The 116,172-nt window shown below is 40.2% G+C and overlaps 3 protein-coding genes across 23 annotated transcripts in view; all 3 read left to right on the top strand.

The window, feature by feature from the left end:
- Positions 1–2,755: 2,755 nt before the first annotated feature.
- On the top strand, positions 2,756–51,295 carry TBC1D2B (TBC1 domain family member 2B). Of its 7 annotated transcripts, XR_004753469.1 has the most exons (15): positions 3,998–4,379; positions 11,747–11,900; positions 17,537–17,702; positions 21,584–21,741; positions 22,003–22,229; positions 26,070–26,462; positions 27,803–27,913; positions 29,057–29,250; positions 29,916–30,410; positions 32,204–32,321; positions 33,033–33,218; positions 34,302–34,423; positions 37,341–37,576; positions 41,240–41,387; positions 42,153–42,475. XR_004753469.1 is itself a non-coding variant. In XM_035335425.1 (14 exons), the coding sequence occupies exons 1-13, from the start codon at positions 4,029–4,031 to the stop codon at positions 37,534–37,536; spliced, it is 2,871 nt and encodes a 956-aa protein (XP_035191316.1). In that variant the 5' UTR covers positions 3,998–4,028; the 3' UTR covers positions 37,537–37,576; positions 51,160–51,295. The 7 variants fall into 7 exon arrangements, 6 of the variants coding, with proteins under 6 accessions (XP_035191318.1, XP_035191319.1, XP_035191316.1 ...); XM_035335425.1 differs by lacking the exons at positions 41,240–41,387; positions 42,153–42,475 and adding an exon at positions 51,160–51,295; XM_035335423.1 differs by lacking the exon at positions 41,240–41,387 and having other exon boundaries at positions 42,153–42,428.
- Positions 51,285–90,667, top strand: DAPK2 (death associated protein kinase 2). Of its 3 annotated transcripts, XM_035335437.1 has the most exons (12): positions 51,285–51,317; positions 53,261–53,358; positions 70,261–70,482; positions 75,333–75,471; positions 78,381–78,510; positions 79,554–79,602; positions 80,249–80,275; positions 82,385–82,537; positions 83,944–83,989; positions 89,349–89,438; positions 89,618–89,698; positions 90,249–90,667. In XM_035335437.1, exons 2-12 carry the CDS (start codon positions 53,282–53,284, stop codon positions 90,321–90,323), a joined length of 1,089 nt encoding a protein of 362 aa, XP_035191328.1. In that variant the 5' UTR covers positions 51,285–51,317; positions 53,261–53,281; the 3' UTR covers positions 90,324–90,667. The 3 variants fall into 3 exon arrangements, 2 of the variants coding, with proteins under 2 accessions (XP_035191328.1, XP_035191327.1); XR_004753472.1 differs by lacking the exons at positions 89,349–89,438; positions 89,618–89,698; positions 90,249–90,667 and adding exons at positions 84,892–86,506; positions 88,880–88,890; XM_035335436.1 differs by lacking the exons at positions 89,349–89,438; positions 89,618–89,698; positions 90,249–90,667 and adding an exon at positions 84,892–86,551.
- A 25,282-nt stretch (positions 90,668–115,949) lies between these two features.
- Positions 115,950–116,172, top strand: part of HERC1 (HECT and RLD domain containing E3 ubiquitin protein ligase family member 1) — a 97,237-nt gene continuing 97,014 nt past the window's right edge. For all 13 annotated transcript variants that reach the window (XM_035335850.1, XM_035335854.1, XM_035335857.1 and 10 more), the window contains exon 1: positions 115,950–116,073. The gene's annotated coding sequence lies outside the window, so the exon portion shown is untranslated. The remainder of the gene's footprint in view (positions 116,074–116,172) is intronic.

The raw sequence follows: 116,172 nt of genomic DNA, 5'->3' as shown, positions 1-116,172 counted from the left end.
CCATCTATCGCAACACCCCAGTCACAGGACTCATCCCACCAGGTTTCACTTATGCTGATGATGTCGTAGTTGCGGGACTGGGCCAGGACTTCTAGCTCATCCATTTTATTCCTCATGCTGCGTGCGTTCGTGTAGAAGCACTTCAGGTGCGTCTCCTTACACTCAGCACCTTGTGGATCTGACCGAAGGACCTCACTAGCACGCAGCCCCTCTGATTCTAGCGTACCATCCCTTAGGTCTTCACCGGCGTGCCTGGTTTTAGCCCCTTCCCCCTTCGACTCTAGTTTAAAGCCCTATCTATCAGCCCTGCCAACTCCTGACCAAAGGAGTTGGCCAGGAGTTGGTCCTGCTTATTTAAGGTTTGTGTGTTTTCCATTTTGAGAAGGAAACGCAAAAGGAGAATGTGAAACAGGAAAGGAGCACCATCTAGAGTTTAAAGAGAATTCTGGAGAACAAAAAGTATGTGAAATATTACCCATCAGTTAAAATGTACTGCCCATGTAATTTTTTGGCTGACTTGTTTGTATATAAGAATTTGTTCTGGAAATGTAATAATATGATGTTCTTCCTGGTCACTGTGGTGACAGAGAAGCAGGGGAATGCAGAATGAGATGTGATACAGCTGAAGAATGATGTTTATCTCAATTACTGCCTTTGATACAATCTGATTTTTTTTGGCTGTTTGTCTCCTGTGGTAAGTAAAAGCATAGGGAAGTTTTTGGTTTCTGATCTCCAAAGAATTTAAATAATAGTAGGCTAAAACCATTCACTTTTTGAAATAATATAGTTTTCTGCACAACTACTATACTTAAACAGACTGCAACAGTTTGAAAACGTTCATCATGTCTCATTGACAGTTGCAGTTAAAATTATCTAAGAAGCTGCAAATTATTTTTTAGAGCAGAATAAAAGTAACAGTTGCAGGTTTGGACTGACACTGTGTGGTACAGGGCTTTAGGGGGGTAGTTGCCTGTAGTTCCATTATTCTGGAAAACAAAGAACAGTGGATGTTTAATGTAAGTTCTGAAAAAAAAGACTAGGTTTCACCTCTAGATGAATCCTCATATCTCAGATGGTATCAGACGAGATATTTTTGCTTTCTTTTCTATGAAAGGAAGTAATTTACACTCTTAACCATTCTTATTTTGGAGCTGTGATCTCACTTTAACCAAAAGCAAGGTACAGATGTGCTGCTTGTCATTTATTGGAGGTTCCTGCACTGTTCCTGTAAATATGGCAGCTTGAGACCATGATAAACGTTAACTGTACCTTCTTTGCCTCTATAGTTAATGACTGTCTCTCTTTTTCTTGAATATTTACTTGATTTTTTTTTTTAAGATTTTATTCCAGAGGGGATTTTTTTTCAGGAACTATGAATGCTTATATTCATTTTAAGATAAAACTGTTAAAATTGTAATGAATTAGACCAGTCTCACATTTTTCAGAGTAAATATAGCTTTATTTTTTAAGTGTAGTAGATGGCCTTAATCAGTCACAAATGCTATTACTAAAACAATGGCAAAAAGAAGTTTTGGGAGATAAATACATGCCAGAGGGGGGAAAAAACAACAACAACAACAACAACAACAACAACAAAATGCCAAATATTTTCATGTTTGACTACTACCTTTGTAGTTCTCCTGGGACTATAACCACTATTTCACTACAAAATAAATTTACTTGACTGTTGTAGTATAGTTAGGAATTACATTCAGACCAAAAGGTTCATTGGTCCTCCCTTCTCAACAGGAATGAAATCTCATGTTTTGGGATGCTATTTATATTTGTTTTCTAGACTTTTGTTAGCAACAGAATGCCACCTATACCAGTCTGTGCATTCTAGACATGAAAACATGAAAAAAAGAGAAAAGGGAAAAAAAGAGTAAAGGGAAAAGCATTTTTTTTTCAGATGTTGTTTTCATGTTTATTCCCTGTAGCAATTAGAAATAAGTTTCTGTTATTTACCATTCCACATTTGATCTGTTTGTGAAAAAAGGGCATACGTGAAATAAGGAACTTATATCCCCAAGAAGGGGAACTTCCTGTTTACATGAATCAACTGCAAAAATAGGGGATTCTCCTGCTTTGAGTGTTGTAAGGAAGCTGAGCAGCAAGTTTAAAAAGAGAAGTACTGACAGCAACAGTTTTGCAGCCTTTGGAATTGATTCTGTAAGTTGCTACGAGACACAATTATTGATAGCCAGTAGGAGTCATGGGTACTCTGCATTCAAATAACAAGGCCTTGCTTCACTAAATCAATAGGACAATGTAATGGATCAGGGATAAGTGCTGTGGCACTCAAACGTTTCTAAGTGATAGAATTAAGAAACAGGAAGCTTCTGAAGGGGTTCAGTGTTTTCCATGTGTAATTAATGTACTCGCAAATGCTGCTTGCCAAGAAAGATTATGATGCTATGGGAAGACCAAGAATACTTTGTGTTTGTTTAAGAAGATACAGAGCATTATATAGGAGAGAAATCTGACTGACCTGACAGGATCAACCCTTCTTACTTTCCACATTTACTAAAAAGTTCTCAACTTTTAACACAACAGAATCAGTCATTCTATTCTGAAAAAAAATATATGGGCAAAAATGTCTGGCCTTTGTTTGCAACATTTAATCCTTCAGTGTATTACACTTCATGTCATGTGAGTTGACTGGGTAGATATACTTCTATTCTTCAGTTTCTATTAGAAGTTTCTCTTGTAGGAGAATGTTGGCTATTTCCTCACTTGCCACATTTCTCATTGGTAGGTGACATCCAGAGAGAAGGACTTGAAGAACGCTGTGATCCCTTATATCATCACAGAAGTGGATCCCAAGGATAACCACACTGGATATTCAGGTGCTTCATATCAATTAAATCTTTTAGCACAGAATGCAAATGTTGTCTGGCATATGACGCAGTTACTTTTTACTGAGAAATTAAGGGAATTAAAAATGAGGGCAGACTAGGAAGCTTTTGGGGATTTAGGATTTCCAGATACCTTGAGAACTTCCAAACTGTCAGAATTCAGTCAGGCAAACCAAGTTCATACATAGCATAATCCTAATAAAGACACCATTGCTACAACCATTGCAACAGCTTTTTTTTGACAATAAGCTTTTTGTGCTGTCTTGAAGGTTGAGAATGAAAAGCTCAATGTCATTAAATATACAGTTGCCTCCTCCTATTTTGGGGTGATTATGCCTCATGAGGCTCTTTTCTCTACTTGTACCCTAAGCATTAGGCATGTTTGATGGAAATAGGCATATGTTGTGTTCCAGACACAGGGAGGAATTAGTGAAGTGTGTACCTTGATCTCTTCATTGTGAAAGTCACAGTGAGAGTCACGTAAGTCCTCTATTATTAACACTAGCAGTTCCCTGGAGTCCAAAATGTGCTAAACGTTTCAGAGAAACATACAAATATAAGCAGTTTGGCCTGTAGCCTTCACAAGTCTGAAACGTGTAAGCTACAGCTTTTTACCTATTGCTGTCTGCATATTCCATAGTTTTTTCCCTGTAAATAACAGATGTTGGGATGGGATTTAACATGTGGCAAGAGTTTGTTAGGTGAGATCAAATACTGCATGGAAACTGTTAGGACTGTGTTTGGCATGAGCACTCCTGCGGTCACTGCTGCAACCTTCGGCAAGTAACTAGTGCAGAGATAAGGCCCTAACCCGGAGAATACACGTTAGTAATGTCGCTTCCCACAAAAGAGAAGGCTTTTAATCTGATTATGGGCTAGACCACGATTGGGAAAACACTTCTTAACGCGGTCACCCAACAGTGGAAGCTCGGTAGCGGTCAGTGACGCACTAGAAGGGCACGGAGCCAGAGCAGCGACTCGGCAGGGAGCGCTCCCACGTCAGCAGCAGCCCGCTGGGCCCCGCGGCCCCGGGCAGCGGCAGCGCGAAGGCCGAGGCGGCTCTGCGGGGCGGGCCGCACTACAAGTCCCGTGAGGCGGCGCGGGCCCCGCCAGCTCCTGGCGAGGCTGTGGCGGGGCGAGGCGAAGGGAAAGGAGGGGAAGGGCGGCGAGACGATGCCGGCGGCCGGCTCGGAGGCGGAGGAGGGCAGCGGGGAGGGCGCGGGGCCCGGCGCCGGCCCTCCGGGCGAGCAGCCGGGGCCGTGCTCCCCGAAGCTGTGCGGATACCTGCAGAAGCTGTCGGGCAAGGGTCCCCTGCGCGGCTTCCGCAGCCGCTGGTTCGTCTTCGACCCCCGCCGGTGCTACCTCTACTACTTCAAGGGGCCGCAGGAGGCGCTGCCCCTCGGGCACCTCGACATCGCCTCCGCCTGCTTCAGCTACCACCAGCCCGAGGCCGGCGCTGCCGCCGGGGACGAGGGGGCCGCCTTCGAGGTGCACAGCCCCAGCGGCGCCGTCGCCGTGCTCAAGGTAGGCCCCGGGGCGCCGTGCCCTGCTCGCCTGGCCCGGCCCCTCGACTTCCCGCTGCTGGCTTCGGTTTGTTGTTTTAAGGGAGAAAAGTAATCCTTCCCGAACCCGGAGCTACTAAGAGATGTCTGGCTGCCCCTAGTGTTTGCTTCATCTTTGCCTTAATGAGTAGTTTTTTAAGCGCCCCTCTGAAGGGGGAAAGATTGCCCCAGGTGAGCGCAGGGCTGGCTTGGGCGAGTGGGTTCTGTGGAAACGTCTCGGTGGAAAAGCGATTACCGAGGAAATCTGGTGAGCTGTGGGTTTGGAGGCTTTCGTTGGTGTTTTTCACTTTTGTGGTGTTTATTTTGAAAACATAGATGGCAAAAGTCTTAATCTAGACTGTTTTGGGAGGAAGGAAGAGGAGGGAGAATTGTTTCCCGATAGTAGCAGAGGCTGTGGATCATGCTGTCTGCAAGGACGCAGACCTTCACAGGATGAGACTAAACATCAGGCTTGTTTTTATACATCTTTCCTTTGTCGTCATGGCTGGGCGGCAGCGGGGACAAAGAAGCCATTTCCCCTTGATAAAGTAGGAATAAATTAATCTGAGATTGTATTATTTTTGATTGCTATTAATGCATATATTTTAGTCAAGGAATGCTCTTTGTATGAGCTTTCACACAAACTGCTTTCTTTTGCAGCAAGTTCCTTAATATTAGATTGTAAAGAATCCATAAAGTTATTTAAGTAAAACAGCGGAACTTCATATTGAATATTGGAAGAGATCTTTCTTACGTGGTTACTTAACAGGGGGGATTTGAACAGTGGTAAAAAAAATGCTGATACTGTAGAATGTGTTTGTATACGTTTTTCAATACTCTGTAAACGTTTGTCAGAATAAGGAATCGTTAACATTTTGCTGAAGAGTAAACAAGTTATCTAACTGGAAAACTATTGTGGTAGTAATTTAACTATATTTGTTTAAGGAAAAGCAATGTAATCAGCAATTTCACTTGTCATCACTTGTAAATATGACTTTTTTGTCCCTACAGCCATTTTGTCCCTATAGCCATTGTTATTACTTTACATGAGTATGCCTTTATACCCTGAGTATTTATTTTACAGAAGTTAAAGCTGCAAACTGGGTGTAAGGGTTTGTTTTATTTTACGTTACTGTTGAATTTTTTTTTTATATATGAAAATCTTCAGGAAAGTATGTAATGCACATTTTGTTTTGGGAATGTTTTTGAACAGGTAGGCCGTTGTTGGGAAATAAGTAGCTTATGATTTTGATTATAGTGGGAAATAACATGCTACCAGTGTAATAAATAGCTAGTCTGTCAAACAGTAATAGTGCAGCAGCAGCCACAGGTGCCTCTTGCACTCATGGAGATGGAATTGCTCAACAATGATGCACAAATGTAAGCAATGGGGGGGTTCCTTTTTTGTGTTTCTGTTGGTATCTTTTCATTGGTGATGTTACTATGCCCTTTTCTCAGTCATTTTTTCCTGTTCTCTCTAGGAAAGAACTTATGATAGTTGGAGCTCTCTTCGTGTTTCCATACAGGGATTGAGAATAGTCAAGGTCACTTCTGTAACTAGCAGAAGAAATAATTTTGTATCTTCTACCTCTCATTGTCTTGAGGCTTGCCTTAAAGCAGCAAAGTAATTGCCCATAAAATGCTATTACATTATAAGCATTTATGTAATAAGGAATTAATGAAGATCTTGAGGGATATTGCAGGATCAACCATCCTCTTGCAGCTGTGTGATTCACCAGGGGTTAAGGCTTTTGGAGATGGATTTAATTTTCTTCTAGCATGATGGCTCTTTAAGGCCTATAAAAATATCTTGCAGCTAAATTAGGTAGAGACAAGAATGAATTCAAGATGTTAAGTTAAAAAGGAAAACCAAAGGACTGGCTGATCCAGCCTCAGTTGAAAACAAATGTGGTTTAATCTTTGAAGAAAACATTACGCACAGAGCACGAGGACGAAAGTCAAATCAAATGTTGCCTTCACCCTCTAACTCACATGCCTTATTTTCCTCAATTTACTTCTTGTTCAAAATTTCCAGATCTCATCATCTGGTCTTTCTCATTCAGTGTTACAGGCTGAGAAGAGCACTAAGAAATAAGCAACTGGAATTCCAGATTGCAATGATGGCGCTGTTCAGGAATGCATTATTTCTTCATAATGGCTCAGTATTTTTGTTAATGTAATGATTTCATCATCTGGATTGCTCAGTCTTTGTATTTTGTGGGAACTGAGGATGGTATGATATAGTTGGGGTTTGTTTGTCAGTTTGATAGCAGTCTGAGGAAAAAATATATACTGTAGCTTTCACAGCTAATAAAGCAAATCATTCATCATTTAGAAATGTAGACAATCACCCTGACAATGACATGATTGTAGTTTTTCCTATGTGTTTTGAGCAGTTAAATCACGTTAGAAGAAGCAAAGTATATGTAAAAGGCATTTTCCAACCCCTTTTTAAAAATACATAATATGTACCATAATTTCAGGTGAAGAGTTGGAGAAAAATAGGCACTTTGGGAACTGTGGATAGAGAATTGCGTTTGAGAATATTACGGAAAGGGCCTGATGCTGCAAATACTTGCTGTGGTGCAGAATGCTGGTAATACAGTCAAGTGAACATTTGCTCATATTGGCACAGTGACGTCTGTTATTAAGGGAGAAAAGAATTAGCATTATGAATATATAAACAAACTTTTGGCTAATGGCTCTGTTCCCTTGCTTTTGAAACAAAGCAATGCTGGCTGGTGAAGATAGCCTGTGTGTCTGGTCACTTGTGGGTGGATAACTTCTTTGTGGACAGCGGTGAATTGGGGTGGGGTGGAGAGAATTGCACAGACTTCTTTAAAACAAAAAACCAGACACCCATTTTCTGGTTATTGGCCAAGTAGTATGTGTTCCAGGCACTGCGGAGTTTGGAGCCTAGATCCTTGACAGTATTGGACACCAAACTCAGTGAAATCAGAGCTATTTAGGAGCTTTTACTCCAATTTGTCAATAATCTCTAAGGCTGTGGCAGTGATTAATGGAGTCCTCGTGAACCTCTCGTGGTGCTGAGTTTAAGTAGTGTTGGTTTAGGACCCAGCATAGTTAGGTCTTAACTCAGGTTAGAAGACGGCTCAGTTGTGAAGGCGATTTGTTTCCTGAGTTGGTCAGACTTTTTAAAAAACTTTGCTGATCAGTGGTTACAGTACTTGAACTGAATATTGGGCAGCCCTCCAGAAATAGTCATCTGGTTCGCAATTTACTGTTTGAGCACAGCAGGGTTAGAAAGTCTTAAGAAATACAGACTTTCTGGTGGTGATCCCCTTTTCAAAAATGCTTGTATTATTGGCATATGTGTTTCACCATGGTTCCGGTAGAGGATGTCACTGTGCAGTTGTTTTTTTCCAAAGAATTTTTCTGTTCACGTCACATATGCATCAGAAGCAGCTAGATCCTGCAGCATCCGTAGAAGAACACAGGGAGGGTTTTAAGGAAATGATGTTGATCTTCCATCCTTTATGTTGAAAAGCACTGGGGACTGCATGTCTCTTTACTTACATTGTTTTCTGTTGCTGCTGTTGCCCACAGGTTTGCAATAGTAATTCCTTTTCTGGCACTAGTTCAGATGACGTTATTTTAAGTGTGGCTTTTTACACCTCTAACACATGAATGCTCTTCTTTGTATTGTTGCAGAATTTGTTCTGTTGTGAAAATGTCATTTTGTCAAAACTTAAGGGTGTAGTCATGCTGATACAGATTTGTTCTTCTGGGCAAGTGTCATACAGAAAGGAAAATTATTCTACTGTGTAATCTGTAATTGTCTACTTGCCTTCTTAATTACTTATTAAATTAAACAATCTGCATTCTTTCTGCTTTTTCTTCTTGCAAAAATACCTCTGTTAAGTTGTCAGCGACTAGCTGAGGTTCTCTCTTACTGAAGAGCCACAAAATAGTTGAGTACAAATAAGGATTCGTTGCCAGGTCTGATCAGTGCTGTTCCTGATTAAATGTTCTGTCTCTAACAGTGACCAGTAGCCAAATACTAGAAGAAACAATGAAAAATGGGGCAAGTGTGGGAGTGTCCCCTTCTGTGACAGTCTCACACACAAAGTTTGCAGATTTGCCTTTTGTTTGTTTAGGAGGAGGGGAAATGATAAACTTATGTTCTGTGTGGTTTTAGAAAAAGCCATTTTCCAAGAACCAACTTTGATGAAGAAAAGTCACCATAACACAAGGTCACAGGATATTCTTTTACATGTAAAGTAAATAATTTAGATACTTATATAAATTCAGCCAAAAGTGTTCAAAGGGAGTGGGAATCCTCTATGGGAAGAGAAGGAAGACCAATTATGTTGAGGAAGGAAGGTAAAATAACACACACGGTGCAGTGGCATGGTAATAAGGACTTCTTGGGAAATTACTTAAAACAGGAAGAGAGAAATACCTACTGCTTCGCTATCCTGTTTGACTGAAGGACCATAACTGCCAACAGCCCCCCTTTGCCTCCTTGCCATCACATGGAAACTGAGGGCATCTATCTTCTGCTCAACAGAGAACGGGTGCGGATGGGAATTTAAAAGCAATGGCAAGCAGCAGCTGCGATAAAATCAATTAATTGTTTTCTAAAGCGCTTTGGGAAAAGGATAATCGTACAAAATATTACAAGAGCTCATTAAGTTGTACTAGTCATGGGCAGAAGTTAATTGTAGGTATGTATACCTTAGGTTGAGTCAGTGTGAATTGCCTCATTAGCTGTGTTGTGGTAGCAGAGAACCGCTTAAACACTACATCCTGTGTTAGTGGAAGTTCTTTGAATGTGTGAGCACAGTAAAACCTTGCTTGACAAGGCCTGTGTGCAAATCTCAAGGGAATGTAGATTCTCAAATGTATTAGAAATGGACACTTGTTGCTGAGCAGAACTCCAAAGGAAATCCCTTTTTGGCTCTGGGAACAGCAGGGGAGGCACTCACTGCTGTGGTTGTTCCAAGAGTGCCAGCAGCAACTGTGTGGATTGGTGTTTCACAGGGCCCAAGTTCTTTGATGCTTTCCGAGAAACCTCATAAACATATTTAAACTAGATTCTTCCCATGTCTTTTTTTAAGGAAATATTCCCCTTGCCCCAGTTTCCTGTGAGCAAGCAAGAATAAGTATATGAAACTTGCTTTCGTTACAGAATAGAAATACATTGCTTACATGCCTGTCTTAGCAAATGAGGAAGGTGAGCCTACAGCATCCTCTTGTATCTTCTTGGTGTATTGCACTACTTGATTTGTTTTATGTGTGCTTACTTGATTAGATTCACGTATGTTGTGTTGCCTTGTGCATATGATGTGCTGAGAGGAACTGGATCATCAGACAGCCATTACTGTCTCGGTTTTCTCATTAGCTTGCTTTGGAGCCATTTGCCATAGAGTGTTCTGGATGTTAAAGCTCATACGGGTACAGAAAGGCCAAATTGTAAAATAAAAATTCATCTCTGCTTGCTAAACATCAGTATCATACATTACTGATCCAGAGAGAGCACCCTGGGGAGGAGTCAGTTGTTGTTTGCTATGTTGCTTTTGATGTGTCTTGTAACGAACCGCTCTGAGTTGAGATACGAAGGTAAATGGATCTTTCATTTGACTAGACCAAAAGTCATCTTCTATCAGTAATGAAGACAAACCTGTGCCATTAATGTGCATAATACAGTACTTGCATCTAAAGAGTAAAGCAGTCATTTGCCCAGGTAGTGAAGGTTTTCCATTGGTAATGCCACCAAGCACTTTGGGAGAAGGCAGAAGGACTGGCTAGTGACAGGACACTCTATGTGCTTACTAAGGACTGGGTGAGAGTCTCTTCACAAATGTTAACTTCTTACTCCTTAGCATACCATGTTACTGGCATCAATTGCTTGCTCTAGTTTGGCTGCTGAGGATACGTGTTTTAATCAAAATGACTCTCTTCAGGGAGCACCTGCAATGTCTCTTACCTTTATTTGTCTCTTGTTGGCATTTGTAGACTGTCATTTGCAGCAGTTTGAAAGGACTTGTATAGCTGTGGTTCTGACTGAGGCTTACAGCTGCTTGGCTTCTTGGACTCTTACTAGCTATTCATTACTAATGTCTGTAGGCCTGTAGGTTATGTGTATATACACACATAATAACACTCTATACAAGATAGCTTATGGGATTATCATGGAATTAGATGGCAGTACGATACATCATTAAATTGTTGGTTTCTGCTGATAACAAAACAAATAAGTAATGAAAATAGGAATTTTTCTGTGTGTATGGGACTTTTAATAATAAAGATGTATAGCTGTCACAGAATCACAGAATCATTTAGGTTGGAAGAGACCTCCAAGATCATCTAGTCCAACCTCTGACCTAACACTAACAAGTCCTCCATTAAACCATATCCCTAAGCTCTACATCTAAACATCTTTTCAAGACCTCCAGGGATGGTGACTCAACCACTTCCCTGGGCAGCCTGTTCCAGTGACTAACAACCCGTTCAGTAAAGAAGTTCTTCCTAATATCCAACCTAAACCTCCCCTGGCGCAACTTTGGCTCATTCCCCTCGTCCTGTCACCAGGCACGTGGGAAAACAGACCGACCCCCACCTTGCTACAGCCTCCTTTAAGGTACCTGAAGAGTGCAATAAGGTCACCCCTGAGCCTCCTCTTCTCCAGGCTGAACAAGCCCAGCTCCCTCAGCCGCTCCTCGTAAGACTTGTTCTCCAGACCCTTCACCAGCTTCGTAGCCCTTCTCTGGGCTCGCTTGAGCACCTCCATGTCCTTCTTGTAGCGAGGGGCCCAAAACTGAACGCAGTACTCAAGGTGCAGCCTCACCAGAGCCGAGTACAGAGGGACAATCACTTCCCTAGCCCTGCTGGCCACGCTGTTTCTTATGCCAGCCAGGATGCTGCTGGCCTTCTTGGCCACCTGAGCACACTGCTGGCTCATATTCAGCCCACTATCCACCAATGCTCCCAGGTCCTTCTCTGCCAGGCAGCTCTCCAACCACTCATCTCCCAGCCTGTAGCGCTGCTTGGGGTTGTTGTGCCCCAGGTGCAGGACCCGGCACTTGGCCTTGTGCATATCTAAACACAGGATGCTGATGTGTTTTCTAGTGTTTGAGTTTAAAACTGGAGAAAAATACTTGCATTTTAAGGGAAATGGATTAGGTATGGAAGTCAGGGATATGAATGCTTGCACAATGTGTGTTGTCTACATTAGTGGTTATTTCTTTTAAATCATAACTGGTCTGAGGTACTTATAATTAGCAGACAAGCAAAGGGATCTGGGTTGTTCCTTGTGGTTGCACTTGGGTATTCAAATGCCCGAGAGATGCACCGATCTCATTAGCACTCTGCTTCCTTGTGTTGCAGGCTGCAACTCGTCAGGATATGACCTACTGGCTTCAGGAGCTTCAACAGAAAAGGTGGGAATATTGTAACAACCTTGATGCAGCAAAAAGGGACAGTCGAACTTCTCCTACACCAAGTGACTTTTCCAAAGGTCTGGTTGCCAAAGACAATCCTGGTAGGTTGAAAATTTGAGTAAAAACTGTGTGTTTATAATCAATATAAGTTAATGAGCACAAGGCATAACACAAAGGAAGAATAGTGACCATAGCCTTTGGAAGTTTTTTTGCTTCATCTTGCTGTTAAGTAACTATTTAAACTTTGCATATTTTGTTGATACTGAAGTAACATGACATCAGTGTAATTCGGTTTGATTTCATCTCTCTTTTGAAACAGATTGATTTCTTTAAAAACAGTGTTTAAAACCCAAGTAAAACAGAGTATTTCTATGACTAGGTTTCATGAAGAGGCAAAGTACAGTTGAGGCTAGTTCTCTTTTTGTAGTTTTAGATTCTTAACAGTTAGTGTGTTCAGCATTCTGAATGTAAAGTGCAGGTTTTAATGGGAGCAGGTATATCCTGTCTTCTGAGTAACCGGACTTTGTTCTTGAAAATAACCATACTTGTTTTTTGGTGTGGTGGGTGTATCTGAGTGTGATAAGTATTCTTTGCTTTTTGCAGTTGGAAGACAGTTTGCGCAGAGACTACACACAGGAAATTCAGTCTCCATAATAGCTTTAGCCAATCAAAATGTAATTTTAGACTTGCGTCAGAGATATAAAAATGTAGCAATGTATTGTACAAAATTATTCTGCATTTTGACTACACTGCTTTGATACTTAGGAATTGTTTCATTTCTGGATGGTTAAAAAAATGAGTTGCTTGCTTATTTCTGTGACTGATAAATAGGACTGCATTAAGAAATCCTGTTCTATGCCAAGTTAAACATGTTGCTTAAATCCAAAGAGCTTTACCAGTGTCCTGAGGTCAGGCATATTTCATCAACAAACTTTAGATTTGGTTGTTTTCAATTTGCTCCTCCTGTAAACCCAGAAATGTTAAGCTGTCACCTTCCCCTCCCTCCTCTCCCCTCCCCCTGTGCGGATCCCATGCTGCAGCTTTGTCCTCTAACCCAGTTTACTGCTTTCATTTGAGAGCAGCCTGCTTGTGACTGCTTGCTCAGCCACAGCTGGCTTCGGCATCTGTTTCAGTAGGAGCTCAGCTTTGTGTCAGCTACACCAGTCGAATAGCCAGCCAGTCTAAACAGATGCTCAGTTATCTCCCTCGGTCTAGCACTGGTGCTGGTCTCACCCTTCCTTATGGTAGTGCAGGGAGTGAAACTGGCAGGAAACATCTTTGTCTCCACATTAGTTTTCGTCCAGTGTGGCTTCCTGTAGTGGTTTACTGCAGGGACAGATGAATGCTGGGATCACTACAGGAGAATTGGTGGGAATATGAAGCGGGGTGGTTTGAGACGGCCTCTTTGTTGGCAGACAGTCTGGTTAGCAGCTTGTCAAAGCTGCAAAAATAGATGTGTTGCTGTGTAAAGATCTAGCAGCTTGCAGGTGTTGGAAAGGGTAACAAGGTTTTCTTCTCTGAAATCTTCCTTGTTCTATTGTAAGCCTCTCACTCTCTTCTAGGTAGTCTCCCTTTTTGCATTGTTATGTGGTATTTGTCTGACCCTGTGCTGAGTTGGTTCAAGTCAAAGTTTAGCCAAAAGGGAAGGTTGTTTTTTGTTCTGTTTTCAGCTGGATTACTGAGTGGAATATATTTACTGTGCAATCAGGTGACTTGCAGAGCTGCTGGACGGGAGGGGATAAGGGGCTTAGCAGCTAAGGATGGAAGTCAGCATGCAGGAGACAGGAGTGCCCTCTTCTGGGAGCAGGCTGTTGGATCAGATAAACTGTAATGTGTAATTTAACACCAAATCTGTGTTCTTTCTGGCTTGTGCTTCTTTCCTCAGAATGGAGGTACACCGTGAAACTCAACTATTGTCTCTGCAGTCTGTGTAGATACCGTTCCCTCATTCCTGCTTTGCTTCAGATGCAGCAATTGCAAGTGAAAATGTGCCGTTACTCTAGATCACTCATCTGCTGTTTTCTTATAAGTTGCTGGGTTTTTCTGGATCAGCAAGATGAATCAATTTGTTATAGGACTGTTTATTTATTTATTTATTATTATTAAATCTAATGCAAATAATGACAAAAGGGAATGCATGTGCTGAGTAGACCCATCCCTTTTGTGGACAGCCAGCAGTTAGACTCCATTATGTGTAATTTGAAACTGCAACTGTAGTATCTCATTTTTGATACTGCTTATCGCAATAATGATTTTATCATAACTGAACTGTTTAATAGGGATTCCTTCAGGGCAGAGTGGGAAGAGCCTGAATTATTATTTTTACTTTTCAAAGTAGTACTGCAAAAGTTTCCTGTAGGACTCTCTAAGGTGCTGGTTCCATGATGATGACTAACCTGTGTCTTCTAAAAAGCCCTTACTGTGTGTTCCAAAATGTGCTTTATACTGGAGCACAGAAATTGGTTTCTTTTGCTAGGGTTTTAATACAGGTGCCATCACTAATGTTTTAAGTGGGGAAGTAGTCTGCTTTAGTCCAAAACCAAAACTGCTTGCTGTAGTCTTGTCTATTTTGTGCCTCCCCCTTTTTACTCCCGTATATATATATATATAGAGAGAGAGAGAGCTGTTTTTGAGTTCAGAAGTCTGAAGTAACTGGAACGTATGTAGGGTTTGGGGATAGCTTCGTGGGTCAAGTTTGGAAGTACTTATAAGAATAATCAAAGGAAGTGGTAAAGATGTGGCAAAATGGTTTAAAACATTTTTCAAGAGAGCTGTGGGAAAGCTATGTAACAAAAGATTCTGTAGGATTTGTAATGGAGCTGCTTTAGTACCATGTAAGTCAAATAAATGATTTATTCCTTTTAGGATTTGAATTTTTAATTGGTTTACTGTTAATGTAGTCTTCATCATTTCAGCTCTAAAGTAGGCCATTCTTAATTTCTCAACTTTTAATTTGCAGTAATGCAAAATGGTATGTCGTGCATTTCTAAGATTGCTATGTTTTAAAATAAGTTCAAAAATGAGACTGGGGAAATGTTTGCATTAACAGCCATGTTGTTGTGCTGTATCTGCCGTGTAGTTCACACCTCCAATCAGTGTATTCAGAAAAAAGTCACAAAGGACTGGATACAGATGTAAAAATCAGATCTTGATATTACTTTGTCTGCAGCTGTGAATATTTCTCTTAGATTACAGGCCACTGTTAATTACTAGTTGTCTCAGTGTAATTGTACCATAGTAATGCCAGGTGTTGGAGCTAGTTTGATATTTAGTCATCACTGGTCTGTTGCATGGAAAGGATTTAGTTGCTTTGTAGGAGGTATACCATTCGGCAGAGCTATACCCCAGGTGCACATCGGGAAGTTTGCTGTGAATTTTTTCTTTTCTGAACTGCTTTTGAACCCTGGAATCTCAAAACAGGATATATTATCTGGTCTGTTACCGGCTCCTCTGCAAAGAAAGACTCCAATTTATTAATTTCTCCTTTAACACCTGAAGTAAACTTTTGAAGTGCAGATATTACAGTATTAATCTTACCTCCCAAACACAGATAACTGAGTTATCATTTGTCTTTCAGCTATAGTTATTCTTAAAAAACGTTTTAAGAGGTTCACCAATAGGCAAGGTTATTAAAATATGACCTTACCCCTGCTCAGTGCAGGAGGTATGGGCATGAGTAATGTCAGCCAATGATTTAATAAATTAATTGTCCCATAAAGGGTTCCTGTGCGTTATACAATGCACAAATGGGGCTTTTGGGTGGGTATGTTCTCCTTGGACTTCTCTGCATGTCCTTGTTGGCAAGAAAGTTCCTTTGTCTAAGCCATAACAGATGCAGTAAGAACAGTCTTCCAAAAATGAACTCCTTTTTTCATTTTTTTGCCTTGCTGCATAAGTGTCTTTGGCAGTCTGGAAGAGCAGGTGTGCTTTCTCAAGCTGCCTTACCCACTTAAGCTGTTGAACAACCGCTTTATATTCTGGGTCACCTTGACTGATGGATTCCTTCAACTGTGGAAGGCTCAATTTTCTCTACTCCCATTTCAACTGATGTTCAGTGCTACAGTTCAAGAACTCAGTTGATGTTTTTCAAATCTTTTTTTTTTTTTTTTTTTTAACCAGCTCACATTATAGAGCAGAACCTGCTGTGTGTGTTAAACTACCTGTAGATCATAGAATGTCCTGAGTTGGAAGGGACCCACAAGGACCATCAAGTCCAGCTCCTAAAAGCTTAATGTCAGAATGCTCACATTTTATTTGAGGACAACTGAAGACTAGTCAAGTTCCTTCAGTTACTTATGTTATGTGGCTTTTAAGAAGAAGAAATGACAAGATAGCAAATAAGTTGGGTACCTGTTTGGGCTCTGTTGCATTCATTTTATCTTATGCATTTTATTATGCTATTGATAGATTAAGTTGTTTTTCAATGCTTCAGCGAAGAAACATTGCAGAAATGTAATGTGGTTTTGGATTTCATTTCTTTATTCCCCTCTGGTGATACTATGCTCATATCATGGGATTGCTGTTTTTCTTTCAAGTTAATAGACAGAATCGGTGCTCAAATAAGAACATTTCCTTAATCAACATTGAAACACCTTTACTATCTGGATTCATTCAAATGGGTGGCGACCAGAGGAGTTATTACAAAAGGGCAATTATTTTTTTTTTGTTGTTGTTGTATGTTTTGCTTTCATAGTGAGTTGTAATGACACATTCTTTCAGAGCATGTACCTGTATAGGATACTTGTGTTAGGATAGCTGTGAGCCTGAAGCACCAAAAAAGCAAAACAACGCTACCACAAACCAAATAACCAAGCAAAAAAAAAAAAAAAAAGAAAACCAAACAAAAAAAACAGGAAGCTGAAAAGGATGAAGGGGAAGATGCTACAGAGTTTCATGCTAGGGCCAATGTATATTTGTTTTGTGCCAAAATGTATTCTGTTATAGCAGCTGAGAAATAATACAACCATTGCATACCTAAGCATCCTCAGAGGGAACTGAATCTTAAGCTCATCTCATTTTATGCATATGCTTGCTTTTGAGATGATGCTCAGTGAAACATGGCAGGTTAAATGCAAGTAGATTTTATACGGAATTGCTGAAAATGTTAATTTTTTTTGTTACTAATAATATACAACTCCTTTGCATGGCACGTGAGTTTCTTTTCGAACTGCATAATTTTTATCTGAGTGGCATAGTTTTAGTATGGCAGGGGTATGTTAGCAGCCCACTTACGTATTTTGGATATGTGCCTTATGGCTGGTTATGCTAACCATATTGCCAGGGGTCAGGAGCAGGGGGTATGGGTCACAGTGTAACAGTGCTGTGGTGATGCTGTTCCTGACTTAGGAGTTCTGATAGACCTGAGCTTGTTTTACAAGGGGTTTTATGGGTTAATATAATTAATCCACCTTAATTTGTATGGCTTCACAGCTGCTTAAACTAGATGAGTCAATATTGGCTAGTTGAGATTATGAGTTGGTCATGAAATAACACTGTAAGAGCATTAACACGAGTCTGTTATCAGAAGTACGTGGCTGCATTGAGAGCTTGCTGAGAAAGTGCCTTTTTTTAAAGTTGAACAGAGTACTTTACAAAGTTAAGATACAATTTAAGATAAAACCGTGACTACATTACTAACAGACTTAGTAATATATTGTTTTATATAACAGCTGCTCTTTTACTCACTGAAAGTTTTGCTTATTTTTCTTGTTTTCCTTTTTTTTTTTTTTTTTAATAGATCTGAGTATCCTAAGCCAAAATGCTTCAGCAGAGAGAGCTAGAACAATTCTAGCTGTGGAGACTTCTCCTACAGAGCTGGTGGGGGAACAAGCAGCATCCCAGCCTGCACCAGTCCAACCAAGTGCCATCAATTTCTCACTTAAACAATGGAGCACTGAAATCAAGTAAGTTGGTGACATGGGGGAATGATAGTTGCTGGCAGACAGTTTCCTACTGAACTTCTACAGATTTGAAATACATGTAGTTTGAATTCTTGAGCAAAAATGTGGTAGACCTGTTCTGAACAACAGCAAAGCCACAGCCTGTCCCCTCACTCTTACTGAGTTTACTCTTTAGAATTAGTTGCTTTAAGGAAAGCAGCAACACTCTTTTTCAGCTCTCCTCTTTATGGTTCCTTCTGATTTTTTTTTTTCTATTTTACTTTGCCAGCATAGATGAATCTTCCGCTTCTATTTGAAGGATATTGCAGTACTATTACAGAGCAGTTCACAAAGCAGAGCTGTGGCTTGGGTAACTAGACCACATCCCTCTTGAGCTGTCAATAAAATGTTGTTTGGTTTCATCAGCAGTGCCATGCCGAGTTAAACATCCCTTTTAAAGCCTTCCTATTAAGTACAGAGATCTGAGAGGTCACAAAGTATGCTGCTTGGTTTTTTTCTTTTTTTTTTAAATGACTGTACAGACCATCATTTAAGTTCTAGTAAAGATGAGTTATGTCTGGAATAAGAATTACATAAATCCTGTTGCTGCATGTCCTGCTTCATTACTTCAGTTGGTAGTCTTTTGTGGCTTTTTGGGTTTGCACAGCCACTTCAACTTGGCAGAATTTACATTTGGTCATAATAGAACAAAAATTACATGAAACAAGATAGGTGAATTCAAGGATAATTTAAAGAATATTGCTGGTGTTTTAAAACTTCCTTCTTGATTTTTTTTTTTTTTTTTTTTCCTCTGAATTGCAGACAATGTGCTTTGGGGAAGTCTAGCTAGAAGGGCAGTGTCAGGGTAAGCTTCTCAGTGTTGTCTAGTTTGTGTGTTCTGTTGTTTCCCTTAAACAGAGCAGAAAGGCTGGTGGTTGAGCTAGGGTATGGGAATCCCTGTTTGTGGGAGAGAGTTATTCCTGGTGGTCCAGCAGCTATTCTAGCATAACATTGAAGAGCTGGCCTTTTTGTGTGTAGCTGTGATCCTAATGGTTTGGAGTCTGTGCAGATCTCTGCCAATATTAAGAAAGAAAACTTCACGCTCTGAAGCTCTTGCATGGTGAATGTCTCCCTCCTCCATTCCACTCTTTCTGGACACGTTTAGCTGCAGTAGTTAATCTCTGAAAATGTTCCTGGAAAAAATAAGATAATATCTAATAACAGGTTTTGTTTCTAAAAAATGAAGTTACGGATGTTTTTAAATGGTGTGCTGGTGTGCTCTAGTGTCCCCTCTAAATTTTAAAGCAGGCATTCCTCCTTGCAAGTTGATAACAGTGTGAAATGGTGTTACTGTCAGGATTATTTGTAATGCTCAAACATACTCTCCTGGGCTTTTCAAAAGTCATTTTGCAGAGGATTTACTGAGCCAGCAGTGAGAACCTGAAGTGTATATATGGACAATTACACACTGTCTTTGGCCACGTTTTTTGTCTTTGGGACAAGAGTGACAACCTTGTCAGAAGCTAATTCGTTGCACAGTAACATGCCAAAACCTCTGACAGATGTCCTCCCCTTAGCAGAGACCTTGCAGTAATATGCTTTTAAAGCTATGGACTGGCATTACCCCTGCCTGTTTTGAGCTTGCAGGTCAAAAGTACTTCAGTTCCTGTATCTAGTAAGAGAAATTTGCTTTGAGATTTTGATCTGTAGCAGTCATCTAATCTATGCTGTTTTCACAAGAAAGAGGGATTCTCTTCTCCAAAGGACTGATTATAGGCAATTCCTTCTAATGGCTGTTAACAGCTTCTCCAGAGAGAGCTAGGGCATTTATAACCTTAATTTGAACTTCTTCAGCATTAAGTGTTTACGTAAGCATAATTACATGCTTCCAATCCCCAAATCTTTCCCTCATTCAGTCCTACGAGTGATGCCCAATTAATAAGCATGACTGTTCAGTAATAGTGCAGGTGTCCCTCAGGCAACAGCCTTTCTCCTTGCACAGCATTGGTTTATGCTTAGGGCATTTTAAATGGCATTCACATGAAAAAGCATGAATTGAATATGTAGGTTTTATATGTTAACATGTGCAAGGAATTAGGCTGCATATACGATCTCATTTTTCACTTCCAGATTGGTAAGTGATCTTTTACTGGACTGATGATCATTCACGTGTGTGCTACAAGAGATGTGGTTAGTTGTATTGAACCTCCATGTAGGGCAAGGTTGTTAATGTTTTCATAGTGGTGAAAGTGAATTATTAAACTTGACAATTAATCACCTCTAGAAAATATGTGCACTATCTAATATCCTATTGGATTGTGACTAGTTTTAACCCCATTGTTAGAGAATCAGTCAAGGTGTCTCTAAAACTTCAGAGAATTTTCAGTGCACTTAACAATTCTGCGCAAGAGCTTTACAAAAATCAGCATTGGCTGTGATTATTCATGGGCCTAACGGCATTTTAAAAGGTTTTCTAGGAGTGATTTGACTTCGTGTTTCTTGTGAGCTGGGAAGCTTCAAAAGGTGGTGTTTGGACCAAGGCTAGAAAAGGCAGCTGGGGAGTGCATTCTAAGAGATGAGCCACTATTCAGAGAATAGCTGTAGAGATGCCAGCTGATGTTAATTTTGGGTGGCCTGGGAAATACTGATCATCATCTAATATGATCTATTTGCTCTGAACATTAAAATGGGGCTTCTTCCCCCCAACAGAAATTGTGATCTTTCTTACTGAAAAGACTGGAAGGAGATTAAAGGTGTTGTGCAACTCAGTCTCTGTCACGCTTTCAAATTGATTGTTAAAATAGTCTTATTAATAACCTTCAGGATTATTTTTGAGTTGTACTTGATTGTTAATCAGTTAACCAAATTATAGGAAATTTGCACTGCATAATGAATGATTAGCCTAGAGCTTATTATCAGCCTGACAAGATATTTGACATCTGATCAAACACTGGATTGGATCATGAAATAATCGTGAAGGTGTCATACGGCTTACGTTCTCTTTACAGTTTGCAGAGTAAGAAGAGAGAATGGGGCTGACTGAGTGAAAGTTGCTCTGTGGGCTTCCATCGGAGAAGACCATGTAGGAAATGCTGAGATACTAAACACATTTCTTTTCAACTTTATATCTAAAACACTAAGCTGATTCGTGTGGATTGATGTGGAATTCCCTGTAATCAAACAAAGACTTGACAATACTGAGCTACATTAATACTCAGACTTCGGATCATACATAAGTGTGGACTTGAACATTTCTGGTAGCATGATGGCTGTGGGGGAAGCTGGGTAGGGGAATCTTACCTTGTTTGTGAAGTATATTGCTCTTCTATATAATTATCTGTTTGGAATTCAGAGGTTTCCTCTGAAATGTTCTTGTATATAATTGGCAACATTCCACCTCAGGAAGGAAAAACTGCTGAGGAGTCAGTCAGCAGCAGCTGCAGCATGTCCCTTGGATGATCCCAAGTTTGATGTTAATCCAGAATGTGATACTATAATGTGTGTGTTTTGACTGCATGCTGTTCTATTTAATGCTTGATTATCCTAAAATTTAGAGCTAAAATAACCAATCAATAAAGAGATGCTGCTTTTAAATCTTTATCTCTTTTTCTTCACCAAGGATAAAACAGGATGATAGAAAAGACCATGAGGGTCTTCCAAAATATTAATTTATTGTTAAAGTGAAAGAATTCTTCTGTTTTGAAACATACAGTAGTTGATAGCTGGTGTTGTTTAATAGGATATGCTTTATTTCCTTTGAGCTTTTGTTTGGTTTTGATTATGTTTGTGTTTTTAGCTTATATTTTTGTTTGCATTGTTTCAGCTACAGTGGTTGTCTTAAATAATGATAAAATGAATACAAAATGAACAAATGTTGGTCTCTTTTTCTGCTGCATTTTTCACAGAAATTCAATGTCATCTTTAAGAAAAGGGAATAACGAAAATCGCAAGAGCATATTTTATACCAGTGAAGAGTGGGAATTGCTGGATCCAACCCCAAAAGACTTGGAGGACTCGATGGCCCTGGAAGAAAAGAGAAAAAACCTGGCAGAAGGAAATAAAGGTAGAAATGGGAGGAAGGAGGAAGAGCTCTTGCCTTTATTATAGTGCATTGTGATATCTGTATGTCTGGGAAATAAGTTAAAATTTATCATTTATTCACACGCTACATCCAGAGCTCTGTAAACTCTTTTTAAAATTACTTGCTTGTGATGTGTTTGAGAGTATTGAGCTGTTTAAATGTTCCTAAGAGTCTAATGAGTATATTTTTAAAGGAAATTTGAATGCTTTGAAATAACTGTTAATTAAATGATATTTTATGCAGGACTGACTAGTTCAGCTTTTCCATTTGATTTTGGCCGCATTCCACAAAAACCAAGACGCCCTCTAAAAGACATGATTGGATCAAGCAAAAACCGGAACAGCAGCGACTCCTCTCCAACTGAGTGGTGTTCTGGTAATGGCAACAAACTAGTTTCTGAACTGCAACTGAAGTATCAAAGCCAGCAAGAAGAATTGGAAAAGCTGAAGAAAGATCTTCTGAGCCAAAAGGTAACTAAGCCTTCAGGCAAAGTGCACAAATGCAAATGGATGTGGCAGGTGATTGTTTGCCCCTTATGGACATCTAACTATATTAAGAGCTCATTGTTGGTAGAAAATAATGGTTTGAAATGAACCTTTGTTTACAACAAGTCTTGAAACAAGAACTTTTTATGTGAGTATCTTACTCTTTGAAGCTAGCTTTCCCAGTGTCTGCAAAGATCTTAGCAGATAATGCAGAAGAAAAAAAGCTCTGATTAGTACCTGTAATTCCTGAGGAACTTCTCCTTTCAAGTTTTTCTTCTTTGTTTTGTTCTTGTTGTTTCCTTTGCTGCAGAAGAGGACAGTGGCAGAATGGTAACTGACACCTTCCCACTCCTATTGTATCACAGTGTATCAGCACAAAAAGATTTTGTAAATCATAGACCCTAAGCATAAATCTATGCACTTAGTATTGCCCTCATACAGTGTTCATGCTTGTATGTCCCCTGCTTGCTCAGATTTATTAAATAACTTGTTTTTACCTGAAGGAATTTCTACTAATTTTAAGAAGAAATAGTTTAGGTCATGCTTGGAGCTGCTAGCTTTGCTATTTGTGTTTTCCAGTGTGCAAGATGATCAAAGAGAAAACAAGGAAATGAATGTCTTTACATGCTTTTTAGGTGTTCTCTCCGAGGATTACATTCGTGCTTCTGAGACAAATTTTATGTGAAATCTCACTATGCTCTAATGAAACATTGTGTTTCAGCTCCTTCTGTCTACATAAGAAGAAAAAGAATACGTATGTCTCAAGTAGCTTGAGATATTCCCAGTATTGATACAGGGCTGGATTTAGAACTGTGATAAGCGGCAGCTAGATACAAGTAGGATGTTTTCCTTGGCACCATGAGTGACTAGACAGATCTTGTATTTTAGTTTACTATTTTTAGAGAGTAGACAGGAGCTGATAACCTACTATGTAGTCACTGTTTACAAGCAAGATCATCTATCACATATGTCCATGTTCAGTAGGATTCTCTGATAACTGAATGTCAAAGGGTTATGGTAAATGGGGCTGCGTCAGGCTGGCGGGCGGTCACCAGTGGGGTCCCTCAAGGCTCCATTTTAGGGCCGGTAATTCTCAATATTTTTATAAACGATCTGGATGTAGGAATAGAAGGTATTTTGAGCAAGTTTGCTGATGACACCAAACTTGGAGGAGTCGTGGACTCGAATGAGGGTGGAAAGGCCTTACAGAGGGATCTGGATAGGTTGGAGAGCTGGGCGATCACCAACCGCATGAAGTTCAATAAGAGCAAGTGCCGGGTCCTGCACCTGGGACGGGGAAACCCTGGCTGCACGTACAGACTGGGCGATGAGACGCTGGAGAGCAGCCTAGAAGAGAGGGATCTGGGGGTCGTGGTAGACAGCAAGTTGAATATGAGCCAGCAGTGTGCCCTGGCAGCCAGGAGAGCCAACCGTGTCCTGGGGTGCATCAAGCACGGCATCGCTAGTAGGTCAAGGGAGGTGATTGTCCCGCTCTACTCTGCGCTGGTGCGGCCTCACCTCGAGTACTGTGTGCAGTTCTGGGCACCACAGAATAAAAAGGACATGAAACTGTTGGAGAGTGTCCAGAGGAGGGCTACGAAGATGGTGAAAGGCCTGGAGGGGAAGACGTACGAAGAACAGCTGAGGTCACTGGGCCTGTTCAGCCTGGAGAAGAGGAGGCTGAGAGGAGACCTCATCACAGTCTACAACTTCCTCGTAAGGGGGTGTCGAGAGACAGGAGACCTTTTCTCCATTAACACCAGTGACAGGACCCGCGGGAACGGGGTTAAGCTGAGGCAGGGGAAATTTAGGCTGGACGTCAGGAGGGGGTTCTTCACAGAGAGGGTGGTTGCACACTGGAACAGGCTCCCCAGGGAAGTTGTCACTGCACCGAGCCTGTCTGAATTTAAGAAGAGATTGGACTGTGCACTTAGTCACATGGTCTGAACTTTTGGGTAGACCTGTGCGGTGTCAAGAGTTGGACTTGATGATCCTTAAGGGTCCCTTCCAACTCAGGATATTCTATGATTCTAAGTTACTAGTCTGGGTGCTGTTATTTTTGATGAGTAGAACAGTTGGATGTCACTGAACTATGTCCATGAAATCATCCAGCTATTTAGTAATTATTAGAAGTTCAGTCCAGTAGCATTAAGATAGTGAAACTGTCAAATCACAATGGAAGAAGCTTTCTCAAACTTTTCCTCAACAAATGATCCTTCACCGACCCATCTAAAGACTGTAGCTTCATATTTGACTCTGTAGACCCAAGTCTTTACAGTTTACTCTTTGTTGTTGTGGGGAAACGAAACCTAATCGTTTAGAGCTTTACAACAGTCTCAAAATCAGTGGTTCATTCTAGGCATGTCTAAGAATTCCCAAGTCTTTGTAAATTTCTAGATGTGTTTATTCATCTCAAGCTTTAGGAATTTCATAAAAACAAATTCCTATTTCTGTCCTTGTATTCTTAATGACTGTCAGAATTATTATTTAAAAAAAATTGAAGTCCCAGTTTCACTGATAGGTGTTGCAGATAATTCTAGGCTAGAACTTACCCCTCCATGGTTCCACAGCGTTAGACCATTAACCAAAATGGGAACCAGGAAAGGTAATAACGTATAGTAGTGAGAAGTGCCTGTCAGCGGTATGCTGTTCTTCCTTTCTTAGTGTGTTGATCTGGAATATCATCTTGTTATATATCTTTTACACTTCGGCTTTTGGAGAACTTCTAGTAATAACTAAAGCAGGCTCTACCTTTTTTTACAGTATGTCTTCTATTTTAAAATTTCACTTTTTAACTTTGCATGTAACAAACTTCACTGGGTATTGGCTGGTATTCTCATTCAGGAGCAGTTCAAGACCTAGCCCAGATCTTGTTCAGAGAAAAATTAAGTTCCTGAAAGTTGTAGTAGGATCTCATGCCAGCAAAGATGCAAGCAGGGTTTTACTTTCAGTGTAACTGCCTTAAAAATCAGCTGCTTTTGTGCATGTATACCTGTGAATTCTCAGGCATCTTTCATGCAAGTGAAATAAGTATTGTAATGTTGTAATGGTCCGAGGTTTGTTCATTCCCATGGACAAGGATACTGGTACTTTTTTTTTTTTTTTTAATGAGGAAATACAGGACAAAAACAGTAGAATCACTGGATAAATTTGTTGTTGCTTGAAAAATAAAAAATGTTCAGAGACTTCATTGTTCTTTGCAAAGGCCACAGAAACTCCCTTTTCTCCTTTGTGGCAAGTCATTTCATTACATGGTTCTGTAGCAAGGCTTTTCTAAACAAGCCTGCAAAGACTTTCTTTTAGCAAAGCAGCATGTATGTTTGTTTTGTTTTGTTTTTTGTTTTCCCTTCTTAGTATCTTTTTTGCCTCTGTTAGGGAAAAGTTAGTTACCTTTCACTTCTCTGTACTGTAACATTCAATTTTTTTTTTGTAATTCAAGCCCTTCTCATTTCTTAGAACAGGGCTTCTTACAAGTAAGTGGTTTTCAGCTCCCAAGTAAGTGCTTTGCTGTAGCTGTCAACAATTCTTTCTAAACTTGCTGTAACCTTCCCACACAAGATCCTTAGCTCAGGGAAAGATACTTAAGCCATCCACATAAACCAATCATTGTGAGGTGTTAGCCTGCTAGAAAGCATGTCCTGAAGTATTTCCTTTTTTCCTTAAACACCATTGTAAGTTTGTTATAAATTAACTCAGATGCAAAATAAATTATTATTAATAATAATAATAATTCCAAAGGTTACTTTTGTTTGACATGAGATTTCTAAGCTATAAATTCTCCAGCTTTGTTTTTTCAGTTCAATCTTTTTTCTTTTAAATTCTCAGGAACTTGTGCGACTTCTGCAGCAAACAGTCCGATCTTCCCAATATGATAAATACTTTGCAAGCCGTCTGTGTGAGGGAGTTCCCAAAGACAAATTAGAGCTGTTACACCAAAAAGATGACCAAATTTTGGGTCTCAACAACCAGCTTGAAAAGTTAAATCTGGAGAAAGATAGTCTCCAGCAGGAAGTAAAGAATCTGAAATGTAAAGTCGGAGAACTCAATGAGCGGCTGGGTATGTTGATGGAAACTATTCAAGCTAAAGATGAAGTGATAATGAAACTGTCTCATCAACTCAGCGAATGTGAGGACAATACATCCTCCCAAAGTGGCGCAGTAAATTCTCCCGTGGCCACCTGTATTAATAAGGAACTACAGGAACTGGACAGACTAAAAGTAAGAGCAATGTCTCTGTCTTGATGGATAGGGAAATCTCTGCTGCCTTTAAAAACTACTTTCTAGTCTGCTCTATTTTCTGGGGAGATCACTTCAGCATTTCTCCAAGATACTCATCACCTGAGGCTTTCTCTGCTTGGAATCTACACTTTGAACTGTTGTGTGAACAATTTAAACAGGACTTCTATACTTTGAGCCTGTCTGTACAGCTGTAGTACAGTATCTCATACAGTCGGTAATTTAATCTTGGGTGTGGAGGAAGAGTGATGTGAGAAGTAATCAAAGGAACAGGAAAAAAGTAAGGGTAAGAGGAAGATATAAGCATGGAGGAATACCACCAAAATGCTTGCTTTTTTATTTCTTTAATATCAAAAGTGAGGAAACAAAAAGCATGAGGAATGAATGGTAAAGGAGAAAAGAAAAGAGGAATATAAGAACCTGTATTACTAATGATGCTCCAGATGTTATCAATGCATGTTATTATATTAACTGACCTCAGTGAATGTGTCAGGTTCTTACAGAGTTACTGAAGTTACCCACTTTGCTTTGAACATGTCTACTTGCCTTTGGATAAATGTTGATTCCACACTGATTAAAGTTCCAAGCGATTTGGAATATGAGAGACACAAAATATATTAAAAGGTTCATAGCTTTATTTCTTGTATGTAAGCCTGGAAGTTTTAGGAAATAAAATTGAAACTAGAAATTAATAGTCTGGACAGAAAGGAGAACAAAGCTTGCAGATGCTCATTGTGGGAATGTTGTAATTGTTCAGAGTCCCTCATCTCACAGCCTCACCCTTCAGAAGTAGTATTTGTAGCCTGGAGCCGAGTGAATTTGGTGGGGAAGCTTTTGGTAAGGATTTATATTTTTGTGTGGCGCAGACATGACTGAGGACTGGTAGGGTAACCAAAACCCAGGGCTCATTTGCCCCCAGTTCTTGTACTGCTTGTGCTTCTGGCTGGTGTGCAGCACCACAACCCCTCTGGCATGTTCAGCACGCGTCTTGTTCTCCTCCAGGTATGGTGAGGGGCAGCTTCGCAGGGATGGTCCTGCCTCATGCCTGCAAGCAGTGACCAACTGCCTTGTGCTGTGCAAGCACTGTGCAAGTGAGGCACAGCATCAACCTGTACACCTCCGTGCTCATAGCTATCTAGCCTCTGTGTTTGACTTAAGTGGATGCTAAAAATATTTAGTTTGACCCTAATTATTTTAGTAGCTATTAGTGTACCTGTTCGTAGCTGCTTGGTCTCTGTTCTGAAGTATACTTTCACTGGTAGGTATTTGCAATCTGTGAGATATCTTTATTAAAAATCCAGTTTGTTTTCTTTTATCAACAGGACAATCTTCAGGGTTATAAGACCCAGAACAAGTTTTTAAACAAGGAGATTTTGGAACTTTCTGCTCTACGAAGAAATGCAGAAGTGAGAGAGAGAGAATGGCAGGCAAAGGTCAGATTAACACAGCATGTTTTCATTTTGGCTATGTCTAATGCAGTTTTCAAAAATTCACTTGTAAATCTACGTAAGGAACTTAACTATAACAGAACTTGAACAATTCAAAAGTATGAAATGTGATAGAGTCAGTTAAAAAAAAACACACAGTTTTACAGACCAATGTATCTGAATGGATTCTTGAAAAATGTGGTAGATTTTAGAATAGTGTTAAGTGCAGTATTTCATAATTTATGAACGCAGCCATGTGTATTTCTGCAAGCATGTATCACTTGCTCAGCATTAAAACTGCAGTACCTTAAAGTATGCCAAAAACAGGGTGTGTATGAAAGGGTGTGATAGTATTTTATTTCGATGATATGTCACAGAATAGGGCTTTCCCCTGTAGAGCATGAAGGATGAGCAAGTTCTGGTGAATGTAACTTTGGAAGTGTTTCTGTATGGATGAATTTGAGTGTAGAGAAGGTGCAGGTAAATGACAGATTTCCATCACCTAGGGCAAATAGTGTGTGCACACTAGTAGCTAGGGCAAGATACCTGAGCTGAGTTTTGTGGGGTGTGCCTCTGTTTTTTGGGAATTGGTGTGCACAGCTGCCAAATCTAGAGGCTGTATTTTTGGCATGGAAGTTTGTTGACACCTGTTTGCTGTTACCTAACTACTTAATGTCTTTAAAATTCCATTTAAGTTTTTGGGGTTCAAACGTGCATAGATTAAAAACTATTTCTCTAGCAGCACAAAATGATTGAGTTGTACTTCATACACCGTAATAACAATTAAAGTTTACTCCGATTTTCTGCATATAAATATATGTACGGTAGAAATACACGCGAGCTACTATTCTGCCTTTAAAGAATTCTGTAAAAAAAAGTAACAAGTATCTGAGATCTTTCTCAAGTATTTAAATGCAGAATTTTATAATACTGTAATAAAAAGGTATACGTAACATGTAATTTCCATGTCAGAGTTGCTTTATGTTTCCTGGTGCTACAAAATTGGGGAGTAAAGTTGACTATTCTTGAATTAAATGTTTTTAATCAACTGAAACGAATAGAAGAATATTGAATCAGATATGAAGAGATGTGTAGAACAAACTAAATGTCGGAGGACGCATCTTAAATACTGTATGTTGTTTTCTGCAGTATACTAGCTTGGAAGCCAAACTCTGTCAGATAGAAAGTAAGTACTTGATCTTGCTTCAAGAAATGAAAACTCCTGTTTGTTCTGAGGAGCAGAGCCCTGCTCGTGAGGTTATTGCACAGTTACTAGAAGATGCCCTGAAAGCAGAAACCAGCGAACAACCAGAACAAGCGTTTTTCAAACCATACGTGGTCAGGTAATTTTGTGCAATTAAAATGTGTGTATATATAAAACATAGGGGTATAAATTATGTTGTGAACATGCCTTTATTTGTAGTAATAAAGGAAGTACCATCATTGGCAGCTAGAGCACCTACCTCTCAGATGAATTGTATCACACCTCAGGAGTTTGTTGTGGGTATCTTGACCAGCGGGCCTGGTTCTAACAATGGAAAACAGATGGTGGGGATATCATATTTGCAAGATTTGGAGCTTCTAATGTATTTTCCACCATGAATAATGGTATAGTGAGGAAATTATTTTTGACATTTAAATAAATAAAGCACTTTATTTGAGATACAGTATGGAATTTAAAATCAAATGTTATTATATAGCTGCTGCAGGTGAGCAATTGAAGAGATGGGCCAATTTGGACTTGACCCTGTTCTTAAATAAATCACTTAATCTGTGTAGTGATGTATGTATTGGCATATGGGCACAAAGTCTTTTTGAATATGTGATTTTAGAATAATAAATAAAATACATGGTTTAGAAAAATGTCTGAATAATAGTTTTGTTAAAACTTCTAGAAAACTATGGGGAGCAGTCTGAGGGCTATTGGTAACAACCTTAGGATGGGAACTTTCAGGATTGCTGAACACATCTTTAGGAGCACTTCTTTTTTTCCCTCCTGTCCTTTCAGTGAATATGATATATATGGTTTCCAAACAGTCCCAGAAGATGATGAGGAAGAGAAACTAGTAGCAAAATCACGAGCTTTGGACCTGAGATCGCTTTCTCTTAGTGAAAATCGGGAGATCTCCACAGGGGTAAAATGGGAAAACTATCTTGCAAGTACAATGAACAGAGAGATGATGCGCTGTGTGGAACTAAAGAACCTTATTCGATCTGGGATTCCACATGAACATCGTTCCAAGATATGGAAATGGTGTGTCAATCTCCATGTTAAAAAATTCAAGGACAGCACAGTTCCTGGGTACTTCCAGACCTTGCTTCAGAATGCCCTAGAAAAACAAAATCCTGCATCTAAACAGATTGAATTGGATCTCTTGAGAACTTTGCCAAACAACAAACATTATTCTTCTCCAACATCTGAAGGGATCCAAAAGCTGCGAAATGTGCTGCTGGCATTTTCATGGAGAAATCCAGATATAGGTTATTGCCAAGGGCTCAACAGGTAAGATTTTGTGAACTGTAACTTAAAACTATGCAGTGGAAGAAACAATGTGCACTTTCAAAACACTTATACAGCAACAGCCTTTTGGACAGCAGTTCTGCTCATGGGTTGTGTGCAATTTGTAATGTTGTAATAAGCAGATAATTATCACGTTTTAAAACAGTAAAAAGCAGAAGACTTGGATCATGAGACTTTTAAAACCAGCTTTGCAGAATTGGAACTGGCATTAATTTGTAGGAAATGGGCTATTAAATGTAGGTTTTGCAAGGTATTCATGTCAATTCTAGGGGATCCTTTTGCTTTTGTGTGCAAGAATTTGTTAGCAGATTTTTTGTGTGCTTTTTTAAATAAGCAGAAATAAATGCTTGAAATCTTATTTTTGTGTGTGTTAAGGCCACAAATTTCATCATTTCTTTCAGGATGTCTTCAGTTAAAGTTGCAGTAATTGTTTTAAGGACTATTTTGGTGCTACAAAGCTAGGCAAAATTTGAAGTATAATATAATTGCAATTGGCATCTGCTGAAATAGGTTTGGTAGTTTGAGATCTGTAATGAAGAAAGGTGTTATCTGAAATAGACATGTTACTCTAACATGCCGTTGTTGTCCCCGTGTTATAATTCCATAGATGTCAGGTTGTGTACTAGTTGATATACCAGAATAGGGCAAAAGACTTGAACTACAGCAGCTGTATCATTTTAAATTTGCACTGAAGAAGGGTACAGATACACTAATGAAGATCCAATACCAAGAGTTTAAAAAGCTACTATCCCTATCCAAAGGGTTACTAAATCCCTATTTATTTATTTAAGGAAACGTTTTCAAGTTAAATCATGGTGGTTTTAGGTCACTTTGGTCTGATTTCTTACTTTATATATAAAATGTCGCTCAAAAGCAGAGTACTCATGCAAACTGTAGAACAATGGATGCACCTGCTTCCCCCCTCTTTTTTAATTTCTGAGTATTTCACAAAAGAGAACCTATAAGAGAAATAATTCTGCAGTTGAGTATACTTAAAGAAGTTAAAAGCAAGTTAAATATTTTTACATGGTTTGATTCTCTTAAGATTTCAAAGCGTAGTAATTTTGTTAAGCTGTGTAACATCAAAAACAGTACGTGTTGCAGTTCCTGTTGCACGTGGAAATAAAACAAGTTGAGGTAAACTTTCATATTTTAACAGCTATCACACAGCAATGACACAAAGCTATTCCTCTGGTTTTTCTTCCGTAGTCCTCACTGGAAACAGGAAAACCAGGAATGCTGCTCTTGAATCCGTTTTTTCTACCTCCTTTAGGAAATTCTTAGAACAAGTTAAGTCTTTGAAAAGCTGTAGGTATTTTCTTAAAGACCATGGTATATGAAGATGAAAGTGTTACTTAACTTTAGTGTAGTGGATATAAAGTAAATTTGCTAGAAATTATTTTTCTAAACTTAAAATGATTGTGTGTGAAATGCAGGAACCATCTTCTCCTTCTCTTTTTCAATAAGGAAATACAAAAGTCTGGGGATCAGATTAGTAGGTTTAAGACTTGCAAACTTCTAATTAGTTTGCCTTAGTTCCCGGAAAAGTGTGTTGTAGCAAATCACTTTGCTTTTGCCTATGTGTTTCTTACTGAATTGAATAAAAATATTTGGATTGGCTGAGACAGCTTCTTTTTGCCTCATTTGAAGCTGCATTATCTCCTATTAATCCATTTATGTCTGCTGAACAGAAACAAAGGCTCTATTGTAATTCATCTCAATGCATTTTGTGGTATTTATAATAATGTTCTTCTCCAAATAAACCCTGTTTTCAGATTGGTAGCAATTGCTCTTCTGTATTTGGAACAGGAAGATGCATTTTGGTGTCTAGTAACAATAGTGGAAGTTTTCATGCCTCGTGATTATTATACAAAGACACTGCTAGGATCTCAGGTATGTGTTGTGCCAAAACAAAGCCTGGCCCTGTAAACTGTAGCCAGTTGGAAACTTTTGTTCTAAGACTGTTTGGTATGCCTTTTAGGGGTTGGGGGGGAGTAGGTAATAAGCTGGTGGAAGTGAGTTCCAGGCAGCAGGGACAAGGACTCTGAGTGTAGAGCTGAAATGAATGTTCAGTGACTTGCTTGGAGTTCTGGTTCTTAACCCCTCTTCTAACTATTAGTTTCACAACATTGACGGAACTGATTGATTGTTTCTTTCCTCAAAATTAGTGGGATGAGCTGTGGGCTGTCTTGGGGAGAAGCGGTTGGAATGCATTCTGCAGTACTGTGAGCAGTATACGCTTCAGTGCTCCTCTGCTTCCAGGCAGTGCTCTGCAGTGCTGCTTCCTCCCTTCTCCAAATCTCTCCCCAGCTCATTCTTTACTCTGGTGCTTGTGCACTGATGCAGTACGAGTTACCAGTAGCAGGAACACCATGTCTATGTTTGAGGAGACCTCTAAGATGGGGTGGATTATGAAGCAAAAGGTTGTTTCAGCAAGGGAGGTGTGCTTTGGAGTAATGGTGTATGGGTCGGGTGCATATAGCATAGAAATGTTGACTTGACAGTCCTGGGACTCCTAGCAAGCTCCAGAAAAATCAGCCCTAATTTGAACCATGTGTATGTTGGAAAGTATAGGATCAATAATATCACGTGTCTTCTTTTTAGGTTGATCAGCGAGTATTCAAAGACTTAATGAGTGAGAAACTTCCACGACTGCATGCTCACTTTGAACAGTACAAAGTCGACTACACTCTTATAACTTTCAACTGGTTTCTTGTGGTATTTGTGGACAGTGTTGTTAGTGACATCCTTTTTAAAATATGGGACTCATTCCTATATGAGGGACCAAAGGTGAACTGAATAAGCTAAGTTTTTCTGTTGCTATCTGGTAACAAGATACTGTGGTGTAACTGAGTTTCAGGATGCAGGAAGTTGGTTTCACAGGAATCCTGTCAGTTAAACTTTGCATACCCACCATTTTTTTTACCATTGAAAAATAAAGGTATAGGCAGTGCTGTCAATCAGTTTGCAATAATTATATGAAAATTGGAGCTACTGTTATAAAGAAGAAAACGTAAGTGAAGGAGGAGAAAGAAGCATTGAAAAGATGTAAATATTATCCATAACCAAGTATTAATGACTTCTCTGCAGCAACTATTTGCTTTATTTCTGCAAATGTACAGTTGTCCAACTCTCTGGGCCCCTATCATAAAATAAATGGATGGGGATATAAGAACTTTTGTGTTTCATGGTTGTGAAATTGTAGTGAAAAAAATCAGTGCAGGAAAATCATTTAATTTGAACCCCGTAATAGCATTAAAACAGATGATGGAGAGAATACGAGATCTATAAAATAGACAAAAATCGCTTATTAGTTAGATTTCTTGTCAACCTCATCTGAGCATTCTAATGCAGTGGTATTTTGTGAAGGCAGCTCTGCACAGACAAGTTCAAAACTTCCTGAAGCATTTTCACAATGAAGTAATGCTTTTTCCAGCTTATGACAAAGTTGATTTGACAAGCTGATATCAAAATCCTATCGCGTCAGTCCCCCACCATGTTGGGAAAATGGCACTGAAAAACAACCTGTTAAATAGTAAAGACTTGATTTTATTTGGTAATTTAGTAGTGTATTCAGCAGTCTTTACAGCTTTGAATTAGGAAATCAAAACTTCAGAGTTTATATACTGTAAACCCAATATTGTATTCCGGATTGAACTGCAGAACACCTTGTATTGGTTACAGGCTGTAACAGAAGTTTTGGGCAGCTCTTGGAAATGAAGGATAGAGCAGGCAGGAGAGATGGAGATATGATTAGATAGCTTAAATGCAAGCTGTAGGAGAAGTAATACTTCTCCTTTGAATTTATAATAGCTAAGAGCAAAACGTGCTGATTCTTTATATAGAGTCAAAGATTGTATTTGTTTTTATCAGGTAATATTCCGATTTGCCCTGGCACTCTTTAAGTACAAAGAAGAAGAAATCTTAAAACTGCAAGATTCTATGTCCATTTTCAAGTACCTTCGGTATTTCACGCGTACTATACTTGATGCTAGGTAAGTAATTCACACATGCACTTGAAAGACCTGTGGTGAGGCATGGGAGAAGTTTTATGTGTCCTTGTTTTTTGTTTTGTTTGGAAGGTGGTTTTTAATCTAAACCTAAACTTTGATAGAAAACAACTGGAGATGAAACTAACTGCTAACACTTCTCATGGACAGTTGATCTAGCACCATCTTTAAACACCGTGTGAATGATTAGGTTTCATGATATAAAAAAGGAGAGGTGACAAAAACAGAAGTGAATGGGTAATCCTAGTTGTTTTGAGGGGGACGGCTGTGATTACTTAGCCAGGCTGGTATTGTTTAGCAGTTATATAACGGTAGTGACATTTAAGAAGTTCAGCCATGCATAAAAAGTCTCACCCTGCATTGTGGATACAACTTAAGTTGTAAATGCTTTATAGTAAATAAAAGCATATCTTGGCTCAAGTATTAAAAACATTAACTGGGTCCCATTAGAATTAGATCGGTTACTAATGTATAACTTAATGCCATGCAGCTCTGATTTTAACAACATAGATTGAAGGAGACATAAAATACCAGTTATACACTCTTCTGTTCCTCAATCCTTGCCTAGGAACTAAGGTTCTTGTCAGTGATGGTATAATGTTTTAAGTTCTTTGTTTCAAGACTGCAGAGCAGCAGATTGAAATGAAAAAGAGGTCATGCTGGGATAGGTTTAATGTTGGAAGAAAAATAAAATGGCATAGATATTAAGACTTGCTGATTTTGAATTCAATATAAAATAATATATTGGAATCCAAGGCATTTGTTTTTACCATAATAAATTCCAGACAGAATTATGCTTGTATTTTGTCTCCGTCTTTTAAGAGCTATTTACTATTTTTAATTCCTGACTTGCAGTTTTAACTGGAACAATTTAAAACTGAATAATCTCATTCTATGATTAAAAAGGATTGCTGGGACTGATGCAGGGAGAATATTCTGCACCTGCTTTAGATAGTGAAAGTCTTGATAACAGCTGCTGCTTTCTCTGCTGAAACATCTGTGAAAACTCTTGAGGGAGAGTAGCATTGTGCTTTGTATTTTAGTGTTCCCTCTTTGATTTGAAAAATGCTGAGCACTTGTTGTACTCATCCATTTGTGACTGATGAAATGCTGACCATGCTTCCAAATCTGGAAGGGACAGAAAAGTATGTATTTGGTTTGGGGAAGAAGGGGCACATATTTTTTAAACGAAGCAATAAATAAAACTTAAAAAAATAAAATAAAATAAAAATAAAAAATCAGAACCTAAAATTTGTGGATATTTTAAGAATATATCCTATAATCAAATGTATAATGTGCATCCCAGCAGTACCATGAGTAACTAAAGGTTGGAAAATGCGATGGAGGAGTCAGAACTTTAGATTTGGTTTTCCTTTCTTCTTACTGTTATGTAAAGCAGGTGATGATTTCTCGCTCCTGTATAAAATGTCTGGTGCTGAGATATCTTTAAAGTATCTGTAACATTGTTCAGGTAAGGCCAGAATTCAGTGCATCAAAAGTGCATATAGTACAAAAACATGCTATGCTGGTCTGTAAATCCTTGCTTTCATGGGATTTTAAAAGTCAAAGTTGCAAGGATGGTGTAGTGGTGTGTAGTGCCACCTAGGGGATATTAACTTCCATGTCAGAACTGATTTGTGTGATCGTACTGTAAAATTATTCAAACCAACTCGTCTGATATTCTACCATTTTTTTTGTACAAGTTTTACAACATCAAAATTTAAACAGTACCGAAACACGTAGAATTATGTCCGATAATGATATGGACAAAAAAAATCATCCTGTAGAAGAAAAATTCCAAAAGACTATTTTTATAGAATTCATGAACATCCTCAATGAGTTAGAAACAGTGCAAAATAATCTTGTAAGTTTAAGCTCTCTAATAGAGAAAAGTATATACCAAAATGCTCATAAACATACTTCAGGTTATAGGACATCCTAGGCTGTGTATTTACCTAGTTTTTTTACAGGTGATAATTGTGTTCCATATGTGCACAGGTAGAGAGGCTATATTCTGTTCATAAATAGCAGGAAATAGTCATTTCTTACCCCAAAATACAAACCTAGGGAGAGCTTACTCTTAAATAAACTGTCCAAATAAATTGTCTTAGTATTAGGGTTCAGCTGATAATGAAACTAGACTAAGTTAAGCTCCAGTTCCCCTTTTTCCTTCAGTAAGTAGTAAGAACTTGTTTAGGTGCAGATCAACAGTAATCATTTAATTAACTGTATCTTCGGACTGACTAGGTAGATCAGTGACTAGTTTCATTGTGACTGTATGATGGGATGTCATAGCGTGTCTCTGGAAGAGCTCTTGTGATGCTTTGCTGTGTGATCTGACTAGCTTGAGCTGACGCTAGCTCAGAGATCTCTGCTCCATCCAGTAAAACTCCTGAGCTTTATCATCGTATCAGTTTGTCTTTAATGTGTTTTGTGCTATCCTTGTTTTCACCTGTACTGTCCCAGGCGTTACCTGGTCTCTTGCAATACTTCATTATCCTGGATAAGTTGAGAGCTGACTGTCCTGGTGTTGAATGAGCTTTCCGGTGTATAACTGGGTATCTGGATGTACTGGGTATTCAACCTAGCCAATGAAGATCTGATTAGCCAAGCTTACGTCTTCAGTGTTGTCAAGAACTATAACTGTTATAGTTGTATATAGAATTTGCAGGTGGCTTTGAGGACTGGTGAGCATTTGAGAACATTTTACCACTTGAAGTAACTAAAACTGTGTACTTTATAGAACTTTTTTTCAATCCTGATAACATTTGAGATCTGTCAGGTACGTGAAGGAAAACAGATGTCAGTCACATGCTAGATACTGATACTACTGTGGTACAAAACTGATTTCAAAAGATTCTAAATGTGAATGATTATTGTGTTATGTTATATAATCTTACAGGAAACTGACTGGTATTGCGTTTGGAGACCTGAATCCTTTTCCATTACGTCAGATCAGGAACAGAAGGACCTATCACCTGGAGAAAGTACGTCTCGAACTAACTGAACTTGAAGCCATTCGTGAGGATTTCCTGCGTGAACGAGAGACCTGCGTAGAAAAAAGAGACCTTATTAGTGATGATGAGGAGGATAGTTGAAACTACTCAACATAAACTTTTCTTTGGGATCATGACCAAAGTGAGTTAACCTCCAAAACACTTTATTAATCCTATCAAACCGAATGTAAAGTAGTTGCTTTTGGAAATATGCAGGACAAATTTCCAAACCCCAGCACTTTCAGATATATGGCATTGTGTGGAGGCCAAACACTTGTTTACATTTATGTTCACAGAAATGTATGTAAGGCACTTAGTATCTGTCTCAGTTTAGTCATACAGCTGAATTGCTGAAACAACAATTGACAGTTGTTTTCCTGCAGCACGCTTAGTGTCTATATGTGAAGCAGTAGTAACTAAAGTCTGCATTCTGTTTACTACATTCATTGCCAAGCTTCTGTATCTGTTTGATTGTAACCATGTTTTTTATAGAGCAGGTTCAATGTGGGTGGACATGCTATTTTTCAGTTTTGGTTTTGTTCAATAAATGGCGTTCATTGTGTTGTCCTTGGGGGGGGGGGGGGGGCATAGGGAGGAACAAACACTTTTTACACTTTTTAGGTCACAACTAGTAAAGTATGGATTGAAGCACCATAAGAACTTTTACATTCCTTTATCTTTTACTGAAGTGACATGAAATGGATCATGAAACAGAAGACTTATGTACTTCAAGTATAAAATAAGTCTCTATTTGTACCTGAATATTCAGCATATGCTAAAACAGTGATAGCAAATACTTATGCTGTTCTGGGTGAGTGTGTTGATGATGATTCACATTAATACAAAAGGTTTTATAGAGCAAATTCTGTTCAGTTAATTTTATTTCTATTCACTTTTTTTCTGATGGCTGTCTCAAAAAAAGCCACACCTAAAACCCAGCCATTATGGAATAAGAATGGAGCTTGCTACAGGAGTACTATGTATTAATTGTGTATCCATTGAAGGTATTTTTTCCATTACTTTGAACTGAAATCACTTTTCTTATTTAGGGCTTCAAGTCTTCATCTTTAAAAAGAAATATAGCATTCTTTCTGCATGATTGTATAGCTATTGTATAATAATAATAGGGAGTAAAGACAAATGAATATTTATCAGTCAATCAAAGGAGCCTAAAGGCCACAGCATGCACGTATAAGTGTAAGATACTTTTCCAGTGGAAAAATGCAAGATTGTCCTAACGTATTCGGCTTTGCTGTGAATGTTAAGTGCATCTGCTTCAAGACATCTGTAAGGAAACATTTCCAGCATTATGGAAATGTGAGTGGAGGCCATGCTTGCTTGTGACTTCCAGTACTCTTAAATGGTTCTGAGGATGAGGAGGCTTTTTGCTTTTTTGTTTGTTTGTGGGTTTTGTTTTGTTTTGCTGGTTATTCACTGAACTCTTGCAATGTTCCTCCTTCAGTTGTTGGATCTTCATAATATTAGATGGACTTAGATGTTGTTTCTGAATAGATGATGATAAAACTAACATTCAAAATAGGTCAGCTCTTGGGGAGTGGTTAATTAGCAAAAAAAAAAAATAAACTTATTGTCAGGAATGGTCCAAGTGCATGAAGCTTCTACTTCTCTGTTGATTTGCTCAGAACGAGTAGGATTTGTATGACAGGTACACTCATGTAAATGTTTTAGAAAATCCAGGTGTGTGCAGGGAGCTTCTTTTTCACAGCACTTTTGTAAAGGATGTATTTATAGCCTTCTCTAAGCATATTATTAATCAGTTTATCTGAGAGGGAAATATGTAGTGAGGTGAAAAGTAACTTACAGGACTGCTTTTGATATATAATGTATGCCTTTTCCTGTATAATGTATAACTTCAAATTAGCCAATAAATCCTTGCCAGTGAGGGACACGTGGTATGATCATCTTGATTTGTATGACATTTGTCTTGTAAAATGTCCCCTACCTTGTCTTTTGTAAGTGGTAGTTTTTTGGTTCTTTTTCCTAGTTACTCTTGGTTGTTTACTTGAACTTGTTAGGCAGGGTTTTTTCATATTATTGCATGTACTGTATTCTTTTTTTTAACTTACAATCAGTATTTGAATATAAAAATGGGACCAGCTTTTCTAATTTTCTAGTTATGCTGTCTTTGTTTTGGAAGAGCTGGTCTCTAAGTGGGTTTGTAATGTCCTTTTTTTTTTTTTTTTCATCTTGTTTTCAAATGTTAAATGAAAACTTCTAACTTGAAGATCTTCCTTCCTGTGGCAACAGTTGAAATGCTAAGGTGAAGAATTTAGAAATACGTACCTTAGTCTCCTACAAGTCTGCTATTCCAAGGTTTTGAGTCTTCAGTTAGAACTAGATCTATGACTTTAGGAGATGTTTTCATACAGAATACATCTAAGTTTTTAGGTTGTGAAGCTAAAACTAACTTCAGGGCAACAGTTTGGGAAGATTTGTAGATGACAAAACATGACCTGCCATGTTACAAGACTGTTTCCTGTTTGTACAGTAACATTAAGTAGCTCTGTTTCTTATTCCATTATGTGAATCTAAAACATGAATAGTAGGAAATTATGGAAATCATGCTGTCTCTGGGCATTTTGTTAGCTTCCAATTATGAAATGAGTTGGTGTTAATTTACTGAAGTTCCTAGCAAGATGTTGACTTCATTTTGTTAATAATAATTGATGCCTTAGTTAAAAGGTCAAAAAATTTGAAGAGGCATCTAACCTATGACTGCTAGAAATCCATGTGGAACAAAAATGAGACAAATACAGCAGGAAGCAACTTCCAGGGACTCTTTCCTCACTGTTACAAATGTCTTTAGGCAAATACTAGTTTTCTAGTGGTGCTTAATCTGGTGATTTTGAGGAGCAGTAACTAGTTAGGGATATGCAGGATATACAACCAGTATTTAAACCAAATGAAATCAAACAAAAATACAGTGTGACTTGTCAGCCTTGCAAAAGGCTGAACTGTGCAGATACCAGGTGCTCACAATTCGGGGAAAGCTTCCAAAACAGTATATGAGGATTTAACATTCATACCAGCCACTTAGTAGGAAATTGACCTGTTAATGCAAATGAAGACTGCAAAGAGTTACTTTTTTAAAACTTCAAGATCATGCACATGTGCAGAATTTCTTAGGCATGGTTCCCAGTATATTATGCATATATGCATATTGCAGAATATTTCTCCATCTTCATATGCTTATGCATGACTTTCAGTGAAACTTCTGGTTACTTGGTTAAAAATGTTCTGTTACCTTATATTAAATAGGCAGAAGTTTGGTGCACAATACCTCTAGCTATTAAGTCTTCATAGTATTTCAGCTTTACCTGGACGTGTATATAGGTAGTGTTATCATCAGGTGTTACCAGATTTTTTAACCAGATATGTAATGAATAAAAATATTTCATTGCCCTTTAGGTGTTTTCTGTGACAGATTCGCACCTCGCACTCAGTCATTGTAAACATGGTAAGATACTTCAGCAGAAAGGGAAAGATTTTTGTTCCTTAAGACAGAGAATAAATGAATGGTTCTACACTTGGTAAGCTGAGTTGTTTGTTCAGTCATACTTAAGTGAGAAATGGAAAACGAGTCACTTTATTTCACTAAATTGTGTAGCTGTTTTGCTGAATTTTCCCTTAAGTGCCATGTTGGAAATAAGCAATATGCGGTACAAGAAATCTGAATCACAAAACATACATGATGTTATTTTTGTAAAAAATGATGTAAGAAAAAAAATAATAAATTGTTTACTTTGCATTACAGCTTGCTCTGGTTCTTCTTTTTTCATAACAGATGGAATAACTGTAGGTGCCGTCAGAACAAATCCCTAGTAAATCGGGTGTTTTTGTCTGATAATGTAATTTTAGAGAGTATAGAGGAACAAACATGCAAAGTTGGCTTTGAAGCATGAAGATGTGAACTATAGACATTTTGCATGCTGGTGTTGCTGTCTGGGTAAAGTTGTGTTTGGTGTTCTTAGTTACTGGGGGGGGTGGGGAGAGAAGATTAAATTTCCATGAGCGCTTACAGGGAACAGACTTCCTAAGAAACCTGAATATTTGTGTAGTATCTCCTAACACAGCCTCTTCAGCAGAACGTTCTTGTCCTGTAGCTCTGCTATAGGATGGCAAGCTGTTAAGAGTAGATATTGGCACAGCTGGAAATCTGTTCAAAGGACTTGCACAACAGGATAGAGAGCAGCAACTGAGGCAAAAAAAATACTCAGGCCTAAGGAGAACCTCCTGTCCTGTATACTGAAAGTTTTAAGCCTGAGGAATAAACAGAAAATTCTGGAAAGAGAACGCATGGGGAGCAAGGTCTGTCTTGGACACTTGGCATATTCAGCATGAGCAGGTTGTGTTGTCCCAGCAGCTGCTGGGGCCTGTTGAAGAACAGCTGAGGCTCCTGTTTCCTCCTTGGGACTGAGCTCAAGACATTTGTTCTCAACGGAATTGCAACAAGAATGTAAGTGCAGTTGCTGATAAATGTTAAGAGACTTATTCCTGAGAAATACATTATTTTAGAAAGGATAAATAGAGCTGGTCTAGTCTGACCTGAGAGCAAGTATCTGCAAAATCTTGCTCTCCATTCAGAATAACTGAGATGTGGAGAACATGCTGAAGTCTGCTGGTTCTGTATTATAGTATATCAGGTATTCACTCTACGGGATTTTCAGAAGCGCTAAACATAGCTTCCTTATCTGCAGCTCCTTGACCTCACTGGAAGCAGAATCCATGTAGTGATGAGGCTCTAAGATTTCCCACACATGAAGGCTGTGAAGTATATTCACTGAGATAATGCAAAGGAAGGGTGTGCTCTGCCTTGGAAGCTTTCCTCCTGGAAAAGAAGGTAAAAGGTTCAATCACAAAGAAGTTAGTAGAATGGTGTTTTTGTCATGATACCGTGCTGTAGAAGCCATACTCCTCTACAATTCTATATATCTGACAGCCAACTCTGCGCTGTCAACATGACTAGGTAGTCAGAGGAAGGACTAGACTGGTAAGCACAACTCGGGAATGCATGCTGAAGGTAAAAGAAAAAAAACAAACAAACAAAGAGTTATTAAATAAGAAAACTGCCTGTTGTAGAGAAGTGAATAGGGTAATAAAACTTTCAATATTAGAATATAGATGAGGAAATTAACAAGACTTTGGCCTTAATTCAGTTGCATCTAGTCTTGAATGATTACATGGTGCCTGTGTGTTTCAAGTAATGTGTACTTTATATATGTACAAGTTACATATTTTTTGCAGTGCAATGCCTCTAAGACTTGATGTTTGAGCTGATGAACTGACTCGATATCTTCAGGCACCATGATTGGTGATTAAACTATGAAATAGGCTATTTACCTGTTTTTGTAAATGCAGGTGGTGTTTTTTCTGGTGTTTATTCATGGGACATCCCCATGGAAAAGTAAGGTATGGGCTTCATTCTTTATTACCTGCTAAAAGAGACCGGTAAATACATGGTTAGCAGACATCACAGTGTTTGTCTTCAGAATTCACTGACTTACCAGGTTGCTTGTGCTGCCTGCTTTGGAAGCTACTCAGGTTTGACTTTTCCTTCTTAATCTTGTCCTGTATGCACGTAAAGGCTTTGACATGATTGCTAGAGATGATACAAAGAAATCTGAGTTAAAATGTTCTAAAGGAAACTGAACAACTAAACCAGGTGAGAGCAATTTCTTATTTATGCAGAACCTACATTTTTGCCTGTAAACCCTGTGGGTATAGTATTGGGGATGAGATTCCATCTACCCATATGTTTTGGGAGACCTTGTAGGGCTGGCCAGTAGAAACTAAATTCAGTGAGGGTTATTCAGGCACTAGGGAGAGCTTGTCTTGATTTCAAAAGCATCTGTGGCCTGCCAGGGCAAACTGTTGTTTTTTCCCCTTGTAGCAAACAAAAGAAGCGGCCTTCCTTGTGTGCCCTTTTCTCTGAGATTTTTGTAGAAGTATTGATGGGACTTGCATGTGATCATACCACATTGTAGAACTAAAGGTGAGGAATTAAGTCGCTTTATTTCCTGTTTCAATTCATTCTGATGGCATTTGAAACCTTTACTATTGCTCCCATTTCCTGTCCTCCACCCTCTATAATATCAAATACAGCCACTTTCCTTTCTGATTTGGGAGAACTGGGTGGAACTCCTGGGCTATGGAGCAGGGGCACAGTTCAATCTGGTTGACTTGAAGTCTGAAGCCAAGTTTCTAAGTGCGATAATAAAAAGCATAGCATTTAGGCTCTTTCTTAATATAAAATTATTTTGAAATTCATTGTACCATCTTAGCAATGCTTTGCAATGGAAACAGGCCACCTGTTTATGTGTAATTTGCCATAGCTTTGCTTTATCTTAACTGCATACAGAATTTTAAGTAAAGGCAGCCTTTGTGTTAAAAGCATTTATGTTCAGTCTGTAAGGTGTGAAAAATACCACAATTGCTCTATAACAAATGTTGGATACTAACTTGCCTGGAATAAATTTAAGGAGACCATACAGTATTTATCACAATTACTGTCTGCTGAAAAGAGGGAGAAAATCCAGTTTTACAGGTCTGGGGAATGTCTTTAAGACAGGAGAATAAACAAACGAAGGAGTTCTCAGTAGTCAAAATTTTGTCTAGGGCAACTTGGAAAGCAGTATGGAAGCTGGTTGTTATAGTAGTGCTCGCTAATTCATTTTGAGTTGCACAGTGAAGACTGGTCACTCTTTGAATCCCAATGTTTTCTTGAAACAAAAAGAAAGTTCACTTGGCGACTTTGAATTTTAGACCACAAAAAAAAACAATGTAACCTTGTATTTAGGCTTGCATAGAATATAGGAAGAGGTTCCTCTCTCATTAGTCTCTCTCTAATGAATTCATCTCTTTGGCGTTAATTCCTTGGTATTGCTTTCTTGTACTCTGAATCTACTTAAAGCAAAGGAAATCAGGTCCTATACCTGAAATATTCCCAAACCAGCTTGGGAGAACTATCATAGTCTGGAAGGTTCTACATCTCAGGTGTGGAATACAAATACAAGGCTGTCAAATTCTGGGATTATGTGTGCTGCTCGCATGCAACACGTTCTTATCAAAATAGTCTTGTTTAAGCCATGTCAGGCACCCATTACATTTTTTGCATGTGTCCTTGGTTAAACTTTGTTATCATTGCAGAGTAACTCAGCTTGCCCATTGACGAAATGGAGCACAACTGAATAAACAAGTGAGGACAATTGTTTGTTTTTCAGATCCAGGGCTTGCAGATTTCTGAAGTCGCTTGCATTGTTGTGTAGTGCTGCTGAAAGCTGGAACAACACGAGCTATTTACTTAACCTTGGACCAATTGCTACCCCAACAGAGAAGGAGGGGGAGACACCTTGCAAGCAACTGGTGCCACTTCAGCGGTGATGCCTTGGACTCTCGGGACTTCCTGGAGAAGAAACCCTGCTGGGCAGCACTCGTTTCGGGGGCTCTGGTCCTGGCAGCCGCTATTCCTCCGTGAGTCAGGTGTGTGTCCTGCATGTGCAGAGTGGGCTGTAAGAGCAGGGCCCTTACCTGGGGGCATACGGGGAAGGTGGGGCTCAGCTCCCTGCATAACAGCCTGCGTGGGGCTTGGAGTCTCCCAGCTCCATTTCCTGTCTTCTTACGGTACCCTGCGCCCCGCAGCCCCCGGGGCCAGTGAACCTGGCGGGGTCCCAGCCACCCGCCCCGGGTCTCAAACCCGGCCTGGTGCCGTGAGGAGCCGGGGGGCGGAGCGGGGCCGGGCCGGCACACCTCGTCCCCCTTCCGCAGCCCGAGGCGCAGTGCTGAGCCGGCGGCGCCCCCGGTCCCAGCTGGCCCTGTCTCTTGGTGGCTCCCGGCCGCAGCCCGGCTTCCCCGGGTCCGTGAGGGGGCGCCGCGGCTCCCCGCGGCGGGGTGTGGGGCCCGGCCCGGCCCTGCCCTCCCCTCCCCTTCCTCACGCCCAGGGGCGGGCGCCCGGCGCGGCCCCGGCGGCTTCTCTCGGTGAGCGGCTCCCGCGCCGCCCCTTCAGCCCCCTCAGCCCCGGCCCTGAGGAGCCCCGCGGAGGGGCCGCGCCCGGCGGTAAGTGGGTGCCCGCAGCCCCCGGCGTCGTCCTTCCTTTCCGCTCCCCTCCCCGCCTCTCCAGCCGTGCCTTCCCCGGCAGCTTGAGCGCTGTCCCCGCTCCGTGGCGGAGCTCGGAGGCTGAAGTGAGGCGACTCCGGAGCCCGCCGGGGAGCTGCGCCCCTCGTCGCCGGCTCCTGCCTGGGGTCTGCATGGACGTCGGGGCCGCCGTGGCTCGGGCTGCTGCTCGGCCATCCCCTCGGCGTCGGGTGCTTGGAAGGGCTTTGGTGGTTTCCACCCGCGGCTGTCAGCACGGGGGCAGGCAGCTCCCCGCATCATCTCAGCAAGCAGCGGCTTTCACTTGTCCCTCAGCAGGTCCCACAAAGGCTGGGGAGCGAAGTAGGTTCAGAAGTACCCCCTCTGTGTGACCAGCGTGGATGGCTGGTCATGCCTCAGCTTATTGATGCCTTTGTGCAAATGCTTTGAAACTCTTTCATGATTATCTATAGATTCCATCCCATCTTTTCCCTCAGAAGGTTTCAGTCAGGATCTGTGGGTTTTCTGAAGCCACAAGCACAGTGCTTGTGCTTCTGGGCAGCACAAGCACAGTGCGCTGCCTGGCCCGCATCCTTCTAGGAGACAGCAAAGAGTGAAGGTGTGAACAGAGGGGTGGAAGCGTGTGGCAGCTGCTGCTCTGGCTGATCAGTCATGGTAGATAGAGCAAGGGGCTCTTAAGCCGTGAGCACCAGCTGTAAATGGCCCCACAGCGGCATGCTCACCTACTTAAGGCGTGTAGGGGGATAGGGAAGAAGCTTGACTATGATCATCTGGGGGATCATAACCTACTGAAATGTCAGTAGGTTTCAAACTTTCCTATGCCCTTCATCTCTGTGCGTAAGAAAAAGATGCAGGTAGCATGAGCCAGATCACAGCTTGGGGTCAGCGATGTTTCTGCTCTGCAGTCATAATCCTTGAAGGCGCCACAGGGGCGGGGAGCGGGGGCCCCGATGCTGTGCCAGCGTGCCGGGCATTGCGGGCTTTCCCCATGCCCTGGCTGAGGCGTTCACACCAAGCTCATCGCTCAAGCACGCGAGGGCCCTGGGATCAGTTACAGCAGCGGCCCTCACAGCTATCTGCCTGCTGCTGAGCTGTAATTAGCTGCAGAGCTAGTGCGTACCCTTGAAATGGAGGCTTGGAAACGCAGTCTTTGGTCGTTTAGCACACAGATAATTACTGCAGGGTAAACCTGGGAGGCATCCCTTGAGAGCTGGTGTCTACAGTGGCGATTCTGTAATGAGACTGTGGCCAAACTGAATTGCTCAGATGTTCGCTGCATTTTGTGTCTGTTATAGGCACACAGGTAGTAACAGCTGCCTGAATTTTCCAACAGAAAAGAATTTGGACTACTGTTGCCTTCTGACAGGAAGAATTTTAGGTGAAAATAAAGATTTGTTCAAGTTAGTACCATTGTGTAATTGTGCCTTAAGTACTTTTATTTGAAAGCGGGGAGAAAAACACCTTGTTTTATGCTGTTAGAATTGTGTAATCTTTTGCAAGATAAAAAAAAGGGGGGGGGGGAAGGGAAGAAAATTCAATGGAGACAAGAAGGGTGAGAGAGGAAAACACCTTAATGCTTAGAAGTATCTTATTTGGTGCTTTATGCTAAAACTAAAAAAGACAGTATCAATTGATTTTTTTTTATTTTTTTTTTATTTTTAATCTTGATTTGGGCAGTTTTAGTTCTAAATTGGTGTAGTTATTTCTGTCTAGTAAAAAAACAACTTAGAAGGGAAGATGTTTTACTATGGTCAGTCATAATGTGTATTTTGGGTTTTGCTTAAGCGTAGCTATTATTTTGTAAAGAGAAGGCATGCCAGAGAGGATGCTTCTGAGTTTGGCCAAAGGGGGTTTAGTGATTCAGCTTGTGTCAGGTGTATTTCAGAAAGAAAAATTATTCATCTCTTACCTCAGTCACTTGAAACTGGTTTCCCAAATAGCTACAGAAGATATCTTGAGGAAAAAGCTTGTGACAAGCCAAATGATCCTACAGTTTTGTTCTCACTTCAGATTTCTATAATCTTTCTCTTATTCAGTGTTGAGTGGATGTTTATCGTGGATTCAACATGTGCAGACCAGTCACTGTCAAAAAAAAATGGTGCTGATGCACTGATAATTTATCTGCACAGGAAAATATATATATATATTTGAAAGAATGAATTACATTTTCATTTCTTCTGCTTCCCTTGACATGGATTCTGCCACTGTCTTCAGAATATTAATTTTTAATCCCCAGAACATGAGCGGCACTAAAAAAGCACTTCAGTACTGGAGTAAGAGCACCTACATCCCGTGTGCATACTGGTATAAAATAATGTGTTTAAATCCATGCCTTGGATCACACTGGAAAACAGTGATTTCTTAGGGTACATAAGATCTGATTTTATGGTATGACAGAACTTAGGAGCATGAAGTGATTAGGCAATAAATGTTTCTGGTGCCAGAAACTGGAACCTGGGAGGTCTGTATTCTATTTCTGGTTTGGCTATGGCTTTGTTACATGGCTGTAGGAAAATAATTTGCATAGTGTTAATAATACTTTGATACCTTGTAATATTTGGGATGTGTAAAAGGTGGAACTATTCTATGAGGTATCGTAATGAAAACACAACAAGAAATGTGAATGCTGAGTAGCAGCTGGCCTTTGTAGTAAAATGCTCCACACTAGGAATCCTAGGGCAGCAGGACAGAAGAGATGGCCCCAGTGTGGGGTGGTTGAGGAAAAGACATGGCATGTTCTGGGAAAGAGCACAGAAGGCTACGTCCTCTGCAGAGCTTGCTGCGGAGCTCTTAAGGCTCTAGTTGGATCTAAAATGACCGAAGCTGATTTCCCCCCTCCTTCCAGCTTGAATGAATTCTGGTACAGACCCCAAGTGACTGGAATGGTCCAGTCTTTGTATGCGATAGAGGTGTTAGCATAAAAAGTGCATCAGAAAACAACGTTGATTGTTCCTGTTTTCTTATCATGAGTGTATGACTGGAATGTATGAATCAATGTGTATAAATACCTGAAGGGAGTGTGTCAAGGGAATGGAGCCAGACTCTTTTCAGTTGTGCCCAGGGACAGGATGAGAGGCAATGGGCACAAACTGAAGCACAGGAGCTTCTGGCTTAATATGACGGGGCACTTCTCTGCTGTGAGGGTGACGGAGCACTGAGCCAGGTTGACCAGAGGTTGTGGAGTCTTCTTCTCTGGAGATATCCAAAGCCTGCCTGGGTGCCACCACCCTGCACAACGTGCTCAGGGTGATCCTGCTCGGCAGGGGGGTTGGACCAGATGATTTCCAGAGGTCCCTTCCAACCTAGGCCATTCTGTGACTCTGTGACTTCTTTGTCTGAATGTGTCATAGATGAACAACCATCTCTCATTCAGGAGCCAGCTTTCACTGATCAGCCTCAGGGAATCTCTATGTGACTAAAGGAGAAAAAATAAAAGGCTCTCATTCCCCCTGTGATACTTGTGCTCTGTGTTTGCAAATGGAGTCCAACAAAAACTGTAGTTTTCGTCTTCAACTGCGGAGTTATCTGAGCTTCCTAAGATCTACGTGCAATGTCTGGGGAGGACTGTGTTTATGACTGAAAGGAATTTTTATTTCAGATGAATTTCAAGTGTGTAAAGGTCATCTTTTATTACCTTATCCCCCTTGTGCAGTGTATTTGCTAATGACAATTGTCTGAGATCATCAAGTGTATGATCTATTTTGGGTACCTGCTGACTGACTGCTGGGTGAAAGCCAGCGAGAGAGATCTGCAGAAGTAATGAGGGTGGAAGGCAGTGTTAGACACAGGAAACATCAGAGGTATGACTGGAGGCTGTGGGTACTTTGGAGCAGTTTTGCATTCAGTCTTCAGAAACGAGGCTCTAGTCTTGAGTTGGGTGAGTGAATGGTGTCTTGGGGTTGCAAGCTTGCTGCTTTGACCTTTGTGGAACAAGGTCAGTAAAAGAGACAAGTTTTCTGGTTATTTTTGAGAAAATACTATGTGGATTCTGTGCATCTGCAGAAGTAGGTGTGTTGTTTGGAGAATGCTGGGAGCTGAATAAACTTGTCAATCAAACACAGAGCCTCTGTGTTCCCAGAGGCATATTGGGTGGGTTCCCCGTTCTCAGAACAATGTTTTTAAGTTGTTTTTAAGGCAAAATTTCTCTGTCTCTTAGGACAATGTTTTTCTTTTTAGGTGTGTTTGTATACAATGTTATTTATAGCCACGTACCTTGGATTCTGATGAAGGGAGTAGTCAGTCTGAGAGACAGTCTTTGGGCAAGTCTCAGCAACATCTCTTTATATGTGGCCAGTTTCCTTTGCTTGACTTTCTCATGGGCTCAGAACTTGATCTTGCAAATCAGGATGAGTAAAAGATTTGGGATTTTTGGCAAGGCTTGGCTTTGTCTTTTGTTTGCTTCTTCCGAAGTCTGTGGGTGTTGAGCTAGGTTTGCTCCAACACTTCAGAAAATGACATTCTGAACAACTGCAAACAAAATTATATAAACTGAATGTGAAGCCAATAGCTTAGAGGTATCCCAGTTATAAATGCTGTAGAGTTAAAACTGAAGAGTTTACCACAGTTTCAAGGCCTAAGCAGAAGTGGTCAATGAGCTTTCCTTGAGGATATGGAAGATTGCTTCAGAAATATGGTAGTTTGCTTACAAAGTAGAATGTTAGTTGTTTATTTTGATGGAGAGGAAAGGGACACTTTTATCCCAGGCATTAATAAGAAGAATGAAAATAAGGAGCAAAGAAGCAGAACGGTTTCTGTGGCTTCACCTTGCAAAACCCTGAAAATACAGGAAAAGTAAGGATCCCCTAGAAAATGTCTGAGAAAATATGCGTAGTGAAAGTGGAAGTGAAAAGCACCATTGTAAAGCATCCAGCCTAGGCTGAGAAATGGAAGTGTTGATTTCTGTGGTATGCTTCAATAGTGATGTTGTTATTCTGGTCTTCAGTGTCACAATCTGTGCAGTTCCTATCATTTGCCTTAGGTAGCCAGATGAGAGAGACCACCATTAGAGCCAAGTTAAAGGAGGGTTTTGAAACTGGGGCTTCGACAGATTTGTTAATGAAAAAGCAATAGGCCTCCCAGAGTCTGTCACAGAGCCATCACATTTGCAGTGGAGACCTCCAGCAAGGCTGCTGCTGAGGGCGTGAAAGATTTTGCTAGGGGTACTTTGCACCTCCCTCTGCTCCATGAGGTTACTGCGGGTGTCTGTCATTCGAGGCATGTCGGCTGGTCTGGGCCATTGGGATCTCCCCGCCTAATGAATGCCTTGTGAAAGGGAAAGGAGTGAAGGGAAATGAATGGTCACAGAGCCCCCTGCATCTTGTGCTGGGGAAGTGGCAGTCCAAGAGGATGCACTGCACAGAGATACTGAGTGTGTGGTGAGAGCCATCAAAAAACGACACAAAGCTGTGCTACGGGAGGGGAGAGGCAGGTACTGGTGCTGCATGCCTGGTGGAGGGATAGGCATTCTTCTTGATATTCCTTATTGCTACTGCTTTTTGAAAGAGTGAATGTTACTTCTAACTAATGTCGGGGTAAGTGTTGGTGCAGTAGCCCCTCTGATTGAGTTGAAGCAGTCAAAATATTTGTGTTCTAACATGTAGTTTTTGTTAACACCAGCCAAAAAGCGTATGTGGAAGAATTAGGAGACTGTTTCCCTTCCTTTGAAGGACTGTACTTGGAAAGGAATTAACTGATACTCAACATGGCTCCAGTGTGTTAGAAGCCAAGGGCTTAAAGAAAGGGAGAGAGAAAAAGCAGCAAGTCTGTTCACTGAGGTGAGTGCATGACAAAAGCTGGGTGCATTTTGGCAAGTCTGTTAGATTCTCACAGCATATTTGCTGCTTATGATATATGCTTATAGAGATTGGGAAAATCTTAAAAAAAATTAAATAAATAGAAGAAAATGCGAATTTCAACTTGGCAGAAGCCCTGCAATTGCTTTTTGGTACTCTGTCCTATATTTTAAGAAGTCTCATGGTTTATCAAAATAGCTAGCTCTTCTTGCAAAACTGAATTGAGATTGTTTCTAAAAGATCAAAATAGATCTTTGTTCGCTGGTGAAATATGCTTCTCGGTGTGCCAAAGACTGCTATTTAAAAACAGGAGGGAGCTGTATAAAAAAATACAGAACCTGGAAGTCCTCAGTGCATGTGGAGCAAGAAGCATCTGGGATTCATAAGGAAGTAAGCATTACTTGGAGGAGTACAAATAAAAGCCCAGAGGTGCATGACAACAGCTGCATGGCTCAATGCAGTTACATTTTATTATGATACCAGAGGCCTTATAGCTACTTTACTCAGTCTGATTTAAAGAGCGGATGCTGTTTGTGACATTAAGGATAATGCTAGTGTTTATCTACACAGGAAACACTAAATGTTGTAAACTGTTTGGTTGGTTACTGTTAAAATACCTTCTGTAAGCTTAACATTTGTGGCTGTGTGGGTATATCCCAAGAAATAATGTCTCTGATCTTCTCCTCTTCCAAAAGCAGCAGCTTCTGGATGACCTGCCCCAAAAAAGGTGGTGGGGGACAAGCAAGAAAAAGAAATAATAATAATAAACACACACACAAAACACATGGAAAGACTGAGTTGATGAACGTTGGTATGGAGGGTGTCACACTTGGGCAAAATTTTGAAAAATACACCATTATTCTGTGATCCATGCTTGTATTTCTGGCCAGCTTGTAAAAGAAGTTTCATTTGCTGGGCTTTGCTTTGTGATCTTCATTGAAGGCTTCATCATTTCCATTGTTATATCTTCTGTCAGCAGTCTAAATGTGGGACCAGACTTGTGTTACTCATCAGAGCTTCCTCATGCCTAGCACTGCAATAGGCGAGCATTTGAGTAGCACGGTAAAGATGAGGGCATGCTTATGTCATAGTGAATTCTTTCTCAGTTTCTCTCTGCCCCCTGCATTTTGGGAGCCAGGAATGATCCTGGCTGCCAGAACATCTCCAGGATTTCAATCCACTGACTTCGGTATAAATAGCAAGTTTTTTTCCTCTTTCCCCAGCTGCCTCATTCTGTGATTAGAAAATCTAGTGAAGCTCTCTGCTTTGCAGGCTGACTTTCTTTGTGGAAAAAACACCCTTCGAGGCAAGTTCAGTTGTTGTTGGTTAGTAAGGCCCAGCATAATGTATTCCCAGCTCCCCCAATGCACTGGTGTGAGGCTTGTTGTTCCAGACCTCACAGAGGTCATGAACTTAAAAGGTTATCTTTGGGAAACAAATTGCAATTTTACACAGGGTAGTGCATACAATAAATGCTGCTGCTCTTTTTCTTATTTGCAACATCTAGCGTGTAATGGGAGATGTTGTACTGAAAGCTCCCTAGATAGAATCACTGTCTTTTTGTAGCTGTGGTCTGTCTGCTGACACTTCTAATGAAGAGTACTGCAATGGCAATACTCATACAAGCTCTCTTTCATGGAGCATGGATGCTTTATGTCTACAAGTTTGTCACATCATTAATTGGATGCGTATGATCTCAGTTACTTCAGTGAAGGGCACTTCACTTATAGGTGCTCACCTCTTTTTTGAATTGGGCTCTCAGTGTTTGGCATAGACTAATAAATTAATTCCTTTAACCGGTCAACTGTAAGTTCTGACATAAATAAGCTGCAATAGATCCAAAGTGACTATATCAGAAATGTTTTTTACCTGTTCTTTGCCTGTTGAAAGATCATGATGCGTGTCATACTTTCTTAATATTCTAGTGCCATCATCTTTGTGCATCAATGAAGAGTCCAAACATGGCTTTGTTCAAGCAACAGAAGGTGGAGGACGTTTATGAAATTGGGGAAGAGCTAGGAAGGTAAGTTTACAGATGACAACACACTGTTGTAAAAGCTGACACATGGGGATGTTTGTAGCATCTTAAAATGATGACCTGATCAATGCACTGCACGACAGTCTAAAGCAATTTCAATATATTACAATCGAAACACATTCCTTTAGAAGAAATGCACTGCGGATATTTATTATTTTTAGGTTAAGTGTGCTAACTTTTTTTCCTGTTTCCTTTCTTGCAACTAGGACAACAGAAGGTATGTTTACGTTGTCTTTTGTGGATAAATGTCACCTTTGTCTCTGCTTTAGACTGAATTCACCTGTCTGTTCTCTGAATGAGCTGGGAAGCAGGAAGCCATGCTGCTATAGTCACAGATGCAGCCCGTTTATTTGGCTTGTTGTTATGAACAGCGCTGCACAGCCTCCGGCTGGCTCAGAGCACTGACAGCGTGTTCATATCTGCCTGCAAAGCGCTGTGTATGTGTTCCTGAAAAGAATCGTCAATCAAAATTTCAGCAGGACAGATTAATGCCTTTATATAGCTTTTAATCTATAAAGGCTTATCCACAGCTATTAATTATAGGTGGAGTTAATGGGCTATTGCCATGCTTAAACACTACGCTGGACTGTAGGCTGGATGACACAGGGCTTCCCCAGTCACTTAGCAATTTACAGTGCTCTGAGTGAGGATAACTGCTTCCCATGCAGTGTGCAACCCTCCGATGCTTTTCTCTTTAATATGCAAATAGCTGAATTAGGTCTCTACACGTGGTGGCTTCCTTCCCAACATCTGGCAGTTCATTTTGATAAATGACTGTGTGTGTGCAATTACCCTTTTTCAAGGGCTGACAACTTAGTGACATAAAAACACTTCACTTGAAGCTGTTTCCCAGCCAAATCATTTTTTTTTTTTTTTTTTTTTTCTGGCTTTTGCAGTTATTTCACCTTTAGAGTTGTTCAGAACATTTCTTTATATGTGGGGTGTTTATATTCTTTTTCTGTTCTCTTCCATCTCAGGAAGGCCTCAACTTGTAAATTTTCTATATCTGTTTGCTTTTGAGTGCTGGCTGGTTCTGAGAATATCATCCTGAAAGTGAAAATCTGACAGCAGTGAGCATTAAAGAACTGCAGTGTGAATGCAGCATGTAAAAGTTGTGCTTTTTTAATATAGGAAGCCCTAGCATGTGGTTTTATGGTAAAAATTAATAAAACTATGAACTGGAAACTGAATAATATATTTTTACTTTATTGGTGACTTGGTTTTGGAAATCCATTGTCTTCTGAGAAGATGAGCCTCTCTCCCCTCTTCAAGCTGATGGTAGATCTCTTGTAGTGAGAAATCCAAGTCGACTTGCTACTGAGGTGTGTAGGCAAAGATGTTCCCGGAAAGACCTGGAGGAAATGGACAAATTGTGAGACCTCTGCTTTTGTTTATATTTTTTTTTCCCAAGAGCCCTGGAAAGTGTGAGAAAAGGGCAGCAAGACTGGAGTAGCTCTCTAGTTTTGAACACCTTTGAGTTATATACTTTACACATTCACATGAATATCATGTCGCATAATTTCTGCCAGCTTTATTTTCATTTTCAGATTTTGTGAGGAGCTCTGCAAATGCCTTGTTTCATCTCTGTGTTATACGTACAGTTTGACCAGGTTATCATGTCTGTCTCTGAGCAGTAACTACTGATTAGGGCTGGTGACGATTGTTATCTTACTTTGTTGGAAGTAAAATAACAGACTAGACACGTTGTGGTGAATGAAACACCGCAAGAATCTTTTTCCTGTGACGACTGATGCCCTTGGAGCCTGTTGATGCTTTTTATTACTTCAGTATCTTTGCTTGTTAGCAGTTAGTGCTTGACAGGTACAGGGGGTTAAAAGGATTTGGTTATTGTGATTTTGGCAATTAAAGTCACTTAAAAAACAAATATTTTTAAAGAAAGTCACTTACAAGACAAATATTTTTAAACAAACTCTGTGAAGTGTTTGTCCTGTCCATGTCCTCCTAACTGAGTTTGTGATTTCCTGAGAACAAAGCTCATTATGAATACAGGCTTAATGCTTGTTCCAGCTCGATTCAGTCAGAATCGAGAAGTCAGAAGGGCCAGTCCCTGATTATCTGAAAGCCTTTGCACAGCACTTCGGGAAGAGGGCTGTCAATGCTTCTTTGCAAGGCTTCAGTGTATCTGGTCTGGTGATGAAATTGGAAATTTTCTGACATTGCGTAGCATTTAAGGTAGCTGCAGCAAAGGCTGTTCAGATCCAGCTACATAATACCCTGCAAACAGCATATTTTTGAACTCCCGAACCAGACCGTTTTCAGAATTGTTGCAGAGCTAAGAGGCAACTCAAAGGATGCTGGAAAAGACATTGTTTCTTGTGCCAAGGCACACTGTGAGAGAAAAATCTGCAGAAAGGGGGAGCAGGTTTTCCATAGCTGCAGCTGTATTGAAACTAGCTGCCTAACTCCAGTGTTCCCTCAATCTTTCAAATATTAATCTTAGGTTTACACCTCTGTTGCCCAACTTCTCCAAAGGGTACATACAGGGAACAAGAAGTCAGGCATGTGGCATTAGGCAAGAGAAGCTGCTAATGGGCTTGCATAGTTCTAGCAGCTACCTTGGCAGGGAAGTTTAGCACAGCCTATGCTAAATGAGGGAAATACCTTATTATCATGCATGTATTTTTAACGTTACTTCCTGCTAGATAATATCAGTTGGTTTGTAAGTATGAAGTCTGTGGGGAATGAGGTTCTCTCGCTATAGCTAAAAGGAGGCCTACAAAGATGAAGTGCCTTGTGGGTAAATTTAACAAATTTCAACATTAAAAAAAAAAAAAAGAAAAAAAGAAAAAACCCTTTTGAAATCCACAGTACAGCCTATTGTTAGAATATTGAAATATTTCTAAATGTTTTCTTTTGCAAAATTTATGGCTAGTGAGGGGGGAGTTTCACAATCTTAACTGAAAATGAAAATGTTACAGGGGGATTTATTTAAAGAATCCTCTGTAAAAATAGCTAGTCTAGAAGTCTGGGAAAATGCAATAGAATATAAGGTATTCAGAACCTGCAAAGGTAGTTGAAGATTTTCCTCTTTTTTTCCCTTCTCCATAAGGCAGTGGATTATGCAGTTTGGAAGTACATTATGCAGTCCTCCCAGACATTTAATGTTTTCTCTCCTTGAAGGCATCAAGCTGTGATTTCTGGCAAATTATTATTATTTTTTTTTTTCTGTGTCTGAGCTGTTGATCAAAAATAGGTACTTCAAAAAATATTTTCCACAGAATCTTATCAAAATTCATCCCTCCTCAAATGTGGTTCTCTGTTTCTAAATGTCACTTCTATTCAAGTAACAGCAAACTGTGCCTTTCACCATCCGTTTCAATGCACTTCTCTGTCAGAAACCTTTTAATGCTGTTTTGTGTGCTTTGAGGAGGATCCTGGCATAAGCTGCTTGCAGGAATGTTTGTTGGTAGCAGATCACTCTAACTGCATGTCTACATGATGGAGATGCTTCTTAAAAAACGAGAGAAAGTGAAGGCTAGCTTAACTGCCTTGGGCATACGCAGCTGTCAAATGGCCCTTGGTTCTTCAGCCAGGGAAAGTGGCAGGGAGAGGAGACCAAGGGTGGAAAATCATAAGTTGAAGCCAAAATGAGCCAAGAGAGGGAAGAACTGGCCTGCTGGTCTAGGGAAGTGGCAGTAGCAGAGCTCACTAGGGAGCTTTTTAAGAAAAAATGTCTCAGGATGTGTTGTGATTTGGATAGATTGCTCTGTCTATGTGGAGAAAAGCAGTTCTTGTCCAACCTCGCAGGAGCATTTTCTGGCTGTGCTGGCAGACGCTGCCAGGGGTGGTAGGTACACGAAGAGTGCTAGAATTTCAGGGAGATGCAGGGCAATTCATAAAAGGTTGTACCAGAGGGTCATCAGTCTAAATGTGTCAGCTCGTCTGCAGAGGGCTGGTGACACATGTGCCTTCTGGGCAGTGTCACTGTTGCACGTCAAGTCTGGGCTGAGGGTAGGAAGTGTGGTGGAGCCTGGCTGGGAGCCTTTTGTGGCAGTGCCCACTGAGACCTGTAATCCTGGAGGATGGTGTGAGAATGGCACTGCCATGTCCTGAGACAGTGCCCCGCTCACCACAGCTCAGCTCTTTGCAGCACACAAGCATCATGCTTAACAGAGAAACCTGAGAGATGTCTGGGATGTTGGATCATGGATAATGTTCATGTTCATGGATAAACAAAAATTTGTATGTAATTGATCTAACAAGGTATATGCAATAGGATGCTTCCGTTTTTTTTTCATGATGGTAACATTCAGGCCGTTTCTGAGCAATTACATTTTTTTCTGCATCAACAGGACAATGCTTCATGTTCTGTTTACTTTTTAAATATGTGGAACTTTGACTTTCTGGACTTCAAAGGGATTGCTGGATGTTTTTTTCTCTTTGGGTAGGGTACTTCCATTTCTTTGCGTAATTGCAGTTCAGCAAAGTCATCTTGTATGTAGCTGCTCTGGTAGAGAGCAACAGAACAGGTGCATGCGTGAGGTGTTTGCTCTGGGTGAAGCTGTTTCCTTCTACATTGTGGGCAGGCTGAGAAGAAATTCCAGACGATTCAGTCACTGCCTTAGTGTGAAAGGTAATGGCTGTGATTTCTGTTGATTAGTGTGGGCATGAACCAGCTTCCAGCTTCTCAGCCCCCGCTGATCTGGGGTGTGGTTAAAGCCAAGCTAAATCTTTAATCAATGGCTATTTGTATCTCCTGAAGTTCCCCATCTCCAGCTATAAGTCCCTGCCTCCTCCCTTCCCTGGATGTGATCAGGTCAGCTTGCTGAGACAGTAGACAACTTTTTTTTTTTTATTATTTTCTGGGTGAGACTTAAAGAACACCAGATGCAACATTTTACCAGTGCTAGTGGGGCTTAGGAGCCTGGCACATAATCACTATTCTGACAATGTAACTAATAAATATTTGCTTACCTAATGAAAACAAAAAGCACAGATGTCTGAGGTATCCTTTGTAGGAGAGGAACCTGGAAATCAACAATAAAAAGTCATGTCATCTAACTAGATGGACCCTCCCTGGTAAACAGAGGGTGTAATGAGAGCTAGGAAATTTACCCCTCACACATATCATGCAGTATCTTCATACAAGGATTTTTTTTTCCTGTCTGTAGAAGTCGTACAGTATTGGGCTGTCTCAGACACGGAACTTAACTCTGTTCTTAGATTCTCTTGTAATTTGAACTAGTTCTCTGAATCTGGAAGAGTAACTTTGGATTATTTTTTTCCTATAATACACACAGAACAAGTCTTTGCTTTCGATGCAAAATGTAACTTTAATTACTGAGCACTAACCAGTACCTATTAATATTTCTTGTTACAAAAATCGCCCACGTCATTCGTTTGTTTCAACAGAAGATTCAATATACATGATGGCATGGGATACTTGATCACCATAACTAAGATTGTCATCAGCTCTTTGATACAGTCATTCTTTTGGGATTTTTATTCTTTCCAGCAGAGTGAGTGATTTTAGATTTCTCCTTTTTGAACAGTTTTCCCTGCTAGTTTTTAATGTTCTTTCAACTGTTTCTGAAGTCTTTATTTCATGTCATGAAGCACGGAGAAAAAGTGTTTTGTAATTGGAGTAGTTAGTGTCAGTATTGGAGTTTTGTGGATCCATAATCCTCACAGAGAATTCGTATTGGTTTGTCTGTTTCCTACGTAGGAAGAGTGGAGAGAACGAATAGCGTAGCTTCTGTGCAGTCCTGCTGCTGGAGGAGATGGTTTTGTGTAGCAGAAACTAAAAAAGATGAGGAGGTAGCTTCTTCCTCTTACTTTGGCAGACCAGAAGTATCCACAAAGAGCAGTGAAATGGAAGTTTCAGGAACCCTTTGTGGTTTTGGCCTTACAGATAATTTCCTAAAAACTTGATTAAAATGCCAGCGTGATTTCCATCCCTTTCATTCATGGGGAAGGCGAACGAACAAACATTTAACCATTAAACCATAGTACTGGTTCCCCCTTATAATTTATTGCTCTCAGGAATACTATGATCTGTTTGCGTTCAGCTAGATTTGGACCTTTAAACACAGGGTACAGTGTGCTAACCTTCTGCATGCATGTTACGTATGCACTGGTGTTGCTCCACATAGCAGAAGGAACAGCTTATCAAATCAGCTATTCCTGCTGAGCATGAGTCAGCTTTGACCTTCCCTAGGTCTCTGGACTCTGTTCATTCCCACTCCAAGAGCTGATATTCAATCTAAAACTAAAATGTGATAAGTGGGAAGAATTTCTATCATGCACATTTAATTCTTGAGGTTTAGATAAAATAATGCTTGCCAGGCTATCAGGAACTTGCCAGAATTGCTGGGCTAGTGCTATATCACAGCAGACTCTGCTTTTCCATCCTGAGGAGCTGACAGACTGCATTGCTTGTCACTGTGTCATTGGGAAGCTTCCAAAAAAAAAACCAAAACAAAACCACATTTAACAGCTTTAGAAGATGCTGGTGACAATTAAATAGGTGGCACAGTTTCTTGTGAGTCAGATCTAATGACCCAAAATGGTGTCTAGGGCATTAATTGTCTTTATTGCAGATAATATGTTACTTAATTGATTGTTGATGTTATATATGTTAATTGATAACATTACTTATTAGGCTATTAAGCCAATAATAAGTCACTGTTCAGGAACATGAGGTTTATTAAATGGTGATTTGAATTTCAAAGGGTTTATTTGCCCCCTGCTTACTCCAGTAAACTAGATCCTTTTGGCTGAGTCCATATTCTTCTACTGTTCTGATTCTTTTCTGACAGTGGACGCATTGTCTCTAGCCTAGGATATGTTGGTTACCTTTGAGCTGTAAAAGATGTGGGTGAAAGGTGCTGGAGACGTTATCAGACACAGCAAATGTTCAGAAGTGCTCAGTACTTTCCTGTTGTGAGTATTGAAACTTACCTTGTAAAGTCACTGGGTTCTGGTGCATTATTCAATCGGTTAGTAAAAACATGAGTAGTGGTGAAAATATCACTGTGTTTACAGTGACAGATAATTTTTTTTCTTCTTTCTGTATAAAATAATACGTCTTGTTAGGTTTAAAAAGTGACATATTGTTATAGCAGTGGAATTGTGATACTTCCCTCTCTCTATGAACTGGTTTGGTTAGAAGTCACCCTGACACTGCCCAGCCACTAAGTGAACCTGAAGTGAAGTCAGGTTACTCATGTCTCATAACATAAAGATTTTCTTCTGAACTCTGTCGCAGGGCTGGGTTAAGAACTAATGACATGTCTGTGATAATCTTGCATGAGAGGTTGACCACGTGGCCATAGAGTATTGTGAATAGGATTTACTTGTGTATCTTTCACACGCTTGAAGGATTTATGTACTTTTTAGGTGTTAAAACTCATATGAAATACTCTGTTAAGAAAATGTTTAAAGCATTCTGTTATAATCTAGCATCTGCTGCAGCCTAGGTAGTGTGTAGTTACACTAGGAGAGGTAGCCACTTCGTTTGTATTTTGGTTTGGATTTTTTGTTTTTAAACAAAAGAAAACACTTTATTTGCATCTTAAGCACAGAAAGTACAGTGACATTTGTAACAGGTCTCAGCAGAAAATTAAGCAGATATATATATATATATATTTTATTTTATTTTGAGAGAGAGTTCTGTTCCATAAAGTCATATGGAAACAAGTGGATACTTTCCCTATGGTGAGCTTGCTGTGCTGGGATTTCTCTTTTTGTTTCAGCTATCATACTTCAGCTCCTCAATAAATATTGTGCTGCTGGACATACTATGTATTCACTACTTCAGTTAAATCCTTGCCACTCCAAATACTGTTTTAGTTTACAAAACATAAAAATGTCTGTAAAAAAAATGAGACATACTAAAGATTATTGCTATAGTCCATTTACAGAAGGCTCCCAGTTCTCCATGGCTGTGACCACAGACTTTTTACAGGAAGCTTCCAGTGAAGTATTTTTGTGCATATAGGTTGTGAACCTTGCATAGTTTTTGGTTCAGCTGTTCTGTGAGTGAGTTCTGAAAGCCCACAAATGGCTTGTAGAAGGAGTTAACAACAGATTCCCATCCTCTCTGTTGGGAAGAGCATAAGAGCATGCCAGTGCAATGACAACTAGCAGAATTTGTCTCTGAAGCGTAAGGAAAGAAGGAAGAGAGTCTTTTGGGGAGGAAAACTGTGTTAGGGGCTGGAGGTTTTTAAGAAGCATGTTCAGCAAGAATTCTTAAGGGCTTTGCTTTGAAAATTACAACTGTTAAATTAATATATATATATGTACATATATTAGAACCTACTTTTCCCAAGGGGGGGAAAAAAGTGGAAAAGAAATGAAATGCAGAATTTCACAGGATGAGATTACCAGTTAAAACCAATCTGAATGTAACAGTGGAAAAAAGTCATGATTAACAGAACTGTTGGCATAAAAACAACAGTTGTGACATTGAATAAATGACCCGTCAGTGTTGAAACTAAATAAGCCATGATACCTGGGCTCTAAAGGCAGCCTCTTGAATCCAGAATGCTACCCTGTGTTAGCCTGGTGTTACTGTTTGTGATTCTGGTTTTGTATATTAATTTAAGAATGCAAAAGGAAAATAAAAATCACACATGATGATTTCATAATGTATTTTTAGGATTTTTACTCTCCTCTTGACCTAGCTATATATTACGTCAAACCAAAGCAAAGGGTGCTGTTGGCTTATGTACTGGAGAGCAGACAATGTGCTGCTGACATAAGGTGAAGCTGTTAGCAGCAGTTAATGACGTACACTGTAAAGTAACTCCTTGTTGCTGTCTGTTGCTGTCAGTAAACATAAATAAAATTGTTTTTAGGGTTAAATATATCATATTGCCTCATAGCTCAGAGAATATATGGCGCTGGATAAGGTGTAACTTTCTTTATCTTGCTGTCAAGGGACCAAATGTAATTTATCATCCAATTAGAGAGACAACAACTGGCAAACTTTGTGAAGTCTAGTAAACCTAAAATTAGATCTCCAAGCTGTATTTTGGCTTCCTGTGTGCAGGCAACCACATGTATGAATTACGTCATTTTGTCCTTGTTTGGGACAGTGTTTCTAATAGCAGATAAACCCTAACAGGCTTGCATTCCCACGACTGAATGTCTTAAATGTGAAGTAAAAAGTACAAATCTAAAATTTATGGTTTTATTCAAACTGTAAACACCATATTATCTTTTCAAAGCTCCTTTTTTCAGTTTTCCTGTAGGCTCCTTTCTATAGCAGACTGTTTTTATGCTATGGTACCTTGTGTATATTTTTATTTGTGTACATTGTTCTGAACTGCAGTCAGGCTTGAGTTTTGTTGTTTTTCTATGTGGTTTGTATGGTTTTTAGACTTGAACTTCATTAGTGTCCTTTGAGGCTCTTTGTCTGGAATGTAATGGTTCTGTTAAAACCACCTGGCTGGCAAAATAACCGCAGTTACCTTAACTCAGCTTCAGGCTTGAGAGAAGTGCCCATCTGAACAAGAACTGAAGTAGGCTAGGAAGCTTGATGTAAACGTGCTAAAACATAATAACAAAAAGTGAGAGAGGAGAAAAGGAATGGAAGGTCATCTCTGCTTCCCTTAAAAGCATTTGTTTGTGTCCAATGCAGTTTAACAGACTGTTCCATCTGGTGCAGCAACACCAAATGTGTCAACGTTGGTATTACCATGCTTATACTGCTGTAGCTTGGTGTACTTTAGATGGCTGTTTTCCTCAAATGGGAAGAGGAACCTGAAATTTTCACCTTTCTGCATCTGCTATAGGTCAAAAACATCATCAAAGAAGAGCAATAGATATTTATGGCACCATGTAAGTTGAAAAAAACAAAGGCTGTGTGGAAAAATATCACCGTGTTTTTCTCTTGCAATAGGTTGAGGTTGCATTCTTCCACCAGCTTGAGCACATACTGCTGGTATTGCTAAGCTGAGTGACTTCCCATTGAAAACTCCACCTCAAGTGAACATCTTCCAGATTGGAAACCAAAGAAATCCCCCTTAAATAATAGCTGAACTGAGTTTGCAGATCTTCTGTGAAAAGAACGGTTAAACTGTTTTGCATTCCTGGTACTCCGCGTGTGCATATAGGCATTTAAGAGCATGGCTGAAATGCTGTTAGGCTGTTTTTTTAGTTTCCCTTCTGGCAGTGCGTTCTTGTGAGGATCACCTAGTGGGAAAAAAAATGTGAATGGTTATAATTGTAATTCTGATGATGTCTAGAGACAGGAAGTTAAATGTAGGTCCAGCTGTACCTTCTCCTTAAAGTTTTACTACATTATTCCAGTAGCATTACCTGTATTTTACAGACTTTGGGAAATTAAATACAGAAAAACTGGGGTGTCATTTTTCTATCAAGTGTGTAAGAACCTAATTACCATTAAAATTAAAATCAGTGGGAGGTTGCTGCCTAAAATCCCTTGCAAATCTGTTCCAAAGTAAATTGTCTTGGCTCGTTTTGGGATTGAGCATAGGCCCTTGGCTGGCGGAATTCCAGAATGCCATCTTTCTTTTTCAGGTTAATTTACTTCACAAAGAAGTTCTTGAAAATGTGTTTCAGTGTAAAGTGTACCTGTCAACACGTTCTACCATAACATCTATCTTATGGGAATTTCAAGTTCTAACAACTACTGAAAAGTAATAAAAATAAATTATTGTTTTATAGATTTTTTGAATGAATTAAATGAAGATGGTATGGACAGAATGAAGAATAGACTGAACATGCAGAAAGGGAACATACACCTGGTATTTGGGGATGAAGTGGTTTGCTCTTCTCAAATGACAGGCAGAATTAGATTCCTGACTTCTCCTCACACTGGCCTCTGTGCCAGGCTGGAGTCAGATAACCTGTGCTGTCATCTTAGTATTTTGTTTACATATTTAAGCTTTTCATGACAGCTACTGAGCAATGTGGTGTTTCTGGAATATCAGAGGAAGACCCATATATAAACCCATGCATATACACAGAGTAGCTTAAAGGCTCTTTTTATTTTAATGCACCATAGCAATATCACTGTTACCCTGTGAGGTGTACAAAACTGGCAGGCTGCACCTCTGTCAGTCAATCAAGTCAGAATCTGCCCCGGAGCATTACCCTCCCAAACCACTATTAAAAATAAACCTAGAAAAAGGCAAGAAGTTATCAAGTTATTCTGGATTGTCTCGTTTCCTCTCTTTGCCCCCATATCCGCTCCTGAACTGCTCATATAAAGCATGCTTCTGAAAATAGACTCTAATGCCACTTGGTAATATTGTCTCTCTGTGTTCTTCAGTGACAGATCTCCTAGATGATATTAGCAATCCAAATAATAGGTTGTCTTCATTGCTAGGATAAATTCCTGTCTTAATGATGGACAAATTTCATGTTGTACCTAATTATATTGTAACTGACAGGTTGCAGCTGCTATTGTTTATACTCTTGATGTGCTAGCACAGTTGAGGACAGCCTACATTGAATCTCTGACAAGGCTGTTGTACAGCTGTCCAAAACATTTCTGAAAGGGAACAAACTTCCCTTCTTAAAAAAAAAAAAAAAAAAAAAAAAAAAAAGTAGGAATTATCAGCCTATGAGCATATCTAGTGTGTGTTGTAAATACTGCTCTGTAGGATCCAAATCATCTTCATTTCAGTGATGTATTAAGAATGTGCATTTTGGCAAAGATGTTTAGTTGAAATTTGGGCATCTGAGCTGTGAAATTTTAGACTTTAATATCTGCCACAGACTCTCCATGTAAAATTAAATAAGTAGCTTAATTTTTCAATGCTGCCAACTCTTCGGCCAAAGAGAAGACATACGTTTATTTTTGTTGTCTTATCTAGGTTGCAAGGTTTGGGAAGCTGACACTCTGATTCTTACCCACTGAGTGCAAATGCATTGTGAGCACAGAAATGCTGTAGTCTTGGTCCTTGATTTTAAGAGCTCTGTTGTTAATGAGCAATCTGGAGGGTGTCTGACTGATTGTTAAGCACCAGTGAGACCCACTCTTCTTCATAGCTGTACAGGCATCCACAGAATATATTCATTTTGATACACGTCTGATAGAAAAGCACAGCAATATGCCACCCCTCTAACATCTGTTCAAAGACCTTTCCTCCTCTTTGTCCTTCCTCCAGCCTTTAGCTTTTGTTTTAGAGTTCTTCAGTGCATCAGTGCCTGGGAGAGCATCGGGCCCCTTGTGCTGAAAGATCCATCAGCTGCTGCTTTGTGGTGGCTGTCTTTAAGGTGGTCTAGAAATAGCATTTCCCCGTGATGCTTATTAAAATAAGCAGCAATCAGGGAGTAGGGTGCGCTTGGTTATGGACAGTATCATGGTTAATTGCATCATAACCGTCTTAAATATCCTAGGCTAAGAATTTGTGCGTTTTTTTTGTCTTCTCCCTTGAGGCTTGCAATATCACCTGTTTGATCACAAAGTGTTTCAGTAAAGACTGTCCACAGATTCTGTTTTTAAGGGATAAAGGCAATGGCGTGAAGGCTAGGACAGGAACAGGTAGAATAGTAGAATACCAAGGAAGGGTAATGTGATGAACAATTGCCCCAGGCTATAACTGTCAAAGGAGAAAATGAGAATTCCTTTTCTGTCTGTTACTTTTATAAGCTTTTAAGTAAACTGAAATATACAAAACCTCCAGTATCATTGGGCTTTCTGTGTGAAAGTGTCTCTGTTCACTCCCATAATCAGCAGTTACAAAGGAATAATTTTTCACTGAACTTTGCTGGCAAAACTCTTGTCCTTAGAGTGAAGTCAAGGAAGCCAATACAGCAACACTGGTACCATGTCTCTGTAGAAAATCTGGACCAAACAGGACATAAGTCTTGCAAAACAAACAAGAAGAACAACAAGCCCTTTCCCCAAGCCCCTGTAACAATTTAATAAACCAATCAACCAAACAACAACAACAAAAAAGAAGCCTATGATGTTTTACAGAAATAGCTCTTAGGACTACAGATCCAACTCTTTTAGCATAATGTTTAAGGCAAATTTGCTGATTTTCTAACAGCAATTTCATTCTCTGAAGTTCTCTAGGGTTTTCACGTAATGATAAAATCAGGAAGCAGAAATATGAATTAATTAATGGATTTGACGAGTGCCTGCACTCCTGATTCCATTTGTGACTGAATCCTAAAGGGATAACTACACTTGTCCTACTTGTCCCGACTGTTCCTACCTCTCACCTGAGAAGTGCTTAGGCTATGTCTGAAAATGAAAAACAAAAAGCAGTACTTCAGGCTGTCTGTCATTGTTTGAACTGTTGGAAATGAGAGGCTGCTTCTGCTGTGGACTGTTAGCTTTTGAGAGCAAGCAAGGGCCAAGTGACAGCCTTAATTTTTCATTTCTTTGCCTTTCTAGGTTAAAGACAGACTCTAACCAGCCATCTGTGTTAATGAAGTACTAAATACATTGCATAATTATAAGGTTCTGAGTATTACTGCCATGTATGTTTCATACTTTGAGTTCCAGCTGTAGTTGCATCTCTTGCTTACCAAGCCAGTGAAGGTTATAATAATACTGAAAACAATAACAGCTCGGTGCTTCTGTCGTGTAGCCATACGGGGCTGCGCTTAAGGAGCGTGTTTGATTGTTACAAAGGGATCCTGGCTGATGAAATCACAGTAGGTAAAGGTTATCTGTAAGATGAATCTTGTCCTTGCAACCCTGGCTATAATACCCTGACTAAGGAAATATCTGGTACTAAACATACATCGTGGGACTGCAGACCTGCCAAGTCTTGCAGAGTGAGATCTCAGAGATACAGTGCATTGTGGCAGGAGAAACTGGGTGTCTTTTCAAGCATAGTGCCTGTTTTTTTCTCTGTTTGAGAAGTGATTGGCCATCAGCAGAGACTTCTTATGAATGACACCTTAGGTAAGATGTCTCTTTTTGTGGCAGGACCTTAGATACCTGTTATGGTTTACACATTCCAGCCAAGGGTAATGATTTGACTGACGTATTAGTTGACTGTTGATTACCAGAGCAACACAAAATAAGAGTTCTACTTCTTCCTAGAGCTTGAAAGTTCTTTCTGCACCACAGTGGAAAAAAGATGAAATATTTTGCATGTTTTTAGATAAAGTATGAATTTCTCAAATATTAATTGGTGGGATATAGGGTGCACATTGTAGACTTGAAGTTTCCTTGCTTTTCATTCTAATTATTGTAAAAAGGGCAAAACATGGATTTTTAGCTGGAATAGTGTCCTATCTAAAAGATGTTGTCAACCTTTCCTTCCATTCAAACTCTTGTAGGTTGTGGTGCAGAGAAATTGCTACAAGATTTGTCCTGTCAGCAGCAGCTTGCCATCAGGCTTATCAAACACAATCTCCAAATGCTGCTGTTAGAGTAATTTTCCATGACAGTTTTACTGGCCACTACACTTCCACACGAGCTCCTTGTTTTCCACCAGCTCAAATTCAACCTCCTCTTTTATTTTTTACTTTACACGTCGTTATGTCCAGATCTACACCAATAACTTGTTGGTTGTGAAAAGGTCGGGTAATGGACAATCCTGAAGTACGATTAGGTCCAAGAAGGCTTGTCAAAAGCATGTAACTGTTTAAAAATGAGTATAGTTTTTTTTTTTTTTTTAACCCTTGTGGATGAAACGTAGATTATTGAATCCACTGAATCAGGGAAAATACTGGGCTTTGTATTGACCAATGAGAGTGAGCCGTAAGTGAATGAAACTCCTGAGCGGAATAGGCTGACGTTGTTTGAACTGACTGAAGTTGATACTGAGACCAAACGTCTGTACTCCTCAATGTTGGTTGAGCTGGAAGCTCTTGATCTAGGAGAGCAGTGACTCTGCATTGGTTTTGTTTGAAAGAACTAACATCGATGCTTTTTGCGCTTTAACCTAGGTTTTCTTTTCTTCAAACCTAGTTTTTGAGTTTGTTTTTTAACATTTAAGGAAAACTTGAGAATTTGAGAGTTTGTGTCCAACCATAGCAATTTTCCATGAATTCTGTGAAAAAAATATTTCTTAACTTCATTTTAGTAAATTCTACTTGAAATTTAGAGTTTGTGATGAAACCTCAAGCTATACAAATTTCACATAATTTCAGACTGAGTTTTTTAGTATCTTCATTAACCAACATAAGGACCTGGTAGATATTTAAATCGATGTAACTCTTTGCACACTACTCTTTGCTTAATTTCAGTATCGTGCATTTAAATCAAGCATAAAAAGTACAGATGTGTTTAATTAAATCTACAGCACGATCCATCATGAAAAGAAATTCATTTCTGTTTTAAATGAGATTTTTGTTTTGCTTTTCAGAAGCAGCTGGGACAAGAGCCTGTTACATTGCATGGTACATAACTACTTGTCCTCAGCATCTCTCTTACAGCAGCAGCAGGCTGAGATAGTCACCTTTATGCTTAATAGGGTACAAGAACACATAGGCATACTGCCTGGAAGTTTCATTGTGGTTTTGCTGATGGGACAGAAGTGTGTTGCTAAAGGATATACAATGCATTTATGGAAGAATTCAGATCTCTCAAATCTCTCCAGTCTTTTAGCTACAGACAATCCCTTTCCCTTAATTTTTGTGAGGTGAGGTAGAAGTGGCTGTCCTACATGCCCTGGGTAGACTAAATGCAAACTCAGAGTGATGGCTTATGAATTTATTTCCCTGTTTGTATGTTTGTGATGACCTTTGCATGATTAAACGTTCCTAAGATACAACACAATTGTCCTTGTCTGGAAGAAGTTATTGATTCCAAATGGGATGGGCAAAAGGATCCTCTGAATAATCACAGTTTCATGCCATATTCTTGCCTTACACAGAATTTATATTGTTTAAATCCTTCTTTAGCTATAGGCCACCTTTGTTTCTTAATTTTGATAAGATGTATCTCAGCTTGATTACAGGTACTTTTCAGAAAGACAAATGAGAAGGAGGGAACAACAGCTTTGTGGAGGTGGTGCTTCTCTGAGTTCAAAAAGTGCCTCTCAAGAGCATGATGAAGGGAGAAAAGTTCACACGAATGAGAACAAAGCAGGGTCCCCTACTTTACTATTGAAGAGCCAGTAACAACTGTCTCATCCTGAGAAATTCACATCACTGACCTAAGGCTGCAATCTGCAGGGTTACTCTTGTCTGAGTCAGTCATCTGACCTCAAGTGCTTCCCTCTTAAGAAATAAGGGAAATATTACAATTGGAATGAAATATCTTACTTTAGGAGCTGCAGTCAGGAAAATGTCATTAGCAAATAGCAGCCACATGTCTTTTAAACTTTAATGCAGCCACTTTGCCATTTAATACAGTGAGGAATTCTCTGTCCTTGAAGTGCAATGAGAAACCTGTGGTTATTCCAGTTATGTTTACAGCTAAATTATCAGTGAAGTGCAAAAATGTGAATAAACCATTCTTTTATTTGAAAACTGGTTACTGGAGGCCAGTTCTGCATTTCTGAAGGGACATCAATCCTTTGAGTTTGTTTCTGAGAGATTATTCTGAAGGGAAACACTTCAGTACATGCATGTCCTTTCAAAGCATCCAGTGCTGTGTCACAAACTTGGCTGCCTTAAGCATCATCCAGTGAAGGACTGATGATTTGAACCTTTTGAGCTAGTTCTTATTCATTTAAACGTGCACTGCTTTTTAGAGATTGTAACTTCTACCCTCCTGTAGTCAGACACTGCTTGTGTTTTCTAGGTTTTGGACACAGCAGGAGGCTAGCCGCCTTGTTATGCTCTAGCAACTTTAACTGTGGAGCTCTGACAGTCCCCAGTATTGTACGGAGAACAAGTCCGTATGACTTTAACAGTGTTGCTCAGGAGGGCTTGTAGAATCAAGCTTTGTACAGGAGTGGCTTATTCAGAAAGCTGTGAGGTACTACCAGAGGATTATATGAGAGGTTCACCAGAGTCTTTATCATCATCTTGTTTTTGCAGTGGCCAGTTTGCGATCGTGAAGAAATGTAAAGAAAGGAGCACCGGCTTGGAGTATGCTGCTAAGTTCATTAAAAAGCGTCAGAGTCGGGCCAGCCGTCGTGGAGTGAGGCGTGAGGAAATCGAACGGGAGGTGACTATTCTGCAGCAGACCCTACATGCCAACATCATCAAGTTGCACGACATCTATGAGAACAAGACGGATGTGGTCCTCATCCTTGAGCTGTGAGTAAGGGGACTTCGTATCCTCTGGGGCAGGATGAGGTAAATAGGAACAGGAAAGGGCTGCAGAGGCTGCCAGAGCACAGAGGCACTGCTGAAATGGAGCTGTTCTCAAGCCTCAGAGATCTTGGCAAAAGAACTAAATGAGGTTGCTGGTAAACAGGCGCCCTGGTCCACCCATGTGTCCTGGGGATACAGGTGCACCTTAAATCAGCTGAGGCCATTGTTACTGAGCCAGGGATTGTTGTCCACTTAAAAACAGTTTGCTAGCAGAGGGATTACCTCATGTCTGCCCAGTGCTGCTCTGATGTGAACCTTGGAGGAACTACAAATGGCTACTGAAACTCATCTCATTTTTCTTCCTGCATTCTTCCTTTCCAGTGCACGTGAAGCTATCAAGCCCTTTGCAACATTTCCAGTCGTTCTCACTACACCCATATTTTCCTCACTTACAGGACCTGAGGGGAAAGGGGGAGGGAGGGGAGAAGGTGAGCAGGGGAAGAGTTTTTTGAATCCCCAAACTTTGACTACTAAGCACGAATAGCAGCAGGGTGGGAATGAAGGAGAGTTGTTTTTCCCTCATGTTTTGCCATGCAAAGTGGGAAAACCCTTGTCATTTATGACCTCCTGACAAGTGAACCTTCCAGCCAGGGCATCTGTGCACTGCTCTACCTTACCCCCGCTTTGTGACCCATTGGGTAGCCAGGCTGCTGGTTTAGGATGATTATTATGTATATTTGACTAAGTATAGACTGGCTTGTGCTATTTAAGGAGAGATTTAAAACCAGCAGCTTCTCTATCTGGGCTGAGGGAACAGAGGCTTGTTCTGCATAACCTGTGAATGTCCCTGCCTGGAAGAATAAATGCACATCCCAGAGAAGCTGGAGGTGAGGTCAGGAATCATCTTAAAGTCCTGACTAAGGAGCCTTTGCTTAGTTGGAATGTGAGTTTGCATTTCAGGGAGTCACCTTTGGTTCTTTTGTCTATATTTAATCTCACTGACTGTAAGGAAGTGAGAAAACCTGACTAATAGGTGTTCACAATGTAGAGAAATGCTAATTATTAAAGTCTGAAACAGTATCTAAATTGTCAATCTCTTTCCCAGTCAATTGTTAAGTAAAAACTAGCAACGATAAAAATTATTTCACTTTTTAAAGAAATTAGAAAGGAGGAGGCACCAAGTGACTGGGTCTCTTTATACCCAGAACTATACTGTTGAAATTAATTTGGATGAAACTTGGAACTTGACTTGTTCCCATTCTGGATGTTATGTTGTAGAGGACCAGGACTGTAGTAGAAGTGAGTGTGCACAGGTAATCATCCACAGCTGTGTTCAAAGCATTTTCTGTACAGTTCATAGTGTGCCCCGTTGAAAGGGAAGGAAATTATTTTACTGCATGTGCAAATATATTTCTGTGTTTTTGTGGCTCAGCTTTCTGAATCACCTGATAACTGAGAGCCAGGAGAAACCTGAATACATGCAAACCAGAGGCCAGAATTTTGTACTTGTACTCATCAGAGCCAGGAATGGAAGTAGCTCTTCCAACAAACGGAGCTTTGTTGGTCACGGTGTATGATTGTGGCTTATGGGGAGGAAATTTGCCATGTAGTGAAAGAAGAAAAACACCAGTTTAAGCCCTTCTGATCTATGTCCTGCTCTTTGTGGAATCAGTATCACCTAGTTTACAAAGCCTTGAGTTTTAGAGGAGCTGTGCAGAAGGGGACATACCCTTTATCTGTCAGTTCATGGCCCTAAAATAAAGCTGTAGACAGGGAGAAGACACTCTGAGGTCCTCTATTTACTGCAATGTTTAGGTACTTAGTAAATTATGCAGTTTTTCTGTGTGTATGAGGAAGGAAATACAGAGACACTGTAGCTGAAGTTATGTAGATCATTTGTTCCCCAGGGCACTGCCCTGACCTTGTGTATGGAATTCAAACAATGAAGTTTTGATCCCTGAGTGAGATGAAGTAACCAGTAGCTTTCCAGGGGAGTCAGCATTTAAGCGGGGGAGCATTCCTGGAGATGAATGTGACTGCTGGCAGATGGCATATGAGTGATGATGAACATATGTTAATTTTCAAGTATATGTCTATGGCCAAAAGTTGATCTGTAACTGGAAGTCTCTGCTTTAGAAGACAGATCTTGCTTTTTTTTCTGAAAGACTGGCAGCTACTTTGTGTTGAAACAACCTCCCATTTCATGTATTTCTACTTTTTCCTGTCCTCACATGGACTGACGTGCTATGTGTGTCTTATTGTTAGGCTGTAGCTTATTGCACTTTTGGAGGGCTGGGTGCAATGGAGCTTAGACCTGATCAAGGCCACTGCATTCAGCTGCTGTACACAAATTGAGCGTGATAACTGCTAACGGAGACAATTAAATTCTCTCCATAAGCAGATGATTTCTACTCCTGCCACACTGTTATCAGAATCTTATACTCCCTGCAGTTTATCAAAAGAAACATTTCAGCACCTGGCCAAATAATCTTATGACAAGCTACAGTGGACTTTAGCTTCAAAAGAATATTTCCAGTATTCCTGCTTAATTGAAGAAGCTGCCCAGATGTTTAAATCAGTCTTTGGCTCGACTTCTCTCCCAATTCAGACTGTGCTGGCACAGACAAGAGTATCTTCCCATTATATGGGGGCTGTTTCTACAGCTGCTGTTTCTTCTGTTGAGGAGCAGAAGAGCTCGCTGTTGTTACACGCATCTTGGCAGGTCCCCAGTTTGCCCTTCCATGTGCATGTTGTTCAGGGTATGCCTTGTTGTGACCTTGCTGCTCTTTGTCTCATGGGCCCTGCCGTGAGGCTGCTTAGCCTTCTTATTTGTAGTCCTGATTAAAGAGCCTCCCATGAGGAACTGTCACCAAGATGCCTTCACAGAAAGAGACAGCGGGAGTAGTGTGCCTGCACCGTTAAATTGCAGAAGAGTACAAGAAAGTATCCCAGTGCAGCTTGCTTCCTGGTGAGAGGGCCAGAGCGCCTGCCGGAGGTGATTGCTGAAGTGTAGTTCGAATAGCAATCATCAAGGGCATGGGGCATGCCTGCACTTTGTACACAGATTTCATTGAGAGATTAGCAGATTTTACTTACGAATTTCTTTAATGACGTGTCAGTTAGCTCTAATTAGTTTTTAGCTTACTAACAAAGGCCCCTAAACCTACTACCATTTGGAACACCCTCTTCTCAGGCTCCTGAAATGCACAGAGTAAAACAAAAACAGTCCAGCAAGGTTGATGGTAGTGCTTAACACCCTTGGTATGTGTCACCTAAAAAATAAAAAAGCAGAGACCAAATGAGAGTCTCATGGGCTGAGTAGCTGACAGCTGGAGACAGCAGTTGTACTCTATTCCTGGGTCATTTATTTTTGTTTGCGAGCCATTAAGTAGTAAAGATTAAAACATCAAGTGACCTCTGCAGGTGAAGTCTCCTACCTCATGTTGCATAGAAAGTTTCTGACAACGTAGGAGCTGTGAAAAAATATCCATTAATTGATACACAATTCAGGAGGTGCTGTGTAAATCTCTGCCTTGTAACAGCACCCACAGCAACATGGAAACTAAGAAATGAGCCCAAGGTCTGTGGAATTTGGTGCAGGGTTCTTGTTTGCAGTTGACCTCTCTGCAGTTTTTGTAGCTGTTCACAGCAGTTGCTCTGAAAGAGGCAAAGTAGGGAATCATCAGCTTGTCACCACCAGTGTTGTAAAGGAGCCCAGGGTCAGAGGAAATTGCCTAAAAGTCCTCTGCAGTGCACAGGCAATGTAATCTAGCTTGTCCGGAAGTCACAGCACTTGGTTAACTGAGACCATTTGAACCTGCCTGTTCTTTTACTGGTATTTCATCAGACAACAGGGCCAAAAGCTTGTTTTCCAAATTGACTGTTGGATCACTCAAGTCTTGTGCTTGGATTCTGAATGGTGAGCACAGGTAGGTGGGACATCTCAGCCCATTAAACCGTTTTGTTAAACCATTTTGCGTGTGTCCCCAGCAGTAAAATTGAATGAGAATAAATTTATAGTATCAATAACAGTGTGAACTGGAAGCAAATGTGAGTATAATTATGAATAATGGCTGCAAACAACGCCCAATTCAGTATCCAGATAGCACTATTTCATTATATATGGAAAAACAGCACTGGAACTCTCAATACAAGACGTAACAATGAAAATGGAAGTCTTATGCACTAAATACATATGGAATATATTTCATTTTTGGTGTGAAAACTCATAGTAACTAGTAGCACTTCCTTGATTTGAGAAAACAAATTTTAGGTATCTTCCAAGTGGCTGAAATCACCTTTGTTTTAAAAAAATCAGCACAAAATAAATGCTTTCCTGTCAGTTGTATCTGTCAGGCCAGAATCTGTATTGGCTGTTCTGGAAAGATCTGTTGGCAGATCTCATTGCCTTGTGTTACTGATGACAACTCATAAGAGAAGTAATTCTTTAACAGTTGTTGACTATTACAACTTGCTCTATTTCCTGGTTTGTCCTGAGTGAAAATGTTGAAAAATGGCAGTTGAAGTCATTAACAACAACGCCTATGTACTGAAGTGTGTGTGTGTCTGTAGATTTATCAGACAATGCACCCCTTTTTGGTCCTTCATGATGTTTGATGAATCAAACCTTGCAGCATCTATAAATTAGAGAAAGATAATCCTTAATGTAGAGGAGAGGCAGCTGAAGGCAAAATGAGGTTTTGTCACTCCTGGGACCAGAACACAAAACTCCAGGTTGTCGGTAAGGTGGCCTTTTCTAACTGCATGGAGGTTTTTTGTTACCTTAGTGCTTACACTCATTCTATGTCCTACAATGCAGTAGATAACGGGAGGTTTTCTGGTGCATTTTGCAGCGTGTCTGGTGGAGAACTTTTTGACTTCCTAGCACAGAAAGAGTCATTGAGTGAAGAGGAAGCAACCAGATTCATCAAGCAGATTTTGGATGGTGTGAACTACCTTCACTCTAAGAAAATAGCTCACTTTGATTTAAAGGTAAAGATGCTGATTTAGAGTTACCATTACTGCTGTTTTTAATGACTGTACAACGTGATGTATACCTGTATCTGATAATGTGCCTAAAATAACATGCCCACTATGTTTAGAATAACATGAGGAGTATGAGTCGTTTGGTGCCGTCTGGTTAACAGAGAGACTTCTTGCTTTCTTAATCACTTAGGGCCTTCAAAGGACACCACACAGAGCCCTCTACCTACCATGTCAGGTGACATGCATAGCTTTGGTCCTGGCCTAATCAATACAGAAGAGACTCTCCTTTTGATTGTGCTCTGCCTAGGTGGGCATGCTTGTCTGAAGCTAGAAGTCTGTCGTTCTTGGGGATTAAACCCTTGAGACTAGAATAAAGTGCTTTCTTGGTACAGACCCACAGCTATAGAACCGGCTCTTCAAACGTTGCTGCTTCCAGAAATACGGTCAAAATACTCTTCCTCCATAGGAGAAGATAGAATGAAAACAGGAAATAAAGGGAACTCTTTTAAAAGAGTCCTTCAGGAAAATGGAGGAAACTTTACTGCTACATTACATGTTCCTTGTCCTAACTTTAAATCCAGGTTAGTGTAATGTTAATTACTGCACTGATGTGTGTGCTATAGCCAGACTCCTCCTAGAACCTCAAGACATATATGCTGATTCCTTGTGCTAAATGTATGCCTAACACTGTCTCTGTCTTAAAGTGCTTGATATCATGAGTCAGTGTTCATGGCATTTATGCAGTCTTTGTGAATGCTGAAAATTACATCTAACCTAACAGACTAGTTAGCAAACTACCATTGAAATCTTCACTTCAGGAGCATTTGAGATGTATGAAGCTATGAAGGGATGTGCACTTGATTTTGGAAGTGCTATGTGAATCCAGAAGCCAAAGACTGAAGGTTTTCACATTGTATCAGAAAACAGCATAATACCTAGTGGTATGAAATTATTGATCTAGTGATATAAAGTTATTTTGTGAATATAGGTATGATTTTTTCTATACTGATCTCTAGCAACTAATTTGATATTTAATACCGGTGATGTCAGGTGGTCAATATAGATGTTACAATAAATGCAAAATAGAAATGAGAGAGGGTAAATAGAGAATCATTTCACTGACAGAAAATATCAAATGACCTAATAAAACATATTCATAGAATAACTCTCCTGGGTTTTATAGGACTTTTTTGGAGATTCACTAGCATTAAATGAGACACATATTTTAAGGCAGTGATCTGATTAGATGGAAGATAATGCATGTTTACCTCATCACTTGACAGGGCTCCGTTGATTGCAGTGGAGCTGCAGAGACTTACACTGTCTAAGGAATAAAACAGTCTAGGAGGTAGTGACTGTGACTTTTTGCTATTTCAGTCTGTTATGTGTGCTCCAAACAAGCTTACATCCTGTACCGGCAGTGAACACACATGTCCTAGATCCATGGAAGAAAACTGGACTTGTTAGCCAGAGGCTAAAATATGCTTGGTCCAAAGGCTATAACATTAAATTATTCATATGCTTTCTTTCCCAGTGCAGCTCTGAATGAATGTGTGCGTTACCAGGAGATGTTAGGATCTGTTTTGGAAAGGCCAGGCAGCTGTCAGCAGTGAATCAAATTGTCTCACTGTCGCTCTTGAGCTTATGATTAAGTTATGAAAAATTAATGCGTTGAAGCTCTTCATCAGACATAAATTGAAACCACAGTTAGTTCTGAAACCTGTGATGCAGGGGGTGGCAGGGAGTAACTAAGGCTGAGAAATTTCATTGGGGATAACAAAAAAAAGAAATATCCATTGCATTTTGGGAAGAGTAAGGAATCAAAATCTATATTTTAGAAAAGGTAGCTCTAATTTCAAAGTTGTTCTAGCTTTGGATCAGGGCTTTGCCCTACAAATCTGTAAGAAATGCTACATGTTCTTTTAATGGCTTGCTGTTATACATGAACTAGGACCTCTAATCCCAACGCTTGCCACTTTCAGAACTATTCAGATAGCAAATCCTGGATCTTTCTGGGTCTTCTTGTTGCAGGTGTGAACTTAGTGCCACAGAAATGAGTATTTTCCTTCCCTACATAGGTTCAGATGTGTCTAGAATCTCTTAAAAACCACTTGCTAAGGCATTGTCCAGTGGGTTCTTGTTCAGTAGGAGCAGCTGGGCAGAAGTACTGAAGTTTCTCAGTGTAAATTCCTGTAATGGTTCTGCCTAAATGCTGCCAGCCAAATTTCTCAGTTGTGCAGCTCTTTCAGAGTCAAGCAAGAATGCTCTGTCCCCGCTTGGGGTAGTAGCACAGTTTCGGCTACCTGCTAGCTGTTACATCTGCACTGGTGGTTGTAACTGAGGTAAATCCATGGGGTCAGGGTATGGCATCTTCAAGGGGGCTTGGCAGGCCAAGGATATATTTTATAATCTAAGAGGGAACAAGACATACTATGCTCTCACTTCATGTTGTATCACAGTGCTGCTGGGATAATAAACTAGTGACATATTTTATCAGATGAGTGAACTAAATACAGTAGTGTGGAAAAACTGTCTCACTGTGAAAACAAGGATATGTTCTTTTCATCCTGGCAACAGCCAGCATTAAGAAAACCTTGGAAGTGCTAGTGGGAAGGTGGGAGAAAGGAAGATTTTGTCTGAGATGAGAATAGAGGCTGTAAAAGGAGGAAGGAATTACTTTTATCAGTTTTGTTTTGCCATTGTGAAGTTCTGGTCCATTTGTTGATGTCAAATTTCACAAGTTGTCATCTCTTTATCAAAAGAGTGAATTATATATGGGTAGGCACAGGTATGCATTTCTTGTCCTATGGTGCTGTGTATGTGAAGGAAAAAAAAACATTTGAAAACTCTAAGTGTAGATCTGTTACTTTCCCAAGATGATCTAATAACAAATATCTATCTTCTGTTATTTTTAGCCTGAAAACATTATGCTTCTAGACAAAAATATCCCTATTCCACACATCAAACTCATTGACTTTGGCCTGGCTCACAAAATAGAAGACGGAGTTGAATTTAAAAACATTTTTGGAACTCCAGAATTTGTAGGTGAGTGACCAGTTGCTTTGTTTTGTATTGCAAGTCCTGAGTAAGTTGTGACATCATTTCCAAGTTAAGAATCAACGAGTAGAAGTAGTTTTCATCTTGTTTGGTATTAAGGTGACCTAAATCTGGAGATTTACTTTATTTTTCTGGAATAGGCAAAAGGTGCTTTCATTAGATGTGCTACCCCTGTGAGAGTAGGTTGCTGCCAAATAAACATTTAGAGACAAAAAATCAGGATTAAGATTGTGAAACACTGCAATACAAATTGTTTTCTACTAGTTGCCTGGGGCAAGTAAGCTATCTCTGTTAGATACACAATTACACAGATTTCTTTATTATTTCTTACTAAATAAAATTACCTCCCTTATATTTTACCACCTGATTTTCTTTTTATAGCTTACTGATCATAATTCTAATTTGTCTCTCCCCTTTCTTTTGGTTTCATTTAGAGGTTCTGCAGGTTGTGGTGGGGAGGGGAGAGATCTGCAATTCATATTCGAGTTAAGCACAATTGTTGCTTGACCTGAGATCATTTCAGTGCTGTTATAGACACCTGTTTTCATCTCAGTACCTTGCCTTTTCTTTTGCATGCAGTCTTACATGGAGATGTTTTCCAATAAGGAAATATTTTTATAAGGACAACAGGTTTTCACATGGCTAGCAATATTGTCTAGCCTCTAATTTTAATTTCTTCCACAAGAGCTACTTCTGATTAACCACGAGAAACTAGTGTAAATGACACCAGTTAAATGTCATGCTGAAAACAAAACAAAGCTCAGATTTTTAAGGAAAACAGTATCCTTTTGAGGTGAAATAATTTGTTATTGAAGGCATGATTTACACTGTAACTAGCATATGGTATCTGCCTGACCCTTACTGAGTTGCCTTATACTTCAGGTTACTCAGTATGATTTCTTCTGGACACTTGTGAACTTGAATTCTTATCAGAACTGTTGAAGTATAAACAGTGTATCCTGTAACTACCTTTCCTTTTTGCTCTCACTTTCTCTTCCCACCCACATTCATGTTTTAAATATCTTTTATAGCTCCAGAAATAGTAAATTATGAGCCACTGGGACTAGCTGCAGATATGTGGTAAGTTCTTATCTTCCTTTCCAGGTTGCTCTACTAGTAATTTTTCCCAATTTGTTCTGAAGAGAATCCATCCCACTGCAAACAGATCAAAATGTAGTTACTAGTTCATTGTTTTGTCTTTCAATTTTTATGGATTGCTTTAATAAAAAGATGAACATTCAACTTCTGTAAAATTACACTGGAAAATTTTAATAATGACAATTAGAGACTTAACAGGTTGGCACTGTCCACTGCAGTGGAGCACTCTTAAAAGAAAACATGTTCCTGCAGTGCCTGTGACAACTTTATTTATAAGAGCACTGCATGGAAAGGAGACCTGCGTACTAATCTGATCTGCTGAGAAGGCAGTCAGAAGAAGTCACCACGAACAAAACGTCCTTGCTTCTGTTTCTTTTTAGTTCTGGTATGTACTGTAGTAAATTTTACTACAGTAAAACATGACTGTAATAAATATAATTAACATTAATATTGATATAAAATTCACATTTTCACTTAAATATATATTTTTAAGAAAGATAGTAGCAGTTATCTAAGACGATGGCTTTCTTACCTGCATAGCAGCAACTATTGACATCTCAGTATTGTGTACACTGAAAAAGACACAGATCGTATAGAAACCCTGCAATTAATCTCCTTTGTTTTACAGGAGCATAGGAGTCATCACCTACATACTGTAAGTACAATAGATTAATTCCTGTAAATGTGTTCCTAAAGCACTATTGCACTAGTATGAAATAGCTTTTCCCTTCAGTCAAGGAAGAAAGGAGCTGCATACACAGGATGCACAGTCTAAAGGGAAATGTTATCCTGAAGCTTTTTCAAATTTAAAATAATAATTAAAAAAAAAAAAGGTAAAAGGAATTAAGAAGGTCATTATGAGCAGATGAAGAATAAATGGCTCTGACATTGCTAGGCATTTCAGCTTCTTATGAGATCTCAGCACAAAATGATGTAGAGGATGGAAAAGCATATTGTTTGGCCATAGAATGGTTGAGTTACTAGCGTGCAGAAAGAATAGAAATAGAAAGTGTAATAGCACTTGTAAGCTGAGCTATTTCTGGTGAAAACATGAAAGTTTGAATAGATAGGGGTACTGGTTAAGCCAAAGCTCAGGTTAAAAGGCTTAAAATTGTCCCAGACCCTTGCTTTTTATCAGCGTTCTGTCTTCAGTGACATGTGTACTTGACAGGACATGGAACTCGATAAACTGCTTTTTATGTGTCTTCACAAATGATGAGAAAACTTTGGAGTTGAAGAGAAGCAGGCTGGAATACTTGCCATGTGATTACAGGGATGCATAGGTGCCTAGAGGCTCTCAAGAGTTTTTTTTTTTTTTTTTTTTTTTTCCATTGCATTAAGAGTTCTGGAGGGAGAATACTGAAGTGAATGGATCTGTACTATATCCAGTAATAGATCAGTTTTATGCAGTTGGCTAGTTATGACTGCCATAGTAATTAAGTTTGAAAGTTACCTCCCTACAAAAGATCAGGAAAAAAAAAAGAACGTGCTTTTTGTTACAGGAAGAGTCAACTTCTGTGGTATGCCAGATAACAGAAATTAGTATGCCTTTAACTAGTGTTACCTGTTAATGTTAAAGCTTTTTGTTCTGAAGAATTCTGAATAAATGGGAGTGTGTTTAATGATACTGCGTACTTGAGAAAATATGGCAGCAATCAAATGGATGCCATCATTGGGGTAAAGGTCAAAATGCATGCAGGTCCTCAGTTCAGTAACTCAGTTCAGTGATTCACTGAGTTGTAAGTGTCTTTATCACTCACATGCCTCACCTTTATTACTGAAGTCTGCTCTTAGTTGTTCACAGGCACTGAGTCAGGTTATGTCAAAAGTCACTAGGTATTAGGATTTGAGATTCCTTCAGTTTTACAGACCTCAAAACCAAGTCCTAAAGAGGAAAAAATTGTAAGAGAAGCATGGAACATCAATGATCAGTCTGATACTCAAATTTTATGGAGCAAAGGTAAATTGTTATCAAAGACAAAAGTCATCAGTCACAGTTGAGAAAGAGAGAGAGGCAAAGTAGGCAAATCAAGATGAAAGAATTTTCTGTCTAAATAAAGACTGCTGAGTTCCATTTTATTACAATATTGTCTCTGTTATATCCATGCAGTTGGAAGAGAGTGCCAAGAATGAAATCTTGCATTGTTCAGAAATGGTTGAATTCTATTGCAACCTAAGTCTCCTTGTGGATTCCTTTTAATGAGCAGTGTGTCCGCACCTGTCCTGTGGAGTTGGCCTCCAGGCAAGGCCACGCGCCTGATTTCTGGTCACACATTGTATTGTGGTTCCAGCTGAGAAACATCTGCCTGAACCTACTGTGCAGGGAACTTGTCAGTGGCTTTGCAGGCAAAAAAAATGCAGGCAGAATTCCTGCCAGAAATATATATATATATATATATAAATGCAACTTCATCTGCTCGACTTGATGGAAGCTTGTGCCTGGTGTAGTGTTTGTGGGGCTCACAGGGACAGTGACTCTCCTTAGCTGAAGCTTTTTCTACTTTAGCAGTGACTTAAATGAGACTCAGAATGGGAGAATCTCTGCATTTCTGTCTGAGCACACAGTGCTGTTCTATAGAATTTCAGGATGACTCAGAACTACAGATGTAGCAAACCGAAGCTGGACCTGTCATTTCCCAAGTGGCATGGCTGCTGCAACACAGAGATCCACAAATGTCCCAAGTGTATATTACACAGCCACTGTCATTGAATTAGAGGACCTCTGTTTATTTTTCCAATTGGTTCTTCTTTCTGGCTTATCTAGGCTTAGTGGTGCATCACCTTTCCTTGGAGAAACTAAGCAAGAAACACTTGCTAACATCACCGCTGTGAATTATGAATTTGATGAAGAATTTTTCAGCAATACCAGTGACCTGGCAAAAGATTTTATTCGGAAACTCCTGGTGAAAGATACACGGTAAGGGAAAATTCAGAAACATCCACCCCTCTCTTAGAGAAACCTGATGAAACAGCTTGCTGAGTAATCTGCAAAGGTTTCCCTGCAAGGTGTTCCCTGCTATTTAAGAGCAAGACAGCAGGCAAAGTTCTGCTGCTGTGCCTGTAGTGAATTACTGCAGCTAGAAACCCTAACAAAAGGAATCAAAATCTCCTTGGTTAAATTTCAATTTCAGGACTGCATTCTCTCCCAGGTCAAACTGGTACAACAGTGTGTATGTGACGAACTGAAAATGGTGTGCGAGATCTTTAGTTCTAGGTAATTACCACTCCAATATTTCAGTCTATTATGAACTACTTGCAAGGAGATAACATGATCCCATGATACATCCTCAGAGGTTCAAGGACAGAAGAATCGTTACACGCGCTCCTACAGGAATTGTTCGTTAAGTCTCTGTGCATCTGCTGCAGTCACCTAGAGTGTGTGTGATAGTTTTGTTCCTAGTTTTATTTCCAGTCATTGGGAACCCTAGGTGTTAGTTTTTTTAGTTGTTAGTTTGTTTCTTTCTTTTAATAAACTGCTTATAGAAGTAGCATCTCATTCCCTTAACCCTGTTTGTCCCAGAGGGAAGTCAGGCCACTTGCAATTATTTTTAATGGCTTCATTAGTGGAGAAGATCAAACTGTTGTGGCAAGACTTATGCAAATCCTCAGGCTTTAGTATACGTTGGAGTAGGTAGGGTTTGAGAGGTTTGCAAAGGTCTAGCAACCTCCTTATAAGCAAGGGCAAGTCAGGGATATTGGTATCGGTCACGTGTCCAGAGGCAGTCCTTGTGCAATGCTGGGATTCTGCCCTTGATGCTCAGTGGTGATAGGGTGCTGTTCACTGAACTGCCATGATGCAGGAAGGATTGATCATGTTAGATTAGGTTTGAAGTATTTCTCTCAGAAATGATATTTTCAGGAAATGGTAGCTCCAGGAGTGATGTAATATTATGCTCTAAATGATGCTTTCAATATAATTAATGATGTGTACCGTGATGTAGTCATATTAAAGGTGCATAGAAATAATGTATTCTCTAAGTGTGTAGGACAAATATAAGTAATGTTTTGTCACTTTTTATAGGAGGGTACACAAAAGTACAGATAGATTTTGGTCAATAGGAATTAAAATTATGTGGAGTGAGGACAGCTCCTTACTGAAACTTAGAATATTTACCAATCTACACCCAAACCAGATGCCTTGTGGAAAAACATAACCCGGAAATTTGATTATTAGTCCTTGAATTACCTTGATGCGTGCTTTATTGGTTATACAAAGCCCAGGAGAAGGTCAATGGACTTGCATAGGTATTTCTTATTCAAATCTGTATTTTTATTTATTTATTTATTTATATTTTATTTATTTGTTTATTTATTTATTTTTAGGAAACGGCTTACCATTCAGGAAGCTCTGTCTCATCCATGGATAACGGTAAGACTGAATAAAAAGACAGATCTTTTTTTTTTTTTTTTTTTTTTTTTTTTTTTTCCCTCCTGTGAGCAAAGCAGAAACAATGTTCTCTCTCTTATTGATGTGATAAATGGAAATCTGACCTCTAAGTCATTAGAGGTAATATGCATCTCAAAGAGATGCACTGGAAATAATCTATTTGGATCTGACTAAATCTTAGGATTTCTGCAAGCTTTAATCATGACCTTTTATTATCATAGCTTTCAACAAGAGGGAGACGACAAAGCTTGTTTGACAAAGATGTTTGTTGCACATACAGTATCCTATGCTGGACTGTGCTTTGTATTTCTCCGTCCTTCTCTATTTGCATGGATATACACTACATCTTGGGTTTAATGCTTTCTTGAGTTGAGAGTTGACCAGTTGGTGTGAAAATATAATTTCCCCCAGAATATAACTGCTTGCACCATGTGTCTTGATTTGCTTACATTTGTGTCTGTATGTATTTTTTCATCATAAATGTTGCTTGTTCTTTCATTGAAAATACATTTGGCTAATCTCAGCATGACTAATGATGTTTGAAATCCAGTTTTTGCTCTGCATTGTATGAAGCATTAAGTGGAGTGCTTTCAGGATTGTTGTTCTTCCTATTACAAATATTGATGTTTTTGAGTCTGATTTAAAAAACAAACAGACAAAAAAAACACTTTGGCCCTGGTACTTACACTTACTGCACTGGAACGAATGCACAATGCTCATCACACTAGCTATTTTTTTTTTCCCTTTTAATCAAATGCATGAAGGAAAATCTGTGGGAGCAAAGAATCTCCCAGAATTGTGGAAATTCAGGCTGCATCCTATGTGTAGAGTTTGAATTACTGCACTGCCTTGTAAATAGTAATACTGCTTCCTCTTATCTGAAGACTCACCAGCTGAAAGAAGAAACAAAAGTCGAAGAAAACAAGAAGGCTGAGAACACACAGCTGAAGACAAAACGGCTGAGAGAGTATACCATAAAATGCCACTCGAGTATGCCTCCCAACAATACCTACATCAACTTTGAGCGCTTTGCACGGGTAGTAGAAGACATTTCACTAATTCAACGAAATTTCAGCACTTTGGCTGTATCCCATGATTCTTTGCAGGAGGACATTGATGCTCTGGTTTCCATTTATAATGAGAAAGAAGCTTGGTATAAAGAAGAGAATGAAAGTGTGAGGCACAAGCTCTCTCAATTGAAGTATGAATACCGTAAAATTGAATCCCTGAAGAGGCATCTACAAGACGATATCAAGACTGTAGGTGCTAGTCTCAAAGGCATAACTGGGAAATATGCTGATCTGCAGAGTCAGTACGAATCTCTCAGTCAAGAACTTTCTGAAGATCTTAAGTGGATACAGGATTTAATGAGTAGTTTTCAACTGGAAAATGGAAATGAAGCTTGTGTGAATGGAAACTTTGTTTTCAGCAAAGATATTAATGAATCACTAATGGACCTGTTAAACAGATCTTGCTGTGAAGAATTCCTCGCAGGGTTGAATCTTGATGTAGCAGAATCAAATCAGTAATGTTGTAGGTTGGATTAGATGCAGGCTTTGCTCCCTCTCTCTATGTACAGCAGTTAAAAAAAAAAAAAAATCAGTTCATAATTTCTACACAAAAATATCACCTAGAACTGAAATAGAAATTCTAATGTATTGCACAGGCTGCAAAACTGTAGATCCCTGTGCTAAAGTTTGTAGTGTTGAAGTTATTTTCCCACGTTTGGTGTCTGAATTTACAGGAGCTAGATTATCATTGCAGTATGGACCACATCTAACCCTGCAGCCTTTTGCACTGCCTATAGTTTATGGTTCCTGAAGTGTACCAAGTAACGAATGTGGAAAAGAGCAGTTCAGTCTGTACTTACTAAAGGCTGGGTGCCTGGAAACCAATAAAGAATTCGTGATAGCATCTTTGGTTGGATGAAGGAAATAGTCATGTAGACCTGCTGTGGGCAGAACAGAAGGGAGAAATATTTGCAAAGGTTAAACCTGTGCTGTAGCACAAAGTAAATGATGTAGTAATTTAACATTTAGTACTGTGGAAATTCGCTGTGAGATGGCTGCTGATGAAGAACAGTTAAGATTATTTTTTTTAGGCCTGCTATTCAGGTTGGGATCTTTTACTGTCAAAAGGTGTTAGCTAAAGATTAATCCTTCAGTTTAAAATTCAGATAAGTTTCCTGCCCCATACCAAAGAGATTCATTTGAAAGACAGGGCTGGGAATTTAACAAACTGATCAAATAACTGTGTATGTAATTTTGCAGTGCAAATGTTAATGTGAGTGATAATAAGCATAGACATCTGAATTGCTTTCTACAGTAAAGCTGGTGTCACAAACCTACAATTGATTTGAGACCAGTGTTCTTGCTATGACATTTTTTCTTAAGTTTTAGAAAGTAAAAGAAAAGTTGGCCCAAACTTGAATCCTGCCCTGCTGTCTTGTGTTTCAAAGAAGTCACTTGATTATGTAATATAATGTTCACAGATGTACTTGTCTCATTTTTGGACACAATAAATTGTTCTTTATGTAGGATGCAATTCTTCCTTGATGATGTAGTTAGTGACTGAAAAAGAGATGTTGGGCTTCTGCGTACTGGGAAGGCTTGCAGGCTGGGTTCTGCCGCTAGTTTGCAGCCCCTTTGCTTAGCTGCATGAATGTGCTGCGAGGTGACTGTTACACAACTACATCAATTAGAGGGGTAGTAGACAAGCATCCCTGCATCAAAACTCAGGTCCTTTTTATTTTTTATTTTTTTTTTAGAAAAAGGAAGAGAGTTTTGATAAGAAGAGAACTTACAGCCCAGTGAGGGTCGCTATCTTCAGAGAAGACTCTCAAGAAAGAGTCTGCCTTCCCTCAGCTGTAATCTCACGTCCTCTGTTAATGCAGATTTTCTTTATGAACAAATGCCCTGGCATGATGAGAAAGAACATGAAATGAGGCCACTCTGTTCCCAAGTGCAATTGGCTGAGGTTAATATTTTTGTGATTCAGTCCTTGAGGCTAGTGCTCCCAGAGCCGAAGGAGATAACTGACATACTGCTTGCAAAGGTATTCTAATGATTGAGAAAATGGCAGGGTCGTTGCTTTGCAGGCTACTTAGAAACTGATAGGCAGTTATTAACAGTCAGGAGTAGTGTAAAGTGGGCTGTTTTGATTTGCTGATGGCTGTACTGCCAAAAGGTCACTCAGAAATTTTTCATGATGATTACACAGCTGACATTTAGCCAGTGACATTTTTTCCACTTCAAATTGATTTCTGCTTAAGGTTTTTGTTGTACCATGCTAGCCACTTGCAGCACAAGGAAATGCTATTTAGTGTTTATATGCCCCAGTTCTACAGTGCACGAATGGTGTGTACATCTAGATGAGAAAGAGGCCTAGCCCATAGCTCAGCTTTTGTACAAGTCAGAGCCATACCCACAGCATTTGAGGAGATAAGTGAATTTGTCGTCTCATGAACATGATTACTTTGCTTGAAAAAATGTTCAAATCCTCACTGATGTGTTTTTCATTCTCCTTTAATACTCTTTCTTTGGTTGTCTGCCTTGGTTGCATTCTAGTCCAGTTCAGTACAAATACTTCTGAGTTGTCCATCTCCTATATAAGCAAATTCCAGATGAGCTGAAATGGTTGTCACTCCATGATCTTCGAAGGGTTGTCTCCTAGCCTTTTTCTTTCACTTTTACCAGATCTGGTACTGAGCTTTTATTATGTCATTCCCAGCTGAATACAGGTGTCTGGTCTATGCCTATGCTGATGTGGATTTGGAGTTCAAAAGTACTTCATTTTCAGAAGGGTTGTGTCAGGGTCTGCAGAATATCTGTTCTTTAACTCCGGGTTGGCATCCCAAAATTTTAAGCATGTGTCTGAATTCTGATGTATATGTTCTTTTTCCTTCCTTTTCCCCCTTAGTAGATATTGTAATTCTTTGCTCGTATATTTACTGCCACGGTATTGGTGTCTCATGCTCTTATTTTGGGTATGGTTAAAGGACAAAGTCTGAATTTTCTTCAAATATGCTGTAGCATATGTCCTGCTAACTAATATTTAATTACAGCTAAGCTTTTCCCATTTTATTGTGATGTTTTCAGCAAAACATGCTGGAGTGAGTTTGATGGAGTGCTGCTAAAGTGGTGAAGGGATTGGAGCATCTGACAAAGGGGAGAGGCTGAGAGAGGTGGCATTGTTCAGTATCAAAAGGAGAAGGCTTGGGCGGGGAACTTAGTCTATAAAAACACCTGGTCAACAGCAGTACAGAAAACTGAGCCATGCTGTTCTCAGTGGTATCCAGTGACAGGACAAGAGGCAGCGGGTATAACCTCAAATAGAGAAATTTCATTTAAAAATTAAAAGTCAAACACATGTTTACTGTAAGAGCAGTCAAACACTAGAACGTGCTGCCAGTGTGGCTGTGGAATCTCCATCCATTAAAACTGAAGTGGAACATGGTCCAGGGTAAGGACAATTTGGAAAAGAGGTGATGGAATAAAATGAAGAGCACCACATTGGAAGTTAGAACAAGGTCCTAATATATCTTTGGTTCTAAAGTATTCTTGTAAGGGCAAAATGTGAAAAATACTTGTGAAAATGTAGTAGGTAGCGTGGGACCCAATAGTGTGGGGATGCTGCATTTAGTCCTGTTCTGTTATGATTTCTAGCAAGCACATGCAAAACCCCTGAGAAAGCAGCATGCTGCAGTGCTGCTGTTGTGCTGACAACAACTCCATCTCCTTTCCATTGAGCCTCTGTGGAACCTTTTTGTTGCTTGTCCAGTGCCTTTCTGAATGATGTGAATGAAGGCCAGCTGATTTGGGTTCAAATCAGAAAAAAAGGCAGGTGTTACCTGTGTTGCAATAAGTGCTTCAGCAATTTTTTGAAGTGGAAGCATTGTCTTCACATTCCCTAGCATCCCCATAGTTCTCTCTCTTGCTTGGCTGTCTGTACTTCATGCTGTCCTTTGGCTAGAAAAGCTATTCCCAGACTTTTTGTTCGTGTGGGTCATTATGAAGTGGTAGGCAGAAGTGGAGGCTGGAGCAAAGTCTGTGGGGATCAAGTGCCGGTCGAGTGCTTAGAAGGGGGGAGCAGTGTTACAGGGTCAACTATGGACTTCTTACTGTGAACAGGCTTTAGGGTTTTGCTTAAAATTGAAGGAATCCTGTTTAGGCACAGGGTGGACTCAGTGATTTTACTCTTTTTTTTTTTCTGCTTTTACCTGTCTGCATGAATCCACAGCTTCCTGAACATTCTTTTCAGTTAGCTCCACAGAGCCAGCAGAGTTATGCATTTTATGCACCAAAGGAAGCCAAGCAATAAAATTGCCATCTTTATCTTCCAGCCACTGGACAAGCAACAAGCTTTGGTACGGCGAGAATCTGTTGTTAACTTGGAAAACTTCAAAAGGCAATATGCCAGAAGGCGATGGAAGGTATGACAGCAAGCTTTTAATCCTGCTCACATAAGGCTTCTTGAGCATGATAGGGATCAGAGGGCAAGACAGAGCTTGTAAATGTAAAATTGTAAGATGCGTTAGAAAAATTAAATTTTTTTGGGTGTGTCTGCAGTGAATCATTGTTGTCAAATTCCCATTCTTCCCTCTCTCCATAGCTTTCTTACAGCATTGTCTCGTTGTGCAACCACTTATCTCGTTCGCTGGTGAAAAAGGTCCTAATACAGGATGAAAGTTTGGTAGGTACATTTTTCAAAGGGGAAGAAGAGAAGGATATTTTAATATGAATTGAATTTTACTTTGCTTACATGGATGCACAAGCCAACAGGATGGGCATGGTTTTGAGTGGGAAACCAGACGAGACCACAGCATCCTTTGTGCGCTGTTAAAGCTGCTGTAGTTGCATTGTTATGGCAGAAATGTTGGGCAAAGAGAAACAGTGACTCTGCATAGCCTATAGGTGCTTTCCACATTTATTCTATAAAGGAACAGCATGGAGGCTGCAGATTATGTCCCATATACCATATGACAGCAATACCATGGTGACAACCTATGGTAACTGTCCTGTCTGAGTGAGCAATTGAGTGGTTGTGGGGAGTCTGCACAGCTACTCTTGTGACCAGCAGTGTGATGGAGGGAGAGGGACCCTTCACTGCATGTGTTCTGGAATGAAACTCTGGGATATTTGTTACTGCTACTTTTCTCAATACACTAATAATATCAGGGCATTATATTTAGCAGCGTGGTATTTCATTTATGTGACTGAAACAATGTGTCTTTTTATTTCAGAGAAACTGTGAAAGTGACAGTGAGGATCTTCAGCAAAGAAAAGCCACTCTTCAGAGGAGAAGCAGCATATCCTAGTGTCATTAGAATTCCACAGGCAGGGAACAGAGGAAAGTTTCATCCTTGCTGAAAAAGCAGTCCTGACAGCAGACCTTGACTTTAGTCTGAATCCTTAGTATGATGCTTCCCAGTTCTCAAACAACACCAACAACTGGATAATGTTGTTAAATATCTACTGAGCATTTTAGACTATTGTGGGGATCCAGATTTCCAGGGAAATGCTGCAGCACGTGCACCACTTCTGTGCTTTTATATGTTGGGCTTTTTGGGATACTTCAGTCTATTTGTGATATCAATTGCACTCAGGATGTGGGGTTTCTGCTGATATGCTTTTACTGCAGAATAATCCACGTTTTGCACAAAGACTAAGTCTGTGTGCATTACTTCAGTCAGGGAATTTGTTACTGAGTCTTAAAGAAAATTTTATATGATTTTTATATTTGCTTATAGTATATCTGATAGCAGATATCTGACAGGTATCATTGGCTGTGTGCAGTACTCACTCTGCTATTGCTGTCATTGAGGAGAAAATCATAGTGCCATCATAAATTTGATTTCACCAACCTAGCAGTAAACAGTTCTCTGTTCCAATAAGAATTGTACTGTGGCCGTCATCTGTGGCTGGTGGATAGAAGACTAACACAGCTGCCATTGATCAGTTGAGTAAAACTGCTTCTTGCCACTGTAGAGGCTTAGAGGTTGTCACGTACCCAAATAAAACATTTTTACAGAGTGATGGGGCGATGCCTCACCAAAACAGGGCACTTAAAAAAGCCAAAGAATGTATGTGTATATATATATATATGTCTCTATTAAGAAAAGTCTCTATTAGAAAGTCTCTATTAGACTTTTTTTTAATTTTACTTTGTCAGCAAATTGGAAATTCATTAACAGCTATTTACATAGGTGCCATTCAAATGTAACCCAAACTGCACATACTTGTATTTTATTCAAGGGGGTTGTATTGAAAATTGAGTAAACTAGCACTTTGAGATAACTCCTTTGTGCTAGGAAGTTGTATCAGTCTAACTGTATCAATGTATTTAATATAAACCAATGTTGTTCAATCGGTACAAAAAATGTGCATAGACGAGGCTATTTTTTGTACTGAATATACTGGTTGTTAATTCATATTTATTTTGCCATTTAATAAATTAAAAATCACAAAGCAAGCCTACTAGAAGGAGAAATAGATTGACAGGGACAATGATTTTGTTTGTCTTTACAATGATCACTTCCAGCTTCAGGTTTTAGAGCTGAAGGTGTAGATTAGTTTTTGAAAACTGGTATTAGGTTAATTTTGCCTGTATTCCAGTTTCTGAGAAAAAAAAAAAAAAAAAAAGTGCTACTTTTATTTATACTTTCGCATCCCTGCTTAGGCAGAGGCTAAAATGCAGTTGACAAGAAAGTATTTCTGTGAAAGTAAGAAGCATTGTAGAAGAGAGGCAGAAAGTATGAGTTGAGGGAAGAATAATAAATTGAAGGAAGCGGGGAGGGGGCAAAAGCAGTGAGGAAGCAAGTGAGTAAAAGAAGGGACGTGTAGGGAGCAGAGGTGAACCTGGACTGAGAATGTTGAAGGAAGGGCAAGAGAAAGTAGGTATAGAAAATGTGAAAGCAGGAGAATGAATGTTTTGGCAAATATGACACTGCATTTTGATACTATTGCTTTTGTTTCCTTTTATTTCATCTCTTGTGTTGCCATGGCCTGTGATAGGTGTCTGGTCAAGTGGTAAGGAGAGGGAGCATGGACTTCCCACTTGATTGAAAGGTGTTTTCTTAACTTTCTGTTTAATTTTTAAGGTAGAATAATGGTGAAACCCAGAGAATGGTAGATATTGCACAAGTACTAAAAGATCAGGCTAAGGTTTCTAGGTCAGTTAATGGTTTATTTGTATTAGCTAATTTGTATTAAAACAGGAAACTGCCTCTGCTTGTTAGGATTTTAGTTCAGATCTGCTCCTTGCGCTAGCGATGTTGGAAAGGGAGTTGGCTTGGTTTTTTTTTGGTTTTGTTTTGGTCCCCCAGGTGAAGATGAGGTCATTTTGGTCAACCAAGGAGAGTTAGAACTGTGCAGCTACAGATTCTTTGGCCATCTGTTTATTTATTTATTTTTTCCCTAAAAGTTTTAGTTGTTCTAATAAGCCTTACCTCACCACAGGCAGCTGGATACTAGAAGTTTGAGATGGATCTTTTGCCAGCCTGGCGTTATTTTAAACTCCATTTTAAATCAAGGATGGCGTGGCAATTTAACACCAGCGCTCTCATGCCTTTTCTCTTGCCAAATTTTGAGGGACTCTTCCCACAAAGAACCAGTTAAGTTTGAGTCCAGCCTTTCCAGCTCCAAAGCTGAGAGGTGTGATGTTTTAAATGACTATTTCATCACTTCATCAGACTGGGGTTATATTGGTAGTTCACTTGGCCAACCCTAGATTGACCACTAGATTTATTAAACAATACAGGGGGGAGGGAGGGGGCACCATGAGTTTGTTTGTTTGTATGTCTGCGCTTTTTTTTTTTTTTTTTTTTCCTAATTCACTTAATTCTGCTTTGATAGTTGAATCTGAGCCATTTGTCAGTGAATCCCACCCCTTTGAGCCAGACCGGGAGTGATGGCAGCCACTCGCGCCGTGTTCCAGCAGGCCATGCGAAGAGCGCTGGGTTTGGATTGTGCAGCAACGTTAACTGTAGAACAATGTTCCTGCCATTTTTTCCCCTTTGCTTGCTTTCAACACAGTTCTCTTCTACTACAATGCTAAATAAGCTTTCAAGTACGTTAATAATTTTTATTTAAGTCCCTAAATGTTTGTGTATTTAAGTCACTAAATGTTTAGGAGTCTGACCCTGTGTACCTGTCCGTTAAACTCTTGGCCGCACGTGCTTACCGCTGCTCCGAGCTGCCTGTGCGCTGTTGGCAGAGCTCTCCGGGCTGTGGGATTCTCCCCACCTTCTGAAATGCTGCCCACTGCTCCCTTTTTGTCTGAGGTGTTTGCACATAAATTGCTGGACATGGAGTTCTTTCATGCTGTGAAGCAGTGTCATGGGGACCAGTTAAGGCCATCTCTTTGGCTTCCGTGCAGTTTATTCGATTGTAACAGTCAGAGACGGACAACCTTTCTCATCAGGTTTTCATGAATTATGTGCAGTCTTGTTAAAGGTTTTTAATGCTGTCACAGTTCAGAATATTTTTGGAATGGAATAGGCTCTACACTTGTTGCCATATTCATACTTTAATTAATATTGTGGAAATTACCCTGTCACAATTTGAGCTTTACTTGTTTTTATCATTCATCCTGTAGAAGTTGAAAACAGATTTTCATTGTATTGTTCACCTAGCTGATTTTGTATATATCTTAACGTATTTTGTATATAGTAACAAAGTAGAAAACGAACAATTATTTTAAAATGCGCTGTGCTGCGTTTGGCCATGAGGAACCTGGAAAGAGATGAAAGGCTGAAACTAAGTAACTGTTTTATTTAAATAAGTTATGACTTTTTATTGTATGTTACTGGTGTTTTTAAAATCCCTGTGCCTATGTTTTTATTAAGAGAAACGGTTACGTGCACGTGCCTGGAGTAGCGCAGGCCGTCGGAAGCAATAAAGCCGCTCTGCTCAGAACGCCGCGCGGCGCCTCCCGCCTTTCTGTCAGCGGGCGCGGCGCTGCCCCGTTCCCGCCTTTTCCCCGGGGCCCCTTCCCGCCACTGCCGGGCACCCCTCGCGCCCTGCAGCGCCCGCTACTGCACCGGCCGCCTTCCCGCCCGCGGCGGCACGTGGCGGGGGCGCGAAGGCAGCGGCGGGCCCGGGCCGCTCCCCTCACGGCGGCGGCAGGTAGGCGTCCCAGTGCCTTGCCCTCCCCCCCCCCCCCCCCCACCCGCGGGGTTGGACGGCTGAGGAGAAAGCCGGGGCGGGGCGGTGGGAAGCGGGCTTGGGGTCGTGGCTGCAGCCGTTGGGGTCGCTGACGAGAAAACGGAGGCGCTGCCGTGAGGCGCCGGGCGCGTGCTGCCCGCCTCGCGCCGCCCCGGCCCTGAGGAGAGCTCGGCGGGGCAGAGCCGCGGCCGGCACCGCCGTGAGGCGCCAGGGGCTGCGGGAGCCGCCCGGAGACAAACGGCTCCTTCGGGACGGGCCGGCGCCTCGGCATCAGGCCGGCGGAGAGGCCGAGCAGCCGCGGCTTGCTGCTGGCCCGCCGTGGATGGGGCTCCCTCGGCAGGACCGCGGCCCCCGCACCTCCCCGCTGCGGCCTGCTGCCTCCAGGAGCCAGATGAGGCCGGGCCCTCCTGCCCCCGAGGGTGTCGTGCGCTGCTTTGGTGCTGGCCCTGCTCCGTGCTGCCGGCTTTATTCACAGCGTGGCTGGTAAATGGCTATGGTGATAAAAAGGTACTGTTCCTGTCTACGCTTCTGTGCAGGTTAGGAAAGCTACTTAAATACGAGTATGTGGCAGAGAGAAAAAAGCGAAGTATGCGTTTAGCAGTGGTTGAGAACTCAAGAAGCTTTTTGTTTTTACCTGTTTTCCATATGATCGCTCTGTGAATTGTTTGACATTCTCCAAACTTTTTACTTAAAGGTCTCTTTTGCCTTCACATAAACCCTTAGCTACGTTATCTTTAGGGCCTGACTGTAAGGTAGTGGGTGCACTTCAGTGAGGAGTTAGAAGTGGGGGTGGGTGAGATGCACCTGACAGCTGGGCAGGGATGGCAGGGGACCATCACCTGGGGAAGATCACGAGGTGAGATTACAACAGGACTCAGCAGCTGGGCTGGGAAAGCTGGAGTGCTCATGGGGAATGGCCAAAGCTGTGCCGCAGCTGGGGCAATCAGGTGGGTTGCCGAGGCTTGGAGGCAGAAGTTTGGTCCAGAAGCAATGGCAGGTTGTTCATTGCACACAGCTGAAGCAGCTCCGTGCCTTTGGTTTGAGTGGTGCTTGTAAGGAAGGCAAAGTTTCAATGCCCCCTAGAAGGATGTGCCATGTACACTGTGTTTAAGAGGAAGCAGCTGACAAGGTTGCATAGCTGTACATTTCTTTGTGTATTACACAAAGAATAGCCTGTGAAGGCTGCTAATAGGCAACTATCAGATGCGTATTCTTCTGAGGCTGTGGAGGATGTTAAAGCATCTTCTGCTTCTGCCAAATCTAGCCTGGAAGAACAGAGTAATAGAACTTGTCACTCAGAACAATGCTGTCTTCTGACCGGAGGCCTCCAGCTATAGGGTTTTCAGTTCAACCAGGTAACGGGTCTGACTGAGGGAATCCTTCAGACTTCAGAAGAGTAGCTAAAGACATATATTGCTGAATGGTCCCCAGCAGGATTCCAGCTATGTTCCTCACTCTAATTTTTTGTAAGTGCAGAGAAAGAAAGGTGTTCCCAGGAAACATCTGTGAAAAGAATTAGACTGTGGTGGAAGAATTGGTGAAAAAACTACCTCTGAGGCTGGGGTAAACAAACTTTCCTTAAGAAGTTGTCTTATCTGGGATCAAAAAGTACCTTCCAAAACAGGTAGCTGTTTGTCTCCTAGTTTAAAATAAAACGAGCTTAGGGAGGCTTTCTTGGAAAACCGATAGAATACACGGCCTAAAATGATTGTATATTAATCTGATTCTGCTTCACTCCGCTGCTTGTGACTAATACAGATGGTACCAACTCAAGCAAATATATATCATATGGCAGTACTTGTCACGCTGCACGTTATACCTGTACAAAAACCTGATAGTGAATTTTAAGAGTGAATTTTTCTCTACTGGCTCTCAACATCTTAACTGAATAATGACAAAGCAGTTCAGTAGTTAACAAAACTTTAATTTACTGTTGTAATGTGTGTGTGCGGGATGAGTGTTGGTTTACAAAATTGCCTAATTATTACTAAGAGGCAGCTTAAAATGTTCTTTTAGAGTCAGGCATTCTTTTGACCCGATCTAATACTGGTGTTTTTCTTGGTCTACCTTTAAGTTAATTAAACCTACGCAAGATGATGTGCATTAATGAAGAAAAGTGTATCAATGCTTAGGGCTGTAACATGCCAAACAACAGAAGATCTGCAGTATGCAGTCATTCTAGCATTGTGCTGAAGAAAGAGCACCTGATCAAAAATAAGATCAACAAAAATAGCTGCTCTGTATGTTAAAAGTGTATCTAAAACTCAGGTCCAGGGAAGGCAGGTACTGTGACTGTCCAGAATTCTGGTTGTGGAGAGGGAGCCTTTGTTGACCACGGAAAAAGCCTGAGAAGTACGTGAGATGTATGAGTGATTTGCTCTAATTTAAAAGTAATTTCTTAGAAAATGAATATGGTTGTGTAGGGATTGGTCTGAGTAAGTAATTAGTGGTGATTAAAAAATAATAATATATCAGTGTGATTAGGAACAAAACAGCTCTTTCATAGGAAAGTAAGAGACAATCTCAAAGCCTTCAATTACAGAAACAATGAACCTAATTTTGTATCAGGGTATGGGAAGGGTTAGTTCACATGAAAGAATTTCATAATTGTGTCTAAGTACATTGTGCATTTAAGTTTTTGAAAACCTATTTTGGTAGTTTCTTTGGTGAAAAGTTTAGGCTTTAGATGTCATTCTGTTATAAACTTGGTGGATCCATGTTCTTTACAATTGTTTTATCTGCATTTGGAAACACTAAACAGGACTGTATAGCAGCAAGCCAAGACTCGTGAGACGTGATAGATAAATGCATGCTGGCCAGCCAGCATGATGGGAATGACTTAGATATTTCTGAAATTGAATGACTTTCAACTTGCTGGAACAAGTTTTTTTTTTTTTTTTTTTTGGCTTCTAAATGTAGTGCTAGAATTAGCAGAGTAGGAGGCAGAAAGCCCTAAGAAGGTTAATTGTGTACCTCTGAAATCAACGTCCTAGATTAATGTTGTTGGGGTTGTCATGTTGTAGCCTTGGTCATTCTTTTCTTAATGCCAAGTCTGGTAAAACTGAATTGCCCACAGTATATTTTGCATCACTTACAGATGATGAGATGCTTGTTAGATTCCGTAACCTGTGTTCCTGCAATAGATGTCAGCAAATAAATGGAAAATTAACTTTGGAGCACTATGTACACCTTGATTCAGTTGCCACCTTTGTTTAAAATGGGAATAAGTGCTTCTAGACTGGAGTTCCCTCTTTATGCTGATAGTGTTTTATAATCGTACAGCAATTTACATGTTTTTAAAGGACTGCATAAGAATTAAGTCAGAGGGAAATTCAGTCTGTTACACATCACTGAATAGATGACAGATAATGGTCTGACTTAGGTTTATTGAAAGTTTTTTTGTTATCACAGTCTTCATGTTAGTACAGCTCAGTGTGTGCATTTAGGTACATTGAATGGTCTGTATCTGTAAGAAGATGCGACTGAGTGCTCTGCTTGCTTACACTTATGCTTGCGACCAAAAGAAAATGTGATGTACGACCAAAAGAAAAGTAGTTTTAGTCTTTGTGTAATGCACAATATTAGAAAAGGCCCTTGTGAAATGCTCATAAAGTTCAAAGCCAGTAGGTGAGTTCTAATTTTCTAAAGGTGTCAGTGAAGGTTTTGTGTAGAATGTTTGTTTTTGAATTCTCAAAATCATTGGTTTTGTAGTGGTCCCTAACACCAGGAGAAACTTACTTCAAAATTTCAAGCTTCCTTTCTGCTTGGGAATCAAAATAATTGAAATGCTCATTCTGAAGGAAAAAGTGAGTGAGAATAAGATTAGGAGCAATTAGTCTCATACTGTGTACGCACAGGTGCTCATTTTATTACAGTGAAAGCTAAACTGCCTGTTTCTTAAATGTGACATTGTATTGATACTTCTGCATTGTCCTTGGGCAAAACACATGAAACTTGCTCTGATTCTTCAGGATGTAGGATAAAATTTCTCAGAAGAAATGGAAATTGTTGTGAAACAGAGCAAAACAAGCTTTCAGCATTTCCATGGGATGCTTAGAATCTGTTTAAGAGTCAGTTTTCCATGTTGAATGAACATAAATGTTGGCAGTCCAAAGAAAGGGTATGCTGTTGCCTTAATGCTGTTGTAACTGGATGAATCAGAGGTTTGTCTCCTTACCCATGTTTCTTTCTGATGACTACTGCCATATGCTGTGTTGAAATAGTCTGCTATTTAAACTTTTCTTAGATATTGCACATCACGCCAGGCGTGTGGTTTGCACCCGACTACATGCTAATCCCCAAGTACCTGGGAAGTGACACAACATTTACTTTCGATTTTTGCTCAGTAAAAATGTAAATAGGACTGTGATCTTAAAGGGCAGTTATTTCAGAGTGCGTGGACAGCTACCAAATGTTAAGATCTGTCCAAATGCTAACGATCAGTGGAACGCAGATAAAACATAATGAAAATGAGTCTGGTCTTCCAATGCCTTACCTAATTAAAATATAAAGGAATGTAGCAAATCTGTTAGAGTATTCTATTTAAGATATCATGGCATGTCTGTAACCATGGTATCTGAACACCTTCTAGTCACGGACAGCTTTCATAATGATGTGAAATCCCCTCTAAGGATTAGCAAGGAACTGTTCAACTTGACTTTTTCTTTTGTCACCTAGGGTTCTTGCTTATAAAAGGATTGCTATTCATGAAAAGACTTGCTTTCATGCTTTTCTTTATATATAAGCTTAAAATCTTCTCATTTCTGAACTGTAGCTTCAGGAGAAGTTAAACATCTAATCAGTTCACAGCCAAGATACAGAATTCACTGCTGTGGGAAGCTGCTGGTAATTTTCTGGGTGTGTTTTTGCTGTAGTCGATTCAGTATCCTACAGTGTTAAGTGACACTGTGTAGCTGGAGGTGCACTATCTCTGAAATGATATAAAGCTGCAGCCCTGTGACCATTTTGTAAGGGTAGCTGTGGGCTGTGGTAGGCTGGCCAGGTTCCCAGTTCAGTGATTACTTCTGGCATGCCTGAGGTGTGTCTTGCTGCTTCAATGGGATGCAACGTCCTTCTTTTGCTTCCTGCCCTATATTGTCATTTAGTCATGCTCCTGTGTCACATTGGTATGTGAAACTACTGTCATTCGTAATGCTGGAAAAAATAATATGCATCTTTAGATAGAGAAGAACTTTTAGAATTGAACTAAAAGCCTGACCTTTGAGCTCTCTGAAAGATGTGATCATCCATCTATTTGAGATGCTTTTCTAAAGGGTCTTTGACCTGTGCTGCTCTGCTTCTCCATTTAGATCTAAGCATCCCTGGCCTTCCTTGCAAAGCCTTAAACTCCTCCTCAGCAGCCTGCTTCAAGGGAAGAGACCCTGGAAGAGGCTCTTTCCATTGCTGTACACTTTCAATCTGTCTTGTGTGAGTTCAGGCAAGGTGGTTGATCTGGGCTTTGTTGCAACAGCCAGGATTGGGGTAATTGCTTGTTTGGAACTTGGATGGGTCCCATGCTGGGGCCTGGAAAGAAGGACAGAGCCCATCCCTCCTGACCTCCCTGTTGTTTCACTGTCGTTTTACCTAATCACCTCCCTGTTCCATATGCCTGATGCCCTCATCTGGTCCCCGGTGTTCAGCTGCCTGGCACTGTTTCATCCTAGTAATTCCCTAGGAGGGGATGGGACTACTGGGGGGACCATGAGGTCTGGGTGAGCAAAATGGTACGTTCTGGCAGAGGGGTGCTTGGTAGCAGTCCCCATTGTGTCGCAAAAATTCTGCCCCGAGGCTTACCGATAATGGAGAAAAGATAATCAGATAATACTTCTTGGTTGAAGTGTGTATTATGTCAGGGAGCTTCTTCTTTGCACAGGCCACCGTATCTATATTTCTGCTTTTAGACTGGCCGAGTGTAGGTGATCACTGCTTCTTTCACTACTCATACTGGCATTTTTCTAAGAATCGGTCAATGTTGCAGTATCACGTGTTGGGTGTTTCCTTTTTATACCATGGCCTTTGAAATGCTGGGGGCAAGGTCATCTACAGGAGTCTTCTTCAGGCTACCATCTCATTTGTAGGTTGCAGTTTCCATTTCTGTTAATGCTTTGAAGTCACAGATGGGAATTGAGGGGCAGCAGCTGTACACTTTTACATTTTCTAATCATGAAATTCTAGTCATCTTTCCAGCATCACATGAGCAATAATATTACTCTTGTATTATTTTGTTCAACTGCTGTGTGAAAGGGTGACATCAGTTAGGGCTTGAATTCTTTAAGTTCGTGGTGTATATTTCTTAAGACACCTGTTAGACAGAAGATAGATCTAAGTGCATTTCTTGGAGTGTCCTCTCGTAGTTAAAATAGTTTGCTCTCTGTTCTGTGTGGTTATACATGCTATACACGGGTGGCTTGTACGTCAGGCATTGAAAATATTGCTGACAAAACACCAGGCTAACTCATTCCTATGTTTCCCCCTCTTCTCCCCTGTACCCAGTGGATTCTAGAGCCTCACCTCTGCTTGAGGCTAGCATTAAATTGGGACACGCTGCATTTTTCAGCAGCTGGATCACGCAGTGTTCCACTGGACTTCCTCTGTTCTGGGCCTCGACAGCAGATGTCCCCCCACCAAGTGCAAGGCGGTGGCTGCCAGCCGGTGCTGCTGAGTGTGCTGAGCAGAGGCCAGCTGGCAGGGTTCTGGTGGGAGGGCTGGAGGGCTGGCTGGCCTTGCAGCACTTCGTACATGGGCTGGCTCTGATGTTGGTGGGCAGGAGAGGAAACTGGACTATGCCCATCAAAAAGGGGAGAAAGGGTGAGAGGGAACTGGACTGTGCCCATCAAAAAGGGGAGAGGGGATTGTGGGCTGGGGAGGCAGGGGAGTGACATAGATGTTGGTGGGTGGCTGGAGTCGTTGGGGAAGGGTCAGTGTGTCATGTAGTGAAAGCAAAGTTGAGGGAGGTGAAGGTGGTTGCAGTGAGTGCGGGCTTGTCCACCTGCCTGAGGCACATTCCTGGTTTGTATCTTCTCATATAATAGTGAGGTTTTTTGTTTTTCTTCCTCAGTGACACCCCACAGTGACAGAAATGAGGTATCTTCTGTCATTCCCATGTCACCCTGTTTCAACCTAGCACCCTGGTGCTTGTCTTGGTGATAAGTTTTATTTCATAGTTCAGACTTTGATTTTAGCACCTCTGTTCAGTACTGCACAACCTCACTCCTATTCAAAACTATGAATATTTTCCATATTTAATTCCAGGCTACATTATCATGTGTGAAAGGACAGCCTTTTATTCACCTGTCTTGGGGATACAATTTGCTTGTTTCTTGGAGTCCATATTATTTTTTTTTTTTGTAGCTTCTAAGATACTTGTATGCTTCATCATAATCTTCCTTCTCTTGCTGTACTCTGCCTGAAAGAATGGTTTCATTGCTGCTAAGCTGTGCCTATTGAACGTCTCTCAAATGTTGCGGTTGTGTAATCTTTGGCTTGCCTGTGTTGCATCTTTATGAAAACATTTGACTTTTGATACTTTACCTGCTCATTTTCCTAGTGTTGACCATTGCATCCGTACTGGATGTTGTCATATTTCCTCTTCTTGTTGTATATTTCCCTTATAAAGCTGGTGTACCTGTCCTTTTCTGTGTGTTTGACATCTGTTTGTTTTACTGGGCATATGTTTATATGTGCTGCTGACAGTGAAGGCTAGTATTTGTTTTTGAGGATTTCTCCAGTGTTCGAACTCCTGATATTGTTCTTTCTCCCATATCAAAGCTTATTTGGTAGATTTTTTTTTATTTATTTTTTTACTTTCCTTTTACTGCCTGTTAAGAATTTGTCCTTTTGTAGGCCATTTACAGCCATGAAATAGCAAGATCTTATGTTCTTGTTCTGTTCCAGTTGAATTACCTATTTATCCATGTGAGAAACAAAGTTGTGTTTCTGCAGCAGAGTTACTTTTCTGTATTCCAAGGTAGCTGCGTAGTCATAAGGAGAAATGCTAAGTAGATAAGTGGACAGTAGAAGGCCTCACTGTTCCAAAATAAGGCAGAAGATTGCGGAAAAGAGGATGAGCAGTGTGAGAACAGTAAAAACAAAGATCACAAGTTCTCAAAACATAAGAAAGGAGAAATTAAAGGGTTGGAAAAAAAAAAGAAAAATTGTACATATATGGTATAGAGGAGCGTCGAGTAGCTTGTGAACCTGTAGTACTCAGCCAATGAGGAAACAGGGGAGGCGATCAGGCGTCAGGTAGTAGGGAATAAAAGGTTATGCTTTGTTTACTAAAATGTGCTCCTGATTGACAGGACGCCCGCCATTGCAATTGGGAATAAAATAGCCTCACAGAAGATCCTGTTTGAAGAAAATTGAGATTTTAAGGATCCACGGTCCTTATAGCTATCTGGTATTTATCGTTAGCTTCAAGTAGTTCAAACAGCCTGTCTGGGTGTATATAGATTTTTTTTTTTCCTATCTACTCATAGAATTTACCTAATCCAGCATTTTGATTGTATTTGAAAGTAAGCAGTTAAGAATACGTATGGGCTTCAGGTCAGCCACAATACCTTTCAATGCTTGTTTTTCTAATACTTCTGATTTCCAGCTTGCAAGAGGACATGATTCTCACGTGTTGTGTAGAAGAGTTAGAATTTTTATTTTTTTCTGGTAGTTTGTGCTGTGAACAGCCAAGTCAGCATCAGTCAAGAATCACAGTATAGGATAAGCTAAACAGGATTTTTAAGGTATGCCTTTATCTCAGCATCCCAACTCAGATCACACAGAGCATGACCAAAAATGATCTTAAAGCATCTGCTTCTCTTCAAAGACAGGTACGCCAGATGTCTGATTGTGTATCAATGTGATAAACTCTACATGTGATAACGGAGCATGAACTTGCTGAGATCTTCAGCTGGACAAGATATTTGATCTAGTGAATTTCTACTTACACTCAATAAAATCTCCTTTCTAAATCTTTCTTTTCCTTTTGGCACCTCTTTCACCTTTCTAATGTTTCCTTTTTTGTCGTGCTGGCTGGTTATTTAAATAGCGGGAAAAAATCATCAATCAGTACTTTATTGTTGTTTTCTCTTTAGATTTATCTATGCTTATTAATCATTTCTGTGACTGCTCATGTTGCACAGGGCTCTATTTAAAAAATGAAAACAGCCTTAAAGTAATAAAATGAAGCAAACTAACACTGGAAGCTTTTGTAAGAAGCATGAGGAAAACTGCTGACTCACAACACATTCTGAACAAATTAAATTGCGCTGTCAGCTACTTCCTTTGGAAGGAAAGAGTAAAAGAAAATTTTAACTATTATCCACATTATTGAACCAATTGAGTTTAACTGGGGATCACAGATTCTCCAGAGCACTTTGCCTGAATGGATTATTATTTTAGTCACTTCTATCATCTGTAGTTGACAACACACTGTGTAAAAGATAGACACATCTAGGCTAGGCCAAAACCATCCCCTCTTGCTACTAAATTGGAAGTGTTCTCATAAGTACCATGCGGATTAATTTTAAACAAACAAACAAAACCCTCACGTCTATCTAAATACAGTACCGAAGGTAGCTGTTCTGTATTTGTGGTAGCTCATTAGGATTTTCCATGGATAGATGACAAGATGCTATGCCCATTTATCAATTAGCATTAAAAGATGTTTCAAGGCTGCATTCAACTGTTGCAACTAATTGTGTATCTTTTTTTTTAAGGACTGAGAAACTTGGAATGAGAGACTGTATAACTTCCCTAAGACATTATTTAATTTTACCTTGGGCAGTTGGGCAACGATGGACCTTGCTTAAAATTCCAGTGCTTAATATCTGTATTTAATAAAATTTGTTACTGAATTTTGGAGAGAGCTCCATAATACAAAATGCATTCTCAGCTGTTCAGGGATATTCTGTACTGAGTTCATAACAATAAACTAGTTCACAGGAATTACAGGCTGCTCTTCACTTGGCACTGAAAAAATCAAGAACTGTAGTTTGTCTAATACTCATTTAAATTAAAGCATTTTAGGAATAGTAATATGAGAGGGAAAAAAAAGGTATACAGAGAATGAAAAATGAGATTGTTTTAAAGAATGTCTTGTTATATTAGCAGCTGTCTTGTGCTATGTGTGTCTCAAGATAATGGTTGGTGTTCAGTGCTCTGTAACAGGCAGCAGAGAAATTAATTTGTTGAATTTACTGCCAACAGACCTCGTCTGGTAGAATTTCACATTCCTTCTCACACTTGGGATTTTCTGAATATTTCTGTTATGTTTGTTACAACTTTTTTTTCAGTGACTGATCAAAACTGCAATTTTAGCCTGCAGAACTCTTCAAGTTTGAATGTAAAAGGCAGTACAGCCAATGCTGATGTCATGCCGGTTTCCTCAAGGTCGAGGGCTTGAGAATATCTACACATTTGTTTCTTCAGGTGATGCCATTTAAGGGAAACTTCAAAATGGTGTTTTGAACTGTTGGAACACTGGAGAAACCACACCTTGACACTTATTTGCTAGGGAAATCTCACCTTAGGAAAAGGTATACTAAATGTTCATGGGAAATGGGTTGAAGGGAGAATTCTGTTTTTCACCGAGTTCTTCAAATTTGGAAAAAAATAAATAAATCCACACCTATGAGTTTATTTGTTAATATTCCGTGTATGAGAATGGTGTCCTGAACATTCAGGTGGAGATAACTTACATCCCATCCTAAATGTATATGTTATCTGGACTGTATTGATAGACTGTTCCTTGGGACCCTGCCTTACTGAACCAGGCACCCTATAAAGCCCTTTCTGTTCAGTGGGCAGAACTTTATATTCATCTAGCCAATCTGTATAATAGACCTACTTTTAATTTTAAAGCAGAACTGGTTTCTTTTGTTCTTTCTTTGGTTAGAATAATTCCAAGGTTTGTTAAAAAACAACAACAAAAAAAACAAACCAAACAAAAAAACACTGTGAGACTACTGAAAGTAAGGTTTGTGCGGTAGTTCAATTCTGTTCCTGGGAAGATGAGTGTAAGGTTTTTAATTCTATTTTCTGTGTGATCATATAATGAAATTGATTTAACACTACCTGAGAGAGCGCATTTGGAGAAAATTCAGAAAGAAATGTAGGATGGGGTTTGACTGAATTTGTGTACTCCTGGTATTTACATTTTTGCTATTTCAGTACTAAGTCTTTTGATTTACAGGCTTGGAAGTTGGAGAGAAGAAAATACATGGGATAATTGTTCTTGGCTACATTTTTTTATTCTTTGTGAATGTCATGCTCTTTTCTTTCTTATCTTCTTGATAATATTTCAAACAGTTTTACCAGCTTCTGTCTGTTTTCACATTTTTCATTGTGGAACATGTACATTGTTTTTTATTGTAATTGCTTTTACATTTATAGCAACATTTAAAACCAAACATCACAAAATTTAGATCCTATTCTACTCATGTTCAGTTTGTGTTGGATCAGGCCTTCCACTGTAGCTGTACTGGTGTAATGGAAGCTATTGACCTGCATTGGCCAAGTGTACATTGTTGCAGTTGCTGGTGAGATCTGATAAAATAAGACTGGCTCTGAAGATAAAACAGCAGCTCTGGTTTTAGGACACCGATCCTGCCAGTGTTTTCTCTGAGACTTCAGTCTGAAGTGAAGTGGGGAAACTTAAGAGTAGCTGAAGCCCCCTGAAATGAGCAGCTTGTCTCCGTGAATCAAAGGACAAACTGGTATGAGAAATAGTTCACTCTGTACCTTACATAGTTTCTCAGAAATGTGATTCTGAAACCTCCTGGAAGTGAAAGAAGTGGTTATAAAGTAGGGCCAGTGACCGGTATGTGGCTAGACCATGAAATGGCATGTAGGCATGTTTGACTGGGCACTTAGGCTGTGCACATGGTGTGGGTCTGGCCTGCCTGCTTCACGGCCTGCTGCCTGGTGGGCAGACTCTGGTGCCTGAGCCTGGGTACAGTGCTCTGTGTCCCTGCCAGCAGCATCCAGCAGCTGTTTAAGACCTTTCAGGAGCTAAATGACTCCTACTGCTTGGCAAGGAAGAAAAATAGGCAGCTTGAGGGAATTCAAAATAACAGCAAGAAAAACCTGTTCAGTAATCAGCTGCTGCTTACCAGGGGGTTTGAGGGAGGCAAGGAGGAAGATCAAATGGAGCGTAGCCAGCCACATGCTTGCCCCTCAGCGCAGTGTTTGGGCATGGGGATTAGTTATACCACATCCTGAATGTGAGATCAGGCAAGTACATGTCCTTACAGAAGAAGATACAATTAAAGGAAAAAAAAATCTCCATTTGCTTGCTATATCTACTTTAAAATGTTTGATAGGATTTTACTGGCTTTTTCACTTTTAGATGAATTGGGGAAAAATTATCTTGGCCATCAGCAAGACTGCCTGCAGGAGTTTGACACTATTCACTGCTTTCTCTCCTCTTCCTCATCGTACTTTCTGCTCTCGCATAGCCAGACAGACTGTGTCTGCTCTCTGGTTGTATCCTTTAAAAAGTGCTGCTCATCATGATAAGGTAGTGCAATTTAGCATCTCCAGCTAAGTGGACAGAACACGTCTTTCAGAGCATGTATTCTTCTCTTCCAAAGCACATCCACAGAAAATTGCACTTTTGGCCTTTTCTGTCCTGGACCCATCATTATGAACCACCCACACGTGCATTTGCTGTTCATCCATAACACACAGAAGACCAGAAACATTTTATTAAAATAAATACATAAAAGCTTTTTATCTCATTTTGAGAAGCAGTAGTCAGGTTTTCAGCTCAGTTCCTGACCTTTCTCAGCTGGATGATTGTTCAGGCTTGAGTTAATTCTTTAATTCACATCATACAAAACAAAATAGAAATAGTTGCTGGTGGCTCTGTCACTGATTTCAGAAAAGCAGGGTTTTGTTTTATGTTTAAACAGACCAAGTGAACTTGTGTCCTCAAGTTGTACATACTAATGTTTGTCTTCAGATTGTTGTCTGTTTGATTCTAGGGTTGGTTGGGTTTTGAGTGTTGTTTTTTTTGTGTGTGTGTGTGAGCAGGAGCACAGGGGTGTTGTAAGTAAATGCAGTTGTAAAGAGAGCAATGTGCTTTTAACCAGTTGTACAAGAACAGATGATAGAAAGAAGTGCCTCTACTAATGCAAATCCTAGTCATTTAACAGCATAAGTAAATTGTGACAGACAAGGTTACCCCTAATCAGCAGACCTGTATTAGTCTTTCACTAACTTGTTAATTGGCTGAACAGTTTATTAGTGTTTTACAATGTAACTGTTTTGGTTTATCTCTTTTCTGGATGATTTAGGGCCCAATCAACCATGGCAAACAGGAAAATGTCTGTGGGTTGCTCCTGTAAAGTCCAGGACTTCATGGCACATACTGATTTAGGCACATGTGAGAAGTACCTTCTGGGCTTTTGGGTTAAAGCCTGGTGTTGAGTTGTGGAGATGGGAGTTGTGCTGGCTCTGCTCTGAGTTAAACCCTGAAACTCCAGAGCAATCTTGGAAAAGTTGTTTCATCTGACTAGGGCTCTTTTTTTAATTCTCTGAAATGCGCATGTTGACAGTGCTCCATGTGAAAGATTTCTTTCTACTCTTCGTTGTGAAGGTGACCTTTATACTCCATGTTTGCTTTCTATGAGCAGGCACTTTCTTTGCCCGGCAGTAACATGGTATTGTGGTAGCAGCAGCCCAGGAAGCCACGTGGAAGAGCAAAAAGCAGTGCTTGGACTTGTGTACCAATCTTATTCTAAAAAGACCAGCATAAACAGGCATTTTCATGTAAAAGCAGAGTATTGGGTGATGTGCTGAGTTGAAATACAGGCAGGCTATGCTAGACATGCTGGAAAGAGAGAATTATTTTCTTCATACCTTGTGTTTTCCCCATGTATAGGAAAGATGATTCCTTCTTGGAAAACATTTTCAGATCTCAAAGTGAAAGGTTTGGGAGGATATTACATGTGTTGGTGGTGCTTCCTGGAAAAAAAATATGAATGAGAACAATGGAATGAGAGGAAACATGAAAACAATGTAAAGAGAAAAACTGCTTTTAGTCTTACACAGTGGTCATTCATTCACGACAGCAGAAAGATGATAATTCCTCATTGTGCAGTTTCCAGACAGCAGTTAGAATATTTACTTCCCATTAAACACTAGAAAAATACCAATGAACTGTCAGAAACCAAAGAAGAGTCAAAAAAAAAAAAAAGTTATGGAACTGAGTGAATTACCATTAGGAAAAGAAAAATAAATATGGTTTAGTGAATTTGTGGAATGGAGCATGAGTGAGGAAATGGCATATCTGTCAGCTTCAAAAGATGATAAACGGGCAAAAATGAATTGGTTTTGTGCTCAAGTTCGGAAGGGAGTTCTGGAATGGAAGTAGAGTAATATTTGTAACTTTTTTTTTTTTTTTTTTAAATATGAGGAATGATCTAAAGAAAATACATTGCCATTTTTAAGAATGGTAAGCAATGTTATAGAATATGGAATTTGGACAAGATACCTTAAGTATCTTTCAGGCATTCATGTTTCATGTGGTGTGATTACCCAAGTGTTGACAAAACTAACCTTTGGTTGTTGTTACTTTTGAGGATAGCTTTACCACCTGTATACATGAGTATTCTGAAAAGAACAAAACAATCACAAGTATAAGAAGTGCTTCTTTTCCTGGGCTTAATATTATTTTCATAAAAAATATTGCGATGTTCTCACAAAAGCTATATGACCTATTGCTGAAAGAAATCATGCACAGGACCTTGCATGAAAGAATTACGGTAAAGCATAATAATGTTTTGCATTTGTTGGAAAAAATGTGATTTTTAAGGCAAATTATACATCCAAGTAGGGACATTTTACCAATTTCAAGGAGGAATAAATTGGTAGGAGACTTCCTCAAGGTTAGGTGGGTCAGATGGCCTTTAGGTGTGTGAGGGGGAGCTTTCTGCCTAACCCAAGCCATGTGGATAGACTAATTAAGGTACTATTTTTTTTCCTCCTTACGAGTATGGACCCTGGATTGGTGCTGTGGTTATGACTATGTAAAGTTCATCTCTTCCTTACATTTTTCACCTTCTTAGGATTTTCTTGAAATGAAACTGAATTCTAGTGCTGGCTAGAAAGAGTTTTAATTTTATTTTGCAACTGATTCCAGTTTTGTGTGATGCAAATCTTAGTAAATATTAACTTGTGAAATGCTGTGACTATTCCTTTTTGGAACAGCCATGAGTTTACTGTGCATTAAGTTAATGTGTACAGGCACACATCTCTTGCGTACTATAACTGGCAGTGCTCCAGTACACCCCCCTGTGTCCTGCCAAGACCAACCAGTCTGTTTGCTTCTGTTGCTCCAGGGCCATGATAGCTGGATAACCTCTCTGCTTTGAATGCAACGGGACAAGTAGTCTGTCTGTTTGCATCTGCGTGACTCCAGTAGTAAGCACAAAGGTGACATTAGAGCTCCTTTCTATCTTGCCTCCTTTCCATCCAGAGGTCTCAGTTTGCCTTGGTCACTGAGCAGGCAAGACAACAGGAAGAAGAGGGGAAGGGAAGCAGTTGTAACAAGTGCTGTTATTTTTCTTAACTGTATTGCTAAAGGGATATGAAGTTGAGACAATTGTAGTGTTGTGCAACAGTGGTTCTTAGAAAGAAAGAGAAACAAAACTCATTTATAAGGCCCTAGAGACATTGTGAACAACTGATAAGAACACAGCTGGGGAGAGGCAATCCTATAAATGGTACCTTGACCATGAGTCATTTACTGTTTAACTCTTTTCCAGTGTCTTTATGCATAGAATAATTATCACGTAGTATTTAAGCTACATTTTGGCTGTGCACTGGATTCTGTCATATGGAGCTGATTTGAATTACTAACCTGTTGAAAATTCTAATAAAACTCCTGCTACCTATACTGAAAATGCCGTGTACATGTGCATAGATTAGCTTGGAATTTGTCTTGTGTACAAATTTTAATATCACTCAATTGTTCAGGTATAATCCTTTTATTTCCCCCTTTACATCCTCATCCGTTATCTGCCAGTGCAAACTCCTCCTTTTTCCCATGTGTTTTTCCCATTTGTTCTGACAAGTTTCTTGTTTTGGCCTGGTGGAGACATTTTTGAGGTGCAGAACCGTGTTTCCCAGAGACTGGCTTGTAACAGTTTGAAAAACGTGCCAACTAGGTAAAGAAGGGAAGAGATGGTGATAGATGGAACTGGATCTGAAACCTGAGGTTACTTCAGACTGGCTCTTTACTCTGTATTTCACAGTGTGTTAGGATCCAGGGGATAAAAAGGGAAGTGACACAGCCGCCTGCAACCCTGAGCTCTGAAAAGTGCTGACTGTGTGGTAGTGATGGATTTGTGTTGGGGTAAGTGCCAGCTGGCCACAAGGATGTGGCTGTAGATTACTTTCTAACAAATAGCAGTTCGTATGGCTCAGCTTGGAATGAACAGGAAGTGCCGTGCAGAAGAACTGCCACTCCAAAATATGAGTCAGATGAAATTACTGAGTGACGCAGATGCATATATATCAATGCCTCCACATTTGGCATGCCCGCACAGGCTAAGTGTTCTAATAACAGCCTCCCTCATATATCTTGGATCCACAGGAAAAGAGCAAGCGTTGTGATGAGTAACATATAGAAGACATAGGTGACTGGTATTTTTAGGTTAGTCAGTTTTTCTGGATACTTGATAGATTGGTGTAGGCTGGCTTTGGTCATGTTTCTTATTCTTATTTCATGTTCTTTGTAACTGCTTCTTCCACACCTGATCAGTGACTGACACCTTCCTCCCCTTTCCTTCTGATTGGTAAACTCAGCTGTATTTTTTTTTTCTTTTGCCTTGTGTGAATTGTGAATTTAATGGCCAAGAAATGTTTGTCTTGTCTGCGAATAAGCCCTCATAAAGAAATGATTGTTTCATGACCTTTCCTTATGAAGATGAGTATGTAATAAAAGACTCTTCTTGTGTATTTCTGAACAATAAGAGCAACATTTATTTGGACAAATCTGGGTCCTGCTCTTGTTACATAACTGCACAGGCAAATCACTGATTACAGTAATGCTTCAAACTGATGAAGTTCTGCCCACACAGACTTAATTGCAAGGTGGGGTCACAAGTAGCAGTTTGATGTCCTGTGTCTTATCAAGGAGCATATATGTTCAGTGTCTTACATTGTTGGTTTGGACGCTTTCCTTTTTTTCCCCCCTTAAACCATTGTTTCACCACCAGTGAACAAACCAGTATTTATTCTTCTAATTGTTGGCCTGTTTCTGTATAAAATGATTTGACTCGCATCCAGAAACATATAGACTCCTTTCATTGCCATGACAACAGAAAGACATGCCAATGTTAGCAATGTCTGCTGGGGAGAAAAAAACAAAACAAAACAACAACAACAACAACAAAACGGTTAAAGCTAAACACAGTTAAGTGACATATTTCGTATATAAATCCAATTTTAGGTAATGATCCCTAGTTATCGTGTATTGTGGAGAATTGGTTAAGAACAATCCCTAGATACATACCATAGTGTAATGCTGAGTGTAAGTCTTGTCCTAGGCACTGCATTCCAAAAAAAGATACTGCAAAAATAGCGTCAGAGAAATTGGTCATAGTCCTGGTATAATGTCTGGATTGGAAGAGAATAAAGAATTAAATGTGATTGCTAAAAATAAGGGATCATTAGTAACAATTTTAGAAAAAGAAAGAATGGATAGTGTAGATAGAAGTGTAGATGTTTTTTTCATTATCATACCTTTCTCATTATTGTCCAAGATTAAAAGCACATTTGATGGGAGTACCAAGTAATGCATTTAAAGCTGATAAATAATGTAATAATAGGGAATCATTGATGGAAAAATGGGTCTTGTGGAGCTGAACCCTAGAAATTTGCTTTAGTCCAAGCAAAGCTTGGAAGAAGGAAAGCCAGGGGACTGGGACTTGAGAGACGTACAGTTGTTGGGAAGGATTGCTTCCCTTTTAACAGAGGTGGTAGCATAGAGCTAATGGAGGTACTATGTATGGTCTCCTGTCTCTTTAAACTTCCATGATCTTAGGGGCTTTCTTGGGGTCTCCTTCTATACTTTGAAGCTAAGATTGAAACTGTCTTGGAAATGAAAATTGAGCATGAATATCCTTTAATCAGGGGAATTATCTGCTTAACTCTAGAAATCCGTAGGATTTGAAGATTTCTGCTTAATCTCACTGGGCAAGGTGGGGGGACAGGACAAATAATGTTGCCCACTGAGGGGCTGTGATTCAAGTTTTCTTGGTCTCTGTCTCAAGTTCTCCCATGAAGGAACCTTACCAGCTTTTTTGTTATTTTTTCCCTGTTAATATGTAGCTGCGTATGTCTGGTGGGCTATCTTTCCTCTGAGTGCCCAAAAGAGTTTTGGGAACCTCTTCAATTTCCAGAGGATGGAATTGCTACATTTTCTTTCAATTTAATCATAGTTTGACTCTCAGACCAGGTAACTGATTTCTAGTGACATCCATAGGCAATGCCAGGGAAAACGTAGAGCTTGTTCCCCTTTTTTATATCCTTCAGCATTAAACATTTTAAGACATGTTGAATGGGCTCATCATGTACAGAAAGAGGGGAGTATTTATTACTGTATTTTTACACAACGGGAGAATATATAGATGAGTTTTCACAGATGTTTTTAGCAGAGGGTTATCATGGATCATTGTCACATGGTATTCTGAATTTGAACCAGCCTAGAAGGTCTGAAATGTACATATTGTGTCTATTGAAGGTATTTCTTAGCTCTCCATTTATGTATTTGAGTACTGGTTTAGCATTCAGCTAATCCTGAGAAACACCTGGTTTGGTAGGGGAAAAAATATGCCATTAAAAAGTCAAAATGTGCTAGTGACATGAAGTGGGATCTCAAGTCCTGAATTTAAAATAAGAAAATGATGAGTAGAAATATAATACAACCTTTAAAGCAGTGCAACACACTTCCTATCAAGATTATTTTAACAGTTGCTACCTAATAAACTAGCTAAATAAGAGAATTCAGAAATAGGAATTGCAATGATCCTTTGGGACACTGGCAATGCTCTATGGGATGAAACCTTTACGAAGGCTGGGTATGCTAAACTGGGTATCCCTCTCTCTTGTTGCTTCTCTTACTCCCCACCCCCTTTAGTTGGCAGCATGCTATTTCAACAGGAATGATTACAAGTTACATGGCAAAGGGTTTTCAAAGCATTATAGGGAATTAGGTACTTTGATTACAGGAGTCTGTATTATAGTCATCATTTATACTTAAATATATACATTCTGAAATGGTAGGAAGGTTGTTAATTTAGAACACTCTACTACTAATTTGTTTCCTTGATTCTTGTCATGTTCCTAGCACCTGAGGTCCCAGCCTGGAAACTGACTGCATAATGTCTCTCTTGTGTCGTCTTAGATTCTGGTATCAGTGAGCCTCTGTGGAAAAGGGTGGATACATCTTCATGTAGTCAAACTGCAAGGCCAAAGTCCTAGACTATCTGTATTGCAAGATGGTTGGTGGGCTCTGTTAGGACTTGACAAACAAAACAAGAAAACCTTGTGGCTTTATGAGCTTAATATTAAAATATACATAACTTAAAAATATTGAACATTTGCAAACCTAAGAAATTCCTTGAGAGTTTACAGCCCTTGGTTGCTGGTGGAGCCTGCAAGCCATAAAAACGTGCAGTTAATGATAAGGCTTGTGTTCATGCTGTGGTTAACTTAAGTATGTGGGTGTGGGGCATGTTAGCATGTTGAGGAGGAGTGCTGCTTAGTGTTTTTTTTTTTCTCCTCCTGTTGTGTGGAATGGCAGATCTGCTTAGGAGTAGTTAAAGGACGCTTCTGAATGAGTGTATTCTAAGGTATCTGATCAACTTTTTATTTCTTACACAGCATCCTCTAGCTAGCATGTTTTACATGTTTAAAGAATGCTTTAAAATATGTTTACCCCTCTTCTGGTGACGTTTGTTTGCAAAGGTGGTCTTGTTGACAAAGAAACTGCTGATTCATAGTGGAGTTTGACTGTAGTTTTAGGCAAAAGATTAGCCAGTGCATTTATGGCTACAAAAGCAGAGAAACTGCAGACTTCATGGGTAAAAATGCATTTTCTTTACTATTTCTCTGTGGGGCAATATTATATGGGTAAGCTAGTAATATATATATATTTTTTGTCTGGGTTTTTAGCTTGTATTTTCAAAGCAGGACATTTGGGTTTTCTGCTACAAAAGATTCTGAATCTGTAAGTAGCTTTTAAGGGGGACAGAGAGCCATGAATATCCAGGATCTATCTCCAATGCTGCCAGTGTCATTTATCTAAATTTGGTTGGGATTTGTGTCACTACCCTTTGTAAATCCCCTCACTGCTTTAGACCTCAGAATGAACAATTAAGGTTGTGTCCTTGGGACCAAGAGGGGAGTTTATACCGAGCGGTGCAGAACAGATGGTCTGTCGGGGGAGGACATAATGATGGGAACACTGGTCCCTGAGCACCACGTGTCTAAGGAAGATGCCTTGGGAAGAAAAGGCAAGACTGATCATACAATAACGTTTCCTCTAATCATCTGTGGCCTTCAGTGGCCTGTGGGTCAAGGCATTTTCGAATCAGAGTGGATCTTTGTGTTTGGTAATCTGTGATGGACTTGTTTTCTTCCTTATTTTTCTCCAGTGCCATTTTGATCCCACAAACTTTTGCTATGCAATTGTTCTGCAGCACAGTGCTCTACAGCTTAATGGTGTGCGTGAAGAAATAATCGCTCTTGCTTGTTTGGAAGTTGACAAGTGTGAGTTGCAGTCCCACTAGTTAGCCTCCAGCTCCTTTAGTGGGACAGACAGTACAGGATTGTTCCCTGTTCACCTAGTTCATGTCACCCATATTTTTGTCAGCTTCCCTTCTATTCCTGCTGTGGGCTGATGTAGCCCAGACTTATGTGATTTCTCCTTGAACAGAAGGTTTTTCTGTTGCTTTTCCTGTCTTCTGCTTTTTTAATTAAAGTCATTAATGGTGTACTCCATGACATCATACCACTGATGGACCATAACCAATTTCCAAGGGTATATCTAAAATGTCTTAATATTTCATGCTGGTTTCACCTTACCAGTCTGACTTGGGGTGTTAACTCAGCCTACTTATTACTGTTTCAGACCCAAAATTTCAACCACAGCACTGCTCTTACTCTCGTTACCCTGTTCACGTTAAGCTGAAGCTTTCTTTTTGGATGTGCTCCTGCTCCTCCCCAGCTGTGCCCCGTTTTGCCTTTCCAGCCCCCCGGCACACACCATCTCGTCATCTTCCTTTCGCTGCCTTTCCACTACCTGCGGTAGACTCGCCTCCCCAGTTCAGTGTCTGTGTTCCGTTCCCCTAACGTGTTCTCAGCCTGACGGCTGGTACGCAGAACCAGCTCTCAGCGCCCCCTCAACCCGAGCACCCCACCGCCCCTCCTGCCCCTCTTCACAGCCCCGGCACCAGCAGCCGGGGGCGAGGCCACTCTGCTCACAGGCGCTGGGGGTGTCTCCGGCCCCCTTCCCCTTGCTTCCCCCCGGGGCTGTGCTCGGTGCCCCCGCGCCCGCCGGGGCTCCCTGGGCCGCCCCCGGGCCCCTTCGCCTCTGCTCGGGCCGGGCCCGGCAGCCCCTTCCCTTCCCCTCCCCGCCGCGGGCTCCTCGCGTTCTGCCGGCGGCGGCTCGCGGCGCTGCGCGCGAAGGCGGGGAAGCCGGCGGTGTCTCGCGAGACGTGCGCCGCGTCCCCGCGAGATCTGGCGGCCCCCCTCCCCCTCCCCGCCCGCGTCATGTTTTCTCTTTGACAAGCCGCCGCCGCTGCCGCAGAGGACGGGGCTCCGGGTGGGGACTCGCCCCCGGCCCGTGTCCCGGCCCCGCGGAAAGCCCCTGCCGAGGTGTGCCGCCCCCCGCGCTGCCTGGTGAGCCTTCGGCTGGGGGGTAGCTGGCGGGCTCGCTCCTCGGCGGGGCCAGGGGCGGGAGGCCTGAGGGAGCGCGGCGCGGGGGGGGGGGGGGGGGGG

The sequence above is a fragment of the Oxyura jamaicensis genome, chromosome 10 (assembly GCF_011077185.1).
Source record: "Oxyura jamaicensis isolate SHBP4307 breed ruddy duck chromosome 10, BPBGC_Ojam_1.0, whole genome shotgun sequence".
In the NCBI taxonomy this organism is placed as follows: domain Eukaryota; kingdom Metazoa; phylum Chordata; class Aves; order Anseriformes; family Anatidae; genus Oxyura; species Oxyura jamaicensis.
This window is presented reverse-complemented; position numbering and strand designations above follow the sequence as displayed.

Coding starts and splice junctions, on each gene's coding strand:
- TBC1D2B (XM_035335425.1), top strand. CDS start 4,029: ATGCCGGCGGCCGGCTCGGAGGCGGAGGAGGGCAGCGGGGAGGGCGCG. Junction 27,914..29,056: donor AGAGAGAATGGCAGGCAAAG/GTCAGATTAACA, acceptor TGTTTTCTGCAG/TATACTAGCTTGGAAGCCAA. Junction 29,251..29,915: donor TTCAAACCATACGTGGTCAG/GTAATTTTGTGC, acceptor CTGTCCTTTCAG/TGAATATGATATATATGGTT.
- DAPK2 (XM_035335436.1), top strand. CDS start 53,282: ATGAAGAGTCCAAACATGGCTTTGTTCAAGCAACAGAAGGTGGAGGAC. Junction 79,603..80,248: donor GGACTAGCTGCAGATATGTG/GTAAGTTCTTAT, acceptor TTTGTTTTACAG/GAGCATAGGAGTCATCACCT. Junction 82,538..83,943: donor CTCCTGGTGAAAGATACACG/GTAAGGGAAAAT, acceptor ATTTATTTTTAG/GAAACGGCTTACCATTCAGG.